The sequence below is a fragment of the Saimiri boliviensis genome, chromosome 10, assembly GCF_048565385.1.
Source record: "Saimiri boliviensis isolate mSaiBol1 chromosome 10, mSaiBol1.pri, whole genome shotgun sequence".
Classification (NCBI taxonomy): Eukaryota; Metazoa; Chordata; class Mammalia; order Primates; family Cebidae; genus Saimiri; species Saimiri boliviensis.
The window spans coordinates 7,661,255-7,795,804 of NC_133458.1; the positions used below are offsets into that span (position 1 = coordinate 7,661,255).

Genomic DNA, 134,550 nt, shown 5'->3' on the forward strand with positions numbered 1-134,550 from the left:
GACTTCCTAGTACGAGAAGGCAATCTGGTTTCTCAACGCTGCCTCATTTTAAATGTGGAACCTGACTGGAATAGACACTGACCCCTTGGAGCCCGATGGAGAGAATGCTGCTCGGAGTGTGAGTGTGAGGTGCGGGGGAGATCTGCGCCCTTGAGCACATGGCCTGGCTGGGGGACACCAGGGCTCTCTGGACATCTAGCGCTGGTCCCATCCTTCTCCAGACTCCGGATGATCTGGACACATGTATACACAGGGTTGTAAGGATATGTGGCCACATGTTATTCTCCAAGCATTAATAATTTTAATTCTCTGATAGTTGTTCTCCAAACATTAATCGCAGTAGTAATAATATAGAGGCTTCATAGAGCTTTCTTTTTTTAATGGCACAAAATAAATTTTATGTGTGTATGTGGTAATACACACATAACATAAAATTTACCATCATAACAATTTTATTTTATTTTTTGAGACAGAGTTTCACTCTTGTTGTCCAGGCAATGTGTGATCTCGGCTCACTGCAACCTCCACCTCCCGGGTTCCAGCAATTCTCTTGCCTCAGCCTCCTGAGTAGCTGGGATTACAGGCATGTGTCACCATGCCTGGCTAACTTTGTATTTTTAGTAAAGACAGGGTTTCTCCATGTTGGTCAGGCTGGTCTCGAATTCCCGACCTCAGGTGATCTGCCTACCTTGGCCTCCCAAAGTGTTGGGATTACAGGCGTGAGCCACTGTGCCTGGCCCATAACCATTTTAAATAGTGCAATCCAGTGGCATAAAGCACACTGACAATGTTATGCAACCATCATCGCTGTCTGGTTCTAGAACATTTCATCACCACGAACTGAAACCCAGTACCCAGTAAGCAGCCACTGCCCATTCCCCTCCTCCAAGCTCCAGGCAGCCACTGATCCGCTCCCCTCTGCAGGGACTGGCCCGTCCTGGAGATTTCGCATCAGTGGAGTCACACATTGGTCCTTTTGTATCTGGCTTCTCTCACTTAGCGTGTTTTCTAGGTTCACCCATGTGTAGCATACATCGGTGCTTCCTTTTGGGGCTGAACACTATTCCACTATGTGAACACAGCGCGTGGCGTTGGTCTGTTCATCGGGACACTTGGTGGCTTCCACCTTTTGCCTATTGTGGATAGAGCTACTATAAACAGTAAGTCCGGATTTCTGTTTGAACACCTGTTTTCCACGCTCCGGGGTTTGTACCTAGGAGTAGAATTACTAGATCATATGGTCACTCTGTGTTTAATCTTATTGAGGAAGCTCCACACTCTTCCAAAGTGGCAGCCCTGTGTTACGTTCCCACCAACACTGCATGAGGGGTCCAGTTTCTCCTCATCCTCACCAGCACTTGTGATTTTCCATTTTAAAAATGATGGCCCAGACTAGTGGATATGAAGTGATACGACAGCTCATGTATGTATGGCTTTTTAAAAACAGCTTTATCGAGCTACAGTTCACATACTGTGCAGGTGATCATGTAAAGTGTACAATGCAATGGTTTTTAGTATATCCATAGAGACATGCAACCAGAACCGCAGTTCATTTTAGAACATTTTCATCACCCGGAAGGGACCGTGTATACTCATGTATGCTATCCCCATCATGCCTCCGCTCCCCAGACCTCTTCTCCAAGCCCCAGGCAACCACTAACCAACTGTCTCTGCAGACTCCCTTGTTCTGGATTGATCCCTTGAATGGAATCATGTAATATGTGGTCTTTGGTGCCTGACCTCTTTCACTTAATCCGTTTTCAAGGTCCCTGCATACTGTACAATTTGTCAGCAACTTCTTCTTTGTTATGGCTGAACAATATTCCATTGTATGTGTACGCCACATTTAGTTCACCCACGCGTGGGCTGATGAACCGTGGGGCTGTTTCTACTGCTTGTCTATTAGGAATAATGCCCATTTCTCCTAGATATATATGGAAATGCTGGCTCACATGGTAACTCTGTGTTTAATCGTTTGAGGGACTGCCAGACCGTCACACAGAGCAGTTGCACCATCTGACATTCTCACCAGCAGTGTGTGAGGGCTGATTTTTCCACATCCTCACCCACACTTATTTTTCCCATCCTATTACCCATCCTGGTGGGTGTTAAGTGGCATCTCACCGCTTTTCGATCTGTATTTCCTTTATGACTAATGACAGTGAGTATCTTTTTTTTTTTTTTTTGAGACAGAGTTTCACTCTTGTTGCCCAGGATTACAGGTGCCCACCAGCACACCCGGCTAATTTTGTATTTTTAGTAGAGACGGGGTTTCACCATGTTGGCCAGGCTGGTCTCGAACTCTCGACCTCAGGTGATCCAACTGCCTCGGCCTCCCAAAGTGCTGGGATTACAGGCGTGAGCCACCCCCCTTGCCAGAGCCTCTTTTGTATAGTTTTAAAACTGATAGTGTATTTTAAGATAGTAGAAATACAGATACAAAGAATAATCTAACAAAACCACATGTACCCACTGCCAAGATTTCACATCATATTCATTGCTCTTCAGACTTTCAGTAACTGAGGTTTTAGGTGCAGGCGGGTATTTCTGAGACTGGGTTTTGCAGGTTCTCTGCGAGGTTCATCTTTCCTCCCTAACATTTAAGTCGACACTCCTTCTGCTCCCAGAAGAGGAGACTCCGTGCTCTTCCTGTTCTTCCGGGCTCTTACTCTGTTGCCTGCTGTCTCCAGTATCACCAGCTCCTCTCTACAAGGTCTTTCTTAGCAATATTTAAAGCTGGTCTCTGTCTTTAAAAATGCCGCTTCTTGAGTGCCGGGCGCAGTGGCTCACGCCTGTAATCCCAGCACTTTGGGAGGCCGAGGCGGGTGGATCACGAGGTCAAGAGATCGAGACCATCCTGGTCAACAAGGTGAAACCCTGTCTCTACTAAAAATACAAAAATTAGCTGGGCATGGTGGTGTGTGCCTGTAATCCCAGCTACTCAGGAGGCTGAGGCAGGAGAATTGCCTGAACCCAGGAGGCGGAGGTTGCGGTGAGCCGAGATCGGGCCATTGCACTCCAGCCTGGGTAACAAGAGTGAAACTCCGTCTAAAAAAAAAAAAAAAAAAAAAAAAATGCCGCTTCTTCCATGCTGTGCTCTCCTCTGGCTATTGCCTGCCTTCCTCCACATTAGTAGCACAGATGGTCCTTGAGTGATTAATGATGTCATGTTCTGATAAACCCGTGCAAGTTGAGAATATCCTAAGTTTAAAATACATTCAATGTGCCTAACTTATGGAATATCATCACTTAGTCCAGACTTCTCTTAAATGTGCTCAGAGAACTTGCATTAGCCTTACATTTGGGCAGAATCATCTTACACAAAGCCTATTTTATAGGAAAGTGTTGACTATCTCATGTAATTTATTGAATACTGCACTGAAAGTGAGAAATAGTGATTGTATTGGCACTCGAAGTACAATTTCTACTGAATGCCATCATTTCCATACCATCATAAAGTGGAACAGTGCTAAGTTGGGACTATCTGTACAATTTTCCTCAAATATATCTTCAATCATGCAAGCTCACCCCTGGGGTGAAAAACCTTCCGGGCTTCCTGCTTTCTCCCAGCTCCCCTGGGCCTGGGGTAGAAGCTTTTCTTCTGGGAACACAGTGCTTGTGAGAGTCTGCAGGTGGCTGCAGGACTGGGAAGGCATCCATCCTGTTGAAAAGTACCAGCACTTAGCACAGTACCTGACACACAGTAAGTACCCAAACTATGAAGATGACGATCACCACAGGCACTCTTACCACCAGCACTGCAGGTTGTGCCAGGGGGAAAGAACAATTCTGACAAAGCTCTGGCCATGCCGTTCCCTGTGGGCACCCCTGCAGAAGGCTCCCTCTGTCACCGCACCCCCTCCCCACCGACTTGAGAATATCTAGCTTTCCCAATGCTTCTCACAGAGGCCCCAGAGGGTCACTCTTTCCAGCAGGGTAAATTGTGGCAGTTCGTCTGGCACAGGGAATGAGCACTCCCTAGAACAAAATACACCCCCCTCACCCTTCACTTGTTATTCACTGCCCGTTTCCTGCCTTTTTTTTTTTTTTTTTTTTGAGATGGAGTCTTGCTCTGTCACCCAGGCTGGAGTGCAATAGCACAATCTCAGCTCACTGCAACCTCTGCCTCCCAGGTTCAAGCAGTTCTCCTGCCTCAGCATCCCAAGTAGCTGGGACTCCAGGTGCCCACCACCATGCCCAGCTAATTTTTGTATTTTTAGTAGAGACGGGGTTTCAACAAACTGGCAAGGCTGGTCTTGAACTCCTGACCTTGTGATCTACCCTCCTCCGCCTCCAAAGCGCAGGGATTACAGGCGTGAGCCACCCCACCCAGCCCCTTTCTTACTTCTTAAAGCTTAACCATTCCCTCCTGCACCCCACCAGGTCCCCTTCCCACAGGGCCTTCCATTTATAAAGTGATTAGGTCCAGGAGGGCCTGGGCACCATCGAACTCCAGGCCCTCTTGGAGGCTCCGAAAGAGTTAAAAGGTGTGAAAGGTGAAGGGAGCCCCGGTTCTGCTGGAGACCCAGCCTCTACAGCTTTGCTAACTCAAGGTGGAGGCGGGGGGACCCGAGTTTCAGGGAAATTAGGTGCTGATTTTCAACCTCCCCCGCTTCTTGTACTCCTGTTAGATTTGGGGGCAATTTTCCAGAGTCTGTAACTTACAACCTGCAAGAGAAAGGGAAGGCAGGCTGGCTGAGGACATCTGCACCACGGCCCCCTAGAGATGGCTGGCTCACCCCCACCAGGGGGCCACTGTGTGCCAAACCAGAGAAGGAAGGGTGGGGAGGTGGAGGCGGGGGAGGAGGGCCCAAGAACAAAAGAATCTATCAACTTGGAAAGAGGAAGTAGGTAAGGTCAGCAGTGTATGGACCGCAGGCTCCCAAGCTGATATGGCACTGGCGCTTTTGAACCCTCTGCCTGCTGGGAGCTGAGCATGGGGGCTGATGGCTTGTGTTGGTGGCAGAAGAGAGGAACCAGAGAGCATGGGGGTCATCTTGCTCAGGAATCCTGCGTAGCCCCCTTAAAAGTTAAGCTTTTCTCCTAGTTTTTTCCTCTGAACCAAGACCAGGCAAGCTCGCCCGACCTACGACCTGCGACCTGCGACCTGCGACCTGTCCCCAGCTCCCAGACTGCTTTCAACCCTCCTCCCCTTAGTTTCCAAAAGAGTGGATGCCTGGTTCTCCTTGGTCCCTGCGCCCAGAAAGTTTGGGTTTCCTCTGGCACTTCTCCAGATAAACCCTCCCAGCCTCCTCGGTCCTCACCAGACCCCACCACACCCCGCCTGTCCTCACCTGGAGGCCACACCGCAGTCTTCACTTCAGGATGTACGATGGCGCCCTGAGGTTCACCGGCTCCGGAGAGGAATCATCTTCAGCCTGCAGGGCGCAAAACCAGCTACCAGCCTCAGCACAAGGGAGGCTCCCGGTCCTCTCCCTCTCGCAGGCATCCGAGCCTCCACCTCCTGAAAACTTCTCTCCTTTCGGGCTCCCTCTCTCCGGCTGGATGACGGGCACCAACCACCCCAAATCCAGTCCTAACGCCCCTCCACTGACCCCCCTCCCCATCGCCTGCTAAGGAAGGGCTACGCTCCTTAAGCTGAGGCGCCGGCTGCTTTACAAGTTTCGAGGGAAAAGAATGGATTTCTCTGGTTAGGCCACTCAGGGAATAAACGGCCCAAGGCCCTGGGAGATCCCACGACGGGGGTGGGAGGTGTTTCTTCTGGAGTCTGGATGGAGCAGAGCTGGCAGGGCCGGTCGTCCCGCTGCTGCGGGCTGGCTCGCCAAAGACGCCCCTTCCTTGACCTACTTCCTCTCTCCGGAGAGAGCCCTGGAGAGTTCTGGAAATCCTGCTACCTTTAGGACCTGCGGGATCCGAGTTGGGGGTCACCTTCCCCGCCCCCAGCGAAGTCGGCGCCGGGAACTGCCTTAATGGAAACCAGCCGCTGGGCGCTCCGGGAGGGCTTGGGCAGACCCCGGGGTCCACCAGAGGCGCGCGCCAGGCCGGTGGAGCCCGCGGCGGCTGGAGGGTGAACCTGACATCCCCGCGCGGCTCCACCAACCCCTCCGCGGCTCGCACCCCACCCCCACCCCGGCTGGAACAAAGTAGAACCCGGGGCGTGCGCGTGATTCCCAGGGAGGGCGGACTCGGGGCTTTCCCTGTCGCACCCTCCATCGGGGGACCGTCCCCAAGTCCCCGAGAGCCTCTCGGGCAGGGTCCTTAGGGCTCGGCGCACGGGAGGACCTGGCTTGCCCGGTGGAGGCGAACAAGCGAGGAGTCGGTGGAGCTGCGCCCCAAGAGTCCCCGGCGAGCGAGTCTACCCACCCGGACCCTTTGTCCGCCTCCTCCTCCCCACCCTCGTCCCGGCCGTGGGCTCGGGGGACCCGGGCGGCGGCAGAGGTGGCAGGCAGAGCCCAGAGGCACAGCTCGGGCAACCAGGAAGGTCGCACGTGGAGCCGCCCCCGGGACCCGCGTAACGACACCGTGGGGGAGGCTGCGGGCTCGCGGGGTGGGGGCTGGGGCGCAGCCCGAGAAGTGGGAGGGGATCGGGTGAGGGGTGGTCTCTGAGGAGGAGCCAGGCTGGACCGTATTGTTCCGCGTTCTGCCGGGTAGGGCGCGAGGCGCAAGGCTTCCCGTGTCCCTCTCCCCACCCCCGCTCTCCGAGCGCGAGAGGAGGCTGGGGGTGGCTCCTTGTGCGCCCCGAGACGCCGCTGCCCAGCTTGCCCGGTGGGCGTGCGTCCTCCGAGCGGTACCGGGAAGGGGGTGCTCTGCGCCCGCGCGCTCAGTACGGCTCCACCCAGGGCGGGGGTCCCAAGTGAACCGCCCGCCGCAACGCAGTCCCCTGCCGGGTTCGCGGCCCCAGAGGTTGGGGCCGGCGGCGAAGGGCTAGGGTCCTTCACCCTCCCTCGCCGCGAGCCTCCGCAGAAGTCGGGCGTCCAGGCTCCCGGCGATGGCCGCGGGCCGCCGCCATACGGAGCCGCAGCGCGGACCCCAGGGCACTCCTCCCTAGCGAGGCGCGACTCCTTTTCGCCCCCAGGCCGGCCAGCGGGATGGGGGGCGGCGGGTCGGCCCTGAGGGTCTGCGCCGACCACCGCGGGGGCATCAACTGGCTGAGCCTGAGCCCCGACGGGCAGCGCCTGCTGACGGGCAGCGAGGACGGCACGGCCCGGCTCTGGAGCACCGCGGACGGCCAGTGCTGCGCGCTCCTGCAAGGTACACTCTCCCACCCGCTCCCTGCCCTTTTCGCCGCCGCTCACCGGCCCCAGACCGCCAACCCCAGCTCCTGAGCCCGCAGACCCCTTTCTAGAAGTTCAACCCCCGCCGATCCGGCACACTCGCGGGAGATCGCTTGTCTGGGCCCAGCATCTGGCTACTGATTGCACGACAGGGCAGGGTGAGATCTGGGGGTGGGGTGCGGGTGCAGAGCAGGGTGCGGCCGGGGTCGGGTGGGTGGGCCAAGGGGCGCTCGCTGCAAAGGCAAAGGTCATCTGTCAGTTGGCGCAGGAAATCTCGCTTGTCAACAAAGTTCCCAAACCAAAGTTGCCCCTCTGCCCCTTCTGAGCAAACTGTCCCTGTCTCCAGGTGCCAGGCAGCCTCTTTGTGGCCACTTGTGATCTGTCGGCATTTCCGGTTGACGACTATCACAGTAACAATAGGGGCTTGTTAAGGGCCAGCAGTGCGAGAGAAGTGTGTCCTCACTCTACGTTACCTACCCCACAGACAGATGGAAACTGAGGCTGGGGGTTGAGAAACTCGCCCAGGTCGCACAGCCAGTGAGGGGTAGATTGCAGTCTGAGTCCTCTCACTGCTGTAAACCCCGCCTGCGTGTCTGCCGGTTTCTATTCGTGTCCTGTACCCACTCAGCAGGTCAGTGTTCCTTGGCTGCACCTTCCCCTGGGCCTGTCCCATGCACGGTTGAGGTCCCTTTCAGCTCTGGCCCTCTTACTGCCTGGGTAGCACACTAAGTCCCCTGGATGAGCCTTGAGGCTTTCTGTACTGGGGACAGTTCTTTATCACCGCCAGCTTTTCCACCATTGTCAGTGAACCCTCAGTGGCCTCATCCAGGCCTTCCCACTTAAGTAGGTTATTGGCCCCAATATTGGCTAATCCTGTTACTGCTGGTTTTAAATAAGAACAGTTGACCAGGTGCAGTGGCTCACACCTGTAATCCCAGCACTTTGGGAGGCTGAGGCGGGTGGATCACCTGAGGTCAGGAATTGGAGACCAGCCTGGCCAAGATGATGGAACCCTGTGTCTAATAAAAATACAAAAAATTAGCTGGGCATGGTTCCAGGCGCCTGTAATCCCAGCTGCTCGGGAGGCTGAGGCAGGAGAATCATTTGAACCCGGGAGGGGGAGGTTGCAGTGAGGCAAGATAGTGCCACTGCATGCCAGCCTGGGCCACAGAGCAAGACTCCGTCTGAAAAAAAAAATAAAATAAAATAACAGTTAGGGTAGATATTTCAAACCCAACAGGGATGACTTTAGGTTACTGGTTACTTGGGAGTTGGTGTGGATAATGGAGAGGTAGCCACAAACTAACACATCCCCACCCCACCCCCAAACAGCCACACACACCAATAGGCACTCAGCTGGGAGTGGAAAATGTGAAGTCTTTTTTTTTTTTTTTGAGACGGAGTTTCGCTCTTGTTACCCAGGCTGGAGTGCAATGGCGCGATCTCGGCTCACCGCAACCTCCGCCTCCTGGGCTCAGGCAATTCTCCTGCCTCAGCCTCCTGAGTAGCTGGGATTATAGGCACACGCCACCATGCCCAGCTAATTTTTTATATTTTTAGTAGAGACGGGGTTTCACCATGTTGACCAGGATGGTCTCGATCTCTCGACCTCGTGATCCACCCGCCTCGGCCTCCCAAAGTGCTGGGATTACAGGCTTGAGCCACCGCGCCCGGCATGTGAAGTCTTTAGAAATGCGGAGTCCAGTTGTTCCTGCTCCAAGCCTAAGACCGTGTTGGGGGCAGAGGAGTTCGTGGTTTTTCAGAAATGCAGATCCCAGGCCTGGGCTCCAGCGATGCAGTCCTCTGCGAGTAGAGCTCTCGAATTGGCATTTCTGTGGTTTTGTTTGTTTTTTGAGATGGAGTTTCGCTCTTGTTGCCCAGGCTGGAGTGCAGTGGCGCGACCTTGGCTCACTGCAACCTCCACCTCCCGGGTTCAAGTGATTCTCCTGTCTCAGCCTCCCAAGTAGCTGGGACTACAGGCATGTGCCACCATGCCCAGCAAATTTTTTTGTATTTTTATTAGACATGGGGTTTCATCATGTTGGCCAGGCTAGTCTCAAACTCCTTATCTCAGGTGATCCACTCGCTTCGGGCCTCCCAAAGTGCTGTGGTTACAGGTGTGAGCCACTGCACCCAGCCTAGAATTGGTGTTTCTAACAAGCTTTTGGGTGGGTCTGCTGCACAGCTGGCCCTGGGCTTCCCCTGGGCTGGGGACCTGTTGCATGAGCTCAGTGCGTTAGGTGGGTTTTCTTCCCAGTGAGGCCAAGGCTTTGCCAGGCTGTCTGTGGCCTGGTGGGCATCTGACTTTGTACCCGTGGCAGCTCTGGAGCCTCACCAAGCCTCCAGGGCCCACCCTCCTGCCCAGTTCTCTGCCTGGCACCTGTGCCTCCTTCCTTCACACCCACTTTGTGGCCCTCAGTGCTGCTTGTCCCCTTGAGGCACTGACACTCACTTCCCAGGGAGGATGCCCGACCTTCTGCCCTAATCGAGGCCAGGACTATCCCGGCTCAAGCAGGATTCTGTGGAATGAAAGAACTGCAGCCTGCTTTTGCTAGGATTGTTTTTGCTATTACATGGGTTTGGCATTTTTCAAGAATTTTCAAAGACAGGAGGACAGAGGCCATCTTTCTTTATCCTGAGATTCTGCTGATACACTTAACTTGCAGAAGAGTCATCCTGAGTGTGGGACAGTCCTTTTGTGTGGCTCTCCCAAGGAACGCAAGGTCATGACAGTTTCTTCCTCCTGTAGGATTTTTTTTTTTTTGAGACGGAGTTTCGCTCTTGTTACCCAGGCTGGAGTGCAATGGCGCGATCTCGGCTCACCGCAACCTCCGCCTCCTGGGTTCAGGCAATTCTCCTGCCTCAGCCTCCTGAGTAGCTGGGATTACAGACACGTGCCACCATGCCCAGCTAATGTTTTGTATTTTTAGTAGAGACGGGGTTTCACCATGTTGACCAGGATGGTCTCGATCTCTCGACCTCGTGATCCACCTGCCTCGGCCTCCCAAAGTGCTGGGATTACAGGCTTGAGCCACCGCGCCCGACCAGGATTTTTTTTACTATCAGTGAAATATTATTAAAATGTCTTAACATTTGTTTAGTGCCCTATACTTTATAAATACACACCGACATACTTCTTTATTGTGTAATGAGTCCTCACGACTCTGAGACGGGTGGGTTGACACCCGTTCACAGAGGAGTGAGGAGGTGCAGATGTGGTAGCAGCATGCAGAGCATTCACGCTGTTTTCCGGATTCCACCAACTATGGGGTGGGTGCTGTCGCCGACATCCCCCGAGGCGCGGTGCAGGCGGAGGACTTGTCCAGGATGCCACAGCTGGTTCATGGCAGAGAGGGCTTCTGAAGACTGCACATGGCACTTCTCCTACCCAAGACGCTGCTGCAGGGGAAGTTGTGTCCAGACCACACGGCTGGCCCACGGTGGCCCATCCTTGAAGCATCCTGACTCTAAATCTAGATCTCTTTCCACTCCGGTTCTATCCTGACCCTTGCGCAGCTCCGGGCCCACAGGAGCCTGTGACTGGCCAGTCCTGGACTTCTCAGGCAGAGTGGCTGGGGTTGGCGGCTCCTAGGGAGGCTCTTCCTCTGCAGACCTCTGACTCTCTTCCGGGCAGCAGGGGTGATCAGGGACCGGAGGCTTTCCTGGGTGTCTCGAAGAGCTTAGGAAAGCTTGGGCCGAGGAGTAAGAGGGAGAGGAAGAGAGAGGGCCGTTCCCTGTGGCGTGCGGGGTTGGTGGGCCAGGTGCTGCTCCTGGAGGCCCCCGGGGAAAGTGGGGTACAGAACTGTGTGTGGGGGCCGGTCCCTGTGGGTGCGCTCGCTTGTTATACAGAGAATCGTCTTTCAAATGCAGTTGGTGACCTCACAGCGAGAAAGGCTTCATTGCAATTACTCTGCAAAGAGAAAAGTTACTTGCCACGTGCTTATCCCCGACCCCCTCTTTTTCAGGTTTATTCATTGGTTGTATCCTTATTTGGGGGCCCTTTATTGGTTCAATGAGATGAATGACATTTTCCAAAATGGTGGTGTCTACCCTATCCTGTTCCCGTTGAATAAGGGACTCAGGCTGAAGGCGGCAGCCTGCTGTGGCTGTCCCACGTTTCCTCGTCTTCTGACGTGAGGGGGTGGGGATTGTTTTAAGTTCCTGGGTACAACTGCACATTCCCCTTTGCTGGGAGCCTGTGGTACGGGAGGGTCCTAGGGAAGCCTGGTGGGAGAGCAGTGACCACGAAGATGGGCTGAAGGAGGCTTGCTGCACGTCAGTGGCCAGAGCCACAGTAGCCTCCCACAGCTTGGGGGCAAGTGACTGCTCCCACAGGAGTCCGGAAAGCCAAGCTGCATAGGTCTTGGCTCAAAGTGGGCGTTGGCGGAAATGCTACAGGTCTTCAGTGGTCACATTAGTGTCATTTCAGCCACACTGTCGGTGCTTCTGGGCCTAGATGTCACCTGCCTCAGGGTCCTGGCACCCTCAAAACTGGGTTCTACCCGGAGAGTTTCATAAAGGGACACTCTGCAAAACGCAGGTGCAGCCTAAGGGAATCACAGTAGCCATGGCTTGGACCAGAAAGGCTGTCACCTGTTCTGGGCCTGAGTGGGGGGGTGCAGTCACTGCATCCTAGAAACAGCTGAGAGGGCTTCCTTCCAGGTTGGATGGCTACAGCCAGCCAGGGTGGAAAAGAGAGGGACCGGGGGGCAGAGGAAGGCTCGGCCCTGGACGGCAGGCTCGGTGGGGCTTCCCCCACCGGTGAAAATAACCCTTGTGCTACAAGGGCTGGAGCAAGCCGGTCAGTGGTGACATCCGTGCTCCGTGTGGCCTCCAGGGCGGCTGTCCAGTCCATCGTCTAGAGCTGGGACACAGAAGGGAGGCGTGGCTTCCACGCGAGTCTGGGGCACCAGGCCCACTGCAGCCCACTGCTGCCCACAGAGACCCGCCACCCTGAGCTGCTTTCCCTGCATGGGGTCGGCGGGGAGGGAGCAGTTGGGCTTGAAACTTCCAGCGAGTCCTCGGGGCGTGCAGGCGCTACTTTGGCAGAAACCCATCAGCCTCAGCATGTTCTTTGAACATAATAACTGCATCTTATCTGCATTCTTCATCCCTTCAGAAATATTTATTTTTAGTTTGGCCTTTTTGCTTATTCTGCACAATCCCTGCAGCTCCTGGAGGTGTGAGGAGCCCTCCCTCCCCCACGCCCTCCCTCCCCCACGCCCTCCCTCCCCCACGCCCTCCCTCCCCCACGCCCTCCCTCCCCGACGCCCTCCCTCCCCCACGCCCTCCCTCCCCCACGCCCTCCCTCCCCCACGCCCTCCCTCCCCCACGCCCTCCCTCCCCCACGCCCTCCCTCTTCTGGGGTCCTGGGGTTGGGGTGGGGGCTCTGGGGGTGGCAGGCCTGATTCCTCCTCCCCGCCGCTGGGGTGGCCCCACAGGCCTGGGTCAGTGGAGGCCTGTCTAGTGTTCTGGAAACGTGGGGATGGAGCTGGGGACATGCTCTGTTGGCAGGGCTGTGACTGGTGACTCACTCGGGTGTGTGTTCAGATGTGGGTGAGTGCTTGGAAACCCAGGGGAAGGGGCCTGCCCACAGCAGAGCCCTGACCGCTGTGGGCCTCTGCGGGCTCAGTGCCAGGCTCTGCCACAGGCCAAAGGGCAGAGGGCGTCAGGTCAGCCTATCTGGTTGAGAAATGGAGGCGATTTTTTACCTTCCTTTCGTCATTGCCTGTTTTCCTCAATCTGTGTATGCACTTGCGTTTGTGTCCATTTGCTGTCATGTGTGTACCCATCCTGTTGTCCTTACACGTCATCAAGTGGCCCCACACTGCAGGCCTTCAGTGGCCCTGGCTTCATGGCTTTAGTTCTGCCAGGTAGAGGTGCCACAGCTCACCAGCCACCACTGGCTTTTAAGTGCTTTTCTTGGCTTAACACGAGACTCCCTCCCGTGCTTCACCCTCCTGTGGTTGAGATGGGGCGTGAGCAGCTGGGCTTGGCACCAGCCCCACACGATCCTGAGGCGGGTGCCGGGCACCTGAATGCCCACAGCACACCTTGACTGCCTTTCCATCTGGGGTGTCCCCAGCCTGGATCTCTCTGCTGAGCCCTCCTGGTGGCAGCAGGGAGGGTGGGACGGATCTGTTCTCAGGGAAAGTTTATTGACAATCTTAAAACATTTTATAAACTCTCTGGGGTTGGCAAAAATCTGGCCTGTGTTTTGACAAACACGTTGCCCTCAATGTGTAAGCTGACATACATTTTAAGGGAAACAGAATCTGCAGTTTCTTCAAATGTTTACTTAATCTGTATGTTGTTTTCTTAGTGGCCTGGTATATACCCTCCAGGAAGACTGGAAAACTTTTTTTAAATTATGTTTCTTAGAACTCAGGAAGTTGAGTTCTTCCAAGAGTAACTGAACTTAAACTCAGGGTCAGGGGGAAGGGGTGGATGTGAATTGACTTGAAACTACCCAAGAAATTCTAAATCCCTTTCTACCTAATACCAGCTGTCTAAACGAAGTTTTAAACTTCTATCAGAATTCTTAATGTAATAAATACGTTCCCCCAAATGTGTGGCTGTTTGAATTCTTCCGTTTTCTCATCTGTAAAATGGCTCTTACTTCTAGCAGTCTTTTGATTCGCCTTCCTGGCCTCGAGCTCCTCACATCCATTGAGCCTTCCCGTCCAGCACCTTCTACACCTGTGGGTTCAACCAACCCCAGATCAAAAACACCCAGGGAAAAAACATTCCACAAGGTTCCAAAAAGCAAAATTTGGCTTTGCTGCTCACCGAGTGCTCCGGTGAATCCACGCAAGTGAAGTGATGTGTAGGCATCGCGGCGGGTGTTCTAAGTAACCCGGAGATGAATGAAAGCGTGTGGGAGAATCGCATGGGTTATGGGCAAATACTACGCCAGAGGGACGTGAGCGGTGTAGAGTTTGTATCTGCAGGGGATCCTGGAACTAATCCCCCATGGGATTGGGAGGGACAAGTATATATACTGGGAGACAACGTATACACACCGTCTTTACCTGAAGGGCAGGCCCTACTAGGATCGGAGACCCTGAGGGCCCCCAGGGCTGCTAAGCAATGCCCGAGGCATAAACATTGACCTGGCAGCCAGAGTGAAGGTCAAGCTAGTCAAGCTATCCAACTGCACCTGTGAGACAGAGTCCCAATCAGCCCGGGGGGTGGCTCAGGTGCTGAGAGCCCACACACCCTGTATGGCCCTCCACTCTTGGCCCTCCATTCTGGCCTCATCCTGGCCTCATCAGCCATCTCTGCCAAGCACCCAGACTCTGGCCTGGAGGTGCCCCACGGAGTCAGTCCCTACACGCCTGCTCTCCCAGCTGCTGTTGTACTTACGGGCACTGAGTCACAGTCTTCCCGGTCCCCAGTGCTCAGGCTTCTCTCCGGAGCCTCGGCCAGCCGCTGCCTATGTGGGTGCCGAGCTCTGCTGACCACATGCTGCCCTTGGCTGTCTTCCCTTCTGGGCCCGGAGCTCCCTTGGAGGGCAGGGCTGTGTTTCATCATCACTGTGTCTGTTTTTGTGTCCTGGGGCTGCTGTGACAAAGGAGCACGCTTGGTGCCTGGAATCAAGTGAAGTTTACTCTTCACAGTGCTGGAGCCCGGAGGTCTGAAATAGTGTCCCTGGGCTAAAAGCAGGGGGTCAGCAGGGTCACACTCCCTCTGAAACCTGCAGGGAATGGTCGGTTCCTGGCCTCTTCCAGCCCCAGTGGCTGCTGGCATTCCTTGGCTCGTGGCCACATCCATCTCTGCCTCCACTTTCATGGCTTCCTCTTCCGAATGTGTCACATCTCCCTGGCCTGTCTCTTGTAAGGACACTTGTGGCTGTATTTAGAGCCCACCTGGATAATCCAGGATAATCTCCCCAGTCAGCGTCCTTAACCTCATCACAGCTGTAGAGACCCTTCTCCAAGTAAGGTCACATTGATGGGTTCCAGGGATTAGGACCTGCTATCTTGGGTCCATCTTTTCCCAGCTTCCTGAGAATCACTCAGACTGAAGTCATTCTTTAGGGGCCAGGCACGGTGGCTCACGCCTGTAATCCCAGCACTTTGGGAGGCCCAGGCAGGCGGATCACTTAAGGTCAGGAGTTTGAGACCAGCCTGGCCAACATGGCAAAACCTATCTCTACTAAAAATACAAAGAATTAGCTGGGCATGGTGGTGGGCACCGGTAATCCCAGCTACTCAGGAGGCTGAGGCAGGAGAGTTCCTTGAACCTGGGAGGCGGAGGTTGCAGTGATCCTGGATCGTGCCACTGCACTCCAGCCTTGTGACAGAGCGAGACTCCATCTCCAAAAAAAAAAAGAAAAAAAGCTAATTGACTCCGGTCTTCTCTCGAGCACTCCCTACACCCTGCTTTCTGCCCTTTTCAAACATTGTTCCCAGAAGAAAAGCAGGAGCTGGCATCCCCAGTACGCTCACATCTCCCGCGTCCCTCATCTGCAGGACACGAAAGCTATGTGACCTTCTGCCAGCTGGAGGATGAAGCTGCCTTCACATGCAGTGCCGACTGCACCATCAGGAGGTGGGACGTGCTGACCGGGCAGTGTCTGCAGGTGTACCGAGGACACACGTCTATCGTGAACAGGTCAGCCTGGCTGGGGTCTTGGGCTGAGTCTCACCATAGGCCCCCAGTAGGGCCGAGGGGTCAGAGATATGGGCCCCTGCCTGGGAGGGCCCTCGGCTCTCTGGGGAAGTCAAACTATGGACAGCTGGGAGGTGGTCAGTAGCACGCAGGGACGTGGACCCAGGACAGGCAGCAAGCTCAGTGCCTGAGGCTGTGTGTGGGGTGGGGGGCACCACTCATCCACTGAACCGAGCCCGATGCTTCCCCCTTGGGGGTACAGCTGCTCCCCGCTGGGTGCAGGGAAAGACACCAGAGCCTATGGCTTGTACGGATGGGGACACATTCCATAGGAAATGATTTAATTGAGACCCGATGGTGGACCAAAGGTTCTCAGGAAGAGGGGCGTGGGGATTGTTCTGAAGATGGAGTTGAGGATATTTTTAAACCTCTCTTTGTTTGTGGCTATGGAAAATATCCCACCCCCTCCTTCTCAAGAAGGCTGGAATAGTTCCTTTCTCATTGAATTTGGGTCTGAGCTGAGCAATGGAAATTCCTCTGCTGATTAGATCAGTTGGACACTGTTAGAATCGCTTGCAGTGGTCACCTGGGACTCCCGAAGGAAGCCTCCTGGTGCCCCCCCAGGTCTGGCAGCCACACTGGAGGAGGGGCACTGCCTGGAGGTTGACCCAAGTAAGGACAGGGCTCGTGCAGGCTGGCACTGGGTGGGGGGAGGTCCTGAAGGTGGGGCTGGGGGCGCAGAACAGACACGACCAACCCCGCCAGAGGAACACTGCTGTGTGAGCTGTGACTGGAACCCCCAGTCAGTGGAGCAGTGCATGAGGGGGACAGGAAGGGCACTGCGACCCATCAGTCCAGCTCACTGGAGTCCCAGGTGGCTGCAGCCAGAAGCGATAGTCGATAGTTGATAGCCTGCGGGCAGCTGGGTGACACCCAGAAGAGGAGGCTGAAAGGATGTGGGGACTTTTCAGAGTGAAGAGGCAGGTATGCAGGCACCAGGTAGGGTGCCTGGCTGGCCTGGCCGTCCTTGGCTGAAGCAGGTGAGGCCCTGAGACCGGCCCAGGCAGCCCACAGCTGGTAAAGAAGGTACCAGAGTGCCGGGCGCGGTGGCTCAAGCCTGTCCCAGCACTTTGGGAGGCTGAGGCGGGCGGATCACGAGGTCAAGAGATCGAGACCATCCAGGTCAACATGGTGAAACCCCGTGTCTACTAAAAATACAAAAAATTAGCTGGGCATGGTGGCATGTGCCTGTAATCCCAGCTACTCAGGAGGCTGAGGCAGGAGAATTGCCTGAACCCAGGAGGCGGAGGTTGCGGTGAGCCGAGATCGCGCCATTGCACTCCAGCCTGGGTAACAAGAGCGAAACTCCGTCTCAAAAAAAAAAAAAAAAAAAAAGAAGGTACCAGAGTGAGAATTCAGGGCTCCCGGCTCCACTGGCCTCTTCCCAGCACTCTGACTTCCTTGAGAAAGAAGTTTGCTGTGGAAGAAGAGAGTGGGGCTAGGGAGTGCCCTCCTGTGAGTCGGGAAGAGGCTGTGGTGGGCTCAGTGGGGAGAAGACCGGCCACAGCGACCAGTGGGCCCTCAGCTGCCAAACACAACTGTCAGCTGCTTCTCCAGAGCAAAACTGGACCATTACAGGTAGAGATCATGCTCGGCCAGGTCTTCTCTCTCATGTGCACACACAACTTACACATACACATGTGCACACACAACAGACTATACATCCATGCACACAACTTACATATACACACATAAACACATATATGCACACACACATAGCTTACACATACCTGCACACACAGCATGCACACATGCACAACATACACATGCATACATGCACACACAACACACATACACATGCACACAGCACACATGCACATAGCTTGCACATACCTGCACACACAGCATGCACACACATGCACAACATACGCATGCATACATACACACACAACACACATATATACACATGCACACAGCTTACACATACCTGCACACACAGCATGCACACACATGCATAACATATACATACATGTACACACAACACATGCATGCATATACATACAGCACAGACACAACTTACACAAGTACACATACACATATGCACACAAAGTACATGCATGTACACATCGCACACACAACGTGCACAACACACACACGTAACACATGCACACATGTACACATGTGCACACAACATACACAAACTCACGGTATTCTGGATCGGTCATAGTTCTAAACCCATAGCTCTGTGTAGATATTTGTATGATTAAGTAACTGTCCTCATAAATCCGTGAGGTCCCCAAAGAACTCACTTCCTCTCTTGTTTCCAGAGCCAGGTCAGGCCTGTGAGTTTTGGGGTCACCAATGGTTTGGTGGTCTGGCGTCCCTGCCTTCCCCACCAGGCCACGCCAGGCAGCACTCAGCCACCCCCGCCCCATTCCCCAAGGCCTCCCGATTGCCCCTTCCTCCTGCACTGTGCCGCAGCATCAACGCGTCACTGCCTTCAGAAATACACGTTTTGTGAAAATCATCCCATCTGCGTCTCAGGGAGGAAGGCGTTGGGAAGGGATCGTTGGTGTCCGAGTGCAGTCTGTTGCTGAGTGCTTGCAGGAAGTGAGGAATGACGCTGGGACCCTGCGGGGGCGGGAGGCAGCAGGCCTGTCCCCCGAGTGGGTCTCCTGTCCACGCCCAGCTGGCCGGCAAGCCCTTCTTGGGAGGGTGGAAAGAGCAGTGGGGCCCTCCATGGTCCTGGTTCAGGAGGGTCCCACCCTGGCAGGGAAGCACCTTGGTATAGGGCAGACACGCTCGCATCCCTCGGTGGCCTCCTCTCCTGGGGTGAGGGCTTCTTACCAGCGCACAAACCCGGTGAGGTTCTGTGCAAAGCTCTATACTAAAGACAAATGTGTGTTTTTCTGGGGAGAAGTTCTTGGCTTTCATCAAAATGAATACTGCGCAGGGGCCTTGGTCTCCCGTGGCTGGTCAGTTCCACTGAATGGACATACTCTCTGGGCTACCCACCCCAGTTCCCAGCCATGTGGCTGGACCCCTGTTGTAGCTGTGACCTCAGCCTGCAGGGGGATGGCCATGACAGTTGACAGCAGAGTCCCCGCTGGCTGCGGTGTGATCCCTGGCTGTGCCTTCCACTAGCACCCCTGGGCGCACTATGAGAGTTCCAGTGCTCGCCAGCCTCTCGGGGCCCTCATCCGAAGGCCCCAGCCCAGCCACCTGAGTCGGCCCTGTTCCCAGGGTGACCAGCACATCCCACTCTGCCCTGGACTTTCTCAGTCTTACGCTGAAAACCCTGCATCCCCAGAATCCTTTCAACTCTGGGCAAGCTGGGAGGGCTGCCCTCCCCCACCTCCTCCCCCTCCTCCCTCTTCCCACTGCTCCTGGAGAGCTGCTGTGGGATGTTGGAGGGACCCCAGTGAGGGACCTAAGCTTGGTTTCTGCTGCAGGTACAGGCCTAGGGGCAGGCAGAGAGGGGTGGGCGTGAGGGGATTCCAGATGGCTTCCTGGAGGTGGGAGCGACTTCAGCTGGACCTTGGAAGGTGAATGTGGCGAGCTGGGCAGACACAGGGAGAGGTTGTTTTAGCTGCAGCGTGGAGCATGGCTCAATGGGAGGCTGTGTGGATTCTGGAACCTGTGCCTTTTGACCCCTGACCCTTTCCCTCTTGCCCCCAGGATCCTGGTTGTCAACAACCAGCTCTTCAGCAGCTCCTACGACCGGACAGCTCGGGTCTGGAGTGTGGACGAGGGGCAGATGTGCCGGGAGTTCCGGGGCCACCGCAACTGCGTGCTGACTCTAGCCTACTCTGCCCCGTGGGACCTCCCCGGCGCTCCCTGCGTGGAAGAGGCTGTGGCTGGGGGGCTCCTGGTGACCGGCAGCACAGACGGCACGGCCAAGGTGTGGCAGGTGGCCAGCGGCTGCTGCCACCAGACACTGCGGGGCCACACGGGCGCGGTGCTGTGCCTGGTGCTGGACACGCCCAGCCACACGGCCTTCACGGGCAGCACCGACACCACCGTCCGCGCCTGGGACATCCTGAGTGGGGAGCAGCTGCGGGTGTTCCGGGAGCACCAGGGCTCTGTCATATGTCTGGAGGTGAGACTGTCCTGGTCCCCACCCAGCTGCCAGGGGAGCCCAGTCACCCCCCGCACGCCGCCCTGTCCTGGGTGATGACAAAGCACTGCAGGTGGCGGCCTGGCCTGTGCCACGGAGGCCTCGCGGTCCTGGGGCTGGAGTCGGAGGTACAGGGTCCGCAGGGCTGGTTTCTGGGGAGGCCTCGCCGTGGCTTGCAGACGCTGCCTTCTCCCTGTCCTCACGCGTGTGTGTGTCCTAATCTCTTCTTAGAAGGACACCAGTCATACTGGATTAGGGGCCCCCATGAACTCATTTTAACCCAACTGCCTCTTTAAAGACCCTCTTTGAAAAAGGCCACCTTTATAGGGACGGGGGCGGGGTAGGGCTGTCACATTCGACTATGGGGCGGGCAAGACACAGCCCATCACACAGCTTCTGCACCTGCACGCGGGGTGGGGCTGGGGCTGGGGCTGGGGCTGGGGCGCACGCTGCCTGCAGGGCGCCTGGAGCGGGTGTCGACTGTTTTCCTGGTTTGTCTCTGTGTGGTCAGCCTGAACACCTCAGCCTCCCGGGTTCATCCTCACAGCCTGGGGATGGGAAGTGGGCCCCGTCATGCTATAAGCCGACATCCAGGGTAGACGAGGCACATGGTGCTGTAGTGGCATGGCCCACTGGGACGTGGGTTGCTGCCCCGTCCCCATTGCCTCCCCTGGGCAAGCCACCTGGCCTCTGTGTGCCTCAGTTTCCTCACATGTGCAGGGAGGATTATACACCTCCTTAATTCCTAAATCCAAAGAGTTCCAAAAAATGAAGTTTTTTTTTTCTTAAGCTTGGCACAAAAACCCTTGGTGGCACGGTCTGGCCTGAAGAGACGTGCAACCATGTACACTTCAATCAGCCCAGCGCCTGGGGGTCCCCACACCTCTACTGCAGATGCAGGAGTGAGTCTCGGAAAGGCAAAAAAATCCAAAACACATGGTCCCGAGGCTTTGGATTAGGGATCACAGTGTAAAGTTGCCCTGCCCATGGACTTGTGGTGAGAATTTGGTGAATCAATGGAAGACCCGTGATCAGTGCTGGCAGGCAGCCTTTAGCTGCCTCGATCATGACCGTCCCTGCTGCTGTCACTGTGAAGGAACTAACAGTGTGCCTGGCTAGAGGACCTGTTGGGTGTGATCTCCCACAGTGGGGTCTAGATGTTCCTGGCTGGGCAGTGGCCAGCCTCTGCCCTGCTCCAGGGGGGGTCTGACCCTGAGGTGAGTGGTTGGGGTGCACAGCTGCTAGCACCCGATGCTCAGCGAAGCCGCAGAAGAAGTGGGGGGCAGGCTCCGAGCAATGGGGCTGGAGTCGGGGGCAGCCCTGGACAGGCATCACTGTGCTCAGCCCCACGGGAGAGCCAGGTCAGGGGCTCCATGTGGGGTTCTGGGGACAAGGGTGACCCCGGGGCTCTAAGACCAGGGGAACAAGGAAGGGCTCGCTTTCGTGTAGAGGGAGGGACCTCTGGCCCCTCGTGAGCCTGGGTCACCCAGGTCCCTGAGATGCTGGGTGGTGCATGTAAACCCCACTTCTCCAACTCAGGTCCCACCTGAGGACATTGGGACAAGAACTTGAGGACGTTGAGACATGGGGACAGGTGGACAAAGAGAAGCAAATCGGCAAATACAGTGAGCCGAGGGGCTTGGGAGGGCAGCTCGTCACAGGGAAGGGGCACAGCAGCCCGGGCCCATCTCACGTTTCCTTGCCCCCAGCTCCACCGCTGGTGAGAAGAATGTTTCCGTGTCTTTACCTCCTGCTTTCAGGGAAGAGGAAGGTCAGGGTGCACCGCTCGCATGTTTCGCACGTGCCTTTAGCGTCATCCTTCTGCTGAAGGGGCGTTTTGGGCAGGCTCTCTCCGCCACTCTTCACGTTTCCTGGCTCTCTGTGTCTGTCCTTGTCGGATGATGGTGGTGATAACAGCTCTTCTAGTCTCCCGGGGTTCCCGTGAGAATCGGTGCTAGTGGCCTGGGACTCGTAAAGAGCTGGGGGCATCCGAGGCCTCTTTCGTTCTAGAGAGTTCTGTGGCGAGCTGTGTGGAGTGCGACCGAGACTCCCCACCTGGCTCATGTCTGTGCTCTGAGCTTGCTGGGGCAGGGGGTCGGGAGTGGAGGGGTCAGGGGCTGGGGGGCAGCCTGTCCCAGATAGAGCTAGCGACTCCCCCTCACGTCACTCAGGTAAGAGAGGAACCAGCACAGGCATAGAAAGGCCGCTGGCCAGGCGGGGACGTGGAGGCAGGTGCTGGGCAGGCAGGGGAGAAAAGCAGCACTGCCCGCCCAGGTGACAGCTGCACCTCCCCAGGGGTGGTGGGATTCCTCAGGTTCCCTCCCCAGGGCTGTAGGATCTCAGTGTTGTTCTTCCTGGAGAGTGGGAGCCTAGGGTGTCCTGGCAGAGTCAGGCAGGCTGAAGGGCAGAGTGCAGGGGACAGCTCCCACCCCACACACCCATGTGCACACACAGGCACAGGCGCGCACGCACCACAGGCACATGCATGATACGTGCATGTGAACGCACACCCCGGCACACGTGCACCCCCCGCAAGCACACATGCACACAGCGAACACACATGCACATGTGTGTGAACACACTGCACAGATACAAGCCATGCACATCCACACATGCCCACAAACACACCATGCAGGCACACATGCTGAAGAGGGAGCACGGGGCGGAGGCTGTGGCTGTGGGCTGTGCCTTCGTTTTCGTTCCCTTTGAAACTTAGCCCCACAAAGCAAATTGAATGGGAAGAGGAGTGGGGACAGAGGGTGCCATGGGAACAGCCTGGCCCACGTGGCCAGTGGGGCTCAGTCCTAGCAGGAGTGCGGGGTGCAGGGAGCCAGGACTGAGGAATGGAGGCTCTGGAGATGGGCAGGGCTGCCATGAGGGGCAAGACCCCCTAGGAATGCGCTGGTCAGAGGATTGTGGGAGGTGGAGGTGAGCCTCTTGGGACCATTAGGTCTCATAAAGACGGAAGGAAGGCGAGAGAGGGCAGGGAAGGACCCAGCAGGCGCCTGGGTAGCGGCCCTGCAGTGATGGGAGAGGCATGCAGGGTGCGCAGCCTGTGACAGGCCTGGGCGGTCCCTGGGTGGCCGGCAGCCCCAGGCCTCAGCTTCTGGTAGCGTCAGGGGTAGAGTTTGCCTCCTCTGTTAGATTCGGCCTCCCAACCTGGGAGCCAGGCCAGCAGGATGAGCAAGTGAATGGGTGGCGCTCTGCAGGGGCTCAGAGGCTACAGGAGGCATGGGCAGGCCCGCTCCCCAAGTGGGGGGCTTCAGGGATCGCATGCTTGCCACATAGGGGTGCTCTCAGGATGGGGGCCTCTGGGGCGGGATCCGTTTGACCCCTGTAAGGACAAACCCTAAGTTCCAGCATAGGTCCTTATTGGGGAGGAAGGTTCCTGTTCCCTGATGAGGAGTCATGGTGAGTGGGTGGGGGTTAAGGTGTCTGAGAGGCTGGGGGTCCACGGGGCACATGGAGAGAGGGCCTCTCTGGCCAGCTGCGTGTGGGCAGGAGAGGGGATGTGGCCAGGCCTGGGCGCAGGGGAGCATCAGGCTGGGGACCCTGGCCAGAGCTGGGGTTTGGGAGATCCGCTCTTGGGGAGCATGTGGCTGGCTTGGGCCTGGCTGTTGGGTCTCAGCTGGGCTGCTCCGTGCCCTGCCCTGAGCGTCTGACGGGGCCGGCAGAAGGAAGGCAGCGCTTTTGCAGAAAGAGCAGCTGGCGCTGAAGGCAGCCAAACGTCTGATGGGTTTGGGTCGCTGGTCAGGTAGTCACTAAGGTAACTGCTAAGTGACACCCTGCTTCGCTTGGGAAGGTGTCAGCCTCATGGTGCGTGGGAAGCGGGCCGAGGAGGGGTGCGCCCCTGTGCTTAGAGCTCTAGAGTTTAGGTAGACGGGGACTTCTTTGTTCCTGTCATTTCCCTAACTGTTCAGCACCTTCCGACATTTCGGTGCATGAGTGTGTTGTAACATTGCCCACGTTTAAGATTCCCTCTTTCTCCCCATCACACAGTGGGGAAGGCACCTTTTCCCACCCCTCCAGATTTGCCTCTTGAAAAGGACTGTCGGGCCCTGGACCTGGTGTGCGGAGAAGCAGAATCCAGTCGGTCCCTCAGCCTCACTAGGACTTCCAGCTCACCCAGCTGCCTGTGGGGAACCACGTGAAGGGATGATCTTGCTTTGTCTTCCCTTGTATATGATTTCTTTCACCTGACACCACTCAGAAGACTGGAGTTGTGCATGGTTAGAAGGCTGCTGTCTTACAAGCTAGGTTTGATTAGGGCAGTGGGACATTTCTGACACTGCCCTAAATGCAGAGGGTGCTTCCTGACAGAGATTCAGGCAGCCAGGGCGGGCAGGAGGCTGGCCTCATGAGCGGATCCGGGAAGCAGGACTTCTGGGTCTGGCGTCCCCTACCTATCCCCGGTCCCTGTCCCCACAGGTGGCTATGTCAGTTCTCCCTTCTGCCCTCTCTCTGGTTTCTCTGACCAAGGGCCATTGCTGCCACAGCCTTCATCAGACGGGCTGGAAGTGCTGCTCGCAAATCTGCCTTTCAGAAGGGCCTGATTGGTCCTCTCGGGTCCAGGAAGCACAGGGCGGGGGTCCCACCGATCAGCTGGGGGCTCCCTTTAAATCATTTCCAGTGTTCACTTGGTGGCGTGAAGCACGTTCACAGTGCTGTGCAAGCATCATACCATGATTTCCAGACTCTTCCATCGGCCCAAATCAGAACTCTGTCCCCATTAAACACCAACTCCCCGCTGCCCCTCCATGCCCCGGGCACCTACCCTTCTGCTTTCTGTCTCTATGAATTTGATGACTCTGGGACCTCACATGAGTGGAGTCAGGCAGGATCTGTCCTGTTCTGTCTGGCTTATTTCATGGGCGTAAGGCCTTCAGGCCTCACCCGTTTCGTGGCACATGGTGGGATTCCCACCTTTTCTGTGGCTGAGAAATACTCCCTGGTGTGTGGATACCACATTTCGCTTATCCATCGCCTGTGGATAGACAGGCGGTCACTTTCACCTTTCAGGTGTTGTGAACAGGTGAGGATCGGGTGCGTCCTGCCTTCAGTCTTGGGTAGTACTTGGGAGTGGGATTGTGGATAACTTGGGAATTCTCTGTTCCGTTTTGTGAGGAGCTGCCAAAGTGAAATGACTCTTAAGGTGTGTGTGGAGGGAAAGGGATGGGAGGTGGACGTCATACCGTCCCCTCGGCCCGCAGCCTCAGGACACTGTGGGACTTCCTGAGGCTCCCTGACTGTGGGGGCCTCCCTTTTCACATTCTGCCAAGTGGGGACACACAATGGCTGCCCCTGGGTTGGCCAGAAGGGTCCTGACGTTGGGGGTGTGCAGTGAGCTCCAGGCTTAGTCTGTTTCACAGGGAGAGCTCCATTGTTGAATACTGAACCAGGGAATTTTCATCTCCTCCCCTCCAGCTCCTTCCCTGCTCCCCAGCCCTGCCCTTCAAGTGCTCTGTGTCCCCCAGCTCTGACTGTCTCTTGGTTCATAGCACCAGGGCTGGCCATGGTACCCCCTGTGCTCCTGCATTTGGATCCTTGCCCCATGGCCTGCCTGGGGTCTTCATTTAGCCTCAGCGTGCTGCTGGGCTGGAGATCATGCATTCAGCCAGCGCGGCCGGGTGGCTCCTCCACCTCAGCCCAGAAACCCCATGAAGCAGGTGGCACCGCTGCCATCTGAGAGTGAAGCACAGACCCCCTTGGTGCTCTTCTCTGCTCTCAGCATGCAGTCGGGGGCACTGAGCCATGGTCTATGGCACCTCATTTCCTTCCCCTTCCTCCAAACGAGAGAGGGCCTCATGCCCCGCTCCAGGCGTCCTTCTCCGCCCCTGCCTGTGGGTACAGGCCTGGCAGGTGCACCTGAGACCAGGAAGTGAGCTTTTTGAAAGGACTTCCCATGACTCCCTGCCCCGAGGAGGGAGGAGCAGGCACCCTCCTTCCCAGATGCCCTTGAGACTCCCGGGTCCCCGCAGTGGCTTTGTGAGCCCTGTTGTGTCGTCTTTGGAGTCATTTTGCTGAAGAAGCACGTGTGCTTGTGAGTCAAGAACCAAGGGAGCGAGTGGCCGAGGTTTCCTGGTGGGCCAAGTGTGGGGCGTCCACTGGGACCCTAAGGGGGCTGCCGGTGATGGCGCGTTTGACTGAGCTGTGGTGTCTGTGCCACTCACGTCACGCAGGTCAGGCTCCTTTGGTTTGTGGAGATAAACTCGGGCAGCCTTTCCAGAAGCCGGGAGGAAGAGAGGAGGCTGTGCAGAGTTTTGCAGAGTCCTGGTCCATTGCTGCTCCTGCAACAAAATACCGTGGACCAGAGGACTGGGCGAGGTGGCTCCTGCCTGTAATCCCAGCACTTTGGGATGCTGAGGTGGTTGGATCACTTGAGGCCAGGAGTTCGAGACCAGCCTAGGCAACATGGTGAAACCCTGTCTTAAAAAAAAAAAAAAAAAAAAAAAAAAAAAAGTACAGAAGACCTTAGACTGGGTAATTTATAAATAATAGAAATGTATTTCTCACTGTTCCAGAGGCTGGGAAATCCAAGGTCAAGCTGCCAGCACATTCCATGTCTGGTGGGTCCCTTCGATGAAGGGACAAACAGGCTCCCTCAAGCCCTTTTATAAAAGGGAACTCACCTCATTCATGAGGCAGGGCCTCATGACCACTTCACTTCCTAATGCTATCACAATGGGGGTTAAATTCCAGCTTGAATTTGGGGGGCACGGACTCTCAGACCGTAGCTTCATATACCCAGCCTCCGACTGTCAGCCTGGGGACCAGGTAGCCATGAAGCACCTTCCCTGCTTCCCTGGAGCCTGCGGCCCACTCCAAGTTGACCAAAAGCAGAGGTGAGGTCCTGAGAAATTGCCATGCCCGGAGGGGCCTCTGCCTCCCTCGATTTTTGCAGGATTGCCTGCAGTGTGGAGCCTAGGGCCCTCGGGGGTCCCAGAAGCCGGATGTGGACAGAGCCGGGAGCACAAAGGCCTCCTTGGGAGAGGGTTGGACCAGAGGTGGTGTGAGGACCCACTTCTAAGTGACAAACCCAAGGACAAAAAGCCAGGGGTACCCTGTCTGTGATGGCCCCTGTGCTGCAGGTCAGCCCCCTCCCTTGCTCTCTGAGGGATCGCCCAGGTTCTGGGGTCCTTGTGAAGGCAGAGAGAGTCTCTGCCCTGTCCCTTCATGGTTTTACAGGGATGTTTTAAATAGTTACGAAACATTTCAAATGTAAATTGTAGCAAATACTCAAACAGATACCTATGTACCCACTTTTGAAATCAGATAGCAACATTGTAATTTTAAAGAAGGGAAGCATTTCAAATCCAGCCACAGAAAGGAAAGACCTTCTGGGTCTGGGTCTGGGAGGCTGAGGCCGTGGGGACCCGGTGGGGACCACAGCAAGGATGCGGGGGAGTCTCTGGCTGCAGAAGCCCGGTCTCACCAGCTCATGAGTCACCCAACCCCCAGGAACCGGCGGGCAGAGATTGCACCTGCATTTTAGGGATGGGGGCAGTTGCCATGTCCAGCCCCTGGGCTGTGTGTGGTGCGCAGCAGTGCGTCAGCCCTTGCGGCCTCCTTCTGGGCAGGAGGGTCTTGTTTCTCGTGTTGCACGTGCGACAGTGGCAGCTTGGAGAAGGCAGGGAACTTGGCCACGTCTCACAGCTGCTGAGGGGTGGAGGCAGGATTTGAACCCAGGACTGTGCATCTCCCAACCCTGCTCCTGGGAGCACCACAGCATGCACAGGGTGGTCACTGGGCGGATGGCATGTCCCCGACACTCTTGCTTGGGAGGAGCATCCCAGAGGGTCTACTGCTCTGGAGCCTGCCAGCCTCTGCGGCCTCCTCCCACCCCTACTGGGCTCCCTTGGAGCTGGAGGCCTGCACGGGGGACCTCAGTGGTGGAGCCCCAGGCCGATGCTCTCTTCTGCTTCTGCTTGGTTGGATCTCATTGCCAGGAACCTCCTCGGAGCCACCGTGGCTGGGGGGAGCCCTCAGGACCTGGCCAGCCTGCCTTCCCCGGGCCGCCACTCTCCCTGTCCTGTTGGTAAACCAGCTAGAGGGACGGCAAGGCCTCTACGTGCTGAGGATTCGGGCTGGGAGCAACCCTCGGCCTGCGTGGCTCCAGCCCTGCTCCGTAGGGTGCTGCTGGGAGGACTAAGCACAGTGCCCGCAGGCCCCGTGTGGTGAGGGCTGGCTGCCAGGGAGCGAGAGGGGCTTCCCTTTGTCCTTGCCCCCCCCTGGACACCCAGCAAGCCTCCTTGGTGTGGGGCTGTGCAGCTGGCCAGTTCTTGGGCATCTCAGTCTCAAACGTTCCACCCTTCCCTGCTCCTCTTGTTAGAGCCCGAGAGGCTCCGCGACTGTGTGGGATGCAGCACGGGGGGCCTGGCTGGCTCCGGAGCTGGCTGTGTGGTGGGAAGATGGCCAGGAAACACGGCGGTCAGCCTGGCCTCCGGGATGCAGACGTGGCGCACTGGGGGCAGTGCGAGGAGGGGTCCTGGGCTTCCACTTGCCCATGAAGGACAAGGGAGGATCAGGGTTCAAGGGCTTTCTGGGCAGGGAGGACTTGAAGGAACCCAGGACATGCCCAGGGGTCCTGGGGGGGCAGCAGTGTGGACACAGGTGTGTGGTGTGGAGACCGGGAGGTGGGGCCAGGGAAGCTGGGCTCTGCAGGGCCTTCGGGCACCAGGCGGGAGGAGTGGCTTTCTCAGGAAGTGGAGGGGCTGTCAAAGGCTGTGAGCACCGGACTGTGTGTCCCGCAGGCTCAGGAAAGTCCATTTGTCCATCCCGCTGGTGCCTGCATTACCGGCAGGAACTGCACTCCCGCGTGGTACAGACAGCTGAGGTCTGAGTGCAGGAATGTTCTGGAACGCTGCCAGAGCTGACATGGGCAGGTGAGCAGTCACATGCACCTCTGTCCTTGGGGAGGGGACCATCCAATTAGGGAAGCTGCCTGGGCTGGGGCCCACCGTAACCCCAGCAGGGCTGAGAGAGGGCAGGCGACTGTCCACAGGTTGACCCAGAGCCTCTGCCCCCCGGAGGCCACGCTGTGCTCCTCGTGGTTCCACCACCCTCTCTGGCCACAGCGATTGACCCCAGGCCAGTTGACTTCCTTGACTTTGGGCTGTGACCTGGGTTATGGTACGCCTGTCCTCTGGGATTCAACAGGGAGATAATATGGGGAACCATTCGTGGACAGTGGCACAGAGCGTGGCCGGGAGAGGAGGTTAGGAGGGACGTGTTCCGGATGCCAGTGGCCAGCGTGGACTGATGGGGGGCCCACTGCCTGCTAACCACAAGAGAAGGGCCCTGCATGCCTGACCTGCTTCTGGCTCCTGGCTCCTGGGCCACTGCGCCAGGTCACTGTAGCTTCGGAGCCCCACTGCCTACCCTTGTCTTCTTGCCCGGGACTCTGCTGACCAAGGTGCTGGCTGGGAATGCTCTTGGCTGGGTGGTGTTTAAGGGAATTTACAGAATTATTTGAATAGTCTCCGCACTTCCCTGGGGCTGCTACTCCCAGACCCCTTCCCTTGTCTCCTGGGCCCTTTCCACGCCTCCTACAAGATAGCAGCATCAGACGGCAGAGGAGCCTGTCTCCGGGAGCCCTCGTCTCGCTGTGAGCCCTGTGAACAGGGGGAGCAGGGACCCTGTGACAGCCCCTGGCTGTCAGCTCCAGTCCTGGCGGAAGTCACCTCACACCCTCACTCAGGACTTTCTCTGTCCTGACTGCCCTTTTCTGAAGCAACAGGCCCATGTGAAAGCCCTTCTGTGGGAGCTCTGTCCTCTGCCAGACAGCAGGAGTGAGCAGCTGAGCGCTGCACCCCACTCGTGCCCTCGAGGATGGGGCTGTCCCTATCCTCACCTCAGAGGAAGCAGCTGAGGGGCAGAGAGCCAGGGACTGACCAGGGCAGTGTGGGCTGAGCAGCCGGCCCTGTCATCGCTGCCCCGTGGGGCAGGAGGAGCCGCCTGCTTTTGAGTGCTGAAGTGGGCAGTCTGGTGGGGCCTGTGGCAGGGCCATTCCAGGCTCACCCACGGTGCCACCACCGAGACCTGCACCCGCCTCTTCCCCCCTTCTAGAGGGAGAGGCCTGGGGGCTTCAGAGCTGGCCCAGCTGCCGACCCTCCCTGCTCCTCCTCGCAGCTGGTGAACCGACTGGTGTACTCTGGCAGCGCGGACAGGACTGTCAAGTGCTGGCTGGCAGACACGGGGGAGCGTGTGCGCACGTTCACCGCCCACAGACGCAGCGTGAGCGCCCTCAAGTACCACGCGGGCACCTGTAAGTGACCTGGCCTGGCACGGCCCGCGCCTCCCCAGCCCGGTTTCTCCTCTCTGCTTCTTTACTTCCTGCACGATTTTCCCTCATTGAGCCTTGGCTGCCGACAGTCAGCGTCCGATGGCAGTGCCCGTTCTTTCTCCACACCCCTCCCCGTGCCTCCAGCTGTTTTGCAGAGAAGGTCCAAGTAAGGGTTTGGTGGCCCCTCCCTACCTTTCTTCAGGACAGCCTGTGAGACCTGATTGCTGGCAGGAACTAGGGCCAAAAGCACATCCCAAAGGGTATATCCTAAATCTCCAGGTGAGACAGTGACTGCCCCTTAACCATCCAGCCTTGAGGGCCACACGGGTTTGACCTCACTTGACCTTGGGATTTGTCTGCAGAGAAGAGAAATCCAGGTAGCTGCGGTTCCAATGAGGTAGTGGTTTACTTTCTCTCAGGTAGAATTTCAAAGGCTGGTGGTCTAGGCTGGAATGGGTGGGTCCACAAAGTCATCAGGCACACAACTTTCTTCTGTCACTCTGCTTCGTCAGCCTAAGCACAGACCTTCTATCTTTAAAGAAGCCTCATGATTCAAGATAGCTGCTACAGTGCCAGCCCTCTGATGTTTTAGGCAGGCAGGGAGAACGGAAGGACGAAAGGACGCATCTTCCAGCTGGGTTGGTCCCTTTAAGATCTTTCCTGGAAGCTTCATCCAAGGGCTTCTCCATACCTCTCTGTGTCCATTCTGTCTGCAAGAGTAAGAATCACAAAGTCTTTTGTCTGAGGAAATTGCCGCCAAGATGGAGTGGGGGTTATTTTGGAAAGAAAGAAGGGCAGAATGGCTTGTTGGGCAGGCAAGGAGCTGTCTTCCTACAGGTTTCAAATTGTCACACATCGGGCCATTTGGCTCTGCCTCTGGGAGGGAGGAGAGGGGGTGAGGGAAGAGTCACAGTGGAATATTCAAGTTGACCTCACAGCAAAGGTGTTGGATGAAGATAGAGTGCAGATTTCTGAAAATAGCGCCTGACGTGCCTTTGGGATTCAGGTGTCTGACACGGAAAAATTATTTTTCCTTTGTTCCCATGTCCAAGTCTGGAAGTGTGGTTATGGCTCGCTCCCAAGTCTGGGTCCTCTAATTGAACACCAGGAAGGTTCTAGTCTCAAAGGTTCTAGCCAGCGGCCGCCTAGAGCACCTCCCTGTGCAGCCGGGGCGCGGAGCCCGCTGGGAGAGCAGAGCCTGCTGCCCACTGCTGCCCAGCTCGGTTCTTGGTCTTGACCAGCAAGGCTGTGGGATGATCACACTTCATTTTTGATCCTCTTCCCACCCACGGGGAGCTCAGCAGCCATCCTGGGTTTTCCAGGCCACATCCATTTGTCTCTGAGTTTGTGGGGAAAAGGCAGAAAGTGGCGGAAAAGAGACCCAGAAATGAAACTTCCCCTCTGGGGCCATTCACTCTGTAGCTTTAGCAAAAAGGCTGGGAACAGGCTGGGCACCATGGCTCATGCCTGTAATCCTAGCACTTGGGGAAGCTAAGGGGAAAGGATCATTTGAGCTCAGTAGTTTGAGACCAGCCTGGGCAACATAGCAAGACCCTGCCTCTACAAAATGTTTTTTAAAAATTAGCTGGTAGCCAGGTGTGGTGTCGTGTTCCCGTAGTCCCAGCTACTCAGGAGGCTGAGGTAGGAGAATTGCTTGACCCCAGGAGGCGGAGGTTGCAGTGAGCCGAGATTGTACTGCTGCACTCCAGCCTGGCAACAAAGCAAGACTCCGTCTCAAAAAAAAAAAAAAAAAAAAAATTAGCTGTGTATGGTGGTGCATGTCTGTAGTCCCAGGTGCTCAGGATGCTGAAGCAGGAGGGAACATAAGTCACTGTTAACCTTGAACTCCTTGATCCCAGTTCAAGGTTAACAGTGATCTATGATCACACTACTACACTCCAGCCTGGGCATCAGAGTGAAATCCTGTCTCCCTGTCTCAAAAAAAAAGGGGGGGGCTGGGAACAAGTACCCACAGAGCACCCTTAGACAGATAGGTAGCCCAGCGCCCTTACCTCCAGGTGGTCCTAGCCCGTCTTCCCCACGGTCCCTGGCAGGCTTGGATCCCAGCTCCCCAGGGCAGTTATCTGCTCATTGACAGACCCCACAGGGCTTCTTCCCTCCCTTTCCACCTCCCATTTCCCCATGAGCCTTTCCTGGGATGCCTGTCAGGTAAGCTGTCTGCTTGGGTCAGTTTCCGAGAACCCAGCCTAGGCCAAGCAAGTTCTACTCCACATCCCAGTGTGGCCTCTTGACCAGCAGCGTCACCTGAAACTGGTTAGAAATGCAGATTCCCAGGCCCACCTGCTAAATCAGATTCTGGGATGCGGCTCCACGATCAGTGTCTAAGACCTCCAAGTGAAGGATGAACGTTGCAGTTGGAAAACGATTGGACTAAGTTCTTAGGAAAAACCCCAGGGAGAGGCAGCCACCTGCGGGAGGAGACAGATTGAGGGCGGAGGCTCGCCCCTGCTAGGGGTCCCGGGGATGCGTTCTCAGGAACCCCAGAGGGCTGGGTTTTGATTCGAGGGAGGGCCGATCCATTAATGAGGTCGGGAGGATGAGGCTGCTGATGCAGCGGAAGCTGAGCGGGGAGGAGACTTGAGGACCTGACGATTATCCCCAGGCAGGGACCTCCCACCGTCCAGAAACACCCGGCAGGGAAACCAACTTCACCAAACCGCGGAGTGGGGCCTGGGCCTGGGTGGCGCGAGGTTCAGGAGGGGCAGGGCAGCTGGTGCGCAGGCATCCGCACGGCCGGGCGGGGTCACCGCGGGGACCGCTGTCTCTCTGGAGGGGCGCCGTCCACTTCCCATGTGAGCCTCAGGACACTCCCGTGGGGCGGAGACCCCAAGACGCCCGAGGTTGGGCTCTTGCCACCCGGCCCTGCCTGCCGGGCGCCGGGCAGGGAGGGAGGCCCAGCGTGCCCTGTGTGTCCGCAGTGTTCACGGGCAGCGGGGACGCCTGCGCCCGGGCCTTCGACGCGCAGTCGGGAGAGCTGCGGAGGGTGTTCCGAGGCCACGCGTTCATCATCAACTGCCTCCAGGTAGGTCCCTCCGCCCGGCCTGGGGTTGGCGGGGAGATGCGGCCGGGGCCACCGCCCACGGGAGGGAGTGTGCCCCGCCCCGCCCCCATACGTCCACGTGGGCCGCCGTCCCCTCTCCCCCGCCTCGCCAGTGACACCGCCCCCGCGCCCGCAGGTGCACGGTCAGGTGCTCTACACCGCCTCGCACGACGGCGCCTTGCGCCTCTGGGATGTGCGCGGACTCCGGGGCGCCCCGCCGCCCACGCGCAGCCTCTCGCGCCTTTTCAGCAACAAGGTGGGCTGCGCCGCGCCCCTGCAGCCGGCCTGAGCCCGCGGGGCCCCTGCCGACGCCCGCCCAGTTGCACTCCGGCTCCCAGAGCACCTAGCCCTGTGCCCCACGGCGGCGGCGCCGGCGCCCGATGACCGGGGAGGAGCAAGGAGGCCCGGGCTGGAGGAGCGCCCGCAGCAGGCGTCTGTTTTTCCTGGGTGGCGGGAGGCGCTGGGAGCGGGCGTGTTCGCCCTGGGGACCGCCCGCTTTCTCCTTTTCGGGTGGCTCCTGCGCTCCCCCCCCACCCCTGACCCGGCGAGTGGCCTAGTCCCCCGGCCCCTCCTGGGACTCTCCCACCTCAGGGCTGCAGGCGGACCGCCCCGACCCACGAAGTTGGGCCTTTCCTGCTGAGAGGAAGTGACTTTACAGAAGCCACTGAAACTGGTTGTTTTGGCAAATTGTCGTCTCATGGGCCTTGGAGGCGGGGACTGAAATACACAGCCTGAGAGTTAAAAGTGCTCCTGTGTGCTCTTGTTTTGCAAACTGAGTCTCAGCTTCTTTTCGGAGCTTGGGATTCCAGGATCTCAGGTCAGCGGGCTGCCTCTCACACCGGCCTGGGCGGCCTTGGGGGTGACTTGTGGGCGAGATGCGGGGTTACGGCCAGTGTTACTGGTGCAGGGAGTGGACGTGGAAGAGGCCAGGGAGAAAGGAAGCCACTCTTTAGCCTGTGCAGGTGACAGCGGAGATCCTGCTTGGGAGCACCCATCATTTTCTAGCATGAATCTAGGAGGTCCCTTCAGGGTCTGGAGCGGAAGGGTGGGGGAGCTCATGCACAGGAGCCACGCCGGTGCTTGGTGCTGGGAGGCATGCCACACATGCCAGAGCCAACAGGCACCCAAGGGGAGCCCTGTGCCCAGAGGCTAGAGGGGCCAGAGGCCCTTCGGGAGACCCCTCAGCATCCCTCCCAGCACCTGCAGGGGGTTCTCTTCAGGCCCTAGGTGGTGCCACTTTCAGCATTCACGTGCCCAGGCTGGCCTGGGTGCCAGGAGAGGAGCTGCAGGTGACAGTGCCTGTCGCGGAGGCCGCAGCATCTCGCTGCGGAGAGAAGCGTGTGGTGCAGAAGCAGCCCCTTCAAGTGGAGCCGCGCCTTCAGGTAGAGCAGCGAACACTCCGTAGTCTTTTCTTTCCCCCCCCCACCGGTTGTCAAATGACCTTTATTGAAATATTTTCCTTTGTGCTTCTGAACTAGCTGGGCATTCCATAGCACCACTGTTGACGTCATCTATGATGTCATGAGGGTGGCGGCCATCAGCATTACAGCCCACAGACTGGGCAGAACCCAGGATCTCTTTAATGGTTCCAGAGAGTTCTCTGGCTAAAGATCGGTGCCGCGTCTGTCGAGCAATGTCGACAATCTCATCGAAAGTGATATTCCCGCCGTGTTTAATGTTTTTCTGTTTCTTTCTGTCTCTTGGCGGTTCCTTGAGGGCTTTGACGATCAGGGCAGAGGCAGAAGGCACCACCTCAATCTGGGCCTGTCTCTTCTGAATGGTCAGTTTCACTGTAATCCTCAGGCGCTTCCAGCTACTGGTTGCCTTGGCAACATCATCACCAACCTTTTTTGGAGACAGACCCAGGGGGCCAGTCTTGGGGGCCAGCACAGAAGTGGCACCAACTTCACCCCTGGTGCACCTCAGGTATACCTGAGGCATGGGGCGTCCCAAGCCGCCACAGGTGATCCGGTCCTGCCTTCCCACTTACACGTGGAGAAGCTAAGGCTCAGAAAGGCTGAGGCTTGGCCGGGATGGCGCAGCACCGGGAAGGCCTCTAGGAGGCAGCGGCTTTAGAGCCCCATATGGGAAAGCTTTCTATGCACGGCAGGGCTGAGGGATGTTCCATCCCACAGCCCTGGCCACAACTAGAGCACGCACCAACTTTGATCTCATTGGGGTCGAACTTTGGCGGCATGGTGGAGGCGGCTGGTGTCAGATGAACACGGATTTGGGACGACCGAAGAAAGTTGCACCTTGGCCTCCTCCAGGCCGAAAGCCGAAAGCCACTTCATAGTCTTTTTTTTTTTTTTTTTTTTTTTTTGAGACAGAGTTTCGCTCTTGTTACCCAGGCTGGAGTGCAATGGCGCGATCTCGGCTCACCGCAACCTCCGCCTCCTGGGTTCAGGCAATTCTCCTGCCTCAGCCTCCCGAGTAGCTGGGATTACAGGCACGTGCCACCATGCCCAGCTAATTTTTTGTATTTTTAGTAGAGACGGGGTTTCACCATGTTGACCAGGATGGTCTCGATCTCTTGACCTCGTGATCCACCCTCCTCGGCCTCCCAAAGTGCTGGGATTACAGGCTTGAGCCACCGCGCCCGGTCTCACTTCATAGTCTTAATGCAGAAGAGGCTTCATCAGCCAGGGCCTGGCCGCCAGGGCTCACCTGTCAGGCCTGATGGGCAGGTCCATCCTTGGGCCAGATGAACAAGTAGGAATTGCACTGTGAGCAGGAGGAAGGGACGCAGGCATTGTAACTTCTCTAGGCCAAATCTCCAAAACCTAGGAATCAAAGCACCCCTGGCCTCCACCCCGGGAAAATGGGCTGGTTGGGAGGCAAGCAGATTGGTGCAGGAGGACCTGCTGAAATGGCCCCACACACTGTTCTCTGGGTGAGACTTAGGCACACACAGACCTGGGGGGTGGCTAGGTCTTGCTGAGTGGGGGAGCCACTGGGGCCTGTGGTTGCAGCAAGGGGCGCTCCCCCCAGAGAGGAGCTTTCCCTCGTGCCAAAGGGAGGTTCTGGAGGCACAGGCAGAGAACCACCTTGAGTGCTGCCTGCGGGCAGTGCTGCCAGCCAGCCCTGGGCCTGGGCTCACACTGACTCCTGGCTGCGGAAGATACTGCTGCTTGGTGATGCTGTGCTCTGGCCTGAGCAGCCCTTGCTGACACGTCAGCTCTAGTCCCCACCTTATCCAACCACAGCAGAGAATGGAGCAGGTATCAAGCCATCCAGAGAAACCCAGTGGGCTGCAGACCCAAAACACTGGCGCTGCGCTTCCTTTGCATGTTGATAGCATCATGCATTGGGGTAATTTCTACTTCTGCCACACAGAGAGCTCTGCTTGATGTTGACGACATAAAGATGGCAGGATGACCATTCTCTCTCTGGTTTCTGAGAGCCCGAGAGACATGGTGAGTGAGAGACTCGGATCCCCTGAACCAAGGCCTGGTCCCTTTCCAGCCATACCACTGTCGATTTGCTGTGAGGGAAGAAACCAGGTGTCTGCTTTTGATCATCAATTGAGTTGGCTAAGGGAGGAAGGGCAGGAGCTACCCTTAGGACAGATGGGCAGGAACACAGCGACCGGGTAGGGCAGGACCAGCATCAAGAACACGTGACGAGCTGTGCACCCCGTCACGCAGGTGTGGGCTGCCCTCGCCTGCTGGCCACGCACCCATGCCCGCTCCCGCTCCTCACGGCACCCAGCCTCCCTCCTGGCTGTGACAGCATCAGCAATCATGCCATCTGCCCCCAATTTTCTCTCTCCACATACTGTCCTGCCCCAAATACTAATTTGTCCCACATCTGGAATGTTCTTTTTCCTCTGATTCTCCAAGGAGAACCCTCCCAGGGCCCCACCTCTGTAACAGCCTCTGCTTCTCCGGCCTCAGCACCCTCCTGCCCCCTCCACCACCACCTGTCCAGTTTCACAGGGTCAGCCGTAGGTGGAGCAGGCTCAGCCGAGTCTCCATCCCTGGAGGACAGCCCATCCTGGACACAGCGCATGCCCACAACTGCCCCCCACAGCCGGCTTCCCGTACAGCTCTCTCTCCACAAGACACGGAAAGCGTCAGGGCCTGCTGGTGTGGCCCTGCCTCTCTGATGGCTGAAGACAGCTGGGAAGCTAGAAGCCACGCCCAAACCAAGCTTAGGACAGCGACTTGTTAGCCAAAAGCTTCTAATCAGACCCAAATCCAAGTGTGACATTGTCTCAAATGAGGCTGAGACCCTGCGTCACTTCAGCTCACTGGGCACGTCGAGGCAAACCCTGACAGGTGCGTCTCAGTCCCCGGCCCAGGGTCCTCCCCACCACCCAGCTTTGCATGCGGCACTGTTCACAGCAGATGTCCTCTGCTGCTTCTCAGGTCATCCTTCATCGCCTCACAAAACTCACTGGAAACAACATCTTGCAATCGAAACGAAGCACTGGCCACCCAGACACTTTCCACACCTACAGCTGAGGCAGCTGAGGAACTTACTGCAGTTAGGCTGACAGTTTTGGAATATATTTTCCACCTTTTATTTCCATCAGTATCATCCATTTAAAAAGAATCACAAGAAGATTCCCATCGGTCCAAACTGGAGCATCCATGCTTTATGAAAAAGTGGAAGCATTTCTGCCGGCCCCACATGACCCATCCTGCCTTCATCAGAGGAGCTTCTAGTGCCTTCTGGAAGGGAGGAGAAGTCCCAGATGCACCTGGCTGCTGCGGTCCTGGCGCTGGAAGGAACCCCCACTGAATGCGAGGTGCAGTGAGGATGCTTCCTGCTGGAGCCGACACACATCAAACCACATGCTTTTAGAAAGAGCCTTCTGTCACACAGTTAGAACCCAAAACCCCACAGAAAACCTGGAGAAAATATATCTAAATCTCTGATAGGTCTCTTAGCTAGCAGTGAGTTCAGTATGACAGCATAGAGTCTAAAAATATTAAAAATAAGTTGCTTTGGTTAGCAATTACACCTTTCTCATTCAATAAAAGATGTTTGTAATGAAGAATGTTGAATATATATCAAGTCTGACACTCAACCCTGAATTTCGGGGGCATATTTTACTGAGCTAAGAGCAGAAAACACTGACATCCCAGGCTGAAGGCATCTACTTCGACCTGTTATGGCCCCCGAGGCCTGAGCCTCAGCATTATGCCCCACAGCACTTGGAAGGAAGACTTAAAGGATATGTTGAGGGGTAGGGGGAGGGGGGCACAGGAACCCATGGGACACCCTGGCAGAGATGGCATCAGGGGAAGCAAGAAAGCCATGGGCATCAGGTGCAGGAGGCAGGCAAGCCGGGCAGATGGAGCCAGAGCTGGAGAGGAAGCGGGCCAGGCACCCTTCTCAGGACTGGTTCTGCAGCAGCGTCTCCTTCCTGCTTCAGGGTGAAACATCAGGCTGGGGAGGGTTAGGGAAGCAGACCCGGGGGGCAGAGGGGGCGGCCTGCACTGGGCCAGAGGAAGCTTCTTCCCCGAGACCACACGTGAAGGCTCTGGGACCCTTGCTGGCCGTGTCCCCTGCCCGCCCCTCCTACACCAAAGAGGACTTTGCAATTCAGACAAAAAGTGAGAACAGAAAGACCTGCATTCGCCTTTTCATAATGATAACATTTATAAGCAGAAGCTTAGTACTTATTCCTGTTCAATTTAGTTTTCCTTCGTTGCTGACTTTGTATTTTCTACATAGGATAGGTACTCTGCGATAGTAATCTCTTCGTCTTCCAGAGTTGAGTCAAGGTAGTCCTCCTCATGCTCTGGAATGTCTTCCAGAATCTCATTGACGGCCTCTGTCTCCATGTCTTCGTCTGTCGAGGCACTGGAGGTTCCTACAATCAGACACCGCAGGAGTGAGTGAGTTATGTGGAGACTGTCCTGGGCACATGCATGACCACAGTCAACCTGACTGTGCCTCTGCGGGCCACACTGTCCAGGTGGCCGGCCTGGCGATGTCACAGGACGCCCCTCTCAGTCTCCACGTCCACCGAGACCTAGGGCACGGGCCCCATCTGTTGGCCTCTAAAGACACTTTGCTCTCAACACGGCCCTCAGAGACTCCCACCTACCTGCGGAGTCTGAAGGGGACGTGGCTGGCGAGGACAAGGAGCCTTCCGGCGACAGCGGCAGCTCGGCAGGCAGGCTTCCTCCATTGTGAGCAAGGGTCTGGGCAGCCAGCTGGACGTTGCCTCTGAACACTCTCAGCGCAGCTTCGGCCACAAGTGTGTCAAAACCCATGTACACCAGCTAGGGGAGAGCGCAGGGGTCACAGCACCGGGCCTGGCCCACCTCTGCCACCCCCATCACCCACATGGGCAGACAGCTGGCTCTTGTGTTGAAGAGCTCCCAGCATGCACAGCATGGCCCTTTCTGCACAAGTCACGCTTCTGGGCCAATGCGAGCATGGAGCAACCTGGAGGGGGGCTTGGAAGACCCGAGTCGGGTGCGTCAGTGAGCAGCCATCTCAGGACGGACGGCCTCGGCTGAAGCGAGGGGCCGCGCCAGCCTCACCACACGCACCTCGAGGTCAGCGGCCACAGCACACAGGTACACTCAACGTGTGTGTGGGGGTCAAACAGCTGTTGCTTGGGACACAAAGCCAGATGGGTTTCACAGGACACAGCGACATCCTTTTAGGTCACAGGCAGGGAAATGGGCTGACGTAAACCGTGGTGCATAGAAGTGGGAGGCAAACCTGAAGGGAACCTCCTGATGCCCCCAGTTTTCCTGCTCGCCCTGCCCTCTGTTGCAGCATGGGTGGCCTCTGAGGCGGGCAGGTCACACCGGGAGCCTAGGAGCCAAGTTTCAGCATGGACTTCCCTGGTCCTGCTGCCTGACTCACCCGGGGTGACCCCAAGCAACCCCACCCGAGGCTGTCCGAGCCGAGGGCACACAGGCATGTCACTCACTTGGTCAATGTTTTCCTGGGAAGGACTTTCTTGATGGTTGTTGGTTTCAGGATTGGAATCATTTAACCACCACATCAGAGGATTGCTGAGCAGAATCTAAAACACACAGGAACAGGCTTTACCCATCACTAAGAACTCATCACACGCTCAGACAGGCACCATACCCTGCCATGTGCTGGGGGGACCCAGCCGTCCTCCGCTACTCAGGATGCAGGGACGGGCGGCTATGAGGCGAGAAAGGGGCTTCCAGCCAGAGACCAGGACAGAGCTGGGGTTTGACGGAGGAGCAAGACTAGCCAGGGGAAGGATCTTTCTCCTGACAGAGCAGGAAGAATGGAGGGCAGGTAGAAGAAGCATCTAAGAAAACATGTTTTGTCAGGGCTACGAGGCCAGGAAGAGCTACAGACAGAAAGGTCTCTTACGCAGCTCAGGGCTGCCTGATTGATCTCTGAAAGTGTCATGCCCTCCAGACTTAACATGTCAGGCAGGTAGGAGGGTTACTTTGACCCTTGATTTCTTCATCACACAATACTTAATCTTAAATACCCTTGTGGAGACTTTTCCTGTCCAACACTCAATACTTCTGTGTTGACTGAAAGTATTTACGTGCCACTTGTACAATTAAAATCTATTTTGAGACCCATCAGTCCCTTCGGATATTCAGAATTTCCCGCCTCTTTAATATTTCTCTAACACACAAAAATCAAACTAGATATTCAAATAAAATTTTAAAATGGAATGTTAAATATACATATACATAGCGACAAAAGTACTGACTTGGAGCCTTCTGGGGAGCAGGGCAGAGGTGAGGCAAAGGCAGAGTGGACTCCCTGTGCTGGCTGCACCCACGGCCCTGCCTTAGCAGGGCAAACAAGAAGACACCTGCCCTGCCCCCCACCCCCTCCAACCCCATCTCCGCCCCCCAGCCCCACCCCCAGCTCCTGCCGCCCGCCCCCCGCTCGCCCCGCTGCCCTAGCATCTGCCTAGACTGCTGCTGCCGTACAGCCAGTCCCCTGCCTCCCGTGCACCCCTCAGGACCCCCACCGCGTGTGCTGCTGCGGGGTTGAGAGGGCAGAGGGTGGCTCCATGCCAGGCTGCTGAGACGCAGCACAGCACCCAGCCTATGGAGGAGTCGATGCTTCTCCAGCACGAGGAGGGAGCCGGCCCAGGGAAAGTCATTGCTGTCCGGATCCCCACCTGCTGTCACTCCTGAGGGTTTCTTTGAAAAGCTTCCCCTTTGTCAACATGTAGTATGGACTAAACAAATAAAACTAGATACTTACATTTACAATTTTAATGCCAAACAATTATACTACAGTTAAACTACCCTTCTCTTTTTCTGCTGTGGAAACTGTGCCTGTGTACATTAAACTCTTTCTGCTGCACACAGAAAACCTACCCAAAGTCCCATCGTGGCCTACGGACTCTGCCGGTGTGGACACGCACCAGGTTCCTGAGCCAGGCCTCTGCCTGGCACTGAACACGGGGCCTCATGGGGCCTCACACGGCCTCTGGGCTGGAGCCCCAGAGAAAGCTGTGCCTCAAATCTAGATGACGGGGTCGCCCATGGGAGTGGGCTCCATGAGCCCGGGAGGACGCTGCAGAGCCATGGAAGGAGCTCTGGGCAGGACCCAGTGCTCAGGGACAAGGCCAGACGCCCTGAGGGAGCCACTACCTTCAGGGCCTCGTCCAGGTTCCCGCTGGCCGCGTGCAGCGCCTGCTGGGCCACGTGTGTGGAGTAGCCCATCCCTTTCAGAGACCTGATGTTCTCCAGGTGGCGTCTTTTCTTCTCTTTCTCCTCCTTCCTTATTTGGGCCAGTTCCTTCAGGGAAACAGCAAAGTCCCAACCCAAGTTAGGGACTGAGATTTCACAGACAGCCCCCCAGTCTGTGCTCTGCAGGATTCTTGGGGTTCCCAGGCAAAGCCACAAAACCAAAGCAAAGCACAGGGGACCTAGCTCTGCCTCTCCAGCCAAACGGCAGAGGCGCCACAAAGGCAGAGTGGTGCTGGGTGCTGCTTCTGAGGGCAGGCAGTGGAAGTGACATGCCCGTCACCAACCACACCGCCCACCATCCAGCATCAGGATGGGCCCAACCCAGCACTCCCACCGCAGAAGTCGCGGGCGAGAGGTGCACGGATTCTCTTCTAGAAGCCGGGCAGAAGAGCTCCCTGCACGTGGTGGGAGGGCCTTCCAACCTTTGATGGATTGCCCAGGGACTCAAGTTAAAATGTGATGTGGAATCCATGGGCGTAGGGGACTCCTGAGCCATGCCAAGGCTGATGACCCACCCACCACAGTCTGGGGAGCAAGGACTCCAGGGCCTTCTAGGGACTGTCCATTCAGAACCCACAGGATGCTCAAGGGATAAAGGTCATCTGACCTCTTGGTTCTCAAGCCTGTTTCTCAGAGGTGCCTACTGTGGCTGCAGAGGGTTCTAGTCTCTTCACCTCTCCCACCCAGGGCCAGTCAGGAGAGTTCCCAGTTGGTTTTGTAAGCTAGTAGGCCCATAAAAGTGTCATTTTAAAATGGGATTTTGCTGCTTAAAAACAACCACCACCACAAAGCAAGTTTGAAAACCTGGAATTTAATCCAACCTCATTATTTTGCCAACAAGGAGACAGAAAGCTTTCACAGAAGTTAAGTGACTGCCACATTCTCCTGGGACCAGTCCCTCAGCAGCAGCAGTGAGCATGGGGGAGGAAACAGACTCTTTTCCTTCCAGAGACCTGCCCCTGCCTCCTGCCCAGCCCAAGCAACAGACACCTGCCTGCATTTTCCCCACAGCAAGAAAGTGGCCTCATTTCTTAGGAAAACAGAAGCGTCATCATGGAACCAGACTCCACAGGGCCTGCAGCAGGAGCAGGCAGAACAGAGTGGCTGAAGACATCTGGAGACTCAGGCCCTGTCTCTCTCAGGGGAGACGCTCCCGGTGTGCCCCTGGAGTGCCCCCAGTGCCAGCTCCCTTTGCTTCCCCTCCAACTGCACCAGGCCTGTCTCGTGCTCCCGTTAAGTTCCTAACCTCTCAGCGGCCAGGCTCCCCCAGCTCCAGCCCCACTGCACAGCGCAGTGGGCTCCATCATTCCAGCCACCTACCTGAGAGCCTGCAGCTGCTCCTGTCACCCCACACTTGGGCAACAGTTCCTTATGCAGCTACGGAGGGCCCCCATGCCTGGCCCCAACAGGGTTTCCAAACTGACCTTATCCTGCCACACTGCCAACCATGCATGCCAGCAGGTCTTTCATACCACTCCCATTTCCACTTTTATTCACTCATACACTCCACGTAAAATGCCTTTACTGGTCCCATCCTCTGCTTTCAATACGGTTTCTTCCATTTGTATTTCAAAAGGCTAAGCAGCACACCTAACATTCAAGCCAGCGAAGGATGCTGCCAACCAGCAGACCTGGGCATGACCTGACACAGACCTCACATCAGCTGGGACCTTCGAAGAACACTTCCTGTCATCACAAATGTCTTTGCTTCCTTTTAACCATGTAGACACACGTGAGAAAATTAAAGTATTTTCTAATACTTCTCTTTATACCAGGATGAGTTAGAAAGATAACGCAGATCGAATCAGTGACAGTGAATGCCGCACTGTGGTGGCTAGAGTAGAGTCAGGTCTCAAGAGAGGCACTGTATGGTCGAGACAAGCTGGGCCCACCTCTTAGGAAGGCTGCCTCGTGGCCTGGTCATTGCTGTAGACAGTCTCCGTGTCTACAGTCTGCTGCTTTTCCCAGATGAGAAACTGGTCTGTATGCAAGGCCATGTTGCACAAAGAATATAAACTTCTAAGAATCACGTATTAAAGACTGGGTGCAGTACCGCACACCTGTGATCCCAGCACTTTGGGAGGCCAAGGTGGGAGGACTGCTTGAGCCCAGGAGTTTGAGACCGCCCTGGGTAACATGGTGAGACCCCTTTTCTACAAAAAATTTAAAAGAAAAAAATAGCCAGGAGTGGCAGGAGGCTCACTGGAGCCCAGGAGATAGACCAGGCTGCAGTGAGCCATAATCCTGTCACCGCACCCCAGCCTGGACAACAGAGCAAGATGCTGTCTCAAACAAACAAAAGAATTGCTGCCGGGCGCAGTGGCTCACACCCGTAATGCCAGCACTTTGGGAGGCCGAGGTGGGCAGATCAAGAGGTACGGAGTTCAAGACCAGCCTGACCAACATGGTGAAACCACATCTCTACTAAAAATACTAAAAATACAAAAATTATCTGGGCGTGGTGGCATAAGCCTATAATCCCAGCTACTCAGGAGACTGAGGCAAGAGAATTGCTTGAACCCAGGAGGTGGAGGTTGCAGTGAGCCAAGATCGCACACTGTACTCCAGCCTGGGGGACAGAGTGAGACTCTGTCACACACACACACACACACAAAAGGTTTCACATTCAGCTGAGATGCTCAAACCTATGACCTTGGAACTCAGAGGGCAGCAGATTCTTCTCGCTCATCTAAAGCTCCGCTAGGAGCTCATTTTCTGTGGGACATGGTTTTTGTCTTCCCAGCACCCATTCTACCCCTCCCTGAGGTGTGGGAGGCTGCTCCAGCTCCCCAGGTGGCCCCTGAATGGGCTAAGGCAGCAACTCTCTCTCTTGCCACAGGCCTGAGCCAGTCAGTCTTGGCGTTCCTCCAGCTCAGTGACTGGGTCAAGGCTGCCCAATCACAAGCAGCTCAGGATTTTCACTGAGGATTCTGGGACAGCGATTATGCTCCTTGGTGTGACTGGATGACACGGATGATATGGGGCAGGGGATGTGGGTAGACAGCAGACCTCAGGTCCTCAGTAAGCCACTGAATAAATCAACTAACCCTGAGACCTATCCTACTTCTGGACTTTTTACAAGTAAACAGGCCAATAAATCCCACCACATCCCCTTTTTTTGGGGGGTGGGGGTGGGGGGACGGAGTTTCGCTCTTGTTACCCAGGCTGGAGTGCAATGGCGCGATCTCGGCTCACCGCAACCTCCGCCTCCTGGGTTCGGGCAATTCTCCTGCCTCAGCCTCCTGAGTAGCTGGGATTACAGGCACACGCCACCATGCCCAGCTAATTTTTGTGTTTTTAGTAGAGACGGGGTTTCACCATGTTGACCAGGATGGTCTCGATCTCTTGACCTCGTGATCCACCCGCCTCGGCCTCCCAAAGTGCTGGGATTACAGGCTTGAGCCGCCGCGCCCGGTCACACATCCCTTTTTTTGATGTTTAGTCCAGTTTGAACTGGGTTTTGTTGTTGGTGCTACTTTCAGCCAAAAGCATCCTAACAGCCGTTGGGTGGAAGAGGGAGCAGGATCAACTGCACTATACACACCGTAGTTTTTTAAATCTGCATTTTCCCCAAGGGCTTTTAACTTCAGAAATGTACATATGGTATGACTCCACTAGACTTTAAAGACTGCTTCTGCACTACAGCTCTTCTCATTTATGAGACGAAGTATCTGTCCTTGTGGCCTCTTGGGTGATCACAGGCAGAAGTGAATGACATGAGTGTGATGACGTTTATGAACTACAGTCTCATACAACGATGAGAGAACTGTTGTCCAAATGACCTCATTCTCAAACACTGGCTTTCCAGATGCTAATAAAATCTTACTGGTAGTGTAGTAACAGTAAAGTAACAAATCAGTATCAGGAATGTTCGTTTTTCTGTTAGTACTGAATTAGAACATGTAAAACTCAAACACACAGAACTCAACTTTTCAGCCAGGTGCAGTGGCCCACGCCTGTAATCCCAGCACTTTGGGAGGCCGAGGCAGGAGGCTCACTTGAGGTCAGGAGTTCAAGACCAGCCTGGCCAACATGGTGAACCCCATCTCTACTAAAAATACAAAAAGTAATTGGGTGTGGTGGTGTGCACCTGTAATCCTAGCTACTCAGGAGACTGAGGCAGGAGAATCTCTTGAACCTGGGTGGCGGAGGTTGCAGTGATCACGCCACTGCACTCCAGCCTGGATGACAGAATGAGACTCCTGTCTTGAAAAAAAAAAAAAAAAAAAGAATTCAGCTTTTCAAAGTCTCTGCCTTTACCTACTCATTGACTTCTACAGCAAGACCCAATGGAGCACAGTGGGACTAGGTGAGAGAGAAAGGTAACGGCCATAGCTGGTGTTGTAACAGGAGAGGCCCCAGCAGCCCTGTGGCTGGTCACCACGAGTCCACTCCCTCTTTGCCACCAGGCAGGCAGACCACCATGGGGCTTCCCTGCTCTCCTCCAAATACCCTGAGGCTGCTTTCTGCCTTCAGGATTATCCCAGTGTTTAGCAAAAGAGAAACAAGGGATAACATCCATGTGAAGATTCTAGAGACTTCTTTGGCTGGAGTTGTGGACAGAGAGGACCTGTGAGATAACCTAATACCAACTTCTCGTTTTGGCGAGAAGAAAAATGTTTCTCCTGCTAATATTCCACCGTTACTTCCCTCAGGACCGCAATTCTTTTACCGCAGAACTAACATATTGGATAGAATAAGGATCCTTCCAACTTCAAAATTCTAAGGTTTTCTTTAATGTACTTAATTGTTTCAAACGATTATAGTTTTTTAACCTGTGCTTTCATAATATAATACAACTTGTTTCTATGGTTTTACTCATGTTTCTAGGCAAGGATGCAATCCCCAACTTTAATAATAATAACCCCATGAAAAAATAATTTTCTGTTTTTAAAATGACTTCCAGAAATACACTATGATGTTAAAGAGAGAGAGAGAGAGGGGACTGCCAGCATAACCTGCCACCACGGCAGGAAACAAAACTAAGGAGACTGCAGCACGTGAAAAATGATCCAATCTTAAAAAGGCACGTTTCGGCCGGGTGCGGTGGCTCACGCCTGGAATCCTAGCACTTTGGGAAGCTGAGGTGGGCGCATCACTTGAGGTCAGGAGTTTGAGACCAGCCTGGCCAACGTGGTGAAATCCCATCTCTACTAAAAATACAAAAATTATCCGGGTGTGGTGGCAGGCACCTGTAGTCCCAGCTACTGGGACTGGGAGGCACAAGAACTGCTTGAACCCGGGAGGGGGAGGTCGCAGTGAGCCAAGACCACACCACTGCACTTCAGCCTGGGTGACAAAGTGAGACTCCGTCTCAAAAAAAAAAAAAAAAAAAAAGATGAGTTTCTCTTCTTCCTTTCCAATCTGGAGTAATAAAGAGTTCCTTGTGATTCACACCTCCAATATGGGATTATCTTTTTTTGTTCTTTCATACTCAAGAGTGCTGGGGCACTGTGAAAGTGGGTACCTCTCTGCGGTTGGTAATATGAGTGGCCGCATGATCCACGTTCCCATCACATGCCCTCAGGCCAAGCCGGGCTTCCTGGGCAGTAAATCCCAACTGCAACAAATTATCAACTTTTGATGGATCAATATACAGCTCTTTAAAGAGCTGCTGTGCCTAGAGACAGGGAGAAATGTAAGAATCATGTAACCATCGCAATACTTAAAGTTTAATACAAAGCAAAAGCCTAGAAGAAATTAAATTGTACCCAGTGTGAATTAAAGGGCATCAGATTTTGGATAAAATCTCTAAACCTGACCCATTAACAGGCACAAATGAAAACAGACCAGCACTATCTGCTCACATAACTCAGCCACAACATTAGGAAAGAGGCTGGGTGTTGCGGAAGTGACTCGTATCCATTTTGTTTTTGCAACAAACACCCCCGAATTTGAGCTGTGCTCATGGCGTTTCTCAGCCTCCTGTGCAGCAGGGTGTAGCCAGGTGGTTAAGTCTAGGTCAATGGCATGCAGCCACAGCGCTGGGTGCAGCGCTGGGTCAGCTCTTGAGTGGCCTGCTCCGAACTCTTTCTTGCCCCCTCTGCTGGTTGGAAGAGGCACTGACAGGAGCAACCTGGGACGCCACACAGGCAGGCGGGCTGCTCACTGCTGTAGCCCGGCTCACCTCTAGACTTAGAGATAAGCGAGCCATAAACTTCTATCCAATCAAAGTCATTGTCTTTTTGAAGTCTCCTTATTATAGCATTTGGCCTGTACTCTAACAAAAACAATTATGTTTCTGGTCCAACATCTCTCTCCTGTACACAGAGAAAGTGTAGCATGTTTCTCAAAAGTCACAAACTACAGGTTAAAATCCTTAACTTGCAGGAATGCTTTTTAAAAGCAGATGGAAATGGTTACAACTGCACTTTTCTTACCTTGTTAAGACACTCCCGAGCCTCTACATCATTTCCACTGTGGTAGTTTCGGATACCTTGCAGTAAGTAGAGTCTTAAAAACAGTACCTTCTCCTTCCCACAATTTCCCTAAAATTATTGGAGAAAAAAAAGGATAAAATTGCCTTATTTCTATATAGGCCTATAATACTCGTATCTGTAATTCCCTTTGTCTCTAGAGGGGCAAAATGTAGTATTAAAATGTGCATAACTTCACTATGACTGATGGCAAAAGTGAAGCCCCCTCTTCCCCGCCCCCTGTGGTAGGATGACATTCCTCATACCAGACAGGAGAGACGGTGCCAGAGCACCAGCCTCCAGTCGTCCAGCACAGCGGCCCTTCAGGTCAGCAGAGGAGCATGGCAAAATCCAAACCAGGTATAAGTGAGCATAAGCAGGATTTTGATAACTTGTGGGAATCAGAAAAATCCTTACTTGAGCCACAGCTCTTGAGTTGTGACTGATCAAGCAAACTGTTACTGCTGAAATGTCTATTTTCTGCATTGACATCGTGCAAATTAGACTCTACCAACATAAAGAAGTCAGCAGCTCTCTCCTGGTCAGGGTGATCATGGTGGGGTTTCTATAACTAGCAAACTGTGTTCCTCTGGGCTAAACGCTCACACACTAAAGAGACAGCCAGATTTGTGAAACACTGAACACTTTATAAACATATAGCTTTAAGAGAGCACACTGCATACTTCTATCAAAATCAAGTCTCCTTCTGGAGTAATTCAACTACTTTGACAGGAATAAATACAAATGCTAGAAATGGACTCAGTAAGACAAAAATGAATTCTAGAAACATACTTTTATGTGGACCAGTCTCTGATGATTTTCTCCATAACAATTTTTAAAGCATTTCTGGGCCAAGTTTAATTTTTTTTCTGCATCATCAAGGCATTCCAGTTGTCCCAGGCGGAAGTAACACCACACTATGTCCAGCTGGAGCACGGCGTAGTTATCTACCGTGTCCAGCAGCTCCCGGCAACACTCACTGGAAACAGAAAGGGAATGACATCACTGCCGAGCTGCATCCGAAACCTTTTTAGCATCTGAAACCCTTTTCTGAATTACTGGAATTCTTTCCCAGTTCCTGGTATATGTTCAAAGGCTGACTGCTCTAAAAGAGAGAGCCTAATATTTAGGAAGGATGCTCTGTTTATCATCTCATCCTGCTAACAGAGGAAAAGAAGGACAATCAGAAATCAGGGCTTAGGAATAAAAGCTTACCACCACTTGCCCCAGGACATACATGCAGCACCTTGATAGGATGCAAAACCCACGACCACTGTTTCAAGAGCCCTCAGCAAACACGGGGAAGACCATGCTTTAAAGCCGTGACTTCAACCCTGACTGCAAATCAGCATCACCTGGACAAGAGCAACTTCCTTTTTTTTTTTTTTTTTTTTAAGAATCATTGATCCCACCTAGATCAAATATAACAGAAATCTCTGGGGTTGGGCCTGGATGTGATAGTTCCAGAGTCCCCCCCAGGTGATTCTAACGGATAGCCAGGCTGAACACCACTTCTTTAAAGACACACCAAAGAAAATCACTACTATGAATGCCTCAACTGATGAAGGCTCTGGCAAGGCATTCAGGTTCAAGCACGCTGAAGCTGGGAGGAAAAACAATCCAGAAAGAGCCAGGCTCTAACCGCCCGGCTGATTTCTGAGGGCCTGCGTGCAGGCAACATACGAGTCTGCAGCCGTGGCGGCAGGCTGAAGCCAGGCGTGGTGAAGGGAAGAAAGACGGCAGGAGACGTCAGTATGGCCCAGGAGGGGTGCTGACAAAGGGCCTTCAAGATGACTGATTTTAAGTTACCATTAATTACATTAAAAATTCCTAATGCCAATCTAGGTCTCAAGTCTTCAATAGGAACATTTGGATCCACACATTATACATGAATAACCTTTAAAGGTTTTATCTCTTTATGTTCACTGGCATTCTAAAAGTAAGACCATTCTTGTATAAAACTACAAAATCCACATGGCTTCAAGCTTCCTGTCCTGCCTATCAAAATAGGCTTCGAATAAAAAACAAAAAAAATAAAAAAAAAAAAACCTAATGGACTTTTATTTTCTCATGTACCCTTTAAAACAATAGTCTCGGCCAGGCACGGTGGCTCAAGCCTGTAATCCCAGCACTTTGGGAAGCCGAGGTGGGTGGATCACGAGGTCAGGAGATTGAGACCATCCCGGTCAACATGGTGAAACCTCGTCTCTACTAAAAATACAAAAAAGTTAGCTGGGCATGGTGGCATGTGCCTGTATTCTCAGCTACTCAGGAGGCTGAGGCAGGAGAATTGCCTGAACCCAGGAGGCGGAGGTTGCGGTGAGCCGAGATCGCGCCATTGCACTCCAGCCTGGGTAACAAGAGAGAAACTCCGTCTCAAAAAAAAAACAATAGTCTCCTAAAGAGGGCCCGTATAGACAGTCCAGTCGGGGGTGGGGCCAGAAAAATGTATCACAGCAGTATTTTTATATTTATTTTCATCTCTCTCTTTTACCATTTCTAATTTTGTGAATGTTTGAGCATCTACACCATATTTTACACACGTGCGCACACAGATACACACAAATGTGGGGCTGGGTGAGGGCACTTTCTCCACATCCACTGCTTAGCCTGAGAAGTGGACCTTGAGAGAAAAAGTAGCACTTTGTGGACTGTGGTCTGATCTCACAGTCACGGTGACAGTTCCTGCCTCTGGACACTTTCTGGTTTCTGGGACAGCAGACTCTGCCACTCACAAGAAAGCAATGGGCATGTGGCTGAACTTCTCCAGCTCCTGCATGTTGCTATACAGGCTTGCTCATGTTTCACTAAGCATGAAGAGCATGGGCAGAAATGGCCTCATGTCAGTTACAAAAAAAAAAAAAAAAAAAAATAGTCAACATGTGCTTATCTCAAGTCTGATCCAGAATGGAGTATTTCTTTGTGCAGACAAAAAGAAAAAAAAAGCCAACACAATGAACACACACACACACAGAAAAAGCACAGGTCTCATATTAGAGGTGTACATGGCATCCTTTTAGTTTTAAGAAATCAACACTTGGCTGGGTGCAGTGGCTCACGTCTGTAATCCCAGCACTTTGGGAGGCCAAGACAGGTGGATTATGAGGTCATGAGTTCAAGACCAGACTGTCCAACATGGTGAAACCCCGTCTCTACTAAAAAATACAAAAATTAGCTGGGCATGGTGGCTGGTGCCTGTAATTCCAGCTACCTGGGAGGCTGAGTTAGGAGAAATGATTGAACTGGGACCCGGGAGGAGGAGGTTGCAGTGAGCTGAGATCACACCACTGCACTCCAGGCTGGACTACAGAGCCAAGACTCCATCTCAAAAAAAAAAAAAAAAAAAAAAGACATCAACACTTATTATATATAAGCCTATATTCAAACTTGATCATTTGCTTGGGGGAAAAGTGTTTTTTTTTTTTTGTTTTGTTTTTTTGTTTTTTTTTTTTTTGAGACGGAGTCTTGCTCTATTGCCCAAGCTGGAGTGCAGTGGTACAATATTGGCTCACTGGAACCTCCGCATCCCAGGTTCAAGCAATTCTCTGCCTCAGGCTCCTTAGTAGCTGGGATTACAGGCACCCGCCACCACGTCTAGCTAATTTTTTTTTTTTTTTTTTTTTTTGTATTTTAGTAGAAACAGGGTTTCACCATGCTGGCTAGGCTGGTCTTGAACTCATGATCTCGTGATCCACCTGCCTTGGCCTCCCAAAGTGCTGGGATTACAGACATGAGCCACCGCACCTGGCAGAAAAGTGGTTTCTTAAAGCCTGGTATAAAATTGCATTTAGAAGGCCAGACACAGTGACTCACACCTGTAATCCCAGCACTTTGGGAGGCTGAGGCAGGAGAATCACTTGAACCCAGGAGTCTGAGACCAGCCTGGGCAACACAGAGAGACTCTGTCTCTAAAAAAAGAATTATAAAAATTAAAAATTGCATTTAGAGTATATTTCTATTAATATTGCTTTGGTTTATAATTTTAGTAACATTAATATTCAACACTGTTGATACATTTTCATGCTTACAATCCTAAAATAAATGTACAATATTTATTTAAATAAAATCTACTGAGTCTAGCTTTCAAAAATTAAATCCTTGCCAGTCGCAGTGGCTCACACCTGTAATCCAAGCACTTTGAGAGGCCAACGTGGGCAGATAACCTGAGATCAGGAGTTCAAGACCAGCCTGGCCAACATGGTAAAACCCCATCTCTACAAAAATACAAAAATTTGCCAGGCACGATGGCGGGTACCTGTAATCCCAGCTACTCAGGAGGCTGAGATGGGAAAATTGCTTGAACACGGGAGGCAGAGGTTGCAGTGAACAGAGCTCATGCCATTGCACTCCAGCCTGGGTGACAGAGCAAGACTCTGTCTCAAAAACAATAACAACAACAACAACAAAAATTAAATTCCATTTGAGCTTAAGTAGGTTATTTAATGTAAACATTATGTTTGCCTTACAGTTTAAAATTTTTATGTAAAATAAAGAATGATATTAATTTCAAGAAAGGTAAGCCTGGCCAGGAGCAGCTGGCTCACATCTGTAATCCCAACACTTTGGGAGACCGAGGTGGGTGGATCACCTGAGGTCAGGAGTTCAAGACCAGCCTGGCAAACATGGTGAAACCCCGTCTCTACTAAAAACACAAAAATTAGCTAGAAGTGGTGGTGGGCACCTGTAGTCCCAGCTACTCAGGAGGTTAAGGCAGGAGAATCGCTTGAACCCAGGAGGCAGAGGTTGCAGTGAGCTAAGATCGTGCCACTGCACTCCAGCCTGGGCAACAGAGTGAGACTCCATCTTAAAAAAAAAAAAAAAAAAAAAAAAAAAGTTAAGTCAAACTTACATAACTTTTTTCAAGAAAGGTTGGCTAAAAAGTCATTTTCAATTTTATTACTGGTTTTAAAGAACTGGATTGTAGTGTGCCGTAGTGTTTTTTTCTGGTATTTCTTGTACTTGGGTTCATTAAAGTTATTGCATCTGGGGGTTTATAGTTTTCATCAAACTGGAAAAAATTTTGGCCATATTTTTCTTCAAGTATTTCTTCTGTCCCATATGCCTCCCTTTCCAGGGCCTCCAAGGATATGCATTTTAAGCTGCCTGAAATTATTCCACAGCTTGCAGAAGCTCTGTTCATTTTTTTCAGTTTTTCTCTGTTTTCTCAGATAGTTTCCATTGCCTTATCTTTACATTTACTAATCTTCTCTTCTACAGTGTCTACACTGCAGTTAATCCCACCTAATGTTCTTTTCATCTTGGATGTTGTATTTTTCATCTCTTACACTCTTATGTGGGTCCTCCAAATGTCTCACATCTTTATTTGACATGTTCAATTGTTCCTCTGCCTTCCTGAACGTATGTCCTTGTCTACTAATTCTGTCTTCTATGTCACTTCTGGATCTGTTGCTACTGACTAATTTTTCTGCTTGTTACAGGTTGCATTTCTTGTTTCTTTGCATGCCTGCTAATTTTTCAGTGGATGCTGGATATTTCTGAATGGCTAAATTATTGAGCTTTGTTAGGAATGCACTTATTTGAAAACAGTTAAGTTAAGGCTACTGTTCAGGACTAGCTTTTAAGCTTTGTTAAGTGGGACCAAATTATGCCCTTGTACTGAGGCCACACCCTTCTGAAGACTGTTTGATGCCCACCCTGTGACTACCAAATTCTTCACTCTGACTGGTAGGAACATAAACTATTCCTGGCCTTCTATGAACTCTGAGGATTATTCCCTGCTTGCTTCACATGGTACCTTGCCCAGCCCTGGGTGGTTTCCTCACACACATGTGCTGATCATCACTAGGCAGAAGACTCAAAGGACTCCTCTGGAGCTCTCTGACACCCTCTCTCTGGCAGCTCGCTCCTCTCAACTCCTTGGCCTCCTGCACTCCCAGCTCCAACTCCTTAACTCGAGGGGAGCACAGGGCTCTGCCTGGGTTTGCCTTCCCGCCCTGTAGCCTGAAATTTCTCCAGGCACAGAGCTCCCCTCATGTTTCCCCACTCACAATCACTGTTCTACACGGCCAGGAAGTCACTGTTTCATACAATTTGGGAAAAGAAACTCTTCTTGGTCACACTACGTACCATACTCCAAGACATATAGTAGGAAGCTGTGACAGAACTTCTAGATTACTTGGAGAAGCTAGGGGGAAAATCAAATGATAAAGGAAATGGAACCACCAAAGTTTCCTCCATCTGCATTCTATTTGGCTTGCATTATTGCTGATCTCTTTTAAGAAAAGGGAGAAATCACGCACAGAAATATGCTAACAAGTTGGCCAGGATAAACAGATTCCCAGGATAAATAACTTTCTCTACTTACAAAGACACTGACAATTATTTCATTCTGATACCCACTACTTACCGAACATGTTAATGTACCATGAACTGAAGATATAGCCATATTTTTATTCCGTGGTTCCCTGAGACCTGAAAATTATTTCAAGGATTTGTCCAGGGTAAAAAGATTAACAGAGGCTCACAAAGATGTATGAAGATCAGCCATGTCTTTATAATTGCTGAAGCTCAATTATGAGTGTATATGGAAGCTCATTATACTAATTTTTATTTGTATGTCGATTTGAAATTTGCAACAATAAAAATTAGAAACAACTACGGAAGGGAATGAAAAATTTACCTAAAATTTTAGGACCTAATTTATAGCCTGTTTACCCTACCCTGTTTGCAGAAGAGAATGAAGCTGACACCCAGAAAGAAGCAGAGAGAGACCCCAGAGCCACCCAGCCCCCATTTTTGCTATTCCCAGCCCGGCCCCTCCCCTCCCATATATGTGAGACAATAAATCCCTCCTTTGTGTATGTTAAAGTTGCGACTTGTTCACTTAGAACCCAAAGGCACTGACCAATGGCAAGCTATAAATATTTGCACTCATCTTCTGGGAGTATACAGTATTACCGTGGGAATGCACCAAAATATAAAAGAAGTTAACACTAAATTTGTTAACTTTTGACCATTTTCAAAAAATCAAGCCTACTTTTCAAATGTTGGGGATGTCTGGATCACAGTCTCTCAGTACCAATTCCCATGAGGAGAAACCAGGACTCCTTGGGAAAGTGCTGATTCCTGGTCTGGGGCATGAAATGCTCAGGGTAAGCCTGGCATCTTTGGATTCCAGAAATCAGAGACTGCAAAGACTAGTAGGGTCAAGTCAAAAAACATGGTGGCTGCCCGACAGCCAGTGAGGGCCAGTTTAAGCACTGAAGTTTGAAACACATCAAAAGTTTTAAATCCGTGAGTTCATAATGACACTTAAGAAAATGAAAAGGAAGAGCCGGGCGCAGTGGCTCGAGCCTGTAATCCCAGCACTTTGGGAGGCTGAGGCGGGTGGATCACGAGGTCAAGAGATCGAGACCATCCCGGTCAACATGGTGAAACCCCGTCTCTACTAAAAGCTGGGCATGGTGGCGCGTGTCTGTAATCCCAGCTACTCAGGAGGCTGAGGCAGGAGAATTGCCTGAGCCCAGGAGGCGGAGGTTGCGGTGAGCCGAGATCGCGCCATTGCACTCCAGCCTGGGTAATGAGAGCAAAACTCAGTCTCAAAAAAAAAAAAGAAAAGAAAATGAAAAGGAAAACAAACTTCTTTGGTCACCTTTGGAGGGTGACAGTAAAGCAACTCATTTATTCTGAAAACAAGAAAATAAGGAGACAGGAACAAAGTATTTTATTCTATCTTTCCTATACAAATTGTACCTCAGCATGTAAAATAGCTGATGAGCAAAAACATTCTTTTCAGAACTCCAGCAACAAATACAGATGGGCGGCCGGGCGCGGGGCTCACACCTGTAATCCCAGCACTTTGGGGGGCCAAGGTGGGAGGATCACATGAGCCCAGGAGTTCAAGACCAGCCTGGGCAACACAGGGAGACCCCATCTCTACAGTTGAAAGAAAAAAAAAAAAGGCCAACACAGTGGCTAATACCTGTAATCCCAGCACTTTGGGAGGCCGTGTTAGATGGATCACTTGAGCCCAAGAGTTTCAGACTACCCTGGGAACAGAGTGAAATCCCATCTCTACAACAAATACAAAAAATTTATCTGGGCATGGTGATGAGCACGTGACCCAGCTCCTTGGGAGGCTGAGGTCGCAGGATCACTTGAGCCCAGGAGATGGAGGTTGCAGTGAGCTGAGATCATGCCACTGCACTCTGGCCTGGGTGACCAAGTAAGACTCTTATCTCAAAAAAAAAAAAAAAAAAAAAAGATAATAGTAAGTGTAGAAGGAATAATATCACCATTATACAGCTCCTAATTAAACAATGGATTTGGAAAATAATCATCAATACTACCCCAAAACCTGGTGAAATGCTGATAGGAAATGTTAGAATGGAAAGTTCCAACTAGCGACACAGCACATGCACAAAAAAAGAAGAGACGATCTCCTACCTGCTTAAAGGTTCTTTTCTTTACAGGGAGGAAAGGTCAATTAGAAATACAAAGAGAAAAAGAAATTCACCAGTCTACACCGTAACTACTCTTTCACAGTAACCACTGTCGTAGATGAAAATCTGCAGTCTGAAGGGCACAGCCGCGGTGCTCCGTATAGTCTGGGCCGTCTTCCTTAAAGCTGGCATTCACCAAGTACAAAAGCACCTACCAGAAATATTTGTCAGCGTCCAACAGACACGGCAAGGCTATTCCATATTCTTTTCTTTTCAGGAAAGCTCTGCCCTTCTCATGATATCCCATAGCTAACATAAGGGCCTAGGAAAAAAGATGAATTTAAAAAGCATCACTTTAAAATATAAGAAAACAAATTATACCAAAAGCATATTATTTTTTAAAAAATCAAATAAAGTAAAACAAAAACAAAAAAACAAGAAAAAAAACAAAAAACAACAAAAAAAACACCAAAAGATCAAAACTCAATCTAAAAGTCAACTAAATTAAGAAAAATACAATGAATTAAAGCTTTATTTCATTTAAATACGGAAGCAAGCACCTCATTTAATGTGGCTGATACAGTCCCACCCAACACTTGGCCCTTTGTTTTCATCAGTTTACCTTCATATCTGCTGATCTGGATCCACTTCTAATATTCTGTTCAGACTAAACATTAAAAAGCAGCCAGTAATGCTTATTTCCTTTTAATTTAATTTATTTTTTTGAGATGGAGTCTCACTCTGTCATCCAGGCTGGAGTGCAGTGGTGCGATCTCAGCCCACCGCAACCTCCGCTTCCTGGGTTCAAGTGATTTTCCTGCCTCAGCCTCTCTAGCAGCTGGAATTATGGGCACGAGCCACCATGCCAGGCTAATTTTGTATTTTCAGTAGAGACAGGGTTTCACCATGTTGGCCAGGCTGGTCTCGAATCCTGACCTCAGGTGATACACTGCCTCTTGTCCCAAACCACTGGGATTATAGCCATGAGTCACGGTACCTGGCTGCTTGTATTGTTTTTAAAAAGGGCATTCATTTCACTTTCTATTCTTAATCGTCTAGTTTTTTTTGTCAAGTTTAGTATTTCCAACACAGTTTTTAAAAGGTGATCCAAAATTTTTTGAAGTTCATTAGTTTTAAAAATTTAAATATTCATATAATTCAGTCTGATAAAGCAGCAGTCCTCAACCTTTGGGTACTAGGGACTGCTTTCATGGAAGTTTTTCCATGGACAAGGAGAAAGGGGGATAGCTTCAGGATGAAACTGCTCCACCTCAGATCCTCAGGCATTAGATTCTCATCAGGAGCGCACAACCTGGCTCCCTCGCATGCGCAGTTCACAGCAGGGTTTATGCTCCTCCAAGACCGTCATGCCGCTGCCGATCTGACAGGAAGCGGAGCTCAGGTGGTCATGCTCACCTGCCCACTGTTCAGCTACTGTGAGGCCCGATTCCTAACAGGCCACAGACTGGTATCCCTCGCAGCCTGGGGTTTGGGAACCCCTGTGATAAAGGTTTTCCAAAAAGATCTGGATGTCATCATTCAGCATAAGAGAGCAGTGGGCAAGTAATCATCATTTCCAAAAACAAACATCAATCTACTGATAACTCAAACGTAACCCATATAGTTCTCTTTTGAAGACAACTTTAATCCTTAATTTTAAACAGAATAATTTATAGAATGATGCCTACTCAAAACTATCCTTTAAAAACAGAAAAATTGAAACTGATTTGACCCATAGTCATTCATTATAAGAAGCTACTGAACCCTAGCTCAGAGATTGATCTCAGAGTCCAAGTTCCATAATGCTGCTATAGAGAACCCCATGGGTCTGGGTGTAGTAGCTCATGCCTGTAATCCCAGCACTTTGGGAGGCCAAGGCAGGCAGATCATCTGAGGTCAGGAGTTTGATACCAGCCTGGCCAATATGGTGAAATCCTGTCTCTACTAAAAATACAAAAATTAGCTGGGCATGGTGGCATGCACCTATAATCCCACTACTCGGCGGCTGAAGCAGGAGAATGACTTGAACCTGGGAGGTGGAGGCTGCAGTGAGCCAAGATCGTGCCACTGCACTCCAGCCTGGGTGACAGAGCGAGACTCCACCTCAAAAAAATTAAAAAAAATAAATAAATAACCAGGCGTGGTGTCGTGTACCTGTATTTCCAGCTACTCAGAAGGCTGAGGTGGGAGGACTGCTCAAGCCCAGGAGGTTAAGGCTGCAGTGAGCTATGATGGTGCCACTGCACTTCAGCCTGGGCAACAGTGTGAGACCCTGTATCTTAAAAAACAAAAACATGACTGGGTGTGGTGGTTCAAGCCTGTAATCCCAGCACTTTGGGAGGCAGAGGCAGGCAGATCACCTGAGGTCAGGAGTTTGAGACCAGCCTGACCAACATGGTGAAACCCCATCTCTACGAAAAATACAAAATTAGCCGGGCGTGGTGGCGCATGCCTGTAGTCCTAGCTATTCGGGAGGCTGAGGTAGGAGAATCCCTTGAACCTGGGAGGCGAGATTGCACCACTGCACTCCAGCCTGGGCAACAAGAGCAAAACTCTGTCTCAAAAATCAAACCAACCAACCAAAAAATGCAAAACCACATACATGTTTAAGATTAAACCCCCAACTATTCCAAATCATAGAACAGGTAAACGGGTATGAGGAGACGGGAGAGATGTCAGAATCACCTACGGACTTTTCCCAAAGCACACTGTTGGGGAGAGCCGCTGCATTGAAGGCAATGGGTGGTGTCCTCAGGCATGCTGGAAGTCACTGCTCCAGGACACTGAGGTCATGACATTTTGTACTAATGCACTGAAAACCACAAGGTAAGGCCTACTGGATACAAGTACTCATAACACGGTGACATTTTCTGCTTACAAGGCTGGAGACAGCACTGTTTCCAACCCTTTATAACACTTCCAAGATAGAGTAACTGCAAAACACCTCTGCCCCGACGACAAATCTCAGAACAGGCCACACATTTCTCATCATACTTACTTTTCTTTCTGCTGGGGGAATTTTGATGGATCTGCCTGTCTGGTTAGCTATGTCTAAGTATGGCGTCATTTCTGGATCCACTACCGTCTCAGTTGCTGTAACAAAACCAAAAGGACCTCTATTAACTCAATGTGAAACAGCTGTGATGATGGCAACCTCAACAGTGCTAGCCTGCTGAGGGGAAACCCCAGTGAGAGCTGTGACCACCATCTGTGTGAGTCAGTGCTGCCCCCAAGCATCTGTGTGGGTGACCAGCCCACGGCTCTGTGTACCTCTCTTTGCCAGTATTTCTAGTCCTCTCTTGGTCCTCTCAATTTGTTTTTCTTTGAGTTCGGCCTCATTTTGTTCTTCTTCCTCTAACTGGAAGTTTTTCCTCATATCCTCTTCAGACTGTTTCAGTTCAAGCACCATCGCTTTTACATTGTGAGTCACTCCTTGCTCTTCAAGGGTTTTCCCTACAAAAATCAGAATCACCGATTATTTTCAAAAGCCATTAAGCTTACCAGGCAATAGTCCATTTTCTATGTTAAGTGGAATTTTTTTTTTTTTTTTTTTGAGACAAGGTCTCACTCTGTCACCCAGGCTGGAGGGCAGTGACACGTTCATGGCTCACTGCAGCCTTCATCACCTGGGCTCAAGCAATTCTCCCACCTCAGCCTCCCGAGTAACTGGCACTACAGGCCCATGACACCAAACCCAGCTACTTTTTGTATTTTTCACAGTGATGAGGTCTCACTATGTTGCCCAGGCTTGTCTTGAACTCCTGGGCTCAAGCGATCCTCCCACCTCGGCCTTACAAAGTGCTGGGTTACAGACATGAGCCCTCACTCCTGGACAAAATGGAATTCTTAAACCTGCATACCAACACCCCACATAATTGGTAAAAATATGCTTAAATTTGGTTGTAACTACGACACTGTTAAGCAGTGGTGAAAACTAGTGACAATAGACTCAACTAAATTCATCTTTTCTAATCTTCTTTATTCTCAGCCTAAGACCAGATCAAAGCAACAAATATTTGAGAATCTACTACAGGGAGAACTGTGCTAGACAATATAAATAAGAAAGTAAGAAAGTGTCACCACATTTCCTCCCTTCTAGCTGGAAAAATAATGAAGCCAATTCACAGCTACAAACAAGAAGCTGTACTGTCGTCTGCTGTCATGGTTAGAAGCAAAGACCAGCAGGGCGTGGTGGTTCACATCTGTAATCTCAGCACTTTGGGAGGCCAAGGCAGGTGGATCGCTTGAGCCTAGGAGTTCAAGACTAGCCTGGGCAACACAGTGAGACCCCATCTCCACAAAAAAACCATAAAACATTAGCCTGGCATGGTGTGCACCTGTAGTCCTGGCTACTCACTGGGAGGCTGAGGTGGGATTGCTTGCATCTGGGAGGCAGAGGCTGCAGTGAGCTGCAATCGCACCACCGCACTCCAGCCTGGGTCACAGATAGAGACCCAATCAATCAATCAATCAATGCAAAGACCATGGGCTCCATCTGCCGTTTTAACTCTGTGGCCCTGAACAACTGCCTGTCTTCTAGGATTCCGTTTCCTCATACATAAATTAGAAATAAAGGGCAGAAATAAGTGAAACAGAATGAAAGAAAACAGTAACAAAATCAAAAGCTGGCTCTATGAATAAATTAACCAAATACACAAATCTAACAAAAGTAAGGTGAAAGATGCAAATAAACAAAGTAAAAACGGGTAAACACAGATGCAAACGGCTTTAAAAATAACAAAATATCAGATCAAAATCAGGGAAATGGGAGAAAAAAGGAAAAAAATAACAAAATAATATGAACTATAAACACAAATGTAAACATATTTCTGGAAAACTGTAGCTGGATTTTTTTTCTTTTGAGAAGTATGACAACCTTTCTAACATTAATACACAAAATAAAAGTCCACCAATGGTTAAGTCATTTTGATTAAAAAAAAAAAAAAAGCCGAGGGTTGGCAGAGGTCACCAGATGTTAAGACTACAACAAAGCCACAGTAATAAAAACCCCACCGGTGAAGAGGAGGAGCAGAAAGTACAGAAACAGGGCCCCAAAAAGGGTCACCATCAATTAGCGGGGAAAGAACAGACTATTTAATGCATTATATAGAAAATAAAGGAACTCTTAGCCTTTATCTAGAAAGGGGGACCCTGGACAGACTGAAGACCTCTTATAGATTAAGCTAATAGTCAAGAAAACGTAGATTATCCTCGCGGCCCTGGGGTTAGGGAAAGAACTTCAACAAAACACGAGCCACGGGCAACGGATTCGATGACGTCCGAATCAAGGATTTCTGTCTAAGAAAGGATACCACAAACAGAATTCACAGAAGGATGAGACAGCAGTGAAGAGATACCCACGACATCTAAACTAGACAATGGGAAATTGCTAGAGATGACGCTGGAAAGGCAGGCCAGGGCCAGCTATGAAGGGCTATCTTGTATCAAGCTAAGAAATGTGAACTGAATTCTCGAGGCCACAGGAAGGCACTGAAAGCCAATGGGGCTGCAGTGCTTGTATGGAAACCCTGCAATGGCTAACTGGTCTCCCCACGTCAATGCATGCCTCCTTCAAATACATTCCCCCACTGCATGACCTTTATAAAACACAAACAGAATTGTGTACCACTCCCCAGCACGGATGTCTTCCCATTCCTCTTAGGAGAAACGGACTAACACTGAGTAAGGTCATCTAGTTTCTCATTTCCTGACAGCTGTGCCACTGACATCTTGGGCTGGGCAAGTCTTTGTCGTGGGGCCTGCTCTGGGCACTGCGTGAGCAGCGGCATCCCCAGCCTCCATCCACTGAACGACAGCAGCACAAGCTCCCCATCACCAAGTTATAACCACCAAAATTGTCTCCAGACAATGCCAAATGTCTTCTGGGTGTTCACAGTGTGACCTGTGCCTGCCCCTCCATCTGTGAAAAGCACTCCCCGCCCCCTCACTTTCTACACGCAGCCACACTGGAACTTCCTCAGTTCCTCAAATTCACACCACAGTGCTCTGACATGAGGCTGTCAGTCTGGGACACACGCCACCATGGCCTCTCTAAATTCTTCTCCTTGAGAAGAATTTGCTGGAACTGGCAACTTACACTCAGCACACCTCACCCTCCATTCTGTAACATTTAATCTAAGCTGTAATGAATGTCTTTCTTACCACTATCATAGAGCAGACAATAAATATTTATTGGAAAAGCTATTTTCTGCTTAACTTCTAAATCAGCTGTGGATTATAAACGGAATAAAGCTACAAATTTTTGAAGAGTGAGAAAAAGAGGGGAGTCATTCTTTCTAGATCAGGTTCATTGAAAAATTATGCCTACTTTGCCATACATACCTAGTTGCAGTTGCTTCTTATTTATGACAATTTTGATGTAATTTTCTTGAAATCCAAAGGTTTCAGCTATTCTGTAAAATTAAGACCAGTGAAAACTGTAGGAAAACAAAATTGTTATTTATTATCCACTAAAAAGACTTTAGCCAGGCCCAGTGGCTCACGCCTGTAATCCCAACACTTGAGAGGCCAAGGTGGAAGGACAGCTTGAGCCCAGGAATTCAAGACCAGCCTGGGCAACACAGAGAGATCCTACCTAAAAAAAATTTTTTTTAACATTAGCCAGGCCTAGTAGCCTGTGCCTGTGGTCCTGGCTGCCTGAGAGGCTTGGGTAGGAGGATCGCTTGAACCCAGGAGTCTGAGGTTGCAATGAGCTATATATTCATGCCACTGTGCTCTAGATTGGGTGACAAAGCAAGATCCTGTCTCTAAAAAATAAATATTTTTAAAACAAAGGCTTTTATCCATGATAGCTATTTTACACATTTTATCAGAAACACCCTGGATTTCAACTGACTGACTCACAACCATCACAGTAAAGCCATCTTACTAGGTGGCTATGTGAAACTGTAGGAAACAAGGTCCTTTAAAAGTCTCTGTTTTTCTACTTGTTCCTGCAGGCAATGGAGACCACAGTGTCGCAGCTCCACGTCAACAGGAAGCCCTAGCCACACATCAAGAGAAAATCCACCCCCTAGGCCTTCTGTGGTCTCCGTGGAGGAGCCCACAACAGTGGGGCTGATCCACAGGGTCTTCTATGCATGTGTGTTAAATGCCGCTTCCTGAACCCACCCCTAACAGCCCTGATGTAGACCAAAGAAGGAAATGAGAAAAATTAGCTGAAGAAATACACCAACTAGCTAGCCCTGCAGTGCCCCAAACATTTACCATTTTAAAACATACGAGGAGATGAAATAACCGACCAGATCTCAAAGTTAGGATTTCCCTAGTATGTGCAGACGTGTGTGTGTGTGTGTGTGTGTGTGTGTGTGTGTGTGTGTGTGTTTTACAGATGGGCCAACAGCCTGAAATCAGATAAAACTGCACTGGGGCCGGGCGTGGTAGCTCATGCCTGTAATCCCAGTACCACTTTGGGAGGCCGAGGCGGGTGGATCATGAGGTCAAGAGATCGAGACCATCCTGGTCCACATGGTGAAACCCCATTTCTACTAAAACTACAAAAAATTAGCTGGGTGTGGTGGTGCATGCCTGTAATCCCAGCTACTCAGGAGGCTGAGGCAGGAGAATTGCCCGAACCCAGGAGGCGGAGGTTGCGGTGAGCCGAGATCGCACCATTGCACTCCAGCCTGGGTAACAAGAGTGAAACTCCGTCTCAAAAAAAAAAAAAAAAAAAAAACCACTGCACTGAGGGTCATGGCAAGCTATTAGTGCACTAAGGAAAATAATAGTAATTCAAAACTACTAATGAGCTAGTGACTATCAGGTGTCTCCTGTTTATATCTCATTCATTCATTCAAACATGCACCGAGTGTCTCCCATGTGATAGGCACGGTGTTCCCACTGCTCGAAAGTTACACCAGGAAATAGTGTTTGCAAGTCCTGAGTCCTCACTTTGCCACTTAGCCACCATTGTTAGCTCTAATAAGTTCTTCAACCTCAAAGCCTCAGTTTTCTCTTCTATAAAATGAGAATAATACCTGCCCTACCAATCTTGGGAGGACACTCACAGAGGATCAAATGAGCTGATGTAAAAAGGCCCAGTGCATCCAGGACACGGAGCACACAGATACTTACTTAGACCTCAGCTCTCTGCCAGTGATGTGCAATCGGGTCTCCAACAAGTTTTTCCTATCCTGTTAAAAATAAGACAAATAAAGTAAAATGTACTTGAATTTAACACATGTTGGAGCGATTACCCTGTGAAATCAGAAAAGCTGACAGCAGAGGATATAACCTTAGCTCACTGTTAAAACTAAAACGCTGCCTGCCTAGAAGCCTACTGAACATAACTCAGCACAGGCTGACCCTGTGACCTGCACGTCCTCAAGGGGGCAGCAGTGTGGCACCACCAGGAGGGGCTGCTTAGAGAGGCTGGTCTCACATGGCTGGCCACCTTTAAAATTCCAGAACATTCCCACCATCCCTCAAAGAAACACTATGCCCTGCACCCCATTCCTTCCCCTTTGCCCCCCAGCCCCTGGCAACCACAAATCTATTTGCTGCTGCTACAGATTTGCCTATTCCAGGCAGTTCACGTAAATGGGATTGGGCAGTACGTGGTCTTTTATGTCTGGCTTCTTCCCTAAGCATCACGTTTTCAGGCTCATCCACGCTGCAGATGCACTGGCACTTCATTCCTTTGCATTGTGAATAGCTCCCATCGTATGAGTAGACCACATTTATCTATCCATTCATCTGTTGATGGACACTTGGACTACTTCCATCTCTCAGCTACTGAACAGTGCTGCTATGACCTTTCAGGCATGAGCTTTTACATATTAATATATACTCTTATTTCTTCGGAGAGTACTGGCACTGATCAGTCCCAAGAGGCTCTGGGTGCCTTCTCACAGTGACATTTCTAGATGTGAGGAGGTGACCCCACCCAGATGTCCTCGGCCCTGCCTGAGCACCCAACGGACTGCCCTCTGACCCCCACCGGAACAGGATAAAAATGAAGCCTTCAGTGATGTGTCCTCCTGCACAGGGTTCTAGGAAGCTTGGGAGTCCTTATTCTCCATTCTTTCTAAACGTTCACACTCTAGGAAGGGTCAGAATGTGACAAACAGCTCTGTGGCATTTTAGAGGTCTAAGGGGGTCTCTAAAAGCCTACCTTGGGAATGTTCCAGTTTAAGAATTTGTAACATTAACTTTCAAGTGGATACATTTTCAATATGTAAAGTAACTTAAAAGAATCCTAACTTTGGACTGTAACTTTCCAAAAAATAACAATGTATTTGATCACATCACTAACCAGACATTAGTGCCTACTCAAATTTAGGGAAATTACTCACTTTTCTTAGTCTTGGTGGTAAAAACACCTCGATTGTAGCAATTCCTGTTGTTCTATAATTTTCATTTCCTGTTCCACGCTCAATTGCCTTGCAACGTATTTCTTCTATTATCTTTTCTACTTCATTTTCACAGCATTCTAGTTTGTCAGAGTACTTCTTAGCAAGGCCCTATCAAGAAAAATCAGAAAATGCAATACCGATTTTAAAAAGGCAAAATATAGAAAAGGGCATGAAAGACTCTAAGGCCATTGACTCTGATGAGTGGAGGTCGCCCCGTTACACTGCAGTCCACACTGTGATTGACATCTTAAGAGGTGTGGCATTTAGAGAGGATCCAGGAAAAAATGAAAACATTTATTTGAGGACAGGCACAGCAGCACATGCCTGTAATCCCAGCACTTTGGGAGGCCAAGGTGGGTGGATCACTTGAGGTCAGGAGTTTGAGATCAGCCTGGTCAACGTGGTAAAACCCTGTAACTACTAAAATACAAAAATTAGCTGGGTGTGGTGGCACGTGCTTGTAGTCTAGCTTCTCAGGAGGCTGAGGTAGGAGAATCACTTGAACCCAGGAGGCAGAGGTTGCAGTGAACCCAGATGGCGCCACTGCACTCCAGCCTAGGTGACAGAGTGAGAGTCCATCTCAAACAAAACAAAACAAAACAAAACAAAAAACAAAACAAAACATTTATTTGATAAATATTTTTTACCTACAAATAGTAACAACAGCAACAACAACAAAAGAGTCTCAACAGAAAAAGTAAAAGTAACCAAGAATCTTCTAGGGGGACAAGAAGGGTGGGCTACGACTTACATGATTGTAATCTATTAAGAAAGTATTTTAAGGAATAGTGAACTGTTCAACTTCACTGGAGGGGAAAACATGAAAAAAAAAAAAAAGAAAATATTCTAATTTTTCAAACTTGTGAGAACAAATCCGGTTGAACTTAATTCTCTTTTTTTCTTTTCTTTTTTTTTTTTTGAGACGGAGTTTCGCTCTTGCTACCCAGGCTGGAGTGCAATGGCACGATCTCGGCTCACCGCAACCTCCGCCTCCTGGATTCAGGCAATTCTCCTGCCTCAGCCTCCTGAGCTGGGATTACAGGCAGGCGTGGGGGTCCCAGCTACTTGGGAGGCTGAGGCAGAAGAATCACTTGAACCCAGGAGGAGGAGGTTGCAGTGAGCCGAGATGGGAAAAAAATTAGATTTAGGGGGCCTCAAGAAAGGATGTGAACCTTTCAGTTATTACTGAAGGCAAAGTTACTATGTTTCCTTCCCCCAAAAGAATACAGATTAGTATCTCTAATCCAAAAATCTGAAATCTCCAAAATTGTGAATTCAATTTTGAATCTGAAGATGCTCAAAGGAAATGCATGCTGAAGTATTCTGAATTTTGAATTTTCAGATTAGGATGCTCAACTAGTAGGTATAATGCAAACATTCCAAAATCCCAAACATTTCCAGTTCCAAATATTTCAGCTAAGGGATACTCCTCTCAATCTGTATTTGCATTTGAGGTTTAATATTTCATTAAACATCCCATAAAACAGTAAATACTTCAAAAAACCGTAAAGTCCAAGGTTTCATTAAATTCATGAGGCAATACCATACAGTACATAAAAATTATGGTGTAAGCATAAATTTACGACAGAAGAGGTGTTGATGATATATGTGAAGTTGGAAAACTGATACGAGCAAAGGTTGGGCACAGTGGCTCATACCTGTAATCCCAGCACTTTGGAAGCCAAGGCGAGAGGACTGCTCAAACCCAGGAGTTTAAGACCAACCTGGGCAAACAAAGTGAGAACCCATTGCTACAAAAAATAAAACTGTATTAGCCAGGCATGGTGACATGCGCCTGAAGTCCCAGCTACTCCCGAGGCTGGGGTGGGAGGATCACTTGAGCCTGGGAGTTCGAGGCTGCAGTGAACTATGATCATGCCATTGTACTCCAGCCTGGGCAACAGACCAAGACCCTCTTGTCTCTTAAAAAAAAAAAAAAGAGCCGGGCGCGGTGGCTCAAGCCTGTAATCCCAGCACTTTGGGAGGCCGAGGCGGGTGGATCACGAGGTCGAGAGATCGAGACCATCCTGGTCAACATGGTGAAACCCCGTCTCTACTAAAAATATAAAAAAAAACTAGCTGGGTGTGGTGGCGCATGCCTGTAATCCCAGCTACTCAGGAGGCTGAGGCAGGAGAATTGCCTGAACCCAGGAGGCGGAGGTTGCGGTGAGCCGAGTTCGCGCCATTGCACTCCAGCCTGCGTAACAAGAGCGAAACTCCGTCTCAAAAAAAAAAAAAAAAAGAAAAGAAAGAAAAAAAAAAGTAACATAAACCTATATATCCTTTTTTTCTTTTAGAGATGGGGTCTCACCCAGCAATCCCATTGCTGGCTTTATACCCAAAGGATTATAAATCATTCTGTTATAAAGACACATGCACACGTATGTTTATCGTGGCACTGTTCACAATAGCAAAGACTTGGAACCAACCCAAATGCCCATCAATGATAGACTGGATAAAGAAAATGTGGCACACATACACCATGGACTACTATGCAGGCATAAAAAAGGATGAGTTCATGTCCTTCGCAGGGACATGGATGAAGCTGGAAACCATCATTCTCAGCAAACTAACACAGGAACAGAAAACTAAACACTGCATGTTCTCACTCAGAAGTGGGTTTTGAACAATGAGAACACATGGACACAGGGAAGGGAACATCACACACCAGGGCCTGGGGGTTGGGGGCTAGGGAGGAATAGCAGCGGGTGGGGGGATTGGGGAGGGATAGCATTAGGAGAAATACCTAAAGTATAATTTTAAAATATATAAATAAAATTTTAAAAAAAGAGAGAGATGGGGTTGCCCAGGCTGGAGTGCAGTGGCTATTCACAGCCACTACAGACTGTAGCACACTACAGTCTCCAACTCCTGGGTTCAAGTGATCCTCTTGCCTTAGCCTCCTGAGTAGCTGGGACTACAGGCATGCACCACTGTGTGCAGCAATACTTTTTTTTTATAGTGCTTTTTAAATAGCTACATAGGAAAATAGGAAGGATATACCTATATTAACGGTGTTTAATATATTTTAAAAATACATTCTTTATATTTTTGTATTTAATTATATACATACTTTTTTAAACCTAGCACATTATAAATACTTTTTAAAAGCTTTCTAGAATTTTTTAGAAAACCTAACTAGCAAGGATGTCTTTCTACCTCTTGTCACCAGCCAGTTCTGACACCAATTGGAAGTCATATGATTCAATTCTGACACTAACTACTCAGAGTCAGTGTTACACTCCATAGGTTTAAGGGCTCAGTCCACAAAAAAGCCCTAACTTCAGGCACTACTTACCAAGTAGCTGGTCGCCAGGTTACCCATACTTTTGTCTGACGTAGCTACAAAGTCGAGGGTTCACACAAGCACCTTCCCTTCAGGATCCATGATTTGTTAGAACAACTCGCAGAACTCAGGAAAATGCTATGCTTACTAATATAGTTCATTATAAAGGACACAAATGACCATTCATATGAAGAGGTACTAAGGCAACGTTTGGAAGGGTCCTGGGCACAGCAGCCTCTGTCCCATGGAGTTGCGGTGTACCTCCCCGACACGTGGATGTGTCCACCAACTTGGAAGCTACCCGAAATCTGTCATTTAGGGGTTTGTATGGAAGTTTCATTACGTAGGCCTGATCGATTAAATCACTGGCCATTTGTATTAGTGATCAGCTCAATCGCCCCTGCTCAGAGGCTGGAGAGGAGGATTGAAAGTTTCAAGTGTCTGATCAACGCTTGGCACTTTTGGTGACCAGCCCCGTCCTGAAGCTATCTAGGGGAAACCAAGCCACATCAGAACAAAGGTTGTTCCCATGCTTGCCACTCAGGAAATCCCAAAAGTGTTGGCTCTGCCAGGGCAGGGACAAAGATCAAATATCTTTCCTAGTATGCCAAACCTAGTTTCTGAACCAAGAGACTATAACAAGTAAATTTAGAAGCAAGGTCAGAAGGTGGGTTGTAAAGAAAAAGTGAGGCCTGCCCAGAACAGAAGAAACAGAAGAACTAAGACTCTAATACAGTTTGTCACCTCCCAAGCACATCATTATGTCACAACAGAGCAATTTAATGCCTCGTGACAATCCTTAGCCCCTGAAAAATGTTACATCATGTTCAGGATACTCAGACTGAGAGCAGAGAAGTACATGCTAGGAAATTCCAGTATGAGAGATTTCTGGCAAAAGTAAGATTTCCAGCAAAAATGAGCAATGTTTCTCTGGTTAGAAAAGCAAGTAGACTTCAGTTTCTAGAAACATCACTTACATACAATACCATTTGTGATGATGCCATAAAAAAACTGAGATACGGCCGGGCGCGGTGGCTCAAGCCTGTAATCCCAGCACTTTGGGAGGCCGAGGCGGGTGGATCACAAGGTCAAGAGATCGAGACCATCCTGGTCAACAAGGTGAAACCCCGTCTCTACTAAAAATACAAACATTAGCTGGGCATGGTGGCGCATGCCTGTAATCCCAGCTATTCAGGAGGCTGAGGCAGGAGAACTGCTTGAACTGGGACCCGGGAGGCGGAGGTTACAGTGAGCTGAGATCCCACCATTGCCTGAGCTACACAGCAAGACTCTGTCTCCAAAAAAAAAAAAAGTGGGTACCCACTCACCACTAATGTTTTTGGCTATGCTGAAAGTTTGTATGGTCATGCCTGACAATTTCCAGTCACTTCAGAATCTTATTTACGAAAGAGATTTATAATGCTGCCAATTATTGATGTCTTAAAAGACAAATACCTTTAATGCCAAACCAACTTTTTTATTTTCATCTGTATATGGAGGTTTCCAAAGTTGAATTCTGTCTTCCCTTAAAAACTGGGTCAGTTTTGCTTGAAGATACTTCTTTTGCGCCATCCTTGAAAGCAAAACAATACATTAATAAAACTCCACATCAGATTTTAAAATGTTGTATAACTTAGGGCCAGGCATGGTGGCTCAAGCCTGTAATCCCAGCACTTTAGGAAGCCGAGGCGGGTGGGTCATGAGGTCAAGAGATCGAGACCATCCTGGTCAACACGGTGAAACCCCATCTCTACTAAAAATACAAAAAATTAGCTGGGCATGGTGGCACGTGCCTGTAATCCCAGCTACTCAGGAGGCTGAGGCAGGAGAATTGCCTGAACCCACGAGGCGGAGGCTGCGGTGAGCCAAGATTGCACCATTGCACTCCAGCCCGGGTAACAAGAGTGAAACTCAGTCTCAAAAAAAAAAAAAAAAAAAAAAAAAAAAAAGTTGTATAACTTACCTACAAGGTAAGGTGTTTTGTTGGGTAAGCAGAGCTGCAGAGCTCCCTTCCTCTCTCATTAAATCTTAATTACTATTGCTTAAACAAGCTCCAGACTTCTCTATAAATACATAAATATATACATTCAATTACATATATTATGTATACAAAATATGTATTTCAAAGTTGCTAATATGTAGCAAGGATTATTACACTTTTCTATTTCTTAACCTGCTATTCTCTTATCTAAGAGAAAAGAGAAAAAACAGGAAAGATGGCTCTCTGAAGTAGTAAACTTTTTTTGAGACAGAGTCTTGCTCTGTCACCCAGGCTGGAGTGCAGTGGGGTGATCTCGGCTCACTGCAACCTCCGCCCCCTGGGTTCAAGCAATTCTCCTGCCTCAGCCTCCCTAGTAGCTGGGATTACAGTCACATGCTACCACACCCAGCTACTTTTTGTATTTTTAGTAAAGATGGGGTTTTGCTATGTTGGCCAGTCTGGGGTGGAATTCCTGACCTCAAGTGATCCACCCGCCTCAACCTCTCAACGGGCTGGGATTACAGGCATGAGCTTGTAAGTGCTCTCATACTTTGGCCAGTTTAACGTAAAACAAAAGGTCAACAACCCTGGTGGTTAAATACAAAGAAAAGCTTGCTTGAACTGTAAACTAACAATAATAAATATTTTCAGACAGGTGTGGTGGCTCAGGCCTGTAATCCTAGCATTTTGGGAGGCCGAGGCAGGTGGATCTCCTGAGGTCAGGAGTTCAAGACCAGCCTGGCCAACATAGTGAAATCCCGTCTCTACTAAAAAAAAAAAATACAAAAACTTAGCCGGGTGTGGTGGCAGGTGCCTGAGGCAGAAGAATCGCTTGAATCTGGGAGGCAGAGGCTATAGTGAGCCAAGATCACACCACTACACTCCAGCCTGGGCAACAGAGTGAGACTCCTGTCTCAAAATAATAAAAATAAATATATATTTTCTACATCAGAATTTTTTAAATTAGAAAGATTACAATACCAGAAAAACTTTTCCTATTTTCTGATTAACAGCCTAACAGCAAATCTGCTATTCAGATCTAACACTGATCAGATCATTTCACAGCTGAGAAAACCAGGGCCCTGCCAGGCGCGGTGGCTCATGCCTGTAATCACAGCACTTTGGGAGGCTGAGGCGGGCAGATCACCTGAGGTCAGAAGTTCGAGACCAGCCTGACCAATATGGTGAAACCCCATCTTTGAAAAAAAAAAGAAAAGAAAACCAGGGCCCTGAGTTTGTACAACGACTCAGGCAAAGACACAAAATTAGGCGGCATCATAACTAGCATAACTTCCACCCACAACGCTGGACTCTGAACTTTTGTCATGGAGTCCCTTGCTGCTTGTCTGTTCCATGTATGTAACTTCTCTCTCCCAGAGAAGCACATGCCCGATGGAGCTGTCTACTCATCCCTAGCACAGCAATTCAAAGGTGTACATGAGGTGGTGGAGGTGTGAGGCAGCAGGCAGGTCTAGCGCTTTAAGGTCTGCCCAATCAGACAAGCAGTAAGTACAGAAAAATGTTATCATCACCTGAATGATGAAGACAAGTTCTAGAGAGTCAAAAAAATATGAGTAACTATTACCAAGATAAATACATTTCTTTTTTCTATTGAAGGCCAGTATTTTACATCCTCCCAAACCCAATTCATGCAACTCTGAAATCAAGTTTGGTAGCTTTGGTGTATTTCATAAACAAATATTTATTATTATTTTTTAAATTAAAAAATTTTTTTTTCTTTTGGCCAGTGCAAGGCACTAAACAAATATTCTTTAAATGGAAGTTCAAATCTATTTTATGTTAGTGCGGGGACAAGAATTTGGGACAGGGAGGAGAAAAGAGGAAGGAATAAGAACAGCAAAGGAGGTGCTGTGTATATCCTAGGGGACCCACGAGAGAATCCTCGATTTTCCAGCACTGACAAACTGCTTATCACAGCAAAGCATATGAGTACTTAGAGTGCTGGCTTTTCAAATACAAGTTGTGGGTAATCCCCCATATAGGCACCAAGGAATGAGAGCTAAGCAGAATCCTACCACAGTTAGGGCTTGAAGAATATCTCAGTTTATAGTGTTACTACTCAGCTATTTCCTTTTATATAATCCTTTATATAATCATATATTAGTTTATAGAATTAGGGACTGAAGAATCCCTTTATATAATCCTCTATATAGAAACATATAATAGTTGATAGTATGAGTGCCTAAAGAATATTTCCCTACATATATATATATATATATATATATATATATATATATATATATATAAAACTGTATCTTAGTTCATAATCGGAGGAATGCCTAGAGTGGACACAGTACAGAGAATAAATTAAGGAATAAGCAGCATATAATTGGAGGAATGTCTAGAGCAGACACAGCACAGAGAATGATTTAAGGGAAAACAGTTATACCAGGACAAGAATCCATGGCCCAGGCGGCAGTGTTCAGCATCGTAAAGATACCCACTGTATGGCAGGCTTGGGGCGAGAGCCACTCCTCCTGATAAAGGAGTTGTAGGACCTTGCTCCAGTTCTTGTGGAAGGCTGCCCTCTGAACGGCAATCTACTTTGGTGACTGTGAATTTTATCAGCTCTTGCTACTGTGCTGCTTAAAAACCATCTTCCCATAGAACTCACTGGAAGCTGCCAGAAAGTGGCGGTAACCCTGACAGCTCTGTCACTGTTATGTGACTTAAAACATCCCCCTATAAATCTTTTTAGAAGTAGTTTGCCCACAGATAGAAGTATTGCACACTGCACCCTCTTCGCTGCACACAGCCCACCTTCAAGCCTCGGTGACCTAATGGGGGTGGACCCCTTACTGCACACCGCCCTTGCCTACATGGGAACAGGCCCCTTGCTGGGCACTGTCCACCTCCTAGCCTAGGTGACCTAATGGGGGTGGACCCCATGTTTTATTGCTCATTACCCTATCACTATCCTTAAAGATGATTTCACTCACTGCCCTGTCCCCTAACATATACACAATAAATACTTACGCTTCTGGACATTCGGGGCCTCGCCTGACTCCAATCATAGGTGGTGTAGCCCTCGGAGCCCAGCTGCATTTTCCTTGTATTTCTGTGTCCTGTCTCTTTATTTCTTGGATCCTGTGCCTCAGCACAGCATAAGGCACACCCCGCGACCCTGTGGGGCCTTCAGCCCTACACAATTAACTTAAAAGACTACTTTACATACCATACTCATGAATCTTCAGAAATTCTGAATAAAATATCACAGCAATCCCACTGTCTCCCCACTGAGGGAGAGTAATATCACAGGCTGTTTATGGAGCCAAGCAATTTGAAAGGCTGAAGCTGTCCTCAAAGAGGTCTTTTTTTTTTTTTTTTTTTTAAAGACGGGGTTTCACCATGTTGGTCAGGCTGGTCTTGAACTCCCAACCTCAGGTGATCCGCCCGCCTTGGCCTCCAAAGTGCTTGGATTACAGGAGTGAGCCACCACGCCCGGCCAAAGAGGTCTTTCAAGCCACCACTTGACAGAAGGACGAAGGGGTGTCACAAACCTAGTTCGTGTCAGACACTCCAGGGAGCAAACTACAGCTCCATGGTCTACAGGGCATACAATCTAACGTTTAAAAAAAAAAAAAAGTTTAGGCTGGGCACCGTGGCTCACGCCTGTAATCCCAGCACTTTGGGAGGCTGAGGCGGGTGGATCACCTGAGGCCAGGAGTTCGAGACCAGCCTGACCAACATGGTGAAACCTCACCTTTAAAAAAAAAAAAAATTAGCCGGGCACAGTGGCTCACACCTGTAATCCCAGCACTTTGGGAGGCCGAGGCGGGTGGATCACGAGGTCAAGAGATCGAGACCGTCCTGGTCAACATGGTGAAACCCCGTCTCTACTAAAAATACAAAAAATTAGCTGGGCATGGTGGCGCGTGCCTGTAATCCCAGCTCAGGAGGCTGAGACAGGAGAACTGCCTGAACCCAGGAGGCGGAGGTTGTGGTGAGCCGAGATCACGCCATTGCACTCCAGCCTGGGCAACAAGAGCGAAACTCCGTCTCAAAAAAAAAAAAAAAATTAAACCACTGTCTTAAAACTTCATTTACAGACAACAGAATAAATGGTGACATATTTTAAGTCAAGTTTAATAGTCGGTTTTTAATTTTAACTGAAATGAGAACTGAAAGTTTTATGCATGCCATTACAATGTTCCACATTATAACCAAGAAAAGACGAAACTTATTAGTATCACTCCACGCTCCAAACAGAAAGTGAAACGTTGTAACGATCCCTTAAAAAGTCACTTTCACTTTTGTAATGAACTGGAAAACGCTAACCTTTAGCAAGAGCTTTTCAACTATACATTATATATCGTTAAAACATAACTATATCTAGTCAAGACATTCATTCTTTTCAAGACATTCATTTTTAGGAAAATGTAAGATTCTTGATTAAAAACAAAAGGAAAGGAGACGGGAATTACAGAATCAGGTCGTCAAGGTTCGAGAAAATCAGGTGTCATTAAATAGCAAAGAAAATCTGGCTTTGATTTCAAATAAATCCCAAATGGTATACTCGGAGAGTTATGATTCAAGCATCTTATTTCACTAGTTAATTTTTTATACACATATTTACTGCTTTCTCTCCCCAAACCAATACACTCAACCTTTTCTTTTAAATACCCCACATCTGTGCCTAACTCAGCTCAAACCAAAGGTTCCCGAACGGCCAGCGCGTCCGGAAGCTCCCGGCCCCGGCTCTGGCCCCAGCCCGGGTCCGCGCAGGGCCGCTCACCCCTGCACCGCGGCCGCTCCACGCCAGCCAGTAGAGGTGCCTAGTCGCGCCGGGAACCGGGACAACGAGCAGCGCCGCTGAGGCCGGGGTCGGGGACACTCGGCTGCCGGGTCCTCACCTGCGCCACGCCCCGCCCGCCGCGACCAGCAAAGTGCCCGGATGCAGCGGCGGCCGCCGTTTGTTTTTATTCCGGGTGAGGGCAGCCCCGCCCCCCGCCCCCGCCCCCGCCCCCGCCCCCGCCCCCGCCGCCGCCACTTGGAAGGAGGGTTGTGGGCGGGGCCAAGGCGAAGCCAGCGGTGGGCGGAGATACTGTTGTGTGGGCGTGGTTAATGCGGGGCGGGCCCGCGACGGGGCGGGGCTAAATGGAGGCGGGGCTGGGCGAGGACCAGACCTTGTGGGACTAAGACCTGGAAGGTGGTGTTGGACGCTGTTCCAGGTTAAGGCTTCCAGGACTTCCCGCCCGAACCCAGACTGCTATCAAGAGGAAATGGATCCTGGCTTTGTTGGGGGCAGGGTCGGGACCGTGCCACCCCGCATCTCATCCCTCAGCCTAGGCTGGAGAGTCAACTCCCTCCCTAAACCAGCGGCTTTTCACCCTGCCCTCCACAATCTCACCAGGGGTGGTGATTGTGGAGGGCAGGGTGAAATTAGGCTGCTTCCTGGGAATTCCCTCCCCCATGCTGTCCACGGCCACTAGGAACCGCAAGACCTAGGGAGCTCTGCCTACTTCCAAGGCCCTCTGCCCGAGGCTGTGGTCAACAGTGAGGGTTCTATTTTACTATCAATTACTGTTGTTAATCTCTTACTGTGCCTAATAAACTTTATCGAAGGTATGTATAGGAAAAATGTGGTATATATATATAGGGGCAGTACTATCTGAGGTTTCAGGCATCCGCTGTGGGTCTTGGGACATGTCACCTGTGTGTGGATGAGAGGGGACCACTGTAACCTTGCAGTGACCAATCTGCGTTGCGTTCCCTGTTTCTGCTTTTTCCAGTCCTTTTCTACCTATAAAGCCCACCTCCTCTGCCCAGCTTACTGGAGCACCGTCTCTAAATTTTTAGAGAAGATGCCATCCTGATTCATGAATCAATAAAAGCCAATAGATCTTTAAACTAAACTTGTGGTAATTTTGACTTCTGACAAAGGGATATTAAATAATTGTGTAACCACACCAGACCAATCTGATTCAACTTTCATATACCCAAGTTGTGAGCTGTTTTTCAGTTGCATAGACTCCCAGATGGAAGATCTTGCTTGTAACCTGAGGATGCCCAGATGAACCAAGCATGCAACCAGGAGCAGAACCTCAGTGCTCAGATCAAAGCAGGGAGTGAATTAAGAAATGGGCATTGTATGGTGAGATCCAGAATGTTAAAACGCCTGCTCTGAATGAAGAGACCCCGAAACAGGCTTTGTGTAGCAACATGCCTGTTTATTCACCTGGGTGCAGGGTGTTTATTCACCTGGGCTGAGGTCGAAAAGGGCATCAGCGAAGGGCAGTGGGATAGGAGTTGATTTTATATGTTTGGGGTGGGCAGTAGAAACTTACATTTTAGGGCAGCTTTTTGCAAGCTGGGAGGAGATCGTAGGTTTGCAAGCTGGGAGGGGGTCATAAGGTCTGGAGTCATGAGATTGACCAAGGTCGGTTACAAAGTCCAATGACCTTATCAATTAGGGCAGGAATAAGGAACAATAGAGAATGTCTCAAAATTAAGTAGGTGCCACAGAAGTTGATCATTTCTTCAATCTTTCAGTTACTTTAGATTTTACAGGAACTCATCTGGAGTGTCCGTGCAAGTCACAGAGGTTAACATGGCGTCCATGGCACCGTCAGTCAGCCTAAAAGACCTTACACAGAATGCAATCAGATCAAGCCCTGCCATCACCCCATGGCAGGGTCCAGTCAGATGAGCATCCCAGCATCACCTCATTGCAAAATCTAATCAGATCATACCTCATTACCCTACGCTTATAAAACCCAACCCGGCCCCCTGCTCAGGGAGACAGAGTTGAGTGTCTCTTCATGTCTCCTTGACAGTCAACTCCCAATAAAGCCTTTCTTTTCTCAAAAGCGGGTGCCGTGGTGTTGGCTTCTAGCTCGTCAGGAAGCAAGCCCACTGTAGCAAGATAGAAGGACAACAGAATCTGTTCTGACAGTTTTTCCTGAGGGCTTTCTCTGAGATGAGTAAGAAAGATAGTTTCACTTTTACATTTAGGTAGTACTCCAGGAAATTGAATGTCCAGGCTCAGGTGTGATGGAACAGCTTACAGCAGACCAAGGCTCCTAGTAGCAACAACTAGAAAAGCTGGAAAGCAAAGTCAGAAAACATCGATTTGAAGGCAGTGGAAGCTGCTGAGGCAAGAATGGGGGAACTTGATATTCCAGAGAATGGGGAACCTTGAAGGGGTGAGCTAATGTCTGCAGCGGCTTCATGTGTGAGGGCTTTTGCCAATTCTGGACACAAGCATGAGGCTCAGAATTTAGACTTTGAGACCACAGAGGACCACTGCTGGGGACAGAAAACCAACACAGCTTTTGCAGAGACCTGGGGGAAATTCCAAGGACATTTGCTGAATTCAAGGCTTGTATGGGGCGATAAAGTGAAGCTTACGTGAAAGGCCCCTGAAAACAGAAGTTTTTGATAGACTTGCAAAACAAAGATTTGAGTCTGAGATTCTGCTGGGGTGGTGGCAGAAGAGGGTGGCTGCAGAGCCCCTACACCATGCTCCCAGCTGGAAACTGTAGGGCAAAGGTAGCCTGAACCCTACCAGAGCCTCAGCCCGGCCTCCACTCCACGCAGTGCCTGACTGGATGAAGGTTATCGGCCACTGCCCTCTTTGGTTTTGAGAAGCAAAGGGAAAACTCTCCAGAGAGAATAACATTTGAAGCCTCTACAAGGTTTCAGAAGCTATATTTGGCATCTCATTAAAAAGTTATTAGATAAATGAAAGAAAGAAAAAGGCAGTGGAAACGGACACACAGGTGAGTCAGATATTGGAGTTGCCTGACCAAAATAACTATGATGAGCATGTTCAAGAAAACAGCCAAAAAGACGAAAATTTTCACCTGAGTATTGAAATCTATAAAAATAAATCGAATGAAAACTCTAGAGGTGAAAAGCATAATAAATGAGGCTGTGAACTCTGAATGTTAAACACAACCAAAGACACAGTTAGTGAACTGCAGGCAACAGTGATAGAAAACATCCAAACTGAAGCACAGAAGGAAAAAAATGGAAAATACAGAAACAAGCATTAGAGACACATGTGACATGATGAAAAGGTCTACCAGGTGTTCAGTTTCCCAGAGAAAGAGAGAATGGGGCAGAAACAATATTTGCAGAGATAATAAGAGTCCAAGTTTCACAAAGCTGATGAAAGACATCGAATTATAAGTTCTATGATTCCTAAGCAGGATAAATACAGTCTGCCACACCCAGTGCATTCTAGTAGGGCCATTGAAAATCAAAGACAAAGACAAAATCTTAAAAGGTACCAGGGAAAAAGATACATTGTCTTTTAAGATTCTCAGCTGACTTCAGAAGCAATAAATCCAGAAGACAATGGAATAGCATCTTCAATGTGCCAAAAGAAAATACACATATTTATTTCAACATTCCCCAATATTTTAGGCAATAAGATTTACTGAGAACATAGAGATGGTGCAGACTTCAGATTTTATCTTCTAATTGTCATGTGTATGTGATGTCATCTGGAATTAAGTTTAAAAAAGCAAAAAAAGAGCCGGTGCGGTGGCTCAAGCCTGTAATCCTAGCACTTTGGGAAGCTGAGGTAGGTGGATCACCTGAGGTCAGGAGTTCAAGACCAGCCTGGCCCATAGTGAAACCCCATCTTTAAAAAAACAAAAAAGGCCGGGCGCAGTGGCTCAAGCCTGTAATCCTAGCATTTTGGGAGGCCGAGGTGGGTGGATCACAAGGTCAAGAGATCAAGACAATCCTGGTCAACATGGTGAAACCCCCGTCTCTACTAAAAATACAAAAAGATTAGCTGGGCATGGTGGCATGTGCCTGTAATCCCAGCTACTCAGGAGGCTGAGGCAGGAGAATTGCCTGAACCCAGGAGGCGGAGGTTGCGGTGAGCCGAGATCGCGCCATTGCACTCCAGCCTGGGTAACAAGAGCGAAACTCCGTCTCAAAAAAAAAAAAAAAAAAAAGCAAAAGAAGTAAGTTATTCTGGCATCACATGGAAATTTCTCAAATGGTAAGACTACAGTGATGATTAGCCACCTTCTTGCTTCCAAGGTCACCTTAGTTTTTATTCACCCTTAAACTTAAAATCACCTTACTAATACTGTGTATCAAATTCTTTTTAACATTAAAAGGGGTCAAAAAACAAACACAGATAAAAACACAAACAGATGATCCTGAACTTAATTCAGTAGCACTAATACCATAGTTTTATTTATTTTATCACCTCTGCTCTTATTCCTTTATCTTGTTAGACTAAGTACATCACCTACCCAGCTATTGAGACAAATGAACCTGGGTTAAAAAATTTGAACCAGCCGGGCGCGGTGGCTCAAGCCTGTCATCCCAGCACTTTGGGAGGCCGAGGCGGGTGGATCACGAGGTCGAGAGATCGAGACCATCCTGGTCAACGTGGTGAAACCCCGTCTCTACTAAAAATACAAAAAAAACTAGCTGGGCATGGTGGCGCGTGCCTGTAATCCCAGCTACTCAGGAGGCTGAGGCAGGAGAATTGCCTGAACCCAGGAGGCGGAGGTTTCGGTGAGCCGAGATCGCGCCATTGCACTCCAGCCTGGGTAACGAGAGCAAAACTCCGTCTCAAAAAAAAAAAAAATTTGAACCAGAATATGTCAGAGATTCAAAACCGGGACACACACCGTGAGGACTGACTACGTGCTTCCAGAATGATTCTACCTGAATCACAGGTGAGAAGACCAAGCCCTTTCTCAGAGTGACTATGGCAATAGGCGTTCATGACCTTCACTGAGATAAGGCATCTTAGCCATGTTTCCTGGGAATCAGAGTAACCGTCTGATGCAATTATCTTGTAACTTTCTTTAGCTTCTGTCATCTGTTGGGGTGATTGAAATTCTGGATTCCCAATCAAAAGGGAGTAACTTTTCCTCACCACTTACTTGATTTCTCTGTTTTGCATGTTCTTCATGTCCAACTAAGATGCTGAATAAAATTACTATGTCTCCAAACAGCATGTTAAAAAATTATTTATGACACTTGTTAAATAAAGATGGCAAGGCAGGTGTGATGCAAAGGGGCCATGAAAATGTGTGCAGAGACCCCTGCAACAGGCCTTGCAGTGGGGCAGAGAGACTGGACTCAACTCCAAGTCCAATTAGGACATGTGGGGATTTATAATCAAGTAGCAGGAGGAGTGGAAGGGGAGGTCAATGGATGAAAAATCAAAAGAAATATCAAGGAAGAGGGGCTTCCAGCTAAAATGATTTGATACTATTGTTTCTGACGGCAGGCCAGGGTGGTCGGATACAAGATAAAAGGGTCAGATACAAAGGATGAGGGCCTTTTCTCAACTGACTTGGCAAGGTTCCTGCTCTAACTGGATTCTACAAGAAGAGAGAGAAACCCATGGCTAGGCCTAAGTCAGAAAGGACTCAGGAGACTGGCTAAAGTTGGGTCAGAAGAGTCTTTGTCAAGGGTTCCTAGTAAAATAGAAAACCCGCAGACTGAAAGTGTGAGTCATCATCCAAATTCCCCAAAATAGTTTATAAACACTCCCCAGAAATTCCCATTTATAAATAGGATAGTCAAGAATTAACTTGTTTTCTTTTTAAATCCACTTTCCCATGTACAAAATAGTTCACCACCAACTTAACCCAATGCATATACTGTCATCCGTTGATATCTGTGGGAGTTTGTTCCAGGACCACCTCCAGATACCAAAATCCTCAAACGCTCAAGTCCCTGCTATATAAGGGCACAGTATTTGCATGTAACCTATGCACATCCTATACTTTAAATCACTTCCAGATTGCTCACAATACCTAATACAATGCCTACACACCACTTCATTCTTGTGGATCCAGCGTAGTACTCAGCATGCAGCTAATTCCAGTTTTGCTTTTGGGAACTTAATTTTTTTCCCAGATATTTTTAATCTGCAATTGGTTGAGTCCATGGATGCCGAACAAACAGACGTGGGAGGTTGACTATCATTCTGATCAAAAGGAACTGCCAAAGCTACCTGATACTTTCCACTCTGGATTTTTTTTTTTTTTTTTTTTTTTTTTTGAGACAGAATTTCACTCTTGTTACCCAGGCTGGAGTGCAATGGCGCGATCTTGGCTAACTGCAACCTCCGCCTTCTCTGCTCAAGCAATTCTCCTGCCTCAGCCGCCCAAGTAGCTGGGACTACAGGTACGCACCACCGTGCCCAGCTAATTTTTGTATTTTTAGTAGAGACGGGGTTTCACCATGTTAACCAGGATGGTCTCCATCTCTTGACCTCGTGATCCACCCGCCTCGGCCTCCCAAAGTGCTGGGATTACAGGCGTGAGCCACCGCGCCCGGCCACTTTTCACTCTTCTAACAGGAATTGATAGTACTCGGCATTACATTTTGCTATCGTGCAGAGGGTGTTTAAGGAGTTTCTGATTTTACTCCAGCAGAAGTAAAGCCGGTTAAGTAGAAGTTCCTTGATTTGTTATCACCACGAAACTCATTCCAGGCTCTTGGCTACTGCCTGGGAGTTGGGAAAAATTCACACACAGGGGCTTTGACCACTCTTCAATTCTTCCATTCCTGCTAGGAAAACAGCATGGGATTCAGTCCACTGAGCTGGCCCTGTTTTTGCCTTCTTCCATCAGAGTGGGATCTTTCTAAATAGGATGTTGTTCGTTCACCCTGGAACTGCCATCTACAAACCTGGCAGCTCTCTTTTTGGTCAACTGAGATGAATCCTTTGACTCTCCCTTTTGCCTTTCCCCAGTCTCTTATTAATTAACCTAGCGATTTTTATCAGCATCTGTAAGACCCATGAGGGGAAGCCAAGATAGCAAATTAGATAAGGCTTCCTAAATTGTCTTTTGGTTTTCATCAACATGGTTATATGGAGCATCCACATTAACAGGGCACTCTTCAGTACGTGAACCTCCCAATCATCATAAAGCCAGTCCCACATCACATGCACATGAAGCATATTAGCTGTTTCATCCAGGGTGTTTTACTTGGCATTTATAGGACCTGTAATTTCCAGACAGGTCCTTCCTGCCTGCTGCACAGACAAAATCAATTGACTCAGGCAGTGGCACTGCAGTAAAGAAAGAGTTTAAGGTCGGGCATTGTGGCTCATACCTGCAATCCCAGCACTTTAAGAGGTCAACATGGGCAGATCATGATGTTAGGAGTTTGAGACCAGTCTGACCAACATGGTGAAACTCTGTCTTTACTAAAAATACAAAAATTAGCTGGGCTTGGTGGGATGCACCACCTGGCTACTTAGGAGGCTGAGGCAGGAGAATCATTTGAACCTGGAAGTGGAGGTCTCAGTCAGCTGAGATTGCATCATTGCACTCCAGCCTGGGCAACAAGAGTGAAATGCTGTCTCAGGGAAAAAAAAAAAAAAAAAAAAGTTTAACTGATGCGAGACCAGCCATACCACCTGGAGAGACAGAGTGATCACTCATAGTAGTATCCCTGAAGGTTTTTTTTTTTTTTTTTTTTTTGAGACGGAGTTCCGCTCTTGTTACCCAGGCTGGAGTGCAATGGCGCGATCTCGGCTCACCGCAACCTCCGCCTCCTGGGTTCAAGCAATTCTCCTGCCTCAGCCTCCTGAGTAGCTGGGATTACAGGCACACGCCACCATGCCCAGCTAATTTTTTTGTATTTTTAGTAGAGACGGGGTTTCACCATGTTGACCAGGATGGTCTCGATCTCTCGACCTCGTGATCCACCCGCCTCAGCCTCCCAAAGTGCTGGGATTACAGGCTTGAGCCACCGCGCCCGGCCCTGTAGTATCCCTGAAGGTTTAGAGGTTACGGATTTTCAATGATAGTTTGGCGGGAAAGGGGCTAGGGAATGGATGCTGCTGATTGGTTGAGGATGAAATTATTGGGGCATGCTGAGCCCACCTTTGGGTGGGGCCACAGGACAAGTTGAGTCATGAGTCACAAGTCCACCACTGGGTGAGGTCAGTCAGTTGCTAGAATGCAAAAGTCTGAAAAATATCTCAAAAGGCCAATCTTAGGTTCTATAATAGTGATGTTATCTACAGGAGTAATTGGGGAAGTCACAAATCATGTGACCTCGGAGCAATGCTTGGTGACCATTTAACTATGCCTACGTCTTAGCAGAATTCGAGACCCTCTCATAATCCTAACCTGGTGGTCTTTCATTAGTTTTAGAAAGGTGGCTTAGTTTTGGGAAGGGCTATTCTCATCCTTGCTTTAAGGTTAAATATAAACTAAATTCATCCCAGAGTTAGCTTGGCTTACACCTAGGAATGACCAAGGACAGCTTGGAGGTCGGAAGAAAGATGGAATCAACTATGTCAGATTTCTTTTACTCTTATAATTTTGCAAAGGTGGTCTCAGGGAGAAATGGACAATTCCTCTTTACAGGGTAAGCAGAACTTACAGTGATTTTACCCAGTGCAGGAGGCTGTATTCCACTGGGAATAAGCTGCTGTGTGTCTGCATGCCAAACAACCATCTGTGATTGTTCTATAGTGAGCTGTGGGTCCAGCATCAACTCAAAACGCCCTTCCACCCAGCATCATTGAAAGCTAAAGAAACTGCCCCTAAATTAGTTACTCTCACAATCCACTTTAGTAAATGTTCTTTAGGAAGCCGATGATGTCAAGCTACAAAACGAAACAATTCCCCCACACGATACCTTCTGGTTTCGGTTGTTTCTTGGTTTCGCTTTTCCACCACATTGACTACCTTTGTAACCACAGGCCTTAGAGGTACTTTCCATTGTCCCTGAATAATTTTCCCCTGGGAAGTAGCTTTGAGGCTGGTGGCCAAATTTGACTCAACTGAAATGTGAGCTTAATTTAGTATCAATGTCCCTGCCAACATTCTTTTTTAATTTCATTTTAACTATTACAGATAATAATTCCCTAAGAATTGAGTATTTGCCATTTTCTTATTAGCTTGCAGGGGTTTTTTTTGTTTTTTTTTCTCGCCACTTTCTCTCTTTCTTTTCTTGTTCCAGACAAATTCTCACTCTGTTGCCCAGGTTGGAGTGCAGTGCTGTGATCATGGCTCACTGCAGCCTTGAACTCCTGGATTCAAGAGGTCCTCTTGCCTCAGACTCCCTAGTAGCTGGGACTGCAGGTGCATGCCACCATCTCTCACTGAGTGAAATGACTAGCTTTTATTCCTTTATGCTCATCGTGAACCAACTCCCTGGGAGTCAGATTCATCTCTGTGTTTTATTAACTTTTGTCTTTGGTAGCTGATTGCAGCACAGCTGCTGCTCCTTGCTTCTGGAGCCACCCAGGAATCAAAGGTTCCTCATCTACACCCCTTTATCCATTTTCTTCCCAAACCACATGTTTCTGCGAACCAGGGCCGATCCAGCAAATCCTACTTTTGACACCAATCCTGAGGGTATAGAGAGAAACAAACTCAGCTTCTCCTAGAGTCTCTCTCAACAATCAACACAGAAGACGTCTGTAACCACACCAATCAAGCAGTCAGCTCTGCAGGGAACACCAGTTGGCTGTCCTCTAATTCATTCAATTCTTGCACTTATCTACCCGGGGATAGCATCCGATCCCACAAGTTGAGGGCTCCGTCCCCAAGACCGCCCCAGACACTTATAATGCCAGTTCATAAGCCTCAGAATGCCTTACCTGTGCTTCTGACCGAGCAGTTATAAACTGAGGTTTGCTAGAGCATCTCCCAGAACTCAGGGAGACACACATTTACATTTGCTGATTTATTATAAAGGATATTACAATGGATACCGATGAACACCAGATGAAGAGATGGATCAGATAAGAAATATGGGAAGGGGTGCAGAACTTCCTTGACCTCTCTGGGCCCACCACCCTTCAGGAACCTCCATATGTTCAGTTATCTGGACACTCTCTGAACCTGGTACTGTTGGGTTTTTAGAGAAACCTCATTACACAGGTATGAATGATTAAATCATTGGCCTTTGGTGATCAACTTAGCCTCCAGTCCCATTGCCTTCCCCTAAGACCAGGGAAGTGTGACTGTAAGGTTTCAACTCTTTAATTAGGCCTTGGTGTTTCCTGTGACCAGCCCTAGCTTGATGCTACCTAGGAGCTGACAGCCGGCAGCCAGCTCATTCGCATAAAAATTTGCAGAGGGTGTTTTCCACGAAGGAGGGTGGAAGGGCAAGCGAGTGCGACAGGTAAGGAGCCCTCACGGCCTAACCTCCTGGTGACAGTCCTACTCTCTCTATTGTCACAATGGCAATGGCATTTCAACATGAGTTTTGGCCCTCATTTAACCATGTATAAACTTTGGAGATTCCAAGGATTTTTAGGAGTTTACCAGGAAATGGGAACAAAGACCAAATATATATTTCACAATGTCATGCCATAGCAACAAAAACAAACAAATTAGGAAGAATTCTTCATCTCAAAAAATTGCTATTGGAGTCATTAAATGTCAGTGTTAGGAATAAGATAAAGGAGTCAAGAGTCAACAAAACAAAATGTAGCCAGAACAGTAAAAGCGGGATTATCGGATCAGGAGTGTATACATTGTGATTTTTTTTTTTTTTTTTTTCCTTGAGACAGAGTCTTGTGCTTGCCACCCAGGCTGGAGTGCAGTGGTGCAATCTTGGCTCACTGCAACCTCTGTCTCCCAGGTTCAAGCAATCCTTCTGCCTCAGCCTCCCAATTAGATGGGACTACAGGAACCCACTGCCATGCCTGGCTAATTTTTGTATTTTTAGTAGAGACGAGGTTTCACCATGTTGGCCAGGCTGGTCTGGAACTCCTGACCTCAAGTGATCCACCTGTCTCGGCCTCCCAAAGTGTTGGGATTATAGGCGTGAGTCACCGCACCCGGGTGATTTTTGTATTTTCCGTAGGGATGGGGTTTCACCATGGTGCCCAGTCTGGTCTCAAACTCCTAAGCTCAAGTAATCTTCCCACTTTGGCCCCCTAGAATGCTGGGATTACAAACATGAGCCACTGCGCCCAGCCTAAACTCTTTATCGAAGAGACCAACTTTTCTCCATTGATTTCAGATGCCTCCTTTATCATATACTAAATGTCCAGCATGTATTAGAACCCTCCCTATCCCAGGAATAAGAATGAATACAAATTGCTCCATTAGAAAAAGTAAAGGCCAAGTATGGTGGCTCACACCTGTAATCCCAGCACTTTGGGAGGCCAAGGAGGGCAGATCATCAGAGGTCAGGAGTTTGGGACCAGCCTGGCCAATAAGGTGAAACCCGGTCCCTACTAAAAATACAAAACTGAGCCTGGCGTGGTGGCACATGCCTGTAATCGCAGCTACTCAGGAGTCTGAGGCATGTGAATTCCTTGAACCCAGGATGTGGAGGTTGCAGTGAGCTGAGATCATGCCATTGCATTATAGCCTGGGCAACAGGAGGAGACTCTGTCTCAAAAAATAAATAAATAAAAATAAAAACTTACAAGTTTATAAAACAGCGATTACCCTTATTACATGCGGTACACTCTGATTATTTTTATTCAATTACGTCTTCTTTAAAAAATGCTACTTGACAACTGTCTTAGTCTGTTTACCACAGACTGGCTAATTTATGGCATACCATAGAGTGGGTAAGTTGGAGAGAAAAGAGATTTATTTGGCTGATGTTCCTAGAGTCTAGGAAGACTAAGAACTAGCACCAGCGTCTTCTCAGCACCTTCATGCTGTGTCATCCCATGACGGAGGGTGGAAGGGCAAGTGAGTGCGACAGAGGAGAGGGCTGAACTTACTCTTAGAACAACCTACACTTGCAGTAATGAACCCACTCCCACAATAATGACATTAACTCATTCATGAGGGCAGAGCCCTCATGGCCTAACCTCCAGTGACAGTCCTACTCTCTATATTGTCAAAATGGCAATGGCATTTCAACACAAGTTTTACCCTCATTTAATCATAGTAAGAACCCCACTGATTTCAAGTCTGTGGGTAAATGGTTAACACAATTCATTCTCCTTCTGCATGAGAATTTACCATTGATTAACTTTCTAGACCTTTCCTTTGGAAACCTGTTGAAGGTGGAATGTGAGCTGTGTTAAGGGCATTGTTTATGATTAAATGATCCCTGTCTGGTAAATTGCACCTGGGCTAGGAGGAACTGTAAGTTTATTATAGAGACCTGATGGAGACTCCACACCTCAGGTGTCCCTGCATGTACTAACTCTTACAATTAAGCATGTACTGTGCAGAGACCAGGAAGCTATGTATTCTTACAAGAGCTATGTCTATGTAGGTCATGAGACTTCTAAGTCAGGATGGCTCTTGAACCCATCTGATGTGAGTCTCATTTCCTTGAACCTGTGCCACATCATCTGGGGTGCAGGATACAGGAGAACACCTGGCAAGCAGTGTGGATGTCTCCATAGACTGCTGTAATGATTGCTACCGTGGAAGAATATTCCACACTGCCCTATGGTCTGTTTCAGGCAATTTGGGCTGCTATAACAAAAACACCTTAAACCAGGGAATGTATAAACAACAGGAGTGTGTTTCTCACAGCTCTGGAGGCTGGGAAGTCTAAGATCAAGGCATTGGCAGATTTATTGTCTGGTGAGGGCCCACTTCCTAGTTCACAGATCACATCTTCTCACTGTGTCCTCACATGGTGCAAGGGGTTAGAGATCTCTCTCTGGCCTCTTTTATAAGGACACTAATTGCATTCATGAGAACTCTGCTTAATCTCCTCTTAAAGGCCCTACCTCCCACCTTGGTGGATAGCTTTCAACATATGAGTTTTGGGGGAACTCAAACATTCAGAACTTCTCACTGTCCTGTATCCCTTTAAGTGAATTTAATGCCATTGTGACTATGACAGTCTTGTGGGTCTGGCTGTTTAGTTGACCCACATGTCAATATCAGGAGACATCTTGGAGGTTGTCCAAAGCCTCACTAACAGTCCATGACCTATGGTTAGAAAAACACTGTCTGGGTAACTGTGTATAGATGAGGGGTCTTCAGGCCGGGCACAGTGGCTCACGCCTATAATCCCAGCACTTTGGGAGGCCGAGATGGGTGGATCATGAGGTCAAGAGATCGAGACCATCCTGGTCAATGTGGTGAAACCCCGTCTCTACTAAAAATACAAAAATTAGCTGGGCATGGTGGCACACGCCTGTAGTCCCAGCTACTCAGGAGGCTGAGGCAGGAGAATTGCTTGAACCCAGGAGATAGAGGTTGCGGTGAGCTGAGATCGCGCCATTGCACTCCAGCCTGGGTAACAAGAGCAAAACTCCATCTCAAAAAAAAAAAAAAAAAAAAGATGAGGGGTCTTCAGAAAGTTCATGGACAATGTATTATTTTAAAAAAACAAAAACCAAAAAAACAGCTATACATAAATTTCAAAAAGTTTTTGCACCAAAATAAACTTGTACTAACTTGTTATAACATGTCTGAACAGGATCTAGTTTGAGGCATTAAGAAGGACAAGACATCGGTTTGAAAAAAGCCCCCATCAGAGCAACATGAATTCTGCTAAAATTGAAGCAAGAACAAACATCAGATTTGCAGTGAAGCTTGGATGGAAGAATGATGAAATCACTGAACTGTTACGAAAAGCTTATGGCAACAATGGGAAAATCAACAGTTTAAAAATGGATAACTCATTTTAAGAAGGGACCAGACAATGCTCAGATGAAGCCTGCAGTGACCATTTACTTCAATTTGACAGGAAAACATTCATCTTGTTTGCGCCCTAATTGAAGAGGACCAACAGTAACAGCAGAAACAATAGCCATGGGTGTCCCGATTGATTACAATTACACAATCCTGATGGAACAATCAAAGTTGAGCAAACTTTCCACTCGAGGGTGCCAAAACCATTGCAACCAGATCAGCTGCAGACAAGAGCAGAGCTTTCAACGGGAATTTTAAATAATTAGGATCAAGATCCTGAAGCATTTATTTGAACAATGGTAACAGGAGATAAAACATGCCTTTGCCAGTACAATCCTGAAGACAAAGCACAGTCAAAGCAATGGCTACCAAGAGGTGGAAGGGGTCCAGTCACAGCAAAAGCAGAGCAGTCAAGAGCAAATGTCACAGCAATAGTTTTTTTGAATGCTCAGAGCAGAGTCAAAGAACAATAACATCTTATTATGAGTGTGTTTTGAGAAAGTTAGCCAAAGCTTTAGCAAAAAAGCACCCAGGAAACCTTCACCAGAAAGTCCTTCTTCACCACAATAATGCTCCTGCTCCTTCCTCTTACCAAACAAAAGCAATTTTGTGAGCATTTCTGTGGGAAATCATTAGGCATTCACCTGACAGTTCTGATTTGGCTCCTTCTCCCTTCTTCTTGTTTCCTGATCTTTAGGAAGATCGTTTAGATTTTAAAGGGCACCCGTCTTCAGTTAATAATGTGAAAAACGCTACAGTGACATGGTTAGATTCCCGGGACCCTCAGTTATTATTATTTTTAAAATTTAATTTAATTTAATTTTTTTTTAGAGACAGGGTTTCACCATGTTGGCCAGGATGGTCTCGACCTCTTGACCTTGTGATCCACCCACCTCGGCCTCCCAAAGTGCTGGGATTACAGGCATGAGCCGCTGCGCCTGGCCCCCTCAGTTCTTAAGGGATGGAATGAATGGCTTACCAAAGTGTCTTACAAAAGTGACTTGAATTTGATGGAGCTTATATTGAGAAATAAAGTTTAGAAAATGAGTTTTCAAAGAAAGAGAAAGAGAAATATTTTTAAAATTTTTATCTTTTAATTTTAGTTGGTTTTTTTTTTTTTTTTTTTTGACAGAGTCTCCCTCTATCGCCAGGCTGGAGTACCGTGGCACGATCCCAGCTCACTGCAACTTCCGTTTTCTGGTTTCAAGCAATTCTCCTGCCTCAACCTCCTGAGTAGCTGGAACTACAGGCACACACCACCACGCCTGGCTAATTTTTTGTGCTTTTAGTAGAGACGGGGTTTCACCATGTTGGCCAGGATGGTCTCCATCTCTTGACCTCATAATCTGCCTGCCTCGGCCTCCCAAATTGCTGGGATTACAGGCATTTAATTTTAGTTCTTAAGGAATGAAATGAATGGCTTTCGAAAGTGTCTTACAAAAGTGTCTTGAATTTGATGGAGCTTATGAAGCAGGAAAAGGTCTGGAAGCAAACCTCTTGAACACGGAACCGGGAAGGAAGGGGTGACTTATTCAGCTTGGACCAGAGCAGCATAGCCGCCTAACAGCCCAGCTTGTCTAACAAGGGAATCTCTGCCTTTATAAAGGCTTACAATTCTAGATATTACACGTGAAAGTGTCTTGGGTTTACAGCTCTAGAATTTACATGTGAAAGGATCTTAGGCTTATAACTCTGGAATTTACATGTGAAAGGGTCTTGGGCCATGGAGTAGGGTGGGGTACAGTGACTTAGGTGGGAATTTGATTGCATTTAAGTAAAAACAATGCCTTCCAGAAAGATTCCTCCATACCGTGCCTACGATCTATAGGGGGGCAATTAAAAGTGGCACCAGGTCTGCCAGCCTTTACTTCTTCTATTGAAATGCAATTCGGAAATCACAGGGGAGGTGGTCTTAGATGCTTAGGGGTGATTAAGGGTCTCCTTCCTCACTTATACTGAGAAATAAAGTTTATTTTATAATTTTTTATCTTTTAATTCCGTTTTTCCATGAACTTTTTGAAATCCCCTCATATACATAGAAGTGATAGTATCAGAGTATAGGGCATGCAGTTTTAAGATTCCCTACATGCTACCGTCAAAGAACAAAATTACAACGCACTTAAAAATCTTATTGGATTTACTGCAATTCTAGAATCAGGCAATACTTCATCTCATAAACTAGAATAAGTGTTCTTCTGAATAGTGCAGAAGAGGTTGGCTTTATAGGCAGAGAAGAGCTGAAGAAAACAGAAGCAAAGAACAAAGAGTGTATTCATTGTTTTAAAGCTGCTTTCCCTGTAAGACAGGGAGACAGATCAGAGAAAACAGCTGATTAGTTAACATCAGATTACTTCAGGCTAATTCTTTTGCATAAACATTGAAGCAGAGGGAATTTCATTAGCGTGCTGATTAAAGATTTAGCTGGTCTGTTTGGGAAGGTCAGATAACAACCAAGTTTGCATTTGGTGATGCAATTTTTACTTTTTTTTGGTTCGGCGACTCCATTTTGATTGATTTTTAGTCTGTCCTCTTGGGGCCTAGTGCAGAGCTTAGTCAAAAACAATTACCTCCTGCCAGGTGTGATGACTCCTGCCTGTCATCCAGCACTTTGGGAGGTTGAGGTAGGTGGATCACTTAAGATCAGGAGTTCGAAACCAGCTTGACCAACATGGTGAAACCCCGTCTCTACTAAAAATACAAATATTAGCCAGGTGTGGTGGTGCATGTCTGTAATCCAAGCTGTTGAATTGAAAATGTAAGCTTTATTTGCTGGAATATGAGTAAACCAGTTTGTCTGAACTGTAAAATTTGTTGTAGAGGAGGAACAGTAGGCAAGATGAATTGAGTAAGAGATTTCAGTTATACATAGCATTGGCTGAGGTAAGAAAAATGAAAATACATATAGAGGCAACGCAATCTCTATCAAAATACCAGCTGCCTTTTTCAGAGAAATTGACAGGCTGATCCTCAAATCCATATGGAAATGCAAGGGGCTCAGAGTAGTCAGAACAATCTTGAAAAGGAACAAGGAACAAAGGAATACTGAAAAAGGACACTTCCCAATTTCAAAATTTACTACAAAGCTATACTAATCAATACCATATGAGACTGGTGTTAGAATAGACATATAGAGAAATGCAAGAGAATTGAAATAAACCTTCACGTTTATGACCAGTTGATTTTCAACAAAGTTGCCAACACAATTCAATAAAGGAAAGAACCATCTTTTCAACGAATGGTTCTGGGCTACCTGGATAGCCACATGCAAAAGATTGAAGTTGAACCCTACCTCATATCATACACAAAAATGAGCTCAAGATGGACTATAGATCTAAATAAAAGAGCTAAAACTATAAAACTCTTAGAAGAAAACAAATGAGTAAATCTTCATGATCTTGGGTAAGAAAATAGTTTCTTAGCTATGGCACCAAAAGTACAAATGACAAAAGAAAAATTAGGCAAGTTGGACTTTACCAAATTAAACACTTTTGTGCTTCTAAGGACATTATCAAGAAAACAAGAACACGGCCGGGCGCGGTGGCTCAAGCCTGTAATCCCAGCACTTTGGGAGGCCGAGGCGGGTGGATCACGAGGTCAAGAGATCGAGACCATCTTGGTCAACATGGTGAAACCCCGTATCTACTAAAAACACAAAAAATTAGCTGGGCATGGTGGCGCGTGCCTGTAATCCCAGCTACTGAGGAGGCTGAGGCAGGAGAATTGCCTGAGCCCAGGAGGCGGAGGTTGCGGTGAGCCGAGATCGGGCCATTGCACTCCAGCCTGGGTAACAAGAGCGAAACTCCGTCTCAAAAAAAAAAAAAAAAAAAAAAAAAAAAAAAGAAAACAAGAACACAGGCTGGGTGCTGTGGCTCATGCCTGTAATTTCAACACTTTGGGAGGCTGAGGTGAGAGGATCACTTGAGCCCAGAAGTTTGAGACAAGTATGGGCAACATAGTGAGATCCCATCTCTACAAAAAAATGAAAAGATTAGCCAGGTGCGGTGGTGTATGCCTGTACTCCCAGCTACCCTGGAGGCTGAGGTGGGAGGATTGCTTGAGCCCAGGAGGTTGAGACTGCTGTGAGCCATGGTTATGCCACTGCACTCTAGGCACAGAGCAAGACCCTGTCTCCAAAAAAAATGTGAAGACAATTCTTTCTATGGGAAATAATATTTGCAAATCATATATCTTAGCAGGGACTGGGATTCAGAATATACAAAGAACTCTAAAGATCAAATAGGCTGGGTGTGTTGGCTCATGCCTGTAATCCCAGCATTCTGGGAGGCTGAGGTGGGCATATCACTTGAGGTCAGGAGTTTGAAACCAGCCTGGGCAACATGTTGAAACCCCATCTCTATTAAGAATACAAAAATTAGCTGGGCATGGTGGCATGTACCTGTAATCCCAGCTGCTTGGGAGGCTGAGGCAGGAAAATCACTTGAACCTGGGAGGCGGAGGTTGCAGTGAGTTGAGATCATGCCATTGCACTCCGGCCTGGGTGACAAGAGTGAAACTCCATCTCAAAAGATAAAAAAATAAAAATAAAGATCAAACAATAAAAAGACAACCCATTTTTTTTTTTTTTTAATGCTCAAAGGATCTGAATAGACATTTCTCAATCGAAGACAATGGCCAAGAAGCACATAAAAAGATGCTCATTAGCCATTAAGAAATCAGGAATGAAAATCACAATGAAATAACATTTTGCATTCCTTAGAATGGTTAGAATAAAAAAGAAAGACGTAGGTGAAAAGGTGGAGAAATCAGAACCCTTAAACAGTGCTGGTAAGAACAAAATGGTACAGCTGCTATGAAGCACTTTAACATTATGAAAGTTTAAACATAGATTTACCATATGACCCACCAATTCCACTCCTGGTCATAGACCCCAGAGAATTGAAAACATGTGTTCCAACACAAAAACTGTGCACTAATGTTCATGGCAGCATTATTCGTAATAGTCAAAAAGTGACAACTATCCAAATGTTTATTAACTGATTAACAGAAGGCTATAATATTCCACATAATGGAATATGACTCCATTATTCCATCCATACAATGGAATATTTTCTGGCAATAAAAAGGAAGGAAGTACTGACACGTTACAACATGAATTATCCTTTAAAGCAGAAGAAACTGATCAAAAGAGATCACATTTTATATAAAATTCCGTTCTTATGCAATGTTTAGACTAGGCAAATCCATAGAAACAGAAAGTAGATTAGTGGTGCCAAGGACTGGAGGAGGAAATGGCCAGTGTGGGATGGAAAATTTCTAGATAATTAGTAATATTTTGCATTTCTATTGAGTTTGCACTACATATTTTGGAAATAGAATTGGGTCTGCTTGAAGGAACACCTTGTTATTCCCTCAGTAAAGCCTCTTCATCTTCAGTTCACAAGGCCTAGCAATTTTCAAAGAAAGGAGATATGTTACACTGACTAACCTAAACTCCGCTGACCGTTGCTGATGAGCATGTCCCTTAGAAAGCAGAAAGCACTTCAGGCTTCTCCGGTATCCAGGCTCACTGTTACCATTGTTGGTTGCATTGAACTGAACCAGTTCCCCTGTTTATCCCCTACATGAATCAGTCTTGAAGTCCTGACCATTTTCCCATTGCAGAATTATTGGTGTTTTGCCCTCTCTTTTTTCTCTCTCTGTCTACAGTCAAATCCAGTTTTGTCATTTCACGCCTGGATTCACTCCATAAGCTCTTGATTATGTTATGAGATCCTGGGGGTGTCACTTTTCTGGTCAGAAACCCGTGGCTCATGGCACCTTTGCCTGAATTTTGCTCGAGTCCACTAGGCTCCTTCTGCTCACTCAGCCTGACCGGCTGCACTCAGCTCACACTATCAGCCTGGATCCCATGCCTCCAACGAAAACTACAAGTCAGGTGTGGAGCGGCAAGGGGTGTGTGAGCGAGCGTGAGGTCCGGCCACTGCAGTCAAACATGCTGGCTGCTGCCGTGGGGTGGGCAGCTCCAGGTGCTGGCACGGGCACTGGCTTGCTGCAAGCAAGCTTTCCTGGCTGGCACTGGGGAATATAGTGGCACCTGGAAGCTTGGAGACACCAGTAACCACAGGGCCCCAGAGTGGGAGTCACAGGTCTGGGCTCCTCAAAGATCCACAGCTCTTCCTTCCTCTTTGCCCACAACATGGCAAGCAAGGGGCATGTTTCAGTCCTGTGTGTGTTACAGCTCTTTCAGCCCTTCCATACAACAGGTCCCAAGTACTTGTCCTGCAACCAAAAGAATGAAGTCTGCAGACCAGTGGAGGGTAAGCAAAAGGAGGGGAGCTCTTTACTGAGTGATAGAGCGGCTCGGTCTCCCACAGCAGGCAGCTCCTTTCCGCAGCTAGGGTGTCCCAGTGAGTGTTCGGCTCCTGGCAGAGAGGAGGCCCTGGAGTGGTTTGCTCCTCTCTGCAGGCAGGTCATCCCATTGTCTTCCCAGCTCTCCGCAGAGAGGAGGCTCTGGAATAGGTTGCCCATCTCTGCAGGCAGGTTGTCCTGTCATCTTCCCAGGTCCTAGCAGAGAGAAGGCCCTGGAGTGGGTTACTCCTCTCCGCAGCTGGTCATCCCAACATCTGCTTGCGTCTCAGCAGAGAGGAGGCCCTGGGAAGGGTAGCTCCTCTCTGAAGCTGGTTGTCTTGATGTCTTTCTGTCCTCTGCTCTGCTCTAGCTGAGCCCAGGGCTTTTAGGGGCCTCAGAGGGGAGGAAGTGCATGCCAGTTGGACCATGGGCAGCCATGAGTGGGCCCAGAAAAGGCACCACAGCCCCCACTGCAGAACATGGGGACTGGCAGCTCAGCCCCCAGCCTTCAGGCCCTCCCTGAATTGAAGGTGAGGACTCAGTGGGGACTTGCCCTCTTCTCCCCAGGCGCCTGTCTGCCCCCTGCTGCTGTCCATGGCACCCAGCCTGCTCATGCCAAGCGGCACCTGCAGGCCAGTGCTGAACCTCCCTCAATCCCCACCTCAGCTTCCCCCCAACGATGCTTGTTGGTGCCCAAAGTCCAGAGGAAGCTGAGGCGGCTTGGGGGCTGGCATGGTAGCAGTGCCCCAGGCACCCCAGCCAGGCTGTGACAGTGCCCAGGCTTGGCCCCACATTGCTCCAAGATTGAAGCAGGTGCTGACAGCAGGGAGAATCCAGGCAGTGGGAGCAGGCACTCCTGAGCCTACAAGGGCCAGGGGGACCTTCCCAGGCCCCCAAGAACACATGGAGGCCAGGGTCCACAGCCCTGACTTGGGTGGCTGTAGCTGAGCCCAGGAGAGCAGGACTGCTGCCTGCTTCCGGCTCCTGCCAGCTCTTTGCAGCCTGGGGCTGGGGCTCCAGGTCTTCACTGGGTCCAGGCCAGTGTCTGGGGCAGGGGCAACACTGCCAGGAGCTCCCTCTGTTTCCCCGGTGCTCAGAGGCAGCCCAGGGTGGAGTGGATCATGGGACCCAGGCCCAGCTATCAGCGGTGTCAGGCTCAGCAGTCACTCCAACATGGGGCCGACCCCAAGGATGCATCCCCGGGAAGCCCCTCACAGAGCCTCCTCCCAAGGCACAGGAACCCAGCACCTTCAGTGGAGTGGGCCAGGTCCCTAAAGTGAGTGTCATTCCCACTTCTTGCCCCAGGCCCCCGAAGTGTGACTCCAGCTGTGCACCACCCTGGGCCCGGCCCCGATGCTTCGTGTGCAAACACAGCACTACCCTGGGTCCAGCTCCACCTCAGGGCCCCTCTCTGCCCAACTGCACTGCTCCCCTGCTGGTGGGCAACCTGGCCCAGTCCTGTCATAGCAGCCCCTAGGGCAGTAGGCTGCAGGGAGACTGTCTCCTCCCCACCCATGCAGTGGCCAGCATGATGGCAGTGACCACTCCAGATGGCCTATCACTGACATCAATTGTACACCCTCCATCTGGCTTCTCCATGAATCTCATGACTAGGCTTGTCATCCTGGAATTGACTCTCACAAACTGGGCAAGCAATAGCCAGGATCTGACAACCCTACTCTTCAAACGCTCACAAAAATAGGAGTAGTTAATTCACATAAGTGAAGCTATGCAAAGAACATTTCTTGGGTGGGGGAGGGGGATCAGAAAAAGTAGATAATAATGACAGGGAGCAGCTACTGAGTACTTTGCATTCACAATCTCATTGAATGCCTACAACAATGCACACATGTAGGATTATTATCCCTGTCGAGGCAGAGCAGAAAGGAACTCACCCGGGTGGCCCAGGTCCCCATTGGAGCAGTGTGCGCAGGACCTGTGTCCTCAAGCTCCACACATGACAGTGCTAAAGCAGGCCCAGAGATGGGCTGTGGGGGTTGAAAAGGATGCCCTTCTGGGGTCAGAGATGTATTTGATTCCAGCCCAATTTTCCCATAGAACTGATGTTTATGGTCTCTTTTAAATAAGCATACAAGTTGATCCTCCCAGTCTTAAAACTTGAGAAAGTTACAATTGTCTTATCTGACTTCCTTTCTCAGGAAACCAACCACCAGTCCTCCCAGATAGTGTCAACAAACTGAAACTCACCATATCCCCACCTTTGGACAAAGAGATACTAGACCCCTCACCCATCATGATTGCCTAACAGCCACCTCTGGATAATGAGATGCCAGATCCCTCACCTGATTGCCTAGTAGACTACCTGCTGCCTGTTGACTTATTCCCCTTCCTTATCTCTTCTTAATTTCTGTTTTCTCGAATGTAGTTACATCTTTTTGCTGCTATATAAACCCCTGATTTTAGTTGATCAGGGAGATGGATGTGAGACTGATTGCCCATCTCCTCGGCTATAGCACCTGATTAAAGCCTTCTTCTTTGGTAATACTTGTTGTCTCAGTGATTGGCTTTCTGTGCAGTGAGCAGCAGGATGTAGACCAAACTTGTCCAACCCAACTCATTTTGTTGTTGTTGTTGTTTTTCTGTTTTATTTTGTTTTGCTGAATATCTTGAGAATACTATTTGATACATTTTTCTTACTTTTTCATTAGTAAACAGTTTTAAAATAATAAAATGAGAGAATGAGAGAATAATAAAATGAGAGAAGAAGAAAATGAGAAAATTACGTATTTTTTTCTTTTCTTTTTTTTTTCTATCTAGAATAACCAGTTTAGAGAGAATTATATTTTAGGTAATTTTTATTACCTAAAATAGAACAATTATAACATGATAATGTAAAATTTTCCAGAGTTTTCTTTCTAAGTAGAGCTTTTCTTAGAGTCATCATCCCAGGTGAGCAAATTTTTATCCTATTTTTTAAAAAATTAGTGTATTTAAGCATCATTAATCATTTATTTATTTTATTCTTTTGAAAGATGGAGTCTCATTCTGTTGCCAAGGCTGGAGTACAATGGCACAATCTCAGCTCACTGCATCTTCCACCTCCTGGGTTCAAGCAATTCTTCTGACTCAGCCTCCAAGTAGTTGGGATTACAGGTGTGTGCCACCATGCTCAGCTAATTTTTTGTATTTTTAATAGAGATGGGGTTTCACCATGTTGGCCAGTAGGTCTCAAACTCCTGATCTCAATTGATCCACCCACCTTGGTCTCCCAAAGTGCTAGGATTAGAGGCATGAGCCACTGCACCTGGCCTTAAGCAGCTTTTATATTATTTCATACCTTTATTAATATAACTTCAGTAGCTACTTCATATCTCACAAGTGGACATAGCCATTGGATTAGTCAATCATACCCTATTACTGGTCATTTAAGTTTGTGTTAGCTAGAAGACAGAGTTACCCATTGGAACAGACACAAGGGAAATTTTACGTTCTAATTTTTAATTTTTACCTTTTTTTTTTTTTTAAGAGACAGGATCTTGCTCTGCCACCCAAGGCTGGAGTGCAGTGGTGCAGTCATGGTTCCACTGTAACCTCAAAGTCCTCAGCTCAACCTTCCCACCTCAGCCTCTCCAGCAGCTAGAACTACAGGCATGTGCCACTATGCCAAGCTAACTTTTTTTTGTTGTTTTTTGAGGGACAGGGTCTTACTATGTTGCCCAGGTTGGACTAGAACTCCTGGGCTCAAATGATCCTCTGGCTATGGCCTCCCAAGGTGCCGGGATGACAGGGGTGAGCCACCATCCCCAGCCTACTTTTTTCTTATCTAAGAGACACAAGCTGATTGATACAGCAGCCCCAGGATCAGGAAAACAGGCACCAGTGAGCCACCTTGGACTGTGCAGATGAGGGCAATACCCTAAGAGGACAGAGCAGTGAGATGGACTGTTTTATAAAGATGACATCGTATTCTAGACAGAGAGAAGAAAAGATTAAGGGGAGGCCTCAGTCAGAAGTCGCATGCCTCACTGCTGCTTACACCTTCATTAGACAGTGTGTAGTCACATGGTCACCCAGGTGCAAAGGAGGCTGGGAATTATAGTCATTAGTCTAGACAGCTGAAGTCAGCGATTCTATTACAATGAGAAAGGGAAATTGATATTGATTGGAGACAACTAGTCCCAAGGTTGTTTTTTTTTGTTTGTTTTGTTTTTTGTTTTTTTTGTTTTGTTTTGTTTTGTTTTTGAGACGGAGTTTCGCTCTTGTTACCCAGGCTGGAGTGCAATGGCGCAATCTCGGCTCACCGCAACCTCCGCCTCCTGGGTTCAGGCAATTCTCCTGCCTCAGCCTCCTGAGTAGCTGGGATTACAGGCACACGCCACCATGCCCAGCTAATTTTTTGTATTTTTAGTAGAGACGGGGTTTCACCAAGTTGACCAGGATGGTCTCGATCTCTCGACCTTGTGATCCACCCGCCTCGGCCTCCCAAAGTGCTGGGATTACAAGCTTGAGCCACCGCGCCCGGCCAAGTTTGTTTCTAATAATTAATTATTTGTAATGCCATGAAGATCATCTTTGATATAGAGCTTCTTCTATTCTTTGGGGTATTTTGTTGTGGTTGTTAGTTGTTCAGTTATGTTTCTTTAGTAAATAAAACAAAACTAACGTGACTGGATTAAAAGGTGCATATCTTTAGGACTCTTTTTTTAGATGGAGTTTCGCTCTTGTTACCCGGGCTGGAGTGCAATGGCCCAATCACCGCAACCTACGCCTCCTGGGTTCAGGCAGTTCTGCCTCAGCCTCCTGAGAAGCTGGGATTACAGGCACGCACCACCATGCCCAGCTAATTTTTTTGTATTTTTAGTAGAGACAGGGTTTCACCATGTTGACCAGGATGGTCTCGATCTCTTGACCTCATGATCCACACGCCTTGGCCTCTCAAAATGCTGGGATGACAGGCATCAGCCTCCACACCCGGCCCGGACTCTTTATACTTACCAATAAGGTGTTTTGTCTATCCCCTTACCAGAACTGGATATTGTAATATAAAATAATCTGCCATTTTCAGGGGGAAAGAAAGAAAGAGGAGGAGGAGGGAACATAATAAGAGGAGGAGTGGGAGAGAAGAAGAATAGGAAGAAGGAAGAGGCGAGAGAAGGAAAGAGGAGGAGAGAGAGGAGGAAGATGAAGCCATTTAGTGGTTCTTGTGGTAATATGTGCTTTGTCCTAGCTGGGCAAATGCCTTGTGTTTGTTTACAGGTTATCTTTCCTTTCTGATGAAACAGTTGGCTTATGTCTGAGTTAGATCTCTTGGGGTCAAGGATCAGACTTACTCAGGAATCTCAGACAATGGAGGGTATCTTCTAAGGCTCATATGGGTCTAGGAACAGTGGCAGGCAGCTTCATGTCCCGGCTGTGGTGACAGCTGGGCCTTTTGGAAAGGGGGCTTCAGTCCTGGGTGAGAGGACCTGGAACAGCCCCGAGACTGGCTGCCTACCTCAGCCTCGATGGGAAGAGCCTACCCCCGCCCCCACCCCACCCACTATTGCAGGAGCAGGTGCACCTCTGGCGAAGCCAGATGTCTGCACAAGCCTTCCGCAAACCAGCAGGTGTGAGATTCCATGGTGGCCACTGAACAAAACTTTCACCAGAGAAGTGGGTTTGAGCATTTTGTGAAGTCTGTGGGGTTTTTGCATAATGTGAAATTAGCAGGAGTGCAGGAAGCATGGATTGTATTGTATGGAAGCATTTCCTCCCAAAATGAAGGGGGTCCTGTGAGAGGAGCCACAGGCTGACCAGCACCAGTCCTAAGAGGAGCCAGTATTGATGCCACGGCAACCACACATAACCAGAAGGAAAAGAATCAAGTTGTCAGCTGAGAGATCATTAAAAGTAATTGCTAAAGCCAGGCGTGGTGACTCATACCGGTAATCCCAGCACTTTGGGTGGCTGAGGTGGGTGGATCCCCTGAGCTTGGGAGTTTGAGACTAGCCTGGGCAACACAGTGAAACTCCATCTCTCCAAAACATACAAAAATTAGCCAGTCATGGTGGCGTGGGCCTATAGTCCCAGCTACTTGGGTGGCTGAGGTGGATGAATGGCTTGAGCCCAGGAGGTCGAGGCTACAGTGAGACAAGATTGCACCACTGCATTCCATTTGGGGTTGCAGAGCGAGACTGTCTCACAAAAAACAGAAACAAACACTTGCTGATGATGACTCACCGTATGTTTTTTGGCCCACAGCTCAAGAGCACAAAAGAAATGTGACAGTGCCGTAAAAATCCCCTTCCATTTCCTTCTACTTATCTATGTGAAAAAACATTTCTCTTGGCTGGGCATGATGGTTCACGCCTGTAATCCTTACACTTTGGAAGGCAGAGGCAGGCAAATTGCCTGAGCTTAGGAGTTCAAGACCAGTCCGGGCAACATGGCAAAACCCCATTGCTATTAAAAATATAAAAAATTAGCCGGGAGTGATGACACGCACCTGTAATCCCAGCTAATTGGGAGGCTGAGGCACAGAATCGCTTGAACCCGGGAGGCAGGGGCTGCAGTGAGCTGAGGTCGCACTTCCGCACTCCAGCCTGGGCAACAGACTGGAGTGAAATTAGCAAGACAGAGTCTCAGAAAAAAAAAAAATTCTCACCACCAATATCTATAATAATAAAAAGAAGAAATAGAACTGATGTTCATAATGTGTCTACTCTAGCACAGAGGTACATAAGCTAGGAAATAAAAACAACTTCACCTCATTAAGAGATGCATTTCTAATAAAAACATCCTTTTTATGTCTAACAATTGTTAATTAATTTGTCACATATTTATGCTGCTTTAATCAAATATCCATAATGGTGATGATATCCGTAACCAGAAGATAACTTTTCTGTACTTAGAGACATGATCACAAAGGCATTGCTTCCTTAAATTTCAATTTGTAAACATATTTTTTCTTGCTGAGAAGTATCAGAGGTATAAACTAATGACTTTCAAACATAAAATATATTAGGATAAAAGTTTATGAGGGAGGTGGGTGGAAAGAATGGTTACAGAACTCATTAACGTATGTTTAAATGGGGGTGTCAGAGTGTTACAGTGCCTAGATATCACTGAACACACAGCCAAGAGTCATATGTTTTATTTTCAAAATATTAATATTTTCAGTCAGCTGGAAGTTGCATGATTTTCAGCCATTTAAACCTGGAGGGAAATTTTTAGGTGCAAAATGGAAAACTGAGGACACAGCTGTTCAGAATTGAGCAGTACTCCACCAGCCTGGGGATCTTCCTGGGTCCGGGGCTCCCTCTGGTGGTGAGACTCAGAATTTGTGTTAGATCACAGCCCGGGAGACCGGCCTAGCAGGAAGAATTAAAAGTACCACGTTCTGCAAGCCGACCCCTTCTTGGTGTGTTTCCTGGAATCGTCACTATAATTTTTTTTTTTTTTTTTTTTTTTTTTTTTGAGACAGAGTTTCGCTCGGTCGCCCACGCTGAAGTGCGGTGGTGCGATCTCGGCTCACTGCAACCTCTGCCTCTCGGGTTCAAGTGATTCTCCTGTCCGAGCCTCCCGAGTAGCTGGGACTATGGACATGCACCACTAAGTCTTGTATTATTAGTAGAGACGGTTTCTCACCATGTCGGCCAGGCTGGTTTCAAACTCTTGACCTCAAGTGATTCGCCCTCCTCGGCCTCCCAAAGTTCTGGGATTACAGGCGTGGGCCACCGTGCCCAGCCTGTCACTATAAAATTTGACCATGTTGGCCCTCCTAGCCCAGAATCGGGAGGGAAAAGATACCTCGAGAGAACAGTACACTGCACATCTCACCAAGCCGAATCCTCCGTGGTCATTCGCTAACCGGACAGAGGTCTACTGAGCACCCACAATGGGCCCACCCATTCCTAGAAGCCTTCTGTATCTCTCTCTAAGAAGTGTAAGAAATTCCTAAACAAAAGAGGAACCCAGCACCAATTAATGACCACAGGAATTCGCCCAAAATTAAAGTGACCCACAAACATTTACAAAGAGGTTCATCCCCTCCAGTAATTAAAGAAACACAAATGAACAACCACAAGAAAGCACTTGCCTGCTGCTAAGCTGGCATAGGTTTAAATATCTGATAAGGTCCAAGGCTGCGATCGGTGGAGTGACTGGGAAACACGTATCTTCCAACTTTGATGGTGAGGATATAAACTGGTACAACGTAAGGGACTATGAAGAATATTAACATTTTTAAGTTCATGCTTTTGACCCATGAATCCCTCTTTTAATTAAGACTCCTTCATCAAGGCCCTGGCCCAGCCTGCTGCTGAGACCATCAGGACTTGGTAAGACGAGCTGGGGGTAGTCTGTGCCTAAGAGCCCCTCTCCTAACTGCTGAAAAGGAGCACGTTCTCCAGCTTTGGTTACATGTCCCCACATTTTCTAAGAACAGCCTCCGGGGCTCTGCTCCCAGCACAAGCTTTCCTGTGCCAAGAATGGGGAGGCGGCGGGGGCGGCGGAGACTGGTGCCCAACTCAGCCTCCTGGGTCAGCGGGTGGGAGAGCATCCTGGGGCTCAGACTGCCTCGTCTTTCTCCACCCCTGCCCTCCTTTCCATCTCACACCCACAAACACACACATTCACACACTCATACCCACACTCACACACACCTATACACATGCACATGAACTCACACTCAAAAACAATCACACACACCCATACACATGCATTCACACACCACTCCCCCCGCATCCCACACTCTCATACTCACGAACACACATTCATATATACCCACCAAACACCCATACACATGCACACACACCACTCCCTCCACACTCACACACACACCCCACAGACACAAACACATTCACTCATACATACCCACCAAATACCCATACACATGCACACACACCACTCCCCCACACTCACACACACCCACAGATATTCATACACAACCACACACCCATACACATACACTCACCACTCCCCCCACACCACACACTCACAAACACACATTCACTCATATACACCATACACATTCACAAAAACCACTCCCCCCACACTCACACACATAAACTCACACACATACAACCACACACACCCATACACATGCACTCAGTCAAAAACATTCACTCATATGCACCCACGCACACCCATACACATGCACTCGCACCACTCCCCCACACACACAAACTCACAGTAACACATACCTTCACACACTCATATATATTCACACACACCCACACACATGTGCGGGCACACCACTCCCTCACACTTACACACACACCCCACACACATCCACACTCACTCATAAACACACATTCACACATGCCCATACGCATGCACTCACACTACTCCCTCACACACACACCACCCCCACATATTTGTCCACACAGACACACACCCCACACACTCACAAACACACACACATTCACACACTGATACCCCCCACACACATATTCACACATGCACTCACATACCACTCCCCTACACTCACAAACTCACACACAGCCCCCACACACTGACACACACACTCACATTCACACACCCTGTGGAAGACTAGAAAGAGCCTGGACTCAAATGTGACCCCAACATGGTCTTGCCTCTCAGGGTCTCCGCTCAGGGCCTGCCTCAGTTTCCCCACCTACACAAGGGGATTGGACTAGATGGTACCTCTGAGCTCCCCACACTGTTAATTCTAGCTCCGCTCTTCAAGGGGGTTATCCTCTAACAGAGGAAGTGGGAGATACCCTCCAAGTCATGCCATAACAAACATGTCTTGAATGCCGCTAACTGGAACGCTGGCATCTCACTTCCAAATACACACAGTCATGGCTGCATAATGATACTGACCAACGACAGACCACATACACAATGGTGGTCCCATGACATGACAGGACCCATAAGATTAGACCGTACATTTACTGTACCTTTTCCATGTTTAGCTATGTTTAAATACACAATACTGGAAGGACACAGGGGTACATGCCTGTAATCCCAGCATTTTGGGAAGCTGAGGTGGGCTTCCTGAGGTCAGGAGTTCGAGACTAGCCTGGCCAACATGGTGAAATACCATGTTTACTAAAAATACAAAAATGAGCCGAGTGTGGTGGCAGGTGCCTGTAGTCCCAGCTACCGGGGAGGCTGAGGCAGGAGAATCACTTGAACCCAGGAGGCAGAAGTTGCAGTGAGTCAAGATTGTGCCATTGCACTTCAGCCTGGGTGACATAGCCAAAATCCATCTCAAAACAAAAAATAAGAACAACAACAACAGCAAAAATGGCCTCCTCCCTTCCCTCCAGGAGTTTACCAAGCGATCAATAGTACAAGCAGGAAGTGACTGTTGCTGTGGAACAGATGGAGAATTCTCTGGACATTCCAGGAAAGAGAGACATTTGTGGGAAGCCAGAGAGAAATTTAAGATAAACAAAAATAAACGGTGGCATGGGGTCAGAGTCAAAGGAGAATAAAGACCCAAAATGTGCCACTAGAACTCAAGAGGGGGGAAAGATTTGTTTGGCCTAAGGTAGTTAAAGAAAATTCCACCTGGAAGCTGAGACTTGACGTGGTTCTAAATGAGTAGCATGTATAGAAAGGCTGGCAGGGAGGAGTGTCCACAAGCTGGGCAGAGTAGCTTTAGGAGCCCTGAGGATAATATAATTTGGGGAGTGTCAGGCCAGATGAGGTGGCTCACGCCTGTAATCCCAGCACTTTGGGAGGTCGAGGCAGGCAGATCACGTGGGGTGAGGAGTTCAAGACCAGCCTGGCCAACATGGCGAAACTCTATCTCTACTAAAAAAAATACAAAAATTAGCTGGGCATGGTGGCATGCACCTGTAGTCCCAGCTACTTGGGAGGCTGAGGCAGGAGAATCACTTGAACCCAGGAAGTAGAGGTTGCAGTGAGCCAAGATCACACTACAAATGCAATATTAGGAATAAAAGTAAATATTACTAAGAATGAGAAAAAAGTTATAAATTAAAAAAAAATAAAAATGCCACAATCATTACAAAATCCAGAAAAATAACAAAATATTTTTATTAATTAACTGAAACGTATCTATAATACTTTTTTTTGGGCTATAGGCTCTTTAATTGTCTCTTTAAATGACAACAATCTTAGAGAAATTAGAATCTTTCCTTTAGCATGGTGGATTAAAATTTAGTGATTTATTACTTTAGAAAAGTTTCTTTCAGCTTTGTGTCAGTTGTTAATTTACTGTATCTCAGCTCTTAATATGTTCTTCATTGCCTGCTCTCCTGTAATTGAGCTGAGCCTTTTAATCAGTTGCTCTTTGCCTGCAGCGTGACATCAAGCTTTGTCAGTCTAGGGCGCTGGAGGGACACGAGAGGAGAAGGGTTTCTCTTCCCAGTCTGGTGCACTCCTCTTGGCAGGCTCCTGTGGCCATGGTGCCATGCTCCTGCAAGGCACGCAGCTTCTGCAGTGTCTGGCAGCTCCAGCAGCATGTGTGGCTTCTGCAGCACCAACTTCAATTTGAAGCCACCAGTAGCTTTTTCTGGAAGCCCCCGGGCAGCTTTGCAGGAGTTTGTGGTCAGTAGGGCACTGTCCTGGGAACTACTTCCCCTCACATTTTCTCCTGTGGCTTTGCAGAAGGTTCTAAGGCATGACGTGTCACTGTGGGTGATTCCTCTGATACCCCAGAGAGCAGATGTCCAGGTGCTTCTGCCAACCTGGCACCTCAGTGACTTCTCTGCTACAATCTCTCTCATGAGGTCTGGATCTTAGCCCTGGCAGGGACCTTCTCCTGCGGTGCATTATTTCAGCCCTGAGTGTGATGGCTGTCCAATCCCATTAAAGTTAATTCTCTTTTTTTTTTTTTTCCTTTTTTTCTTTTTTTGAAACTGAGTCTCACTCTGTTTCCAGGCTGGAGTGCAGTGGTGTGATCTCGGCTCACTGCAACCTCTGCCTCCTGGGTTAAAATGGTTCTCCTGCCTCAGCCTACCGAGTAGCTGGGACTACAGGCATGTGCCACCATGCCCAGCTAATTTTTATATTTTTAGTGGAGATGGGGTTTCACCATGTTGGCCAGGATGGTCTCAATCTCTTGACCTCATGATCTGCCTGCCTCAGCCTCCCAAAGTGCTGGGATTACAAGCGTGAGCCACTGAGCCTGGCGTAAAGTTAATTCTCTATGGGAAATTATTGTACAAATTATTGTGTGGTTTCTGTCTCCTGATTGGAACCTGACTAGTACAGCTTTACTGCCCACTCTTGGTCATAATGACTGTATATCTGAAATATTATTTTCAATTTTGGGAAAACATCTGTCAAGTTTCATATATGAGTTGTAAGATTCCAGGACATTTCATGGGTTTTGTGCTGAAAAACCCTTTGAATGAATGGCAGGTGTGCTCTGTGAAGTGGTGCTCCACAAGCATTGTGTGTCAATGTCAGCATTTCATGTCAAATTGCAAAGAAGTTCCACCCTGTTCCCATATATTCATAGGATTCATTAGTTGGATTATACAATAACCCAAACGCTTATTCATTGTTTCTATTCAAAATTTATCTTTTCTTCTGAATCAATTGCTGCTTTTTGTGTGATCTGAAAGGGTTTTGTTACAATTTGCTTCTCAATGTCCAAATAACTTATATCGATTTTATCTGTCATTTTTATTACTTTTGTTCCAGATTTTGTTAATTTCAAATTGATGACAAAAGAGGATATCTTGTTCATCCAAATCTAGAGTCTATAATTTCTCACTGGTTTTATTACAATGTTGCAAAACAATTTTTTAAAAATTGTAGCTAAAAGATGGTAGTCAAGTTTTATCAAATATACCATTCCCATCAAAAAAGAAGCCTGGGCAATACAGTGAGACTCTGTCTCTACAAAACAAAAAATAAATAAGTAAAATTAGCCAGGCATGGTGCTGCATGCCTGTAGTCCCAGCTACTAGGGAGGCTGAGGTGGGAGGATCACTTGAGTCCGGGAAGTCGAGGTTTCAGTGAGCTGTGATCATGTCACTGCACTCCAGCCTGGGTGACAAAGTGAGACTTTGCCTCAAACAATAAAAAAAAAATCAAAAAATAAAGAGAACATGTGCCCTGTGTACTCTGCTGAACCCCTTCATGCACAGCATGCTCACTCCATCCTGGAAGTGGGTGCAGAGGGGCCCCTTCCTGCAGTTCATTCCTCTTGGCACTTGTGGCAGACACCCCAACATTGCCTGCTACCGACAAGTCAGAACTTAGAACGGTTTTCTGGGCTATACGGAACTTCCTTGGCACTCGCTAAGGCCTCCAGCTTTGGAAGTTCCTTGTCTATCACCACATACATTCAGTCTTCACGGACCTAGGGAAACCCTCTCACCAGGCAAAAATCTCCTCCCCTTCCACAAGCAGGAAATGGTGACACTCACTCTGTTAGCCTCCCTGGCCATGGCAGGACCCGCACACGTCAAAGCTCCATCTGTGAGTCGCACCCTCCCACACCACAAGCCAGACGCTAGTGGCTGAAGGAGGTGGGGACTCTGAAGACTCCCTTGGTTATGATGGGTCTTCAAGGTTTCCAGAGGTTGCTGCAAGGCCAGTTCCAGCCCCAGCCCACCCCCAACAATAAAGGAGGTGGAGGTTACATTGTGTGGCTGCTGAGGCTAGATCATGAAACAGGGACAGTGGCCTGAGGAACATGGCTGCTGCCCACGATTGGCAAGGAGGTGGGAGGGAGCTGCAGAGACACGGCCCCTCTCCTTTCACGCTGAGCGCGCCCTGGGGCCAGCCCTGAGACATAGAGCAGTAATTAACCTGGGGTGGGGTGGGGTGGGGTGGGGTGGGGAGAAAGAATAACCAGCCTGACAGGGCTTGGAGCTGAGAAGTGTGAAAGCTTCCCTGGATGACCCAGACGAGGGACGTTGATCCAGGAGGATCTGAGCAGCAGATGAGGAATTGCTCACTCACGCGGTCCTGGAAGTGGGTGCAGAGGGACCCCTTCCTGCATGTCATTCCTCTCGGCACTTGGACCCAGGCACTTCCCATAGATGCCAGCAAGCCATGGCCTGCAGGCAGGATGGGAGGGCGCCCACCCTTGGGGTGCTTTCTGGCTGTGCCCTGATGAAGGCTGCACCCACACACCTCAGAGTGTGATTCGTGGAATACTAACAAATGTAAATGCTGCAATCAGGGCTCTGAAAATAATGCCGCTGGAATTATTGAGGGAAATTTACAAGTTAAATAGCCTAAAAGGCTGCAGATGAAAATGACATTAAATTGGCAAGGACTTGGGGAGCACAGGAATAATTTGTCTTTCCTTAAATAAGAAAGTGGTCAGAGCCTGGGTCCCAGAGCCAAGGCAGGATGGAGGGACCCCAGCCTCAGGACAGAACTGGATAGAGGCCCATCCTCCCTGCCCCTGGGCGGGGCATCTCGTCCACCAGCTTCGGTGCCTGCTGAGGCACGTGGGTTGGGAGGCTGCGGAGCGCTCAGGTCCCACATGCAGTCCACGGAGCACAGGCCTCAGGACTCTGGTTTCACTGATGCTGCTCCCTGGCAGCTGGGCTGCGAACATCCACGGCCAGAGCAGCCGGGCAGGCAGGAGGTGGAAACCAGGAGGTGCTCGTGGGCCATGCACTGGTTTCCTTGGGCGTCCTACTGGTTTGAACAACAGAGATATATGGTCTCCTGTTTCTGGAGGCCAGAAGATTGACATCATAGTGTTGGCAAGGCCAGGCTCCCTCAGAGGGCACGAGGGAGGGCTCACTCTCAGGCTTCCCTCCCAGCTTCCAGAGGCATCACTCCCGCAATCTGCACATGGCCTTCTCCCTGTCTGCCTGTCTGTCCCTGTGTGCCTGTCTGTGTCCAAATTTCCCCTCTTTAAAAGGACACAGCCATATTGGATCAGCACCTGCCCTAAGGAGCACAGCTTATCTTCATCATCTACATCAATCCTGTTTCAAGTAAGCCCACACTCACAGATATGGGGGATTAGGACTTTGGCATCTTTTGGGGGACACAATTTAACCCATAAGAGATAGCTACTCCACACAAGTGAATTTGGCCAGTTCTGTGTATCCGGCACTGTGCCAGCCTCTGAGAGGAGGTGGGGTCAATAAGATGTGGCCCCTGCCTCCATGGAGCTGACCCCAGCCTCAGAAGTAAGTGCCACCACCCTCACTTACCAGCAACCTGGCAAAACTGGAAGTCCAAGGCTTTTCTGAACAGAACCTGGCTCCGTGTCTGTCTGGGAGGTGTCTGTCCCCAGGGCTGCTCAGGGCCCTCAGGTAGGGGACAATCCTGAAGACCCTGACCCTCAGAGACCCCAGAGAATACAGAATAGGGGGACCTGAACAGATGGAGAGCACACATAATGACCCTGAGCATTTCCATCTTCAACACGAGCACGGCAAATGGCAACCCTCCCCTCTGGCCCACTGTCCCCTCTGCCACAACCACAACCCGACACTCTGTGATGCCCCCTGAGCTATGTGCAAGTGAATGTCTCCGAGTGTTTACTCCTGGAAGGCTGCCCCTCCCCATGGGGACAAAGGGAGCGAGGGTCTAGAAACCTGGGTTCTAAACCCAGCCCTGTCACCAATGAGCCGAGGGACCTTGGGCCAATCCCACCCCCTCTGGCGTCTGCTCAGAGGCTAGGTGGCCCTAAGGTCCCTTCTGGTGTCATGATTCCGACTCTATGGGGAGCACAGGGAGGGGCTTTGTGAATCCCCACAAGGGGATCTACACAGGCAGGACCCTGAGCCCTTCCATTCGCTGGAGGAAGCAGGATGTGTCTTACCTTTACCTGCTTATCGGTCTTTACCTGGTGGACCTCAGCTGCTCAGGCCTCCTGGGTGTGATTGGGCTCAGCTGAATACAGTGAGGCCATTGTTTTCTCCAGGGGAGTCTTAGATAAGAGGCAGAGGCTGGCTCAAGCAGCCTTCACAATAGGGATATCTTCTCTATCCTTATCTTGAGGATTGGGTCAGCCCATCTCCTGACCCAGGGCTGTCACCCACATACCTCGGGGTTATTACAAGCTCAGTGTTTCCTGCCCCTCAGAGACTCCAGTCATGCTGTCTGTCCATCTTTTACAAACCAGATGAAGTTTCATCTCCTCCATGAAGCCTTCCTGGCTACACTCTTTTTTTTTTTTTTTTTTTTTTTTTGGGAGGGTCTTGTTCTATTACCCAGGCTGCTGAAGTGCAGTGGTGCGATCTTGGCTCACTGCAACCTCCACTTCCCAGGCTCAAATTATCTTCCCACCTCAGCCTCCCTAGTAGCTGGGACAGCAGATGCACACGACCATGCCCAGCTAATTTTTGTTTTGTTTTGTTTTGTTTTTGTTTCGTAGAGACTGGGTTTCACCATGTTGCCCAGGCTGGTCTCAATCTCCTGGGCTCAAGTGATCGCCCACCTTGGCCTCCTCAAGTGCTGGGATTACAGGCATGAGCCACCTCGCCCAGCACTCCTGGATAGATCTTGATGCAGCCCAACCAGTATCAACATCTCCTCTATCGCGGCCACCGTACTTACTGCCTGGACTGTATACTGAAGTTCGCATCATATTCTATGTGCTATTTGAACACAGTTTCAAACATACAAACTACAAAATGCCACCACCACTTGCCTTGCTTTGGGTCTCATTTCACTTATTGTGTTAAATGCTACCTAGGACTTTTCCTTCTGCAGGCAGGATACTCAGTTCTGGGGAATTTTCCTATTTGTTTACAAATAACTTCCTTCCTATTACATAGTTGTTTTCCCAAAACTCCAACTTGTACATCCTGGATTTATCTTCTTCTTCTAATTTCTCTCCTGAATTCTCAGAGTTGAAAGTCATGAAATGCATATTGAAAGGATGTCCCAAATACTCTGTACAATGTAAAATTAGGTCCATCCAAAGCACATTGTCATGAACTCTGGGGATATTGAGAGTACAGAGAAGACTCTACAGGCTTCCCATCTTACATATAACAGACAGGTATGACAGAAAGGCTGAAGGATAAGAGTGGCCCCAGACTTCTCATCTACATCACTAGAAGGTAGCCATGGCTTCAGCTCTCTGAGGGGACTGGGTGAAGTGGCTCGTGCCTGTAATCCCAACACGTTGGAGGTCGAGGTGGGAGGATCGCTCGAAGCCAGGAGTTCTGAGACTGGCTCGGGAAGCAAAGTAAGACCCCCAATCTAAAAAAAAAAAAAAAAAACTAGCCAGGTGTTCTGGTGCACACCTGTGATCCCAGCTACTTGGGAGGCTGAGGTGGCAGGATAGCTTAAGCCCAGGAATTCAAGATTGCAGAGCTGTGATTGCACCACTGTACTCCATCTGGGATACAGAGTGAGATCTGGTCTCTGAAAACAAAAACCAAAAACTGCGGGAAAATGACACCCAGATAACAATTATAAACCCAGCTAAGCTACCAAGCAAGTGTTAGGGTAAAATAAAAACAGGGTCTGATATACAAGCTCTCAACATTTTACCTCTCAAGAATCTTTTCTCAGGAAGCTATGGAAGGATGTACTCAATCAAAATGGGAGAATAAAGCAAGAAACAAGAAAAACGATCCAGGAACCAGGGACTACCACCCAAGAGGGAGGCAAGGGCCTCTCTGAGCTGCAGGGGAGAAGCCCCGGGAAAGAGCTCTTCAAAATACTGAAATCAACAGACTATCGGTCGGGCATTTATCAAAAGGAGAGTTATGGCCGGGCGTGGTGGCTCATGCCTGTAATCCTAGTATTCAAAGCACATTTGGGAGGCCGAGGCGGGTGAATCACCTGAGGTCGGGTGTTTGAGACCAGCCTGACCAACATGGTGCAACCCCCACCTCAAAACAAAACAAAACAAAAAAACAAAAAAGAGAGTTACATAGCTGGGGAAGAATTTGGTGATAAAATAGCCATAAACATATGGAGAAGTAAGTGAAAGAAAGTTCAAGTCAATCATTAAATCCAGAGAAAATAAAAAGGTGTGGCAGAAAAGAAAAATAGTCCTAACACATAGTTCTGGGCTCCTTTGTGAACAGTAGTTACCTAACCCATTAACATCCATCTGACCCAAGGTAATAATTCACTGGAGGACGAGGAGGTAGGAGGTGCTGGGAGGGTGGGAGGAGGAGGTATGTCCTCTTCTGCAGCCAGTAGGAAACGCCAGACACGGAGGCAAAAAACAAGAGTCAGCTGGAAGAGCTGAGAGCCCCTGTGGAGGACAGGAAGTGGGGAGAGGGGAACTGCTTTTTCCAGACACCTCCTGTAACAGTGTGATTAGAAATTGTGTAACTTGGTTTTTTGTTTGTTTTTTACAGGGACATGGATTTTATGTTTTAATAAAAATACAATGTCTTCAGAAGGTCTTAACACAGCCCAGGACTAGGCTGTCAGGTGGAGTCAGCCCTAATGCCCCTGAAAGAAGTATGCAGACAGAACCTGCTCCCACCACCTTCCTGCCAGCACCGGGACCCACTGAGAGCCACTGCTCAGTGTCCCTCATTAAAAAAAAAAAAAAAGAAAAAAAAAAGCCTAGACTGTGACATTCCAAAAGGACTCTGGAAGCCACATGCCCAATTCTTGAATCCCTACATTAGAAGTGAGTTAGTTTACGTGGAGTACACCTGAATTCCCAGGTCAGGAATTCCAGTTTCATTTTCACCAGGTGCAGATATCCCAGCTCCTGAAAAAGGCCAAGATTCAGGACTCAGGCCCTGGGCAGGTGTAAGACAGGAACTGTTTTAAGTACCTCCTTACGGCCGGGCGTGGTGGCTCACACCTGTAATCTCAGCACTTTCAGAGGCTCAAGGCGGTCGGATCACCTGAGGTCAGGAGTTGGAGACCAGCTTGGCCAACATGGCGAAACCCCATCTCTACTAAAAATACAAAAATTAGCTGGGCGTGATGGCGGGCACCTGTAGTCCCAGCTACTCGGGAAGGTGAGGCAGGAGAATCATTTGAACCCGGGAGGCGGAGGTTACAGTGAGCCAAGATCCTGTCATTGAACTCCAGGCTGGGCAACAGAGCGAGACTTTGTCTCAAAAAAAAAAATAAATAAATAAAAATAAAAGAAAGAAAAGAAAAGAAAAAAAGAACCTTATTACACAAAGCTCTTGTTGAAACTGTGTAACTTGGTTTAAATTGCAAAAGGCAGGGTCCTAGCGAGTTGCTTGGCCGTGCGGTAGCGCAGGCGCGCCCACCGTCACAGAACAGGAGGACCCGCCAAGTCGTGACCTGTCACGTACACCGAGGACTGTCGGGGCCAAGCGGCCTCCAACGCGGGTGGGGGGTGAGAATCCGAGGTGGGCCCTGGGAGAGCGATGTCGGCTGGGTGCTGCGCTGAAGGGGCTTCCAGGGCCGGGGCAGCAGGCGTGGGCCTGCGCCTGGGGTGGAGTGGGGCTCCCTCGCCCCTTCCCGGCTGCTGCTCGGCGGCGCATTCCGCGGCCCGCGGGAGATCCCGGGGTCGTCGGTCCCGCGACGGCCGCCAGGTGGCGCTAGAGCCCGCCCAGCCGCAGCCTCCCAGCCCCGGCTCCCGCCCGCGGCAGCCAAACCCAGCCTGGTCCCCGGCCCCGCTCTCCCGCCCCTCCCGCGGAGTCTCCGAGGGGCGGGAAATGGTTTTCAAGGGACGAATTCAAATACATTCAAAAGCAGACCGGTTATGACGAAGAAGCCAATCAGGCTCCCTTATACCTCCAGCGGAGCCCTGCCACCTGTTTTTCTCTCTAAAAGCAAATCCCAGACGATCCATCACTCTGCATCTGAAAATATCTCAGTTCCGAACTCTATAAAATAAGGACTCTAAAAAAATGATAGTGCTGGTCGGGCGCGGTGGCTTACATCTGTAATCCCAGCACTTTGGGAAGCCGAGGTGGGTAGATCACTTGAGGTTCGAGACCAGTCTGGCCAACATGGAGAAACCCCGTCTCTACTAAAAATACAAAAATTAGCCAAGCGAGGTGCCGCATGTCTGTAATCACAGCTACTGGGAAGGCTGAGGCCATTCTCCGGGAGAATCGCTTGAGGCTGCCCGGGAGGCGGAGATTGCAGTGAGCTGAGATCAGGCCACTACACTCCAGGCTGCGCGACAGAGGGAGACTCTGTCTCAAAATAAATAAATAATAAAATAAAATAAATTATAGTCCCTATGTTGCGACCACACACGTTTAACAAATGCGCGTTCCTGGATCTGGACTCTGAGCTTGAGAGGGGACTGGAATCTGGATTTGTGACAAGTTTTCCCTGCAAAGTCTTGGGGCGTCATGTGCAGAGGAATGGGGGAGACTCCCTGGAGCTCTGCTCCAGCACTGCTCCAGAGGCAGGTGGAGAACTGGGGTATCACACGCAGGCATCAGGATCGTATACTTGGGGGAACAGGGGTTTGGGAAGAGCCAGGTCAGATGGAGGTGGCAGGGACAGGCTGGGCGCCCAGCTCCCACCCACACCCTCCCCACTTGGGGATCTTTCTCTCTTGCTTCCAAACCTTTCCCGGTCAGCCGGACGGTGGGTGGTGCAGTGGATAACAGGTCCCTTGTTGGGCTGTTGTGTCTGGTCCCTTACCTTCAATGCCCTTCTTACGGCTTAAAGCTTAGGTCGTCCCTCTGTTCCAATAGTCAAACGTGCTTGAAGAACTGACCTGCTCATTTGGCCCTCAGCTGCCACCCCCAGGCTCCCTCCTGGAGCTGTTCCTTCCTGGACTGGTCACAGGGGAGGGTCCCAGGCAGGAGGTCTCCTCCAGTGCGACCCCCTCCCTCAAGCTGCTTGGGTTTTCCCCGGCCAGTCCCTCCAAGGAAGCAGACAAGGTGACCACGAGCGTGAGTAGGGTGGGGCCCGTGTTCCCGACCGCTCTCACAGTCCCCGTCCCCATCAGGAGACTCCACTGCGCTCCGCGCAGATGGGGTCACAGGCTAGGGCTAGGGACCAGCCGAGTGTGGCAAGCCAGCCGGTATTGGACAGAGGACCTCACCTTTCCTAAACACAGGTCTTTGTCTCTGGAGCCAGGACAGGCAGCACCGAGGGCAGGTCTGAGGATTCAAGGTGACATGACGATCTTGAAGGCTGAATCCAGTGCCTCCCTAAGTGACGTTCTTGTCCAACCAGCTTCTGCCAGGCGCTGTCTTCAGACTGCCCATTCTCACCCCGGATCTCTTTTTGTTCACCCATTTATCGTCTCGGGAAATGCGTATTGCGCACCTACTGTGTGCGAGGTGCTAGGGATGCCACAGCAATCCAAGCAGCACCAATGTCGCCTCACAGAGAAGGCGCACTCCACAGAGGGAAGAGGCCTCGTGCGTGATGACGGGCAGCACAGGTGGAGACCGCGGCCTCGGGCAGGGGCTCCAGCTGAGACGTGCTGCAGGCCTGAGGCAGGCTCACCTAACCCGCCCAGTGCCTGCCCGGGGAACCGTGGGACCTCTCCTCGCTCCTCCAGGCCACATCTCAGGGGAAGGGCACACTGCCTGTTCCCTGGCCCTTTCGGTGTCCTCTCCTCTCTTGCCCACATGGCGCGAAACAGGGTGTCCTTGGAGGGCTGAGGGGGCTTGCTGCAGGCCTGGCCACCGGGGAGACACCGAGCCAATCAGATGAACTCTGGCTTACACTGAGCCAATCACAGGAACTCTGGCTTACACCGAGCCAATCACAGGAACTCTGGCTTACACCGAGCCAATCACAGGAACTCTGGCTTACACCGAGCCAATCACAGGAACTCTGGCTTACACCGAGCCAATCACAGGAACTCCGGCTTACACCGAGCCAATCAAAGGAACCCCGGCTTACACCAAGCCAATCACAGGAACCCTGACTTACACCGAGCCAATCAGAGGAACTCTGGCTCACACGGAGCCAATCAGCTTACCTCCTAGTACCTTCAACCATGGCCAGGAAGGTGGGCCGCATTGTACCAAAGGCCACCGGGACAAACCTTGCAACTGGGAGGGTGAAGGGAGGAGGTGGGCAAGTGGGAGGGCTGGGCTCCTGGTAGCTGCCACCTCCTAGCCTCCCGCCAGGTTTTCTCCCCCTCCGTAGGGCCCCACTATACATTCTGCAAAAGAGGCATATAGCGTGAGTTAGTTTCCTGTGGCCGTTCTAACATTACCACAAGCTCGGTGGCTTAGGACAGCAGAAACGTATTGTCTCCCAGTTTTGGAGAACTCTGAAATCAGAGGTCCAGAGGCTCTAGAGGGGAGTGTTGCTTCTTCTGGCTCCTGTGGCTGACAGCTCACCTTGGCTTGTTGACGCATCACTGCAGTCTTCATGGCCAGCGTCTTTCAATCTTTTCCCACTCTGCCTTCGCCTTGTGTAAAATGTCTCTCTGCCTTTCTTATGGGGACATTTCTCACCACATTTAGGGCCCACTTGGACCATCGGGACAGTCCCCATGTCAAGAGCTTTAACTTAATCACATTTGCAAAAACGCTTTTCTCATAGGGTAATATGGACAGGTTCCAGCAATGGGGACCATATATCTCTGGGGGCATTATTAGCCTATGACAGGGACAGGAGTAACACGCTCCATGGCACGCAGCCGATTAGCTGGTGCGGTTGGCGTCTGGACCCGGGTCTGCCTAAGGAACCACGCTCTCACTCAACACATCCTTGTTCCCTGTGCCTCAGAAGTCTCTGTTCAGGGGCCACCATCAGGATGGTTCATTCCATCCTCAGCTTCTGTCACCAAGCAGTCAGGCCACCTGAGTTAAGGATGCTGAGAAAGCTTCGCTGCCTTAAGCCCTTTCCCCTCCTGGCCTGACCCAGCGCCTGGGCTGTTACCTGGAAGATGACCTGCAGAGATGGCAGCTGCCGTCTCATCAATTTACTCATTCTTCATTCCGCGGGCATCTGGCCACTAGGGTGAGGTGCCAGGACCCATCAAAAGCGCGGCCTTGAGGGCTGGGGCAGAAGAGAACCACCCTGATTGCACCCCTTGGGGCAGCTCTGGAGAAGCCACAGTAGAGTTTTGGGAGAGAGAAGTAAGAGGACGCAGGACCCTGCCTTGTCCTTCTGTATCTCCAAAGTGAAGCTTTTCAAGACCACCAATGTAGGATCAAATACTGAATTAATGAATCTATTGTTGATCATGCATTGCTGCTAATATCACAGGGAGAGACAACCCCACAGGATGCCCCTCCTGGTGGAAAAGCACAGCAGACCCCAAACAGGTACAGCCAATGAGGTCAGGGCAGTTAGGGACAAGAAAGCCCCCTCCTCGCAGGCTGACCCCTTCCCTCCTGTGATTGCTCCGCAGCTGCATTCCGGAACCTCTCCCTAGGCACCACATCAAGGCTGCCTGACATGCTACCATTAAGCAAAGCCTGATTGCAGCCATCCGGGCAGCACGGGCAGCTTGAGGGAGGACAGGGAAAACATATGTTGTTTATCCATACTTGTAAATTCCTGTGAGACACATATCTGTAAAAAAAAAAAACTCCTGGTTTCTCTCTTTTTGTAAAAGACTGCCACCACAAAAGTCACAGGATGATGTATTGTAGGTCTCTTATAAGTTAACAAACTAGCTCTGTGCCTGTTACCAGTGGATAGATTACCGCAGTCCTAAAACCCTCTTATGCTCCTCTCACCCTGTATAAACCCCTCGTTTTGTAAGCTCAGGGCTGCCTCCTCTGACTGTTACTGAGCAGCCCGGCAGGTTGATAAAACTTTCTTGCCTGACTTTGGGTATATTCTCCTTTCTCTCAGCTACCCTTACACAGGCCATGGGAAACCCTGAAGGACAAATGGCCTGCTTCCTCACACACATTCACACATGCACATGCACACGTGTGCACACACACCACACATGCACATGCACATACACGTTCATGCATGCATATGGACACACACACATTCACATGCACACATACACATTCATGCATGCACATGCAGATGTGCATGCACACATACCCATCCACATTCACACATGCACACACATTCAGCATGGACATGCATACACATTCATGCTTGCATACGCACACATGAGCACACACACATTCACACATGCACATGCACACGTGTGCACACACACCACACATGCACATGCACATACACGTTCATGCATGCATATGGACACACACACATTCACATGTACACATACACATTCATGCATGCACATGCAGATGTGCATGCACACATACACATTCATGCATGCACATGCAGATATGCATGCACACATACCCATCCACATTCACACATGCACACACATTCAGCATGGACATGCATACACATTCATGCTTGCATACGCACACATGAGCACACACACATTCACACATGTACATGCATGCACGCGCACATACACATTCATGCATGCACACACACATGCACATGCTCACGTGCACACTCACACACATAAATGCACACACATGAGCACACATGCCTGCTCACACCGACGCAATAAACAGGGTGAAAGGGGCTTAAAAGGCAGATCAAACTATCTCAATATGTAAATCTTATTTGAATCTTGATTCAAATAAGCAAGGTATAGTTTAAAAGATAGTTAAAAAGTTTATAAGACAACTGGCAACTTAAACACTCCCTGGATATTTGATGAAATAAATATATTTTTAGTGTTTTAGGTGTGATGTTGGTTAAATGGTTATAAATATAGGTTATATATTGATATTATGATTGTAGTTATAGAAAACCATAATATATTAACTATTAATATGATATCTAATGTTGATATATTATGTATTATAACTTTATATATATATTTACATACATATAAAAGGAAGTCTTATCATTTAGAGATACACACTGAAGTATTTACACATGAAATAATATGATGTATAGGACTTTCTTTAAGATAATACAAGAAGGGGAAGTGGGTAGGAGAAGAGATGAAACAGGCCGTGACTTGTTGAAGCTGGGTGATGGGTACATGGGGGTTCATTAGACCACCCAGTCAGCTTGTGTATATATTTAAAGTTTTTCATAAGAAAAAGTTAAAAACGTTAAACAACAAAAGACATAGGGTCTATTCCAGGGTTTCTAATGACCCACAGAAAATGATCCTGTTCCTGTCTTTTCCTCGAGACTTTCTGCTCCACCTACTCCCCCAGGAGTGTGAGGTCACCTTCCCACAGGAGCTACTAGCGGGTGAGTGGCCCTGAGCAAGGCTCGATAAGGCAGCTCTGAAAGTGACAGCAGTATCTCGAGGTCCCGCTCATCCTGCTTACAAAGGATCATCCTAGACTGCAGGGGTCGGGGTGGGGGGTGAAGCCCTTCAGTCACCTTTCTTCCATCAGCATACCTCTTCCCCTTCCCTGCTGCTCCTGGCACCTCCCTGGTAGTATTCTTACTTTTGGAAGAGTGCAAAGATCCCAGATAGGAACAGGACTCATGTCACACCTCTCCCTACCTGCATGGACAGGAGATGATGTGGCAGGATCCATTCCACCTCCATGGGTGCCTCTGAGGCTCTTGGGACCTTAGACCTGTTTAGACAGATTCACCTTGACAGATTCATCAGGAGCCACCATGAATCTCGTTGGGTTGTGATATCCTCAAGATGCTAGAGCTGAGGGGCTCTGGCTGTGGCTATACCCGCAACAGCTCTTCAGTCTCCTTGGCCTTCTGCAACAAGGGGGCAAGAAATCAAACAAAGCATCTGGGTAGAGGCTTAAACACAGTCATTTAGTGGTGTCAAGTTGTGGAGGAGACAGAATCTGGGATTCAGTGTCCACCAGAACAGAAAGAACCTGCCTGCCAAAATAAAGTAAGAATACAATACCATCCACAGCCATTTTTTTTTCACATGCAATGTCCCAAATTCAATCAAAATCACCATCAAGACACATCCTTGAAAAAAATTAGCAAAAGCTCTGAACACTTGACCAAAGAAGTATATAGACGGCAAATAAACACGCTGAAAGGTTCTCAAAATTGTTAGTCACTAAAAACGATAACATTTATTTATTTACATATTTATTTTTGAGACAGAGTCTTGCTCTGTTGCCCAGACTGGAGTGCGATGTGATCTCAGCTCACTGCAACCTCCCCATCCAGGGCTCAAGCGATCCTCCTGCCTCAGTCTCCCAAGTAGCAGGGACTACAGGCATGTGACACCATGCCTGGCAATTTTTTGTAAATTTATAGAAATAGGGTTTCACCATGTTACCAAGGCTGTTCTCAAACTCCTGGACTCAAGTGATCCACCTGCTTCAGCCTCCCAAAGTGCTGGGATTACAGGCATGAGCCATCACGCTTGGCCAAAAATGAAATTTAAATGAGATATCACTATACACCCACTGAAGTAGCTAATATTAAAAAGACTGACTGCAGATATAGAGCAAATGGAACTCTCATACACTGCTGATGGTATAATCACATTGTAAGATAGCTTAGTAGCTTGTTAAAAGATAAAACACATTCCTACAATATGACCCAGTCATTCCTCATCTAGGTATTTATCCAAGAGGAATGAAAACATACGAAATGAAAACAGGCATGGTGGCTCATGCCTGTAATCCCAGCACTTTGGGAGGCTGAGGAAGGAGGACTGCTTGAGGCCTGGAGTTCAAGACCACCCTGGACAGCATAACAAGACACTGTCTCTACCAAAAAAAAAAAAAAAAAAAAAATTAAAAATTAGCGAGGCCTTGTGTGCTGTGCCTGTAGTCCTAATTGCTTGGGAGGCTGAGGCAGGAGGATCGCTTGAGTGCAGGAGTTTGAGCATGCAGTGACCTCCTCAGGCCACTACATTCCAGCCTCAGTAACAGAGCGAGACACTGTCTAAAACAACAACAACATAGTTTCACAAAAAGTTTTGTACAAGAATGTTGTAGCATTTTGTTTTTTCCATAGCCCCAAACTGAAAACAATCCACACTTTCGTTAGAAGGTAAATGCATAGACAAATTGTGGTATATTCACACAATGGACTACTACTCAGCAATAAAAAAGAATAAGCGATTGATACATACAATTACACACTAAGTCTCAAAATAATTATTCTGAATAAAAGAAGCCATACCGAAAACACATACAGTGTGATTTGATTTATATAAAATTCTAGAAAATGCAAACCAGCCTGCGCAACAAGAGCAAAACTATGCCTCAAAAAAAAAAAAAAAAAAAAAAAAAAGACAAAAAAGAAAAATCAATCTATTGTTTACAGAAGGGTCATCAGATGGAACTGTATGACCATGGCACTAAGATCCACCCAGAAATGGGGCTGAAGGACAGTAGTGAAGGGAAAGCCTCCCAGTAGACACATTTTAGCCTGTCTGGTGGTCTGCTTTGCTCTGGAGGCAGGATGGCTTAGGGTATGGCTCTACATTCACCAACATGTAATGGGTAATAGATTGTGTGGCTGGTGAGGAACTTGGGCCAAAACTGGAAGACTGGTGACCAGGAAGTCTGGGAAAGAGGTACATGGACAGAAGTCCTAGAATGGGCACCATGTGAAGAGACTCATGTATCACGCATATTCCTATCAGAGTCACCCACTGCAGAGGAGGCGTTCAATGATCAGGCTGATGAAATGGTCAATTCCTCCTATGAATATCTGCCAGCTTGTTTTCCTTGTACTCAATCCTTCCTCAGTAGGTACCCACCACTAGGGCTTATATGGATGCCACTACCATTGAGTTCCCTAACTGCTAAATACTACTAATAACCAACACTGAATCCCTGACACGGTATCATCCACAGGAATCAGCCCGCCCACTGGAGGTAGGTTGATGCTAACTTTGTATTACTCCTTCATGAGGAGGCTATCAATTTGTCCTCTTAAGAATGGAGTCCTGGCCGGGTACAGTGGCTCATGCCTGTAAGTCCAGCAACTTTGGGACACCAAGGCAGGCAGATCACCTGAGGTCAGGAGTTCAAGACCAGCCTGGCCAGCACGGTGAAATCCTGTCTCTACTAAAAATACAAAAATTAGCCAGGCATGGTGGCATGCACCTGTAATCCCAGCTACTCAGGAGGCTGAGGCAGGAGAATTGCTTGAGCCCGGGAGGCAGAGGTTGCAATGAGCCAAGATCGTGCCACTGCACACCAGCCTGGGTGAGAGATCGAGACTCCATCTCCAAAGAAAGAGAAAAAGAATGGAGTCCTTTGGAATAATTGACAGGATTTTATTATTAAAAACAAAACAAAAATACCAAAAATGAACAAACAAAAAGAGTGGAGTCCTATTCCCCAGATACAGACTTGGTTTCCTACTTGCACTGCCTCTGCCAGTCCTACTGTTTGAAGAGTTCCAGCATGCCCTATTTATTGTCATGGTAACCCTGCAACTGAACATTTCAGCTCCCATCTTTGCTTTATTTTTCAATTAAACTTTTTATATGGGGATAACTGTAGATTCACATGCAGTTGTAAGAAATAATGCAGAGAGATGTATATCTTTTGCCCAGTGTTCCCAACGGTAACATCTTGCAAAACTATAGCCTAATATCACAAGGAAGAGAGTTGTGTTGGTTTCCTGTGGCTGCTGTAACAAATTACCACAAACTGTGTGGCTGAAAACAAGACAAATCTAATGCTCTCACAGTTCTGGAGGTCAGAAGCTCGAGGTCAAGGCATAGGCAGGGTTGTGCTTCCTCCACAGGCTCCAAGGGGAATCCGTTCCTTGCCTCTTCCAGCGTCTGGCAGCTGATCTAATCTGTCTTTCAATGCTCCGCCTTCCCATCACCTTTTCCTGTGGGTCACAGAGTGTGTGTGTGTGTGTGTGTGTGTGTGTGTGTGTGTGTGTGTGTGTGAAATCCTCTCTCAACACTGGTGATGGCACTTAGAGCCCACCCAGATAATCCAGGATAATCTCCCTTCCAGATCCTTAAGTTAATTATATCTCCAAAGACCCTTTCTCCAGATAAAGTAACATTTAGAAGTTCTGGGCGTTAGGATGTGGACATATTTTGGGGAGCCATTATCAGCCTGGCACGAGAGTGAAGATTCCGGACATTTCCACCACCGAGAGAGCTCCTTAGATTGCCCTCTCATAGCCACACCCACTTCCTTCCCACCCTGTCCCCTCCTTAACTCCGGGCAAGCGCTAACCGGGTCTCCATCTCCCTAATTTTGCCATTTCAAGAGTGTTACATACCTGGAATGATTCAGTGTGTAACATTTTGAGATTGGCTTTTTTTTCCCCCACTCAAATGGATTTTGTCACACTTTCAGATAACTCAAAAAATTGAAATAATTTTGAAATTATCTGAGGGTTCCCCTGTGTAGTTGTGTTTTGTTCCTTTTTATTACTTAGTAGTGAGTATATCGCGGGCTGAGTGTGCGAGAGTTTGTTTCACCATCTACCCGTTGAAGGATGTTGAAGTTGTTTCCAATTTTGGCTATTAGGAGTAAAGCTGCTCTGAGCATTGGTATGCAGATTTTGGGGGAACACGAGTTTTCCTTTCTCTGGGATAAATGCCCAAGAGTGCAATTGCTGGGTTAAGTGCATATTTGGTTTTATAAGAAACTGCCAAACTGTTTTCCAGAGTGCCGTACCAATTTGCATTCCCACCAGTGATGTCTGAGTGATTCAGTTTCTCCACATCCTCGCCAGCCTTTGCTGTTGTTACTGGTTTCTATTTTAGCCATTCTGAGAGGTGTGTAGTGTAACAGCTGCTGATGTTGAGCATCTTTTCAAGGGCTTATTTGCCATCTGTAAATCCCGTTTGGTTAAGGTCTATATGTGTCTTTGCTCATTTTCTAATTGAGTTATTTGGGTTTTTTTTTTTAACCTCTGAGTTTTAAAACTTCTTTATAGTCTAAATACTAGTCATTTGTCTGATATGTAGTTTATACATATTTTCTCCTATTCTGTGGCTTTTATTTTCATTCTCTGTTACAGAGCAAAATTCTTCACAGAACACAAGTTTTGTTTTTTTTAAATGAAATCCAATTTATCAGTTTTTCCTTTTATGGATTGGGCATTTGCTGTCAAGTCTAAGAATTCTTCACTTGGCCCTTAGCCCTAGATCCCAAAGATTTTCTCATATATATATATATATATATATTTGCAACAGGGTCTCGTTCTGTTGCTCTGGCTGAAGTGCAGTGGCATGATCATAGCTCACTGCAGCCTTGAACTCGTGGGCTCAAGGGATCCTTCCACCTCAGCCTCCCAAGCAGCTAGGACCACAGGTGCATGCCATGACCCCTGGCCAATTTTTTCTTTGTAGAGATGCGATCTTGCTATGCTGCCCACGCTGGTCTCAAACTCCTCAGCCTCCCAAAGTGCTGGGATTATAGGCATGAGCCACCATGCCTGCCCTACAGGTTTAATCTTTTACATTTATGTCTGTGATCCACTTTGAGTTAATTTTTGTAGGTTAAGTGGAGTTCTTTTTTTTTTTTTTTTTTTTTTGCTTTTGGATGTCTGGCTGTTTCAACACCGTTTATCGAAAGGCTACCTTTCCTCTATTGAATTACTTTAAACCTTTGTCAAAAATCAGTTGGGCATATTTGCATGGGTCTATTTCTGGGTTCTCTGTTCTGTTTCATTGATCTATATATCCATCCCTTTGCCAATGCCACACTGTCTTATTTCTGTATCTACATAATAAGCCTTAACATGTGGTATAGTGATTCTTCCCACTTGATTCTTCCATTTTTTAAATACCTTAGGTTTTTTAGTTTCTCTGCTTTCCATATAAATTTTTAAAATAATCTTCTTTTTATCTACAAAAAACTTTTGCTGGGCTTTGATAGAAATTCAATTAAACCTGTATATCAATTTTGGGAGAATTGACATCTTTCCTATGTTGAATTTTCCAATCCATCAACTTGCTATGTCTTCTCATTTATTTAGGTTTTCCTTGACTTCTGTCATCAATGTTGTGTAGCTTTCAGCAAACACGTGCTGTACATGTTTTGTTCGATTTGCACTAAGTGTTTCCATTTTATTAGACAATTGTCAATGTTATTGTATTTTCGATTTTAGTATCTAGTTGGTCATTGTTAGTATACAGAAGTATAATTTATGATTTTGTATCATTTGTCATTTTATTTTATTTTTTATATTAATTAATTAATTAATTAATTTTTTGGAGGCAAAGTCTCTCTCTGTCTCCCAGGCTGGAGTGCAATGGAGCGATCTTGGCTCACTGCAACCTCCACCTCCTGGGTTCAAGTGATTCTCCTGCCTCAGCCTCTTGAGTAACTGGGAGTACAGGTGCACGCCACCATGCCCAGCTCATTTTTGTATTTTTAGTAGAGACAGGATTTCACCATATTAGTCAGGTTAGTCTCTAACTCCCGACCTCAGATGACCTCCTGCCTCAGCCTCCTAAAGTGCTGGATTTGTAGGTATGAGCCACCTGACCCAGCCTCCTTTATCCTTTTCTGTCCTGGGCCTTTGCTGAATCTATTGATTAGTTCTAAGAGGTTTTCTGTAGTATTATTGGTGTTTTCTATGTAGACAATCACGTCATCTACAAATAGGGATGCTTTTATTTCTTCTCTATTATCTCTCTAACTTTTATTTCCTTCGCTTGCCTTGCACTGGCTAGAACTTCCTGCAATATGTTGAAGAAGAGTGGAGAAAGTAGGCATCCTTGACTTTCCTCAATTTTAGGGAGAAGGCATTCAGTCTTTCACTTGTTAACCTCGATAATAAACAGAAAGAGAGACTCGCTGAAAAAAATGATATTTATTTGGAAATAGAGCATTGCAGTGGGAATATGCACACAAAAGTCAATTATGTGTATATCCAGGGAAATAAAGGAAGACTGAAGGTTTTTAAAGGAAAATGAGGAGAATGAACATAATTGTTTTGAGATAATTGTCCTTGGCTACAAGAATCAATAATAAGGGTAGCCCCAGTCTGAGACTGGACAGGCAGTTGGCGAGCGGATGCCCTCACAGAAATATTGTGTGTGTGTGTGTAAGGTTGCAATGGTCTTTGCGCAAGGTCGTGGCTTTGCAGAATCTTTTGTGATAGTTCTTGTTATCAGGCATTTGTGGGTGAGAATTTGCCCTCAATGGCCTTCGCTGGCTCTATTTGTCAGGGTTTTTAACACACATGATTCCATTTTGATTCTGATCATTTTCACACACCAGTAAGCGTGATTTCAGCTCAAAGTGTTCTGTAGATGGCCTTTATCATGGTGAGGAAGGTTCCCTCTTTGCCTATTTTTCCGAGAGTTTTTATCATAAACAGTTGCTGAATTTTGTTAAATGTTTTTCCTGCATTGCTTAATGTGGTGCGATTTTTCTTCTTCCATCTATTAATACGGTAGATTACATTGGTTGATTTTTGAATATGGAAAATATTTAAAATTGCATGACTGGAATGAACACCTCACATATTTTTCTTGGCTGTTGTCTATTTCTCTCATTTGATGATAAGTTCCAAGTGGGCAGAAACTTTGGTTCATTTTGTTTGGTGCTGTATTCCCGTGCCTGTAGCAATGCTGGGCATATAGTGAGGACTCAATACTTATTTGCTAAATGAATGAAGTAACAGCAGAGAGACGAATGGAATCCCCGAGGCTATGGTGAAGGGAGACCCCAGGAATAGCTGTGGCCAGCCAGTCTGATGGGAGATGTTGATTGTGGAGGAGGCTGTGCCTATACGGGACCACAAAGTTTATGGAAATCTCTGCACTTTCTGCTTGATTTTGCTGTAAATCTGAAACTGCTCTAAAAAATAAAGTCTATTTCTTTTTAAAAAGCTGATCATCAATTCTAGGGAAAGCAAAAGGCATCCAGGAAAAAAAACCTCATAGTTTACTATCTGGCTCAGCCAGGGCAAGTCCAGGTTGTGGGGCTGGAAGCTTATGCTATTGGGGAGGGGACTATTTAAGAAAAGGAAAATCAAAAATAAATCTGATTCAACCTCAGAGCAATTTCTAAACATTTTTTTATTTTTTTAAAAATAGGATCTTGCTCCAGCCTGAAGCACAGAGCCGTGATCAATGCTCGCTGCAGTCTTGAACTCCTGCGCTCAGCAAATTTTCTGGGATTTTTGTCTCGATCTGTGGAGATATTTGAGGGACCATCAGGAATGGAGAGGGAGGTGCTGAAAGTCTTCAGGAAGCAGGGCCTAGGAGCTCCAGGAAGTGTGGCAGCCAGAAAGGTTAAGAGCGACCCTTTGCCTGCCAGTGCCCCATGGCCCAGGACAAAGCCCACACCTCCGCAGCGTCCCAGAGCCTCCGCCTCAGGCGCGCCCTTGCTGGCCTTGTTTCCCACCCCACAGGCTGGTGGGTCCACAGGCATACCATACACGGTCATGCCTGTGATGGCAGCTCAGGCTGCTCCTCTCAAGGCAGGCTCTTTCCTCCCCTTCTTGCCTACCGGTAGTGACTCAATGGCCCCTCAAGACTCAGCACCAAGGCTGGCTGCCTCTTCTGTGAAATATCCCCCACCCTCCAGCTCCCACTGTCTTCCCCAGAGGCTGCCAGTTGCAGGGAGAAGTCTGACACACGTGGATTTGAATCCCAGCTCTGCCGCATGCTGGTTGTGCAGCCTCAGATGTGTCACTAGGTCTCCCTGGGCTCTGTGTCCTGTCATCTGTAAATGTGAGTAATAATGTCCACCCTGCAGGGCCATCAGAAGATCAAACACCTGCCACAGAGCCCCACAGGTGGTGGGTGAGTAAACCCTTCTCTCTGTCCTTCGTCCTTCTTCTAGCGTGTTTTCACTTTTTTTTTTTTTTTTTTTTGAGACGGAGTCTTACACTGTTGCCCAGGCTGGAGTGCAACAGCATGATCTCGGTTCACTGCAACCTCCACCTCCCGGATTCAAGCAATTGTCCTGCCTCAACCTCCCGAGTAGCTGTGATTACAGGCATGGGCCACCATGCCCCGCTAATTTTTGTATTTTTAGTAAAGGAGGGGTTTTGCCATGTTGGCCAGGCTGGTCTCAACCACTTGACCTCATGTGACCCACCCTCCTCGGCCTCCCACAGTGCTAGGATTACAAGTATGAGCCACTGCACCCACCCTTCACTTTTAATTTTTTTAAAAAACCTGGTAGCTGGGCACGGTGGCTCACACCTATAATTCCAGCTTTTAGGGAGGCAGAGGTGGGAGGATAGCTTGAGCCCAGGAGTTCAAGACCTGCCTGGGCAATATAGTGAGACCCCATTCTCTACAAAAAAAAAAAAAAAAAAAACTTGGCAAAATACACATAACATACAATTTACCATCTTCACCATTTTAAGTGTACAGATCATGGGCATTAAAGACATTGGCAGTGCTGTGCAGCCGCCACCGCCGTCCACCCACAGAACACTCCTCATCCTGTGAAACTGAAACCAATGCCCTCATTGGCACCAAGCCCCGCTCCCCCAGACCCCAGCACATCCCACCCCACCCTCTCCCCTCTGGTATTTGGCCTGACCTCTGTGGTGGCACCCGCCCCTTCTAGCTGGTGTTGCCAGCTGCTTGCAAGTCTTAACCCCCCAATAGGTCAAGTGGCATCTCATTCATCTGCACCCCTACACTGAGGCACATGGTAATAAAAGGTTTGAGGGGATAATGCAAAACGAACGAGAGAATGAGCAGAGGGGGTCACATGTGGGTTCATGGTCAAAGGCACACAGCTTTGTGTCTGATTTTACACAGCAGGTGCTCAGAATATATTGAAAGTTTACATGACGATATGGGTGGTTTTTGTCAATGTTTACTTATTTTTTGAATAGGTAAAATATTTGAAATTCAAAAAGGTACAAAAGAATATGCAGTGGAAAGTCAGTCTCCCTCCAACATTGTCCTCCAGCCTCACTGGAGTCAGCACTCTGGCCAGTTTCTTCCGAATCCTTCTGGAGGGGTGTACCCACACCACATGTGCACACGTCACACGTGTGCACCCACAAGGTCACACCGCACAGGCTCACACACTCACGTGTGAATGCAGGCCTTACACATTCTTTGTACATCCTGCTTTTTCTCACTTGGCAAATCTTTGAGATCTTTCTAAGATCAGTATATGGACAGTTTCCTCATTGTCTGCTAGCATTCGCTGAATGATAAATTCATCCTCTCACCTATTTACACCTGTTGCAGGATTTGTGTCACCGCCACCTGTTGATGACTATTCAGGCCGTTTCCAAATTCTTGCTCTACAAGGGGTGCTGCAGTGAGCAGCCAGCCTCGGATGCTCATGAATGAATGAATGCCTGAATGTGAGCCCTAACTCCAGCCCAGTCTACCCTCTGCCTGATCTCCCTGGCCTCTAACCCAGTGCACCCCACCCTCCCAGGACTCCCACCTGCCCCTGTGTGCCCATGGCTTGGAATCTCCCTCCTAATCCATGCCAGGCACTCTGCTGGGCCCTAGAGTGTTCAGGCTGATGAGCCCCAGTCCTGTCCTCATGGAGCCACAGCTCAGAGGGAGAGACAAATCACGGAACAGTTATTTAGGAATCAGGTGCTGAGCGCCGGCATAGAGACCTGCCATGGCAACTTATGTCCCTCCCCCGACACCTGGGGAGCCATAGAGACTTCTTGATAACCTTAGCCCCAAGCTAGGCTTCAGGCCAGAGGAGGAGAAAGGGAGGCTGGGGAGTGTGGAGCCAGGGTCAGAGGGGGCCGAATGCCCATCTGGCCGTTCTGCCCCGCACCCCCGGGCTAGCCTGTCTGTCTGATGCTGCCCGTGCCCATCTACTCCCCACTGTGTCCTGGCTGCCTGCTCTCCCTCTGGGCCCACTCTGCTAATCCCCATGTCAGGACCCTGGCACCTCACCACCTCCTCACTTTCGAAACTAACTACCTGTTTCACTGGAAGAGCTTTTCCACCCTTATTCTGTGAAGTTAACAGTTGGTAACGGTGGGAGGGGAAGGCAGCATTAAGGCCATTCAGAAGGTGGGGAGAAGACAGACACGGCCCCTACATAGGTTATCCACAGCCCGAGGGAGTGAAGCCAGCACTGACCTCCAGGCGCCAGGGTCTGGGTCTCTGGAAGCCTTTCGAGCCTCATCAAAACCCATCAATCAGAAGCTTTCAGCCTCTCCCAGTTCACTGGACAATGCTCTCCCCAACTCGAAATACCCACCCTACCTCTCCCTTCCCTGCCACACCTGCGGTTCAAGCACTGCTTCCAGGTTTATTTCCTGGGGTTGTAAGGCACTGCACCTCCCAAAACCCCTCGTTCAAAGGGAAATGTCCCCAGAAGGACAGCAGGGACTCCTTAGCATGGCCTCAGGACACGTCATGAAAACAGCTACAAAATCAGTTTTGGTGCAGGGCATTAAGTAAGCAAATTTGGTTAAAATGTCCGCAGTGGGTCCTCTGAGTAGCCAGGGTGTGAGAGTGCCTGCGGGAAGGGTCCCGAAGGTGGAAACACAGGCACTGAGGGAAGGGGCGGGGGAGGCTGAGCCCGTCTTCCCAGGGCCGAGTCAAGGGCAGTTTCCTTCCTGTTTGATGTCAGGGGGTTTTAAAAGGGGGGTAAAAGAGGCTGGGCGCGGTGGCTCAAGCCTGTAATCCCAGCACTTTGGGAGGCCGAGGCGGGTGGATCACAAGGTCAAGAGATCGAGACCATCCTGGTCAACATGATGAAACCCCGTCTCTACTAAAGGTGCAAAAAATTAGCTGGGCATGGTGGCACGTGCCTGTAATCCCAGCTACTCAGGAGGCTGAGGCAGGAGAATTGCCTGAACCCAGGAGGCGGAGGTTGCGGTGAGCCAAGATCGCGCCATTGCTCTCCAGTCTGGGTAACAAGAGCGAAACTCCGTCTCAAAAAAAAAAAAAAAAAAAAAAAAGGGGAGGGGGTGGGTAAAAACACAAATCACAACAGCCAGATGATGGAAGCATCCCAAGTGTTCCACAGCAAATGAATGGATAAGCAACACTGTGGTGGCTGGAACCTGTCGTCCCAGCACTTTGGGAGGCCGAGCTGGGTAGATTGCCTGAGCCCAAGAGTTGGAGACCAGCCTGGGCAACATGGCGAAACCCCATCACTACAAAAAATACAAAACCAGCCCGGTGTGGTGGTGTGCACCTGTAGTCCCAGCTACGTAGGAGGCTGAGGCAAGAGGATCCCTTTAGCACAGGAGTCCAAAGCTGCAGTGAGCCTAGATCATGCCACTGCACTCCAGGATGGGCAACAGAATAAGATCCCATCTCTAAAACAACAACAGGGATGTATACTCACAATGGAATACAATTTGGCCTTAAAAAGGATGAAAATCACGACTCGTGTTACATTGTGGATGAACCTTGAAGACATTGTGAGAAGTGAAATAAGCCAGCCGCAAAAGCACTCTATGAGGTACATGGAGTAGTCAAATTTATGGACAGAAAGTATAATGTGGTTGCCTGGGGATGGGAGGTGAGAAGGGAGAGTTGTTTGATGGATACAGCATTCCAGTTCTGGAGATTGGTGGTACAACAATGTGAATATACTTTAAAATACCCAACTGTACACTTCAAAATGGCTAAGATGGTAAATTTTATGTCATGTGTATTTTATCACAATTAAAAATTTTAAACAGGCCAGGCACAGTGGCTCATGCCTGTAATCTCAGCACTTTGGGGGGCCGAGGCAGGCAGATCACGAGGCCAGGAGTTCGAGACCAGCCTGACCGACATGGTGAAACCCTGTCTCTACTAAAAACACAAACATTAGCCAGGTGTGGTGGGGTGCGCCTGTAATCCCAGCTAATCAGGAAGCTGAGGCAGGAGAATCACTTGAACCTGGGAGGCAGAGGTTGCAGTGAGCCGAGATGGCACCATTGCACTTCAGCCTGGGTGACAGAGCAAGACTCTGTCTCAAAGAAAAAAAAATTAAAATAATAAAACATAAATATTTTCAGATGGAGGGAGGATAGGACGATATTAAGGAAGGAGTGGAAAAGCTCCATCCTCTGCCTTAGGCCCACCCATCACAGAGACAAACCCAGGCAATGCAGAGCCAGACCCCAAAATACCCCTAGTGTTGCTGGTGTGGCCTGGGCTGGGGAGTGGCTGGATATCTGGGGGCACAGAGGCAGGAACCTGAGGGGGAAGGACCTGACCTTGACGTCAGCCTCAGACAGTGGCTGCCTGCCTCCTACTGGGGGCCAGCCAGGCCCCTGTGTCCTGAAATGCTTGGCAGGCCCCCTGCCCGCTGGCTGCTTAGGGAGGTGCTCCCACTTCCCCCACCCTTGCCTGAGCTCTATAGGGCTCCTTCATTCTGCAGGTAGGCTGGTCCCCCTCTGTGCTGGGCACTGTGGTAGCTTAGTGGTGTGAGGCGGGACCCTGCAAGAGCCCATGGGATGGACAGAGCTGGGCTTGACTGGCTGGAAGTTGGGAAGAGGCTTCTCCAAAGTGTTGAGGGCATAAAAGGAAAAGATTGGCCTTAATGAGAACATGGCCCTGAGGCTTGATGGACCCAGAGCCTCCCAGGGTGTGGGAGAGTGTGTACAAGGGCGTGCGGGACCTCGTCTGGGTAATGTCTGCAGCTGCATAGGATGATCTGACTGAATCTGTGTGTGAGCACATCTGTGTGTATGCCTGTGTGTGCGC

At 49.2% G+C, this 134,550-nt stretch overlaps 2 protein-coding genes across 7 annotated transcripts; one reads left to right on the forward strand and one right to left on the reverse strand.

Annotated features, from left to right (window-relative positions):
* The first annotated feature begins 6,457 nt into the window (after window positions 1-6,457).
* Window positions 6,458-37,747, forward strand: WDR86 (WD repeat domain 86). 4 transcript variants are annotated; one of them, XR_012511987.1, is made up of 8 exons: window positions 6,458-7,212; window positions 7,720-7,866; window positions 15,710-15,851; window positions 19,527-19,947; window positions 30,094-30,229; window positions 33,187-33,290; window positions 33,445-36,724; window positions 37,151-37,747. XR_012511987.1 is itself a non-coding variant. In XM_074378906.1 (7 exons), exons 1-7 carry the CDS (start codon window positions 7,050-7,052, stop codon window positions 33,595-33,597), a joined length of 1,266 nt encoding a protein of 421 aa, XP_074235007.1. In that variant the 5' UTR covers window positions 6,458-7,049; the 3' UTR covers window positions 33,598-37,747. The 4 variants fall into 4 exon arrangements, 2 of the variants coding, with proteins under 2 accessions (XP_074235007.1, XP_074235008.1); XR_005580287.2 differs by having other exon boundaries at window positions 33,445-34,690; window positions 36,645-37,747; XM_074378906.1 differs by having other exon boundaries at window positions 33,445-37,747.
* Window positions 37,748-37,809: 62 nt separating this feature from the next.
* Window positions 37,810-76,376, reverse strand: NUB1 (negative regulator of ubiquitin like proteins 1). Of its 3 annotated transcripts, none has more exons than XM_039472714.2 (15): window positions 76,317-76,376; window positions 70,917-71,034; window positions 66,116-66,283; window positions 64,896-64,954; window positions 63,144-63,214; window positions 60,072-60,254; window positions 59,800-59,894; window positions 57,017-57,123; window positions 49,192-49,378; window positions 48,364-48,471; window positions 47,451-47,603; window positions 41,885-42,031; window positions 40,210-40,305; window positions 39,370-39,547; window positions 37,810-39,132 (listed from the first exon to the last, which is right to left on the reverse strand). In XM_039472714.2, exons 2-15 carry the CDS (start codon window positions 71,031-71,033, stop codon window positions 38,954-38,956), a joined length of 1,848 nt encoding a protein of 615 aa, XP_039328648.1. In that variant the 5' UTR covers window position 71,034; window positions 76,317-76,376; the 3' UTR covers window positions 37,810-38,953. The 3 variants fall into 3 exon arrangements, with proteins under 3 accessions (XP_039328648.1, XP_039328649.1, XP_039328647.1); XM_039472715.2 differs by lacking the exon at window positions 76,317-76,376 and adding an exon at window positions 76,199-76,307; XM_039472713.2 differs by lacking the exon at window positions 76,317-76,376 and adding an exon at window positions 74,440-74,793.
* Window positions 76,377-134,550: the final 58,174 nt, after the last annotated feature.

Excerpts from the sequence above, each read along its gene's own strand:
- WDR86 (XM_074378906.1), top strand. The coding sequence starts at position 7,050 with ATGGGGGGCGGCGGGTCGGCCCTGAGGGTCTGCGCCGACCACCGCGGG. Across the intron at positions 19,948-30,093 it reads GCTCTGTCATATGTCTGGAG|CTGGTGAACCGACTGGTGTA; the intron begins GTGAGACTGTCC and ends TCCTCCTCGCAG. Across the intron at positions 30,230-33,186 it reads CAAGTACCACGCGGGCACCT|TGTTCACGGGCAGCGGGGAC; the intron begins GTAAGTGACCTG and ends GTGTGTCCGCAG.
- NUB1 (XM_039472713.2), bottom strand. The coding sequence starts at position 74,477 with ATGATTGGAGTCAGGCGAGGCCCCGAATGTCCAGAAGC. Across the intron at positions 63,215-64,895 it reads GGCAGAGAGCTGAGGTCTAA|AATAGCTGAAACCTTTGGAT; the intron begins GTAAGTATCTGT and ends TTAATTTTACAG. Across the intron at positions 60,255-63,143 it reads TAAGAAGCAACTGCAACTAG|GGAAAACCCTTGAAGAGCAA; the intron begins GTATGTATGGCA and ends TGATTTTTGTAG.